We start from the raw sequence: 115,490 nt of genomic DNA, 5'->3' as shown, positions 1-115,490 counted from the left end.
CTTGCTTATGCTGAGGTGAGGGACAATAGCCACAGTGCAGTGCAAAGGCCCTGCCTGGCAAAGGCTCTGGGCTGTCCTCCCCAGCAGAGCCAACCCCAGAGCAGAGCAGGGCCCAGCCACATTGTGCTCCATGCACTGGCCTCCTCTCCAGGTGCCCCGGGCATGGAGCTGACAGCATTGGGTTTGTCCCTGCTGAGGCATCTCCTAGACTTGAGCATGGTCCTGCACACCTGGAGTTAAGGCCTCCCTGGGAAGCACCTGCTGGGTGAGGATGGGCAGGGTGGACAGCAGAGTGCCCGCCTCACCTAAGGGTCCCAGCTGTGTCACAGGATCTGTGCAAGGTGACAGTGGCAGGTGATGCTCCAAGGCTGGGCATGGGCAGAGCCTTGCAGGGCCCCTGCCAGGAGACAGCATGTGGCTGAGGACACTCCCAGAGGGACTCAACCTGTCACTCAGAGAGCACAGCCATAACCTGGTGCTGTGGGCACTGCTGGCACTGCACAGAGGAGCCTCTACTGCTGTCTGAACATGCCCTGATGTCTCTGTGGGAGCTCTGCCATCCCTCCCTGGGCAGGATTCTTTGCATCCTGGCACCGTACAATAACATATGCCCAGGGGCCCCATGATATGTGGTACTAATACCACTGGGATTGTGCTGGGAACAGCTCTGGGGCTCCCGTCCTGCACCAACTCTTTGGTCCCTGTCCCTCAGTCCCTCCCAATGCCCACCAGCACCGTGAACTGCCCCAGGCCACAATTTCTCCCCTCTGCCACTCTGAGGTGCTGAGTACTGCCCAGGGCTGCAAGGGAGGAACAAGAGGAACAGGCTGCTCCCAGGGCAGAACCTGCAGAGGATGCAGGTGCCAATGGGACCTCTTGTTTTGCAAGGTTCACACGCCATGGTTCTCCAACCCTAAACCCTAGAGCACTGGGATGCTCCTTCTCCAACCCCTGGCAAGTGTTTAATCATTCCCACATGGAGCCCTGCCAGCACCACTGCCGCCTCCTGACCCACGCTTTGATACCTTGGAGCTCTTCCCATTTTGTAGAGGCGGGAGAGCAGGCAGGCAGTGGGGGACGTCACCCCTCTGCAGGGCAGGGTACGACAGCGATGAGTGGCAGGAAAGACTCTGTCACCATCACCTGGGTTATGCTCTTGGCTCCCTGCACCCGCTGCTGCAGCCCTGGCAGCTGAGCCGGGATGCCTGCGGGTGCAAGCCAGGCGCCTTGCAGAGCTGGGAGCGCAGGGCTGCGGTGACTCAGAGCACGCCCAAAGCCGGCAGAGCCGGGCAGACCTGCTCTGCACCCCCGGGGCGTGGGTGCAGCCCCTGGGGCTGAGCAGGCTCCGCTTCCCCTGGCCAGGCAACAGGCACTCTCTGGGGAGGGCTGAGAGCAGCCTGGATAGTGCCGGCCCCAGACCTACTGCCAGAAAGTGCTGGAGCAGCTCCTGGCTCCAAAATCACCCACCCCGTCACCAACAGCTTGTGGAATGCTGTGGGGCTCTACTCCCACCCTGTGATGCAGTGCCAGCACAGGCTGGCAGCAAGGGTGCCCGATGCTGCAAAGATGCCATGCACACAGAGCCGAGAAGTAGCCATGAGCAGCTTCCAGTGGCTGCTTGTGCCCCGCCATGGCGAGGGGCCCAGGCACAAGATTCCCCCTGCGCAGGGACCGTCACCGAGTGCCAGGCTGCTCCCGGCACAGCCGTGCTCAGAGGCTGCCCATCCCCTGCCGCCCCCCCGGGGCTGTGGCACCAGGTTTGCCTGCACCGTGCCAGGACGCAGGAGATTCTGCACTCCTTTCCCCGCTGCACACATCCTGGCTTCAACCAGGTGTCTGGGAAGAGGGAGGGGGACAAGGAATGGGACTTGTACCTCACCTGGTGGTGTCCCTGCCGTGGTCCACAGCCCGTTCCTGCGCGCTGGCGCGTGCGGTGTCAACTTGGCACGCTCGCGCTCACCCGTTTACTCTGCTGTGCACGGCCCTGACGTTCAAGTCTGGGCTGGACCGGCGGGAAGGCCCGCCTGGGCTCGCCCAGCTCTCAGCTGCAGGATGCTGGGGAGGAGGGATCAGCTGGACAGAGACGTCTCCTGTGGCCCCTTGAGGGCAAGGGTCTGCACCCCAGGGGCAGGAGCTGTGTGCCAACACTGCAGGTTGGGCATGGCTCACTCCTCCCTGCATCTTGCCAGAGTTTGTCCCACATGCTGTGGTTTCAGCCAGGTGCTGGGGATTCTTGGTCTGCTGAGCATCCCCTCGTGCTGCTGCTGCAAAGAGGATCGAGGAGAGCCCCAGGACAGTGATGAAGTCAGCACAGACATCCAGCCCATGCACCAGCCCTGAAGGTGCCTGTGAGTTGTGATTGCCAAAGGTTTTTCTGCCTGGAGCCCCATCAGACCAGGCACCATCCCACAGTGAAGGCATCCTGACCCCTCAGTCCCTCATCAGGGGAGATGGGGAGGAGCTGGTGCATTGGCTCAGCATTCCAAGGGCTTGTCCAGAATGGCATTTATCCTCACCCTGATGAACGGGGGGCAGCTGGTCCCTGGGGACAAGGAGAAGGGTCTTCCCAGGGGATTTGGAGCAGAGCTGGGAGCAGGTCCCAAGGCACTCCTACTCCCATCTTGGTGGATGCAGTGGGAGGAGGTGCAATAGCTATGGCACTGAGTGTAAGGACTCCTGTCTCCTCCAGTCCCAGCTGTGGGCAAGGTCCGCACCTCACAGGTCCCATCTCCTTGGTGGAGGCTGGCAGGATGAGCCCAGCTTAGCCTCTCATGGGAGCAGTGGGTTCCTGCACGCTGTGCAGTCCATGGTGGAGGAGTTCTGCAGCCAACCCTTGCCAGTGCCACAAAGGAGGGTCACACATTTCAGCTGCCACTCAAGGTATTCAGCCTTTCCCCAAAGGGCACTCATCCCCACCTCGGCTGGGCTAAGCTTTCTGCAGACAGGGAGAGGGACAGCAACTGGAAGCCCTGGATGCTGCTGCCACACTCCACAGTGATGTCAAAACCCAGCCTCCAAATTTGGAAAGCAGTTCAGTTTCCAAATATCACCATGCGCTGAAAATCCCAAGTCAAAACGAAACCAGCCCCGGCCTCTAGTTCAAAGTTTCCTGTATAAAAACAAACCTGCAGACAGCTGCATTTGCACACAAAAGGTTTTGTTTTCAGGAGGAAGGTTTCTTTTTCAGAGGAGTAAACACAAAGCCTGCCCATCTTTCATGTCACAGGGTAGGAAGGAGATCTGCCTAGCAGCACAGACCACAGGCAGGGCATTGTCCCCTCTTAGTGCCCAGCTGCTGTTCCTCTCCCATGTACCCTGGTCTGTGCCAGCACCAACACCCACGCCCCCACCACCACCACCACCACCACCGTATCCAGTGGCAAGCATGGGACTGAGGCTTTTTACACCCGTTCCTGTAGCTGTGACACTTTTGAGTGTCCCAGGGCATGGGGACAGGCCTTTGCACTGCAGCAGTCCTGGGAAGCTTCGGCATGGCACCCAGCGGTGCTCCTGTCCTCGCAGTGTGGCCGCAGCCTTGGCAGTGCCTGCTTGTGCAGCTCCTCAGCTTCTCCCTGGCATTTCCTGCATCTCCTGAAGCCAAACACAACACGAGTCCATCTTGAAGACTGTCAGCAGTGCCTGCTGCTTTCTGCATCCAGCCCCCAGCACAAGCAGCTTGCCTTCTTCACAGTAGGAGCTGGGGGACCCCTTCTGGGTTCTTCTCCCCCAGCCCAGCTGCAGGGAGCCCCAGGACCACCCTCCTGAGGCTGGCACAGCCTGGCTGCTCCCCAGGGTGCTGCTGTGGGCAGCCACACATCCCAGCAGTAGCTGCTGCTTGGGACACATCTTGGCCACAGGCACGGCTCCCACAGCCATTGATTGCCAAAGGCTCTGCTGGCTCAAGCTCAGTCTCGCCTGGAGGCTGCTGCAGTTCTAGAGCAAGGGTGAGGCGGCCACAGAGGGATGCAGGATCAGCACCCTCCACTGCTGCCTGCTGACAATTTTGTCTGCCTTTTCAGCACAACCGCTGCTGCTTTGACTATGGTCAGTGGGACCATTCACTAGGTCCTCCAGAGGGACACAGAGCTCAGCCTTGTCTCTCCAGGAGTCCCCAACAAAGTGTCCATTGAATTGGACATCCTGATTTGAGGGTCTGAGGACATGGAGCATCTGTAAGGCTTGGAGACCTGCCAAGATGCCAAACTTGGAGTGCTGGTCCCTACCCAAAGCACTGGCAGAAGCTATTTTCACATCTGGGCTAGAACACACCTGCCTTGCCTCAGTTTACCACCAGGAAGCAGAGATGCTCTGCTGCTGGAGGGGAGGGCGAGCAGACTGGTAACGGTGATGCATCAAGCTTTTCTGAGCCTCCTCATCCCCTCCCGGGCTTTCATTAGCAGCGTGTTTGGCAGCTGGGCTGCAAAGGCACGCTGTCCTGCATCACTGCTGTCCTGCATCACTCGCGGGTGGTGGCTGGGTTGGGTTGGGCTGGGCTCGCTGCAGGGCCGAGAGAAACAGCCCTAAGGCTCAGAGTGATCAGCCGAGCTGCCGTTCAGCTTGAGCCACTTGGCTGGGAGAGCCTAAAACAACAAACATCGCAGAATAAGGGAACGTTTCACTGCTTCTTCTGGTTGAGTGGTTTCCTGTTTTCCAAGGAGCTCTTCCAGCACCTCTGGGGCAGAGGACTTGCCTGCACAGAGCCTGGTCCCAGAGCAGACCCCTGGCTGGGAGGCAAGTTCTTCTGCTTGACATCTGGCAGAGGAAGAGGTTGCAAAAGATCGGCTGCGACCTTTGCCAGAGACCTGCAGCAGCAGTGCTGGAGGTTAGGGTTTCTCCTTATTTTTTTCGTTCTCTCAGGGAATTTTGTCCCATCTGTTGCCTAAGAGATGATAACAACTGGTACTTAAGAGACAAAAGAAGTGGCCAAGGTGGGAGAAAGGGTGCAGCTGGCTACTCTCTGCAGGGTGAGGGTTTCTATTGGGAAGGACAGAGATACCCCAAAATTTTGGCTGGGGGGCGAGGGGCTGGGCTCAGCCCCTTGCCCTCTCTCTCACTCTCAGATCCGAGGGGAACGGTTGAGTTGCTGCCACTGCAGGGACAATTCACAGAGTCAAGCCTTGTACTGCTTTGTCAGGAAAATCCACAAACGCCAGAGGTTTATGTCCATAAAGGTGACAGAGGAGTCCTGTAACTTTACCGGAATAAAGGGAGACAGTCCACCAAGGCACACACCCGCGGGCTTTTCTGTCCCGAAGTTCTGGAGGGCACAGCCTCGTTTTATCGCAAACTCCCGGCCCCAGGTTGCCTGTTCCTTTGCCCATTGGCTGAGGTGCTAGGAAGGTACAGCCCTCCTGAACCACCTACCACATGTTGAACCTACTATTTTACCCCCGAAGTTCAAAAGTTCAGACTTGTGCAGACACTTGTCTGTTCCAGGAGCCAAGCTGTCTGGGCTCTGCAACAAACCTGCTGCCCAAAGTTAGTAGAGACATGAAGACCCTTCAAAGACGTTAACACCCATACCTTCAGCCACCAAACTGTTTGTAAAGACATTAGCTTTCCTCGCAGCTTCTTCCTTACTGTGGGTGAGCCTTTGTGTGTTGAACTGGGACCTTTTTAACACCCGACTTCACTGGAAAAGGGCCCTCACCATCTACTGGTGTGCCTCAGGGGAAAAACCCAGGACCGGACCCACTCCCGGAGGGTGGCTCTCCCAGCTGCCGCTGCCCTTGCTGTTTTCTGCCCTTGCTCTGGGTTTTTTCACTACACTTTAACCCAGCAGCCCCTGCCTGCTGGGACACCCCACAGCTCTGCTACGGCTCTGAGTTTCTGCTATATTGTGTTCGCCACCCCGGGTGTGCCCACCTCTGCTCCGAGGCTCCTGCCAGAGCCTGCTCGCCATCCCGAGGGCACCGGGCCCTGCCCCGTGGCTCTGTTTGTGAGGAAATCCCTTCTCCATCTCCCCCGCCATCCCGAGGGGCACCGGGCCCTGCCCCGTGGCTCTGTTTGTGAGGAAATCCCTTCTCCATCTCCCCCGCCATCCCGAGGGCACCGGGCCCTGCCCCACGGCTCTGTTTGTGAGGAAATCCCTTCTCCATCTCCCCCGCCATCCCGAGGGCACCGGGCCCTGCCCCGTGGCTCTGTTTGTGAGGAAATCCCTTCTCCATCTCCCCCGCCATCCCGAGGGCACCGGGCCCTACCCCGTGGCTCTGTTTGTGAGGAAATCCCTTCTCCATCTCCCCCGCCATCCCGAGGGGCACCGGGCCCTGCCCCGTGGCTCTGTTTGTGAGGAAATCCCTTCTCCATCTCCCCTGCCATCCCGAGGGGCACCGGGCCCTGCCCCGTGGCTCTGTTTGTGAGGAAATCCCTTCTCCATCTCCCCCGCCATCCCGAGGGGCACCGGGCCCTGCCCCGTGGCTCTGTTTGTGAGGAAATCCCTTCTCCATCTCCCCCGCCCGCCGTCGCCGCCTGAGGGAGGCGCGGCCGCGCTCGCGGCACAGCGCCCCCTGCAGGCGCGGGGGAATCATCGCACCCACCCCGCCCGGCCGGGAGCCAGCAGCGCCCCTGGCGGCCGTGCCTGGAACTGCAGTGGAGGGGAAAGGGCCTGAGCCGGGAATGGGGATGGGAATGGAAATGAAATGGAAATGGAAATGGAAATGGAAATGGAAATGGAAATGGAAATGGAAATGGAAATGGAAATGGGATTAGGATTGGGAATGGGAATGGGAATGGGATTGAGAATGGAAATGGAAATGGAAATGGAAATGGAAATGGGAATGGTAATGGGAATGGGAATGGGAATGGGATTGGGATTAGGAATGGGACTGGGAATGGGAATGGGACTGGGAATGGAAATGGGAATGGGAATGGGAATGGGAATGGGACAGGGAATGGGACAGCAACTGTGGGATTGGGACTGGGACTGTGGTTCTGGGTCTGTGGTTCTGGGTCAGTGGGTCTGTGCTTCTGGGAGTGGGACTGTGGTTGTGGGTCATTGGGGCTGTGGTTCTGTTTGTTGCTGCTGCCAGTGTGATTGTTTGTTTGCCTTTTTTTATACACACCAATAAAGAATTGTTATTCCTTTTCCCATATCTTTGCCTGAAAGCCCTGTAATTTCAATGTTATCATAATTCAGACGGAATGAGGCCATATTGTCCATTCCTGCCTTCCCTGGCAGACACCTGTACTTCAGACCAAGACAAGGACACAGCTCTATTCCTTCCCCTCTGGGCCAAGAGTATCCGTGGATGTGTGGTTGCACCCAGGCCAAGGACATTGCTTGGGTACACAGCCTGGCTGGTGATTCTTAGAGAGATTCCCATGGCCTGGAAATTTTGGGCATGGCCAGCAGCCCCTCAGCCCAGGCAGTGCCATTCCTGGGCTCAGCGTGATACGTGGAAAGATTCTAAAACTTAAAGACAAAGTGAGTTATAAATTAAGTATGTATTTTTGGCTGGGCACATGTGGGATACTTCTATAAAGACATGCATATCTACTTGTTCTTAGCATTCTTTTTTATCCTCTAAAATGTTACATATACATTAGGTTCTGCAATACATCAATGAATATTCATTTCCTGGCTTTCCATTGTCCCGCTTCATATGTTAATTATCTTATCGGTTCCTTGGGCCTGTGTACTTGTCTCTGGTGGTCCTTGGGGGTCGCAGGGCGATGAAGTAAGTAGTCTTCATCAAAATTGACTTTCTCACCTTGTCTTCTTGCACATGCGTACTGATCCTTTGGTCACAGTCCAAAACATGAGATTGGTTTGATCTGAGGTTGGTTTGAGATGGGTGCTCAGAGGAGCCTTGTTATCTTGGTAGCTTTGTGACTTTGTGCTGTTTTGATGAACATCATCCTTCCCTTATCACACATCCCTGCATTCTTTCATGTTGCTCTCACACGTATACCGTCTCTCATGTATACCCTGTCTTCCCTTTCCAAGCAGTTAGCACAGCAAAATGCAGCAAATATTAAACAGTGTTTCATCTAAATATCTATTTCTAATCAACACCCCTGTAATTCCTAGCCCCATGTCTCAAGCGCACTCCGGCTGGTGCTGTGGGGAGCAGGAACAGCTCAGTGCTGCAGAGACAAGGGCAGGGCCCCTGGGGCACATCCCTGTTGTCTCCATCTCCCCACTCCTGCTCCAGCCAGCCCGGGCCGTGCACCCCGCCTGGTGCTGAGCAGAGTCCTGTGCAGTTTCAGTGTTGTTCCAGTCTGAAGGCCATCCCTGCTCCCCCTGAGCCTGTCTGCAGGGTGCACACAGGTAAGGTCACCCTGCCTAGTGGTGCCAGACTCGTGATGCTCGTAACACACGACAGACTTCTGTTGTTCATCAGCTAAACAGCCTGGTTTATTGGTCAGGGCTGGTTTTTATTGGTAATTCAAAGTTCCCGTCTCTGAACAGCCATTGGTCTAACCTCCACACCTCCCACACTCTGAACCATTCAAATGCTTGTATTTTAGGAGAGTCGTTATTGGTTGAAACCTCTGTCAGTCAGCCCAGAGGCTGGTTTCTGGAACTAGGCTGGGTTTCTTATTTATAACAGGATTAATGTTGAGTAGGAATCAGCTTGTACTGCAACAGGTGCCCACCCAGCCCCTGCCACCCCTCCTCTGCTCCAGCCTGGAGCCCTCTGCCCAGCTCTCCTGCTTCTTCCCTGCCTGTCACTGAATCTCCCCTCTGCCCTGAGAGTACCAGGGCTGCTGGAACCATCCCAGCAGGTCTCCACACAGATATTTTCTCCATTGACAAGCACACCTTTCCCCTCCTTTACTGCACATTATTAAAAGGGGCCATGGCAGAGTGTGCACTGTGTCAGCCCCTGGGGCCTGGCAGATCCCTGGGGAAGAGCCGCAGAGAGGGTGCTGGCATACGGGGGGGTTTCACTGCTTGAATATATCCTGGCTCCTCGTGAGAGATAGGATCCATCTGAACCTCCTCAGGTTCCTGTCCTGGATGCTTACATGCTCAGTCATCCCTGATCATGACAAAAACATGAAGCAGCCCCTTGCAGGGATGGAGCAAGAGGCAGACACAGTCCTGTCAGAGCCCCAGAGCCAGGCAGGGTACAGCCCCCCACACATCTCCTGCCCAGGATCCTGCTGCATCAGAGCTCTGTGGGGTCTCCAGCTGGACTCCAGCTCCCCAAAGCTGAGCGACCTCAAAGCTCACTCAGGTGTCCCCTGTTAAAAAGGGACCACATTCCCGGTACTAAAAGTGATTTCAGTATTTATTATAATAAAAGAAAGGCCTAAAGCAAGGGGGCTCATCCGGGCTGAGCAGGAGTGTTCCCCTCGAGGATGCTGCGGTGCCGGCAATGGTTCTGCTGAGCAGCGATGTCCCCGACATTCCAGGGGGAGCAGCACGGGTTCAGTGGGTCAGATGCTCCTTTTTATCCTGTTTTGTGTCCCTTTGGATTGGTTTCTGTTTGGATCCTTCATTTGCATGAGGGTTTAAGGTGCTCGATTGGCCCATTGCAGTTCTGTCCAGGCTGGCTCGTTTGGCTTTACTTCGGTGTATTATGGTATGTAGAGAACCGTAATTCTGACAACTGCCCTTTGAACCCCTTTTACCCAAACCAAGCTAACAGTTCGTGCTCGACAATTATCAGCTGTTTTACAGCCGTGTCTAACCTATTTGTAACATTCCCCCAGTGCTTCTGGGGACAGGCTCAGGAGGCACACAGGAGAGGAGCAGGCAGAGCTGTCCAAGGGGCTGTGACAGGAGCTGGAGATGGCCCTGGCAAGTGCAGTGCCCAAGTGGGATGTGATCTGCCACAGTGCCATGATGCCAAGCTGGCAGGGGTGGCATGGCAGGGCAGGGGTGGCCTGCCCCAGCTGAGAGCAGAGCTGGCTGCCTTTGCCCCCTTCTCTGCAGCCCTGTGAGCGCTCAGCTGCTGCTTCTCCATCTCTGCCCCACTCGCCAGCAGCACAGACCTCTGCTGCCCTGTCCTGCTATCACACACCTGGGCCCCAGCACCAAGGTAGTCTCAGCATACAGAGGAACCCACTCTGCCCCAAAATGCCCCTCAAAAGCCAGAGGTGAGGGGTAGAAGGACGGTGAATCAGCAGCTGCAGCACTGCACCGTGACCGCCCACCAGACACCACATGTGTTCTGCTGCTGACCCCTGGGGCTGGGAGGCCCAGTGCTTTGCTCAGGGTCACCACAAACACCACCCTGGTGCCAGCCCTGACCCCGTGCCCCGCTGGCAGGAGCAGGGCAGGCTGCTCAGCAGCCCTGAGGGTGGTACAGCTCCTGTCTGGCAGGGGACAGCTCTCATGGGCAAGAAGCCAAACACTTCTGCTGCATCTGGGGCCTTGGTGACACCAGTTGCTGCCTGCATTTCTCCTCTAGTGCTGAAAGCTCCATGGCTCCATCCTTGGACTTGCTGCAGGAAAGGTGTTCTCAGCCCCAGAGCAGCGAGGGACCCCTCTCAGTCCCAACAGCAGAAAAAAAGAAACTAAAAAGCTCACAGTTTCTTTGCTTTTCCTCCAGATCTGGGACATCTGTGGCTCCAAGCACCATGGTTCCCCACTGTGAGCAGACAGGAATATTTCTGATGTCTGGAACTGGGACAAAGCAGACCCCATGTGCTGCAAGCTCCTGTGGTTCACACCTACGGCCACAAGACCAAGAGGATTCGGAGGAATCACAGGAGGAGCATGCATGGCCCAACATGGCAGCTTCCTGAATTTCTGAGGCCAGAAAGCACAATCCAGAGCAGCTTTCAAAAGCAGACAGGCCCGGATTCTGTTGTGGCCAGGAGCTAGAGGAGCAGCATTGGGCAGATCCATCCTCTCTGCATTGCTGCCCTCTGGCTGCCTCTGCCGAGGCACGGCCAGTCTCCTCCAGCTGCAGAGATGGGACTTGCCATGGCTGTCGGGGGCTCTGCCTCTTGCCATGCAAGAATCATCACACAGTTGTTCACGTTGGAAAAGCCTCCTAAGACCACCAAGTGCAACCACTGCCCCAGCACTGCCCTGTCACCACTAGGCCATGTCCCCAAGTGCCATGTGAGAAACGACTGCTCACTTTTTGAAATTTCTGAAGGTTTATTAAGCTTTAACAAAAAAATATGACAACACACTAAATAAGGAAAAATTACAGCACTGGGAGACCCCGTGACTACCAGCCACGTGCTCATCTTCAAAATGGATTTATCTCCAGCCCCTCCTAGAGTCCTGTCAGTGACTCCTTCCCTGCTGCCCAGGGGTGCAGATCACTTTCTTACACCTCGGCTGGAGCTCAGGTGCTGCCATAGCACCGAGCCAACCCTCCCAAATGCCCCGAGTACCGAGGCCATCCCATGATAACAACGAGGGGAGGATACATCACAGTAACAGAACTCTGCATGTACAAAACTTCCCTTAACACACACACAATGTTCACCCCTCGTTGTGAGAGCCAAGCATCTCCTTCCTCATCTCTATCAGCCACATTTACCTGCCTTTGTCTCCACCCTGGGCACCCTGTGCCAGTGTGTGATCACCCTTTCAGTGAAGATATTTTCCCTAAAATATAAGCTGCTGGCACATCGTCCGTGGCCCTTTGGCCCCAGGCAGCTGCATCCCAGACCCATCCTGTGCTGGGCAGGACACAGGCAGCATCATGTGCAGTCTGTCTTCAGCAGGGTTAAGAGTCTTAACCCCCGAGCAGTGATTCACTTGTTATTGTTGTTGTTAGTAATGAAGGGATGGGATTCCTTTTGGGTTAAGAATGAATTTTTGTTTAGATAAATATTAGTCTCAGATGTTGGGGATTTTAAAGGAGTAAGTATTTGGTTATAGTTTAAAGTAGTCACAAGTTTCTTTGTTATAAGGTAATATAGAACTTTCTAAACTAATAGATAGTTGCTACACGGTTTATTTTGTTTTTTTTTTTTTTAACTTATCACTTTTATTTACCTTTACTGTATTGTGGATATTTTTATTTAATGCGCTTCTAACTCACATATACACATATGCTTTTATTATAACTTTTAATAAACTTTTAAAAGTTTATTAACTTTTAAGTTTAACTTTTTAACTTACAAGTTTAACTTTTAACTTATAACATATCAACTCCTTCAGTATCTGTAGAAGTTTCTGTTTTTCCAACTCCCACAACTTGCCACCGGCTGGACTCACCACACCCATTTCTGCAGCGGACACTGGCTGAGTGTGGGCTGTTTTTAACCACCTTTCTAGCTGTTAGCAAACGCTAGAAGAGGATCTGTGCCTGTTGTGTCTTAAATGCTTTTTGCTAGGGTCAGGATTAAATGTGTGAGATGATATTTTTTATTGACACTCAGATGTTCATTAGTTCTCATCTATGTCACAGTCTCACAAACCCTGAGTTCTACAGCACTTAACAAACTAAAAAATGGAGCCCTGTCTCTCTCTCTACAAGGCCTTTTAAGGATAAACTGTCCAATTAAGAAATGACACCTAAATTATTTCTATTTTAATAATAACTAACTAATAACTAATAACTAATTACTAGTAATTGATAATTTATTAACAATTAATTACTAATAAGTAGTTTACTAATAACTACCTGTGGCCTGCAATGTGGACTTTTTTATCTAATTACACAATACTACTTAAACTTGCGAAGAAGAAGGACCAGCCTCTGCCTTAAAATCTCCATCTTGCTTTGTATATATTGCTAAATTATATATTCTAAAACCTTAAACTCTAAGTTTTCCACCCTGTGATATTACATACTTCTAATCAAACTCCACACCCACAATCCCAGCTCTGTCATTCCATTTTGGAAGCTTCTCCACGGCCTCAGGTCAATGCAGTGCTCTCTTGGGGGTCAGTGCCTGCCAGCACAGAAAGTCTCAAATTCTCAGCAGCCAGGTTCCAGCATGTGCCTTCATCACAAACACTCCCTGGTGACCCGGAGCAGCCCAGCCTGGGGGAGGGCAGCGCTGTTCCCCGTGCCCGCGGCTGCGTGGGCGCAGCTTCTCGTGCGGCAGAAACGGGAGTGACGGCTCTCAAACCGCTTCCTTTCTTGCTGGGGCTCTGTCTCCTGCCCCTCCTGCCTGGCTTGTTTCCTGTTACTGATAATGGCACTGCTGAGAGGTCACCAGGCTCGGTGTCCCCCCGAGGGGCAGCCCAGGGGCTGGGGCAGCAGGGCAAGCCCAGCAGGGTGCCCAGGTCCTGCTGCTGCAGCGTGCCAAGGCACCCAGGATAGGGATAACATGATGAGTCTTGAGGATTTTCAGGTCTTTTTGTGCCCTTTTCACTGAGACCTGCTTTGCCCTGTGTGCTGGGAGGACAGAGAGGAGCTGAGGGGTGTTCTGTTCCTGGGAGCCTCATTTTTGGAGGCAGTTCTGTGTCCTGGAGCCTCCTGAGGGGATGTGTGTGTGCCTCCTGGCCAGCCCACAGGTGTCCAAGCAAGGCTGCTCCCCAAGGGAAACTGAAGCACACAGCATTTTCCTGACTGCATTTCTAAAAGCACAGCTCTCTTGGAGGCATCCAGGAAAGCACAGGACAAGCCCAGGTGACACATGGATGAGACAGGTGCTGCCACAGGTGCTGGGGCTGTGTCCCCACCAGTCTGTCCTGGTAACCAAGTCATTCTGTGGCCCTTGGTGGCCCTCTGTGGCTTCTCCACTGGCATTTGTTCGCTAGAGTGTCAAAGTCTCAGCACCTTGGAGGACTGGTTCCATGTGTTGGCTTAGATCCCCTTTACCCTCACCCCCTGGGGACATGATTTAGTGGTGAACATGGCACTGGTCAGTTAATGGTTGGACTTAATGATCTTAGAGGGATTTTTCAACCTTAATGTTTGTGTCATTTCCTGATTCTCTACACCTGGCTTAGGAACAGTCCTCCACTGTAAAATGATCAGGGGGAGCTTCTTCCCGCATGAGGAGAGGAACAAACCAAGCAGATATAAAGCACTTCCACTCTGGAGATCACCTTGCCCAGGGGAGCTGTTCCTGTGCCAAAGCACCTTCTTTAGTCCACAGCAGCACCAGCTCTGCATGACTGTTAGCCCAGCCCAGTGGTGCTGGTGCAGCCCAGCTCTGCTTTTCTGTTGGCAAATTTGGAGGAAAGCTCAGCTTGTTTGCAGGAGATAGGGGAGAGTGTCTAATTCCAGAAACAAAACATGGTTCTACTCAGCAGTCATAGAACCATAGAATATGCTGAGTTGGAAGGAATCCATCAGGGTTACCAAGTCCAACCCCTGGCCCTGCACAGATACCCCAACAATCCCACCCTGTGCCTGAGAGCTTTGTCCAAACGCTCCTGGAGCTCAGACAGGCTTGGAGCTGTGACCACTTCCCAGGGGAGCCCGCTCCAGTGCTCAACCACTCTTTGGGTGAAAAACTTTTCCCTTTAATCATTTAAACCTCTTGTGACACAGATCCAGCTGTTTCCTCTGATCCTGTAACTGTTCACAGAGAGCAGAGACTGGAGCTGCCCCTCGTGAGGATGTTGAAGAGCTCAGCGAGGTCTCCCCTCAGTCTCCTCTAGGCTGAACAAACCGAGTGATTCAAAGAAAACAATCCAGAGTTAAGCAAAATCCAGGTCCTAAACTCTTCTTCTGGTTCTCCTTGAGGAGAGGGCAGAAGCGCAGGGGCTGGCAGCGTCAGCGGCAATGCCTTGGCAAAACGAACCAGCAATTGCTTAATTGCTCCCAGCTCCAGCCAGGCAGCAGCAGGAGCAAACTCTGCACAGACCGGCACCGACCACCGGGGAAAGGTCACACATCCGCCGCCTCCGACTCGCCGGGATCAGCTCCATCGCGGGGGATGCCCCAGGGTCCGGGCTCGCAGGCAGCGCTGCGCTGAGCTCGGAGCTCCCGCAGCCCTGCCCGGAGGATGCTCCTGCCGGGGCTGTCCTTGGGAACGCGCTCCCGTGGAGGACGCTGGAACAGCGAGACGCTGCTCTCCGGAGAAGCCATCTGCGGGGCTGCTCCCCGCGGCTGCCGGCCGCTGCCTGGCCCCAGGCCGGGGGGCGGCTGACGCGGGCCCAGGCGAGGTGCCGAAGGCTCGCTGCCCCACGGCCGGCTCTGCGGGATGCTCGGCACGGCTGCACCGCCCTGCTGTGCCCTGCCGGCAGCCCATCGGGCAGCTTGCAGAGCGTCTGCTCAGTCCCCAGGCAGCTGCTTCACCTTCAAGCCTGCGAGCGACGCTCAGGCAGCGGAGGAGATGAGCTAATTCCAGCAGCCTGCAGGACATCCTGACTGCCAGCCGTGTCAACGGAAGCAGAGCCATCCCTTCCTGAGTGCCGGACCCAGAGGTGACGGGGCTGGTGGGACAAAGCCGTGGCAGTGAAAGTGTTGGGCAGTGTCTGTGCTCTGGGTGCCAGCTCAGTGCCTGCCCAGGCTGAGGTGACTTTGGGGCTGCAGTGCTGTGTGGAGAGGGTGAGGAGAGGTGCTGGGGCGTGGATCAGGGCAGGGAGGCTGGCTGAGGGAGCCCATGCTCAGGAGGCTGCGGGGCAGAAATGGGCATAAGGATTTGCTGGTCACTAGTGGGAAAACAGGTCCCAGTCTGGAGCTGGAAGGTGCTCTTTGCACAAAGGAAACTAGTTATGAAATCATGACCAGAGGTGCAAGATGACCCCATGGAAGTGGAGCTTTAAAACACAAGTGAACAAACAGCAAGTACCAGTCAGGGATAAATCCAGATCTTCCTTTCCAGAGCACCAACTCCATAGGGACTCCATATCTTGCTGAAAGTAAAGCCACACCTATAAGGACTCTTGAAGACCTCTCTCTAGTCCTTACATCCCAGCAGAAAATCCTAATGCACACATGTTCACAGACAGAGGATGCAGGGGATCCCATGTCTGGCACATCCCTGGTTGGGCCAGGGTGAATGGCTGGTGTGGTAACAGCTGGAACACTCTTCCCTTTTCCCTCCATGTGCATCCCTCCATCACCAGCTCTCCCAGCACCACTCTGGGCATCACCATCATCCCTGACACCCCACTGCCACCAAGGTCAGAGCAGAAAGGAATGCTGTGGGACAAGGGATGTTCCTGTTCTGGGACCTCACCAGTCCTTCCCCACCTGGGGAGGGAGGCAAGAAGGTGAGGGGCACAACAGTGACCTGCCTTTTGGAAGGAGCCATTTCCTTCCTCCCATCCCCTCCTGGTTTTGTCCCTGGAGACTGTCAAGTTCCTCTTTGTTCACACCAGATTGCAGTGGCTGTTCTGGTGTCCTGGTCCTGTCGTAACAGCAAATTGACCCTGGGTTGGGATCTGCCCCCAGCCTGGACACCATCTCCCCTCAAAGCCAGGTGTGCCCTGGCCCCAGCAGTCCCTGCTTGTAGGATGCAGCAGCTCTGCTCCCCAGGCCAGGCTGATGCAGCTGCTGCAGAGCTGGGGATGTGACATGGGACAAGCAGGGCTGCACACGAAAGGCACCGTCCTGGCCAGAGCACCTCCCAGCTCTCTGCTCCCCACTGCACCCCTCTGTGAGCCCAGCCAGGCTCCCTCAGGAGGAGCCAGCTGGCAGCATCGTGTTCCAAACAGGGGCTCAGAGGTGGCCAGAAGTGATGTGCCCAAAGGTGCATTCGAGGGGAGGGAGGGCATGGCTGGCCTTCCCTGCTCGAGGTCTCTGCCCACCAGCACGGATGGGCAGCGATGAGTGACCAGGGACATCTGCAGGTGTGGTTGTGCACCCGCCCTGTGCCCAGCGGGCAGGAGGGGCAGGGCCCAGTCCCAGGAGGGCAGCAGACGAAGGTGGGTGTAACAAGGTACAGGGGACAGCTTGCTGCCCAGGTGGCACTGAGAACTGAAAAATGTCCTGGGGCAAGCAGTGTGTTCTGACTCCCTCTGCTCCTGGTCTCGCTCACATCCAGTCTCTCTCTACCAGTTCATGCCTCATTTCCCACTAGCACCTTCATTTTCGTACTGTGGGTCTCCACAGGTCTGTGTCCCCTCCATGCTCTCCCTTCAAATGCACCTCCTCAGCATGCTGGTGCTTTCGCAGAGGGGAGGAAGAGCAGCCATGCTGGCAGGTGGGAGCACGCTGGGCTCCACTTGTGCACCACTTGTGCACCTTCAGAGGTGTGTAAGGGTCAGGACATCTCAGCAGTGCAAACTTCTCTGCTCCTAGGAGCCTGGGCCATGGCACGTCCCCACACAGCATCCCTACTGCGTTCCTCCTATCCTGGGTGAGCGGCCATGGCCAAGACAGTCCCTTCAGTCTCCATCAAAGTTTTCTGCATAAGGAGCAGCCCAAGGGGCCAGGTGTAGTTCCAGAGGCTACATCCTGGGTGTCCTGCTTAGCTGCAGCCAGCACAGGCAGGTGTGTGACTGGCAGAGCCAAGCCAGCAGCACGGGGAGCTCTGTGAGCAGCCAAGGGAAGGTGCTGCAAGGCTTTCCTGAGAACATCCCTGAGCATGAGGACCTTGGTGTTGTGATGTTTCAGAGGCAGAGGACGCACTGCATCCCAGCATCTCAGCTTCCTCTTTTTACCCTGAGCGGGGTCCTTTGTCATGGCCAAATTCGAGTGGAACCAAATAAGCCATTTTGCAAAGGAAGTGCATCAGCATCTTCCCTGCAGCATCCAGGGGCATTTCATGACCAAGGCAGAGCCTGGCAGGAGGAATGTCTTGGTTTCAAAAGCCAGGTGTCTGCTAAGGAAGGCAGGAGCTTCCCTTGAAATTGAAAATGTCCCTCCATACAAGTTATTATAATTTTGAAATTAAGGGGCTCTCAGCAAAGATATGAGAATAGGAATAACAGTTCTTTACTAGGAAAATTAAAAATACAAATGCAATAGTACAAAAAAAGTCACTGCCAGAGTCAGAGCAGGCCCTGGCAGCCTGTGGGTCAGGGAGGTGGCAGCAGTCCCATCCCATGGTGGCTCAGCCCTCCTGCAGTGCCAGCTGTGGCTCTGCTGGAGCAGGATCCTGGACAAGGGTGGAGTTTTCCTCTGAAGCTCCAGGGCTGCTGGAGATGGGCCTGGGCTTCCTCTGGGAATGCAGTGGGGAAGAAAGCTGCTCCTCTGGGAATGCAGTGGGGAAGAAAGCTGCTCCTCTGGGAATGCAGTGGGGAAGAAAGCTGCTCCTCTGGGAATGCAGTGGGGAAGAAAGCTGCTCCTCTGGGAATGTAGTGGGCAAAGGCTGCTGTGGTGTTCCAAGGTCAGATTGTATCCAGGTAGGAATGCTTGGCTCCTCCCCTGGGCAGAGCCTCTCCCCATGGGATGATGGAATTTTCTCAGCCATGCATGGACACTCACTGGCCATGACCAGCAGAGATCTCCTGGAGGGAGGATTGGCTGTGGGAGAGATAAAGAAAAGTCCCAATGAACAGCAGAGAACTGCCCCAGCTCTGACAGAGGGGGATAGAATGCAGACCCCCATTTCCAACCTAAGACACTCTCCTCAGGAATTCCTTAAGCTCCAAGACACCCAGATGGGACAGGTGCCCTCCACACTGAGAGCACAGACACAGTCCCAGCCTCAGGAAGTGCCTGCATGTCTGACAGCCTGTTACTCCAGCAAGAACCTGGTTTGTTTACCCTGGATCCTTCTGGAAGTTTCTGTAGACCTTGTTAAGTCCCGCAGTGCTGGTCATCCCAGGAATTGCTGAGCTCTGGCAGGGACAGGGGGAATGAAGGGCAGTGTGTGGTGGGGCTGCCTCCAGGCCTTACAGATGTGTTCTTTCATCCCACACAGGGCACAGAGCAATTCCTCAGTCTATCCTCCGGCCACTGTAGGATCTACAGGTAAGACACAGGTGCGGGTGGCCCTTTCTCCAGGATAAGGCTGTTCTGCTGCTGGCCAAGCCCAGCACTTTGCTCTGGAGCTTGGGCCCTCGGATGTCCTAGCCCTCGGGTGGCACTGGGTGGCACTGGCAGGGTCTGGCAGCGCTGCCCAGGAAAGCTGTTGTTCTGGCACACCTGCAAACACACAGGTATGCACAGACACACAGCTCTCCGGCGAGGTGACAGCGCAGTCACCTCAGTGAGCTGGGCTGGGGTGGCTCTGCCAGAGCAGCCCTCGGAGTAGACATGGGAAAGGTGTTTGGGGTCTGTGGGGTTGTTGGGGTGCAGCGGGAGCTGCTGCAGTGCAGCGGGTGGGGGCTGAGGAGGAAGGAAGTGTGCAAAGCCCGGGCACGAGCAAACAGGAAGAGCAGTGGGGATGTGTCAGGGAGGATGTGCAGTGCCCCAAGGGCAGACCTGACCTACCTGAGCCAGGCCCCAGCGACCTGCATCCCCAAATACAGCCCTGCCCTTCCCCGCTGGGGAGGGGGAGCCCACCTGTCCTACCCTGAGGTACCCAGGGGTGCTCGTGGGTGCAGAGGGGTGTCCCCACGTGGGCAGGGGTTGGGGGATGGCGGGGTGGCACAGGGAACACACGGGCAGGCAATGAGGGTGGGAGGCACTGCGAGCCCTGGCGCATTCCAGGGGGATGGGGAACAGCCAGGGCACAGCCTGGGCACGAGGACAGCAGGCATGGGAGGATTCATCCTGGCTTCCTGTGGGGCCAGTGGGGTGTGGTGCCCCCAGAGCAGCCCCACTGCACCAGGCCAAGCAACCTGCCCCATGCCTCCTGCCAGTGGCCCCATGGCTGCCTCTCGCCCATCCCTCCGTGCCCCATGGGTGGCACCAGTGCGGGCCATGGCGTGTCACAGAGGCCATCGAGCACACCCCAGCAGCCCCATCGGAGCTGCTTGTGGAGACACCCCGGGGTTCTGGGGAGGCCAGGCCGTGCCCGCAGGCGGGCTGGCCGGTGGGGAGCGGGGCTGGGCGTGCAGGCAGAGCCGAGCTGCAGAGATGTGGCCGGTATGTGTGTGGGCGGCAGCCGGGGTGGGGGAGAAGGAGGGAGAGGAAGCAGCAGAGGCAGCAGCTCCTTTGATAAGCAGCTTCCTGAACACTTTCAAACCGTGGTGTCAGGCCAACGTGCGCGGTGCCCGCGGGCCCGTGCCGGAACCGACGAGCCCTCGCCACAGGGCAGCAGGTAGGCAGCCCCCAAGCCAGCCACGCTGGACAGGAGAGCCCCCGGGCAGCGCCCGTGCCAGGGGCGGTGGGCACGTGCGTGTGGATGGCAGCGCCAGGCAGGCTGGGATGCTGGGCAGGCCATGGGAGCGCTCTCCCTGCGGGGGCTGGCAGCTGAGGCACTTCCCTGGGCATCTCCCAGGTGTTTCCTGGCCAGACTGGGATGGGCGCCTGGGATGTCTCTGGTCAGCAGCTGCTCTTGTCCTGCCTGGACTGAGAACACCCTGCATGGGGCATGGGGATGGTGTGAGTGGCAGTGGTGGCATTGCCGCTCCCAGAAATGCCACTGGGCACTGCCCAGGGAATCCTGGGGAGCAGCTCCTGCCCTGGCTGTGTTCCCAACTGCCATGTGGACACCAGCTCTCCACAAGAGCTCCCTGAGCAGATGGGCTGCCTGGGATCCCACTCTTTGCCCATCAAGAACTCCGACTCTGCATCATTGCCTGTCTCTGTGGGTCTGTCTCCTCTTCATGGAGGAAGCAGGGGATGAGAAGGAGGCTCAGGATCCCAAGGTGCTGCCTGCACTATGAGGAGCTGTGCCCAGAGGTGAGTCAGCATCACCCGCATCTCCCCAGGCCTGCCAGGGGCTGACCCGTGGCTGGTGATGGAGGATGTCTGGCACCTTCCCCAGCTGGGCTGCCCCATGGCCTTTTGCTCAACCACCCAGATAAAGCAGTTTCCTCTTGACACTTGCTGTGACTTGCAGGATGGAGGAGGCTGTCTCAGGGCCATGAGGCTGTTGAGGGTGCCCAGTCTGTGTGTCCTGCAGCAGGAGATGGCCAGACTCCTTGCAGTGGCTACAGCCACCTCGTGACACCTGCTGAGCACCACTGTGCTCAGACATTCCAGCTCTCACTGTTCCCCACCATGTCCCCAGGACGAAGCAGGGGGACATGATGGGCAAGGGCTGGGAACACAGACCATGAACTTCCATGGAGGTGGAGAGCATCTGGGGCTCCCCAAAACCAGACCGTGCCCTGCCACCACAGGGTGGGTGTCCTCCCCTCAGGGGAAGCAGGTGGCCCTTGGTGCCATGCCGGGGTCACCAGGGTGGGCTGCAGTGCTGCAGGCATCCCCGAGGGTGACTGTGCTGGGAGCTCTTCAGGATATCTGTCTGGATACAGGGGCTGGGGCTCCTGCTTCCAGGACAACTGAGCACTTAAAATCCATCCCTTGCTTGCAGACCATCTGTGGGGGCTCCATCCAGCCTTGTGGTATCTCTCAGATCTGACTTATCTTTTCCAGCTGCTTCTCCTCTGATGGCTCCATGATCTCCCAGGACCTGAGAGCCCCCCGTGTGGCCCTGCTGTGCTTCAGGACGAGGGCTCTGTGGTTGCTGCAGCATGGTCCAAGCCTGCTTGGTGTGCTCCAGAGTTCATAGTGGCAGCCTGGCAGCCCAGGCTGCTGCAGCGGACATGGACAAGCAGGACAAGCCCAGTCCCTCTGCCAAGAAGCACGTGCGACTCCAGGAGAGGTGAGTGTGCCTCGGGGTGCCCACGGCACTGCTCGTCCCCAGGGCTCCCCTGACATTCCTTCCTGCCAGCCCTCTGCCTGCCAGCATGTGCAGGTGCCAGGCTGAGTGTGGAGACAGCCCTGGCCCCCACCCAGCCCAGGATAGATCCCGACACCTTCAGTCCTTCAGGGGCTTGCCAGCAGAAAGGCAAAATGTTCAGCTAGTTCCTTGTTCCTCCCCATCTGCTGGGGTCTCCAGTGTGGGGGGGTTTTACCTGGTGATGCTGTGGGGTGGGCTGTCCTTCTGTCCCAGGGTGGCAATAGGTCAGCCAGGGACCCCTGTGCCTTGCAGGAGGGGCTCCAATGTGTCACTCGTGCTGGATATGAGCTCTCTAGGGAATGTGGAGCCCATCCAGCCTGTCTGCACGCCACGGGACATCACACTGAAGTTTCTGAGGACGTCCAGCCACGTGCTGAGGAAACAGGAGCTCCAGCAGCACGCCCAGAGCCTGGCACAGCTCCAGGAGGAGTTTTCGGTGCGATGATGACGATTTTCCTCACAGGAGGGGTGGCAGGGGCTGGCAGTGGTGGGACTGACAGGGGTGAACATCGGGCTCTGAGCCCAGCTGTGCCCCACAGCGCCAGTGGGAGGGCAGGTGGTGTGGGCAAACAGAGGGGAGGGGTGCCCACGTCCCACCTGCTCCTTGGTGCACACGTGTCCTGTTGGGGTCCCTGGAAAACCCTGTCCTGCCCTCCCATGCCATGCTCTTCTCCCAGCACTGCCTCTCTGGAAGGAGTCCCACCACAAGTGGAGTAAAGACAGGACCCATCCCAGGAGCTGGCAGCTCTGGTGATGCCCCTGTGTCAGCACTGCCCTGCTGGGCAGCCGGGTCTGCCACCACCAGGGGACACAAGTGGCAGCAACAGGCTTTTCCTCATGGCTGTTTTCTCCCCCTGCAGAAAATCCCACCCAACTTTGTGAGTCCGGAGGAGCTGGAAATCCCTGGACGTGCTTTCAAGGACAGATACAAAACCATTCTCCCCAGTACGTGCCACTGCGTCCCTTTGCCTCCCCTTTGCCTGTGTTTGCCTGTGGGTGAGGGATGTCTCAGAGCAGCCCTGGCACTGGGCTGGGCACCCCTGGGTGCTGTTGCTGCTCCTTCTGCCCGTGCTGCAGGAGCTAGGTGCCGTGTTCCAGGGGTGTACACGGTGCTGGGGGGTACATGGGGAGTTCTCCCTGGCTGTCCTACCCAGGTGTGCAGCACTCGTGGGGCCTTCCATGTCCCAAGGACATGGTCCTAAGAGTGTAAAGGCTGAGGGTGTTCTGGAGGGACTCAGCTGGGCTCTAGTCAGGTTCTGTGGGATGTCCTGGGGGATCACTGCAGGTGAGTTACCCCACCTGCTCACTATGGCACCTGCAGGTTTGGGCTGTGCCCTGCCAGGGGAGTGAGGCTGAAGTGGGACAAGAACAGGCCTGAGGGAGGGTGCAGACAGCTCTGGGCATGGCACGGAGCAGGAAGACTCAGCCTCCAGCCCCTGAGGTCGAGGCAGGGAGGATGGGCAGGATCAGTCCCTTGGGTAAGACCTGTGACATCTTTCAGATCCTGAGAGCCGGGTCTGCCTCAGGAGGGCTGGCAGCCAGGAGGAAGACAGCTACATAAATGCCAACTACATCACAGTGAGTGTCCCCCCAGGGCCTGCAGCCCAGGGCTCACAGGGCATCAGGCTGCAGGTGCCACACCGGGTCACACATGCTGGGGCACCCTCACCTGCTCTCCTGTGGCTGCCCTGGGGCTGCTGACTTAACTTGCCACCCCTGTTGGAGCTGGAGGGATGTGGTTCCATCTGCACAGGGCAGATTCCCTGTTCCCGTGGTGGGAGAGTCTCACGAGGGCGCTGCTCTCAGCTCCTGGGCACATGGAGCACCCCAAAAGGCTCCCTTGCAGTGGCTTCTCCATCTCCTCCTCACACACTGGCCCATTGTCTGGCAAAGCCATGGGAGGCAAGCGGTGTCAGCAGGTTATGGCAGCTCAGAGATCCTCAAACCTCACACATCCTGGGATTTCCTCTCTGCTCAGGGAGCTTGCTGCAATTTCCCAGGAAGGGAGCTAATGAAGATGGGGTGTGGCTTGTTTTTTGGCATGTGGTGGGGTTCTTTCCAGAGACTGAGAAATCCCCAGACCCTAGGGTGTTACTTAGACAACTTAGTTTTGGGTCCATCCCTGTGCAAACCCTTCCAGGCTGCAGCCTCTGCCAGAATGGGATCCCGTGTGAGCCAGGTGCCAGCTTTGCCCGGCGGGCAGGCTTCTTGCTGAGCAACTGATCTCACTGCAGCACCCTGCCCTTGGTGCTGCCCAGGGCCGTGGCGGCTGTGAGTGCCTGGCAGTGAGGGAAAGCAGCACTTGGAAAAGCAGCCCACAGAAAGTGCTGTCTGGGGTGACAGACAAACCCCTGGGAGGTGGAGCTGGAGGGCACTCAGGAGCATTTCTTTTCTGATGGTGCTTGTGGCTCTGATCCACAGCAGCAGCCAGCACCCAGCAGGGAGGGTCAGAGCTCCTTTGAGACAGGAGCACTATGCCCAGAGCTGCTGGGAGCTCCAGGGGCAGTTGGATCACGGGCAGCAGAGTGTAGGTACTCACCCCTGGTTGGGGTGAGCTGGAAAGGTGGAGGTCATCTGGCTAATTCCCTTCTCACCACCGCCCTCCCAGGGAGGCCAGTTGTAGGAATGTTGTTGTGTTGTCGGGCCTCACCCCTGGTTGGGGTGACCCTGAAAGGTGGAAAAGTCTCTCCTCCAACCCGTGTCTCCAAAGAAAGGCTCAGTAGTCTTCAGTGGTCCAGTCTCAAGGTAGTTTATTGTGTGTTATCTAAAAGATTTCTCCCTGAGCTGCTGCGGTCCGTTCAGCAGTCAGGCAAAGGCACACTCCAATGCCCAGGGGGCTGGTGCCCTCTTTTATATCACACATTACGTGTTAAATGTTTATGGTTTTACCCATTGCCCATCACCTGTATTGAACAGTGACTTTCTACTCTAAACCAATCTGTGAGTGCCAACATCACCAAGAACATGGAGGTTAGGAAGGAGAAGGAAAGAGGACAGGGCACACCCAAGTCCCTGCATCTTAGAACTTCTGACCCCCATGTACAAAACTCAGACCCCTCTGTACAAGGCCTAAAACCCCTCTGTACCGCACTCAAAAACTCTTCCTCTCACTTTGTGACTACTTCTGCTATAATATCTAAACTTTTGTGATTTCTTGTTCTTCCTGCAAAGTTGGTAAATTGTTCCATGGATCAGGTTCAAAGCCACAGGGGTCTGCGGCTGCATTCCAGGGTCTCAGATGCTTCTGACCTGGGCCCGGAGCATCCAAGAGTGTCCAAGGGACATTCTGGGTTCCGACAGCAGAGGAGCTGTGTCTTCCTGAGGCAGCCTGGCAGCTGCACATCAGGTGACACTGGCACTCTGTCCCTATGCCCCGGGGTGTGGGACACCCGGGGATGCTGGGTTTTTCTTTACAAGGTCTTTTAAGGCTAAACTATTTAATTAAGAAATGACACCTAAATTTTTTTCACTTTTAACTTAATAACTCAAATAATTACTCAAAGTCTGCAATGCAGGCTTTTTTGTCTAATTACAAAACACTACTAAAACTTATGAAGAAGAAGGTGAAGAAGAAGGACTAGTAACAGCTTTAAAATTTCTATTTTAGTTCTATATATATTATTGTATTCTAAAACTCTAAACTCTAAGTTTTCTACTCAGTGACATTATACACTTCTAACTAAACTACACACTCATCATCCTAGTGCTATCAATCAATTTTGGAAGCCCTCTCTATCAGCCCCAGGTCAATCACAGTGTTCCCCTGGAGGTCAGAGTCTGTCAGCACAGAAAGCTTAAACCTCTCAGCATCCAGAACTCCAACATCCCCCCCTCTTTTTGCATCCCCTCTGTCTCACCTGACTGCTGGCAATGCACAAGCACTGCCTGTCCCCGTGGCACACACGCCTGCACACAGGTGTGCACACTGAGGCGTGTACGCCTCTTCAAAGGTGTAGCGGTGCAGGAATTTGTGGGCACACCAGAAAACTGGCAACCCAGCCTGCCTGGGCATGCCTGGGAGGCACAGGAATTTGGGAGGGCTCTGCGGGTGTTCGATCACATCAGCCCCACCTGGGATTGATGCTCTTCCTGCTGACGGTGCTCCATGAAATGTTTTTGAGCATGGCTGTGGGGGGAGGGTGGAAGTCCCAGGGATGACACCCCCAGGTCTCCTGAATGGAAAATCACATTTCCTAGGAAAAATAAATCATTTCAAGGCATGAAAATAGGGCCCTGCCAAATTTTCCTGAAAACATTCCTGTCTCTTAGCCAGGCCAGTGCAACTTCTTGTGAGACCAAACCATTAACAGACTGCTGGGAAGGCCTGGATTTTCTATACCTTTGGCAATTTTATACCAGGAGAAGTGTCTGGAGACAGAGGATGCCTGGAGCTTGCTTGTCCTGGATTCCTGCTTGTCCTTGTGGAAATGCCCACAGTGAGGAGTGCAGCTCCTTGTGTGAGCTTTGCCTCACCAAGCATCCATCACACTGGCTATTGTCACACTGATAGTGCACTTGGGTGTGCAAGGCCAGCTGCATGGACTTGCTCCTGGATGATGGGATGGGATGGGGAGCTGGTGGCTCCTCAGCAGATCTATAGAAGCATTTTAAGGACAGGTTTAGTAGGAAACAGCATGTGTGGCTCAGCCTCTAAACCGTGGAGGAGAAAAGCGTGGCAGGGGCTGGAGTGAGCTGGGGACAGCCCCCAGTGGCCTCAGGGTGGCCCGGTCCCCTGACGGGCGTGTGCTCGGCAGGGCTACGCGGGGCGGCCCCGGGAGTACATCGCCACGCAGGGACCCATGCTGAACACCGTGACCGACTTCTGGCAGATGGTGTGGCAGGAGGAGGCTCCTCTCATCGTCATGATCACCGAGCTCCAGGAGCGCAAGGAGGTACCACCGAGCCTGCCCAGGCCCAGGGGCACGGAGCAGTGGGGTGCTGCTCACAGTGGAGGGTTGTGTGAGGCCACATGTGGGGCTGTGCACCCACTTATTGTGCTTTCGTCTCAGAGGGTCCCTGATGAATCACAAGTGGAGGAGGAGATCCCCAGGGCTGCAGCCTTGGCCCTGTCTGGCAATATTCCTCCTCACATGGCTGTGTGCTCTGGGCACGCTTTACCAGCTGGATAATGGGATAAAGGGTTTAGGGCAACCCCCAGGGATGGGGCAGAAGCAGTGGGCAGCAGTGCCCCTCTGCCCCCCCAGAGCTCTCCCCTAGGCTGAGAGCTCTCAGCCAGGGGATCCAGCCCAGGGGAGAGCTCCGGGGAGCCAGAGGGTCACTGCTGCCCATTGCTTCATCTTCTGGGATGGGAGCCAACAGCACCTGCCTGAGGGAATTGAGAACTGGAAACTCTTTCCTGGCTATGTCCTTGCTCCCTTCTCTCCCAGCTGACAGCCTCCCTGTGCTCTGGGTCCTGCTGCATCTGGAAGCTTCCTGGGCTGAGCAGGGATATGCACCCCTGGGGTGCAGGGCAGGGCCCGGGAGAGGGTGCAGGGCAGCAGGTGCAGGGGTAGGGATCTATCCCTTCTTTGCTTTCCCTCTGTATCACTCTGCATCCACCTTCCCCACTCCCCTACCACCCCCAAGGTGCTGCCTCCTCCCAAGAGCACTGACTCAAGCACAGTTCAAACATCCAGTGGGTGCCTTGAGCATCTCCACAGCCACAAACCTGCCTTGTTCTCCAGAAATGTGTCCACTACTGGCCCGAGAAGGAAGGCACCTATGGCCCCTTCACCATCCACATGCAGGGGGTGAGCGAGTCTGTGGAGTATGTGGTGCGGGACCTCTCCGTCCAGGTGGGTCTGAGCCTCATCCTGGGGTCACAGGGGGAGCACGCTGGGGCCCTGTGGTAAGCACAGGGCCCAGCAGTGCCCCTGACACCCCTGGGATCTCTAGTGAGATGGCAATGCTCCGTGACAGGAAAGAGGAGGGTTCATGATTCTCAGGAGGTCCCTGCCAGAGGAGGGGTGTGCAGAGCCTGGAGAGGCTGGGAGGGAGCAGGAGCTAGCCCTGGGGTACAGCTGGGCAGAGCAGCACCAGCCCAGTGTCTTTGCACTGTATCGTTGGGCTCTGCCCCATGGGCTCTCTGTGTCACCCTGGGCTGACACCAGCCTAAGGGATCTGGCTTGCTTTGCCTGGACTCTGGTGGCAGCATTGGAACACTCTGCATCTGTTCTCATCCTCTGGGATGGGACACATCCATTGTCTCTGGCCCAGGGGTCTCTCCCTCATGTCTGGCAGAGGTTCAAAGAGGGATTCAGGAGGAGAGTGGCTGAGATGGGTACAGGCTGCTTGACCTCTGCTTGAGCTGAACTCCCCATTTCATTTGGCCCGTGCCCTCACATCCCCATTTCTCTTTGTTCTGTGCTGGAAAAGCTTGGGAAGGAAAGCCGCAAGGTCAAACACATCCTCTTCCCTTCCTGGCCGGACCAGCAGACACCCGAGTCAGCCAAGCCCCTGCTGCGCCTGGTGTCCAAGGTGGAGGAGGCTCTGCAGGCTGCAGCCAGCCCAGGGCCCATCGTGGTGCACTGCAGGTAAGAGCTTGCACCTTACCTGAGCCCTGTCTGTGCTTCTCCTGGGGGTCAATCCCACGTGAGTCCCCATGCACAGGTCCCACAGTGGTGCAGGAATGCACAGCCACCCTCCAGCAGAGTTGCCAATCAGCAGCTCCTGTCCTGGCAGCAGGATGGTGGCATTAGAGTGGCATATCCTGCACTGGGGTCCAGCAGGGAGGGAGCAGGAGGGGTCTGCATTTGGGACCCAGCCCCAGCCCCACCGGACACCTACAGCTCCAGCTCTGGAAGATCTGCTTGGGTAGGGAGATGGAAGCAGGTGACCCCGTGGTTGGTCCCTTTGAACCTGACCCATTCTGTAATTCTGTGATTCCTGCTCCCTGTGCCACCAAGCACAGCCTGTGGCTTGGATGTGGAGCCTTGTTTCAGGACAGCCCTCCTGCAGGAGGTGGCCTCTGCCTATTCTCTCCTTGCTGAGTGAATTTGGGGACAGTGGAGCAGAGCACTCAGTTGTCCCTAGGGAATGTGCAGCATGCACTGCTGCAGGCTGAGTGCAAAGCTGGTGCTGGGGTCAGAGCCCAGCTGGGAGGGGAGGGGGCTGCAGAGTCCCCTGCACTGCACAAGGATGGGCACAGACTGGTTTTGTGCTTCCAGAGCAGCCTCAGCCGGGCTGTGCCACATGGCAAGAACTCCTTGCCGTGGCAGAGTGACCCGAGCCCACGGCTTTGTTGCCTGGCTCAGAACCTTGATCTGGCAGCTGGGGTCAGGACCCCAGCATCCCTCTAGGAAGAAATCACAGCAAACCAGTCAGGAGTGCACCCAGCTCAGCAATGCAAGTGCAAGCAGTGGGTGCTGTGGGTGCTCACACAGCTGTGTCTGCCCTGCAGCGCGGGCATTGGCCGCACCGGCTGCTTCATTGCCACCAGGATCGGGTGCCAGCAGCTGCAGGACAAGGGGGAGGTGGATATCCTGGGAATCGTGTGCCATCTGCGCATAGACAGGTGGGTACACAGAGCAGGTGGCTCCTTGGAGGGTCCTGCAGGGTGCCAAGCCTGAGAGCAGGACATGGGGATGGGCATGGGGACTATTTCTGATGGAAACCAGAAGGGTGGCTGGGGGATGTAGGTGTGTGGATAGCAAACAATTCCCAGTGCCAGGCTGGTTCTGCAGTCAGAGTTGTTGTAGCTCTGACATGAGGGAGAGGAGAGGGGCTGTGAACCTGGCAGCCATCTGCTTCTCCCTTCCAGGTCAGCCACTAAATCCAGAAACACTCCACCTGGCCACTTTTCAAGAAGTACAGGTGAAAATTAGCACTAAATCAGCTGCTAATCTAATTTTGAACAGCCTAGCAATGCTTCTGAACCCCTCTCTTCTTTGGGCTGCTCTGGTGACTGTTTCAGAGGCATCTTGACATGGCTGGTGAAGTGGGAATGTTTGTGCCCTGGGAGCAGAGAGCTGGGAGCAGGGTTCTGTGTTTGGTGAAGTGTCAGTGGGCCCTGCCTTTCCCTTGCAGAGGTGGGATGATCCAGACGAGCGAGCAGTACCAGTTCCTCCATCACACGCTAGCTCTCTACGCTTCCCAGCTGCCAGAAGAGGCAGGCCGCTAGTGCAGGGCTCCCACCGGGCTTGTGGCTCCCTGCTCTGACCTCTCCTGCACCAGCCTCGGGGACACCTTCACCAAAACCTCTCCTGATGCTGCCAGGCCACAAAGCAGCAGCGTGAACATCCCTCGGGATGAGGACAGCTGAGCCAACCCACGGTGACTGTGGCCTTGGACCCTGGGGATGAGCAAGGTGAGGTGGTGCACTGGGTGCTCGAGGTGGCCACTGCTGCTGGCTCCAGGCAGATTTCACCCATAGAAAGCAGCTTTGGCTTTTGAGAGGTGCAAGATCCTGAACCAGAAGAGCAAGCTGTGCAGAGGAACTGCAGCTGGCAGATGCTGGGAGCATGGTTTCCCTTTCAGCTGCAGACAAATGTCCACCCTGTTAGACACAGCGCTGGTGGAACTACCCTGAAATAAAGAGTCTCTGTCCTGGCTGTGCATCCTTTGTGGGCAGGGCTGGGCTTGCTCCAAACATGCACCACTAAACTCTTCTTGCTAAAGACACACCTTGATGGCTTCGTGCACGGTGGGCTAACAGCGTTCCACAGCTTGCTTTCCTCTCCACCTTCAGCCAACACCTTCTCAACAGCCTTAAAGAAGAATCATAGAATTATTAAGGTTGCAAAAGACCTCCAAGATCATCGAGTCCAACCTCTGATCAGACCCCACTGTGCCCACTAAACTGCATCATGAATTGCCATATATATTTGTTTTTGAACACCTCCAGGGATGGCGAGTGTACCACCTCCCTGGGCAGCCTGTGCCAGTGCCTGGACCACCCTCTCAGGGAAGAAATTTTCCCCAGTATCCAACCCAGACCTCCCCTCTCTCAAGCAGGGGAGATTCCCAAGTGCAGTTTGCAAGTGATGTGTTCCCAATTGCCTTTTGTTACATGAGGGTGGGGATTTTGAATTCTTGGAGGTTTTTTTCTGAAATCAGAACAAAATGATATTTGGGTTTTATTAGGTTGTCTTTTTAACTGATAAATCCAGGGGGGAAAAATAGAAGTTAGAAAAACATTTTGTTGTAAAGCATGGAGATGGAAATACTTTGTGAAGGATTTTGAAGTACTATGAAGGTATTCAAAGCTGCCCTTGCCAATGGGCATTGGACACCCACTTGGGCAGTGAGGGCTGGGAAGGAGATGGGATCTGCCCAGTCTGTGCCTGCCCATGTCCTAGGTCCTAACGTGACCCAGTGTGAGATCCAGGGAAAAAAGGCTCAATCTTCCTGCTGAATGAGTGTGAGCTTGCCTGGGCTCCCTGAGCTTCCCCAGCTCAGGGCTGTGCGCATGACCTACCCCTTCACCACTCCATGGGTCCCCAAAATGCAGCTGAATTGCTGCTCAATGGTCTTCTCTGTCCACATCCCTCCCTTGGCACCAGGAACAAATCTGCTTCCTGGCCCAGCAGCAGGAAAAGGAGCAGATCTCAAGTAACATCCTTTCACCTGCTGCATTTCCATCATCCTGACAGAGAAATCCCCCTGCTCCTAGTGCCAGGTCAGCCCTTCCTCATGCCCCAGCCTGCCCAGCTGGGTGCTTTGGGGGAGAGTTGTGTTCTTTGTGGGACATCACACCTGTGTGATGCTTGGGTACTTGGAGAGGCTGTGGAGCTTCTGCAAGCTCCCTGCAGGTCAGTGCATGGCTCGGGATTTTGTCTTTTCGGGTAATTTGGTGTAACACTGTTGCCTTTAATGGTGTCTCTGAGACACCCACAGAGGTTTGAGTTGTGAGACAGGCTTTATTCAGCATCCCCTTCCTCAAATCTTTCCTCACCCACTGCCATCAGGCAGGAGAAGTTGAAGACTTGCAAACTGCACCTGGACAGTTTTCCTGCACTCCCTGGACAGCATGACACACACCATTTTCCTCATGCTTTCAGTCTGCTGTCCAGAGGAGAGCTCTTAGGGCAGGCTCAGGCCAAGGGCTGCACGAGGGTCTCCCAAAGCATGCAGAAGCAGCACCAGGATCACAGCTGGGCCAGGCGTGTTGTCACCTCCTCCCAGATTCCCCATCAGGTGCTGGGAGTTTTTCCAGCTCAGCTGTCTGATGCAGATTATGATCAGTTAAGCAGGTTTCCTGCCTTTTGATCTCAGTTTCTACCAGCTCCATCTGTTCCACGCTCACCTGGCCCCTGTGGGGGTTCTCTCCATCCTCTGTGCACTGACCCCCTGAGCAGTGCTGGGGGCTGTGCTGAGCCATGGCCTGTGTTATTGCCAAGCCCTTGCTGGGCTCAGCCCACGGCAGGGGTGCAGCAGGGTTTGTGCAGGCACACAGTTTGTGGTAGTTGGGATGGGGCTGTGGCCCAGCCTCATCCCAAGGGGTCCAGCTGTGAGAGGCAGGTGAGCAGCACTGACAGCAATGAGCCATGGAGTGCCCAGGTGTGCTGAGCAATCGCACAGGGAACAGAGGGCACACAGGTGCAATGCATGAACCATGAGGGTATAAAAGGCTGGGCTAAAGAACAAGAAGGGCTGATGCTTGAAGCCTTCTGAAGTGGTGTGGTGTTACTCTGTATGGGTTGGAGCCTTCTGATGTTGTACGGTGCCACTCTGTGTATTGTGGCTGTCCCAAGTGTGACATGTGCTGTGACAGGTTTGATCTGCTCTGGCTGTGTCCTGAGAAACTGTCTCACCCAGTCTATAAAGAGCACAGGGTGCTAGCAGAGGAATCTCTCCAAAATCTCGTGCTTCCCCATGCCCTGGGCTAGCATTAAGCCCCTGAGCTTGGGTCAGCACAGCCAAGATTGCTGCTGTTCCTCACTCCCCCACTGAAACCCCAGGCATGGTCCTAGCTGTCCTTATCCTTCCCATGGTGTTCCTGTGTTCCACAGGAGGTACAGCCCAAGCAGGTGGAGCTGGGGGCCCTGAGCTGCAGCATCCTGAGAACCACATCCTCAGGAGACCAGCTCCTGCCCAGGGCTCAGGAAAAGTCCTTCCTCCACAAAATCATAAAGCAGTTTGGGTTGCAAGGCCATCTATTCCCAACCCCTTCCACTATCCCAGGTTGTTCCAAGTCCAACCTGGTCCTGGGCACTTGCAGGCATGGGGCAGCCACAGCTTCTGTGGGCAGCCTGTGCCAGGGCCTCACCACCCTTTTGTGAAACATTTCTTTCTTACCTCTAAGAAAATATATTAGGTACAAAGTTAGGAGATCCTGTCCTATCCACATGACTGTAATTTTGGCCTGGGCTTTTCCAGGCTGGTAGTCCATTCCTGCCCCTTGCAACAACTCACTGGGATGGGAGGAACAAAACATGGTGGCCACGTGGCACACATCACTGTTGTGGCACACAGCAGCTTTGGTGGTGGCAAGTAGACCCAGAATGCTCCAAATTCACTTGCAGCTGGTGGAAAGCTTCATTGCCGTCAAGCACAGCACTGCTTCAGCAGGTCCTTGGAAAGGCAGAGCATGTGCCAAAATCCAGCATTCTGAATCATTAGTAATAGCTTTGCTCTCAGGTGAGTGATGGTAACCACAGGCTTCAACAGCACGTGTGGACTCCAAGTCATCAGCGACCAAGCCATCACCTGGAAAGGAGACATTTCAGGGCATGCTTTGACATTTCCAGGCAGCACTGGGGTCCCAGGGTCTCAAGAAGGTCCCATGGGAGCACCTGCAGCAGGTGGGACCCCACAGAGGATGAGCCCCACAGCAGCACCCACCCAGAGCCAGAGGGAGGGTTGACTTGGGGGCTGGGAGCACCAGGAACACTGAGGGACATGGCAGTGACAGCTCTTTGTGCTGGTCCTTGGTAAGCCAGGGTTAAACTCAGCCAGGGGAGCACGAGGAAAAGCCTCCCCTTACCCACATGGGCTGGCACAGCCCCGACCTCTGTTTCCTTATGGATTTTGGTTGAGCAACCACATAAAAGCCTCCTGGGAATGTCAGACATGCTCTGGAGAGGTCTGGGTGGTCTCAGGTCTGGAGAGGCCCTGGGGTGGTGCCAGCTCTTGCACAGGACTCTGCCCAGTCGCCAACTCTTGGCATGGACACCATGGGGTGACACCATGGGGGACAGTGCTGCAAGGGTGCAGCCACAGGGACCAGATGTGCTGTGTGCACCCCTGCATGTGCCACCGGATCCTCTGCAGGGAGTAGAGCTTGGGACCCTGGTTCAAACCAGTGGGAAACAGCCAAATGTCCCCAAACCTGTCAGGGCTGACTCCCCTTGATGGGAATAAGGGAAATAGAGTGGGTGGAGTGGGGATAGTGCATGAAAATGATCTTTTTTGCTCATTTGTTCATGTCTCTCCCGGTGTGGGGATGGTCAACAACTGACCTGTGGTCCCTGCTGTGAGGGGTGAGTTTGGTTCGAGCACTGGATGGGCAGTGTCTGTGGCAGACTGCAGGAACATCTCTAACAGCTTCAGTGCTACAGGAATGCTGGGGGGAAGCTCCAAACTGGTGTAGGGACATTTTTTGGGCTGGAATGTTCATTAAAAATCTGGTTTCCCCCTGTATTTGTGGGGCCCCACCTCAAATGCTGGGTAGAGTTTTGGGCCCCTCATGAAAAGAAAGACACCTCAAGTGCTGGAGCATGTCCAGAGAAGGGAATGCAGCTGGGGAAGGGTCTGGAGCACCAGGAGAAGCTGAGAAGGGGGCTCAGCCTGGAGAACAGGAGGCTCAGGGGGGACCTTCTGGGTCTGCACAACTCCTTACAGGAGGGGACAGCCTGGGGGTGGGTCAGGCTCTGCTCCCAGGGAACAGGGACAGGAGGAGAGGGAATGGCTTCAAGTTGCACTGGGGGCAGTTTAGATTGGATATTAGGAAAGATTTCTTCACTAAAAGGGTGGCCAGGCCCTGGCACAGGCTGCCCAGGGCAGTGGTGGAGTCACCATCCTGCAGGATGGTGACTTGGGACATGGTTCAGTGGTGACCATGGCAGTGCTGGGATAATGGTTGGACTCGGTGATATTAGAGGTCTTTTCCCATCTGAACAATCCTCTGATTCAATGAAAAAAAAAAAAAAAAAAAAGATCTTCAAGCAGAAATTACATGCAAGATTTGCGGGATGATCAATTTTTCACTGGTATGAGGAGTTCTGAAGGGGTGATTACAGAAAACAATGACATTTCTGCTTCCTCAGGCCTCCCTTTGGGAGCACAGGGATCCTGAGCAGGCTGCAGCAGCTTGGAAAGCAAAATGCTTTCTGTCTCCAAAAATAAAGTCAGCTTCCCCGTGACTTATAGCACATGAGGGAAACTTCCCCGCCATTAATTGTCAGGGGCTGTGAGGTGAGTGGAACCCCAACCCAGTTTCCCTGTTTCCTGTGCACACCCATTTGTCTCAGGCAGTGGATTCGGCACTTTGTCTCTCACGAGAGCACCAGCAACCTCTACACGTGGGCTCTCCCCAGCAACTGCTGCAATAAAGGGCCTGCTGTGAGAGAACTGCAAACAGCCTGCTGTGTTAGTCCTTGCTTTAGGCCTGGCTCAAATCCCCAGGGCTGCAATGAGCCCTGTTGGTGTGGCACAGCCCCTGGCCTGTGCGCTCAGCACGGCGTGGGGGAGCACAGCAGAGCCAGCACACAGCTGGGGACAGCTCTGCACCCAGCAGCCCAGCAGAGCTGAGCAGGGCCAAAGCAAGAGGGTTTTGAGGCTGCAGGGCCCAACCTGATGGCTGGAGGCGGCTGTGGCAGCAGGCTGGGTAGAGCTCTCACAGGAACATCCTTCGAGGGAGCTGTGCCTTTGCCTTGTGTCTCGTTCTCCGGGTGGGAATTGTCAGCTCCTGTGGCATTGCTCAGGGTTCCTGGCACCCCCTACCCTCCAGTGCCACCCTGGCTGCTGGCCCCCAACCCTCCTGCACAGCCCTGCACACCCCACACCCCGCACTGATCCCACCCTGCACCCTCAAGTACCCCAGGACCTCTGCAACCCCTGCACCCTGCATCTCCCCCCCCAGCACTGCCCACACTGCCTGCAGCCCTCAAACACCTGCACCCCCAGCACCCTCAGCATCCCTGCAGCCTGCACCTGAACCATCCCTGCACCTGAACCATCCCTGCACCCCCTGCAGCCTGCACCTGAACCATCCCTGCACCCCTGCAGGCTGCACCTGAACCATCCCTGCACCCCTGCAGCCTGCACCTGAACCATCCCTGCACCCCCTGCAGCCTGCACCTGAACCATCCCTGCACCTGAACCATCCCTGCACCTGAACCATCCCTGCACCCCCTTCAGCCTGCACCTGAACCATCCCTGCACCTGAACCATCTCTGCACCCCCTGCAGCCTGCACCTGAACCATCCCTGCACCCCTGCAGCCTGCACCTGAACCATCCCTGCACCCCCTGCAGCCTGCACCTGAACCATCCCTGCACCCCTGCAGCCTGCACCTGAACCATCCCTGCACCCCCTTCAGCCTGCACCTGAACCATCCCTGCACCTGAACCATCCCTGCACCTGAACCATCCCTGCACCCCCTTCAGCCTGCACCTGAACCATCCCTGCACCTGAACCATCCCTGCACTTGAACCATCCCTGCACCCCTGCAGCCCGCACCTGAACCATCCCTGCACCCCTGCAGCCCGCACCTGAACCATCCCTGCACCCCTGCAGCCTGCACCTGAACCATCACATCGACATCACCTGGGGAAACTGAGGCCTGAGGCCAAGCACCAGCTCAAAGCACAGCCTCCAAAGCCACCAAAACAGTGACTGGCCCTGCACTGAAGGAAACAGCAGGTGGATGAGGTCCTCTCTGTGCCCATGGAGCTCCCATCGCAGCAGGGTGCACCTCCCTCAGGGCTGGACCTCCAGGTCCCCCCCTCACCCACCGGTGTTCCCAAGCCTCAGGAGCCAGGGTCCCTGCTGGGGCCTCGCCACCCCTGGTGTCACCTTGCCACACCCTCCTTTGGATGCACCTGCCATCAGCCCTGGGCAAGGGGCACCCATGGCCAGGGGCAGCTCCTGCCTTGGCTGCTGGCCAGGTGGCTGTACCTAGGGCAGGTGACACCAGGGGGACAGGTGACACCAGGGGGACAGTGGAATGGGCTACAGGAGGGCAGAGGAGCAGCCCCACGGGCTGGCTCAGTCCTGCCGTGTGTGCCAGGGGTCCCAGTGGCACTCCCAGGTGTGTGGGGGGCTGGGGTGCAGGGGGGCTGGTACAGGTGCAGGATTGGGGTGTGCCCCGTGGCACGGCTGGAGGGGCTGGTGCCAGCTGTGGCAGGGCACTGCCAGGGCTGCAGGGAATGCACCTGCCGGTGCTGGGTGCAGGTGACCAGCACGGCGGGCGCAGGGGTGATGGAGGTGGGGGTGCTGGGTGCAGGTGACCAGGACGGCGGGGACAGGGGTGATGGAGGTGGGGGTGCTGGGTGCAGGTGACCAGGACGGCGGGGACAGGGGTGATGGAGGTGGGGGTGCTGGGTGCAGGTGACCAGCACGGGGGGCACAGGGGTGATGGAGGTGGGGGTGCTGGGTGCAGGTGACCAGGACGGCGGGGACAGGGGTGATGGAGGTGGGGGTGCTGGGTGCAGGTGACCAGGACGGCGGGGACAGGGGTGATGGAGGTGGGGGTGCTGGGTGCAGGTGACCAGCACGGGGGGCACAGGGGTGATGGAGGTGGGGGTGCTGGGTGCAGGTGACCAGGACGGCGGGGACAGGGGTGATGGAGGTGGGGGTGCTGGGTGCAGGTGACCAGCACGGGGGGCACAGGGGTGATGGAGGTGGGGGTGCTGGGTGCAGGTGACCAGCACGGGGGGCACAGGGGTGATGGAGGTGGGGGTGCTGGGTGCAGGTGACCAGCACGGGGGGCACAGGGGTGATGGAGGTGGGGGTGCTGGGTGCAGGTGACCAGCACGGCGGGCACAGGGGTGATGGAGGTGGGGGTGCTGGGTGCAGGTGACCAGCACGGGGGGCACAGGGGTGATGGAGGTGGGGGTGCTGGGTGCAGGTGACCAGCACGGGGGGCACAGGGGTGATGGAGGTGGGGGTGCTGGGTGCAGGTGACCAGCACGGGGGGCACAGGGGTGATGGAGGTGGGGGTGCTGGGTGCAGGTGACCGGCACGGGGGGCACAGGGGTGATGGAGGTGGGGGTGCTGGGTGCAGGTGACCGGCACGGCGGGCACAGGGGTGATGGAGGTGGGGGTGCTGGGTGCAGGTGACCAGCACGGGGGGCACAGGGGTGATGGAGGTGGGGGTGCTGGGTGCAGGTGACCAGCACGGGGGGCACAGGGGTGATGGAGGTGGGGGTGCTGGGTGCAGGTGACCAGCACGGGGGGCACAGGGATGATGGAGGTGGGGGTGCTGGGTGCAGGTGACCAGCACGGCGGGCACAGGGGTGATGGAGGTGGGGGTGCTGGGTGCAGGTGACCAGCACGGGGGGCGCAGGGGTGATGGAGGTGGGGGTGCTGGGTGCAGGTGACCAGCACGGCGGGCGCAGGGGTGATGGAGGTGGGGGTGCTGGGTGCAGGTGACCAGCACGGGGGGCACAGGGGTGATGGAGGTGGGGGTGCTGGGTGCAGCAGGCACCAGGTGAAGAGGTGCTGGCAGCACAGGAGTGCGGGCTGGGGGGATATTGGGGGTGCTGGGGGCACGGGGGGAAGGCTGCAGGGGAATTGGGGTACAGGAGTGTCGGGGTGCAGGGGTGGGGTCGGCGGGAGGTGCAGGGCTGTGGGGTGCGGCGGTACGAGGGTGCATCCCCCCTCCCTCAGGCCGTACTGCGATCTGAGGAGCCCTGGGTTACCGAGGCTCGGGGATGCCGGCAGTGACCAGGGCAGGGCTATGGGATATTCCGGGCTGTCCGGTCTGTCCGGGCTGTCCGGGCTGTCCCGGGGAGCCGGCCGTGCGGAGCGCGGTGCAGCGGCTCCTCCGGGCCGGCAGGGGGCGCGGCAGCGGGGCGGGGGAGGCGGCGCGCGGGCCCCACCCGGTGCGGCAGCAGGGCCCGCGGCGCGCGGACAATACCGGCGGCGGCTCGGCCTCCATCGGCTCCGCTCGGCCTCCATCGGCTCCGCCCGGCCCCGATCGGCTCCGCTCGGCCCTGCCCGGCTCCACCCCGACTGGCCCCGCCCCGACTCGGCCTCGCTCGGCTCCACTCGGCCTCGCTCGGCCCTGCCCTGCCCGGCCCGGCCGCGCTCGGCTCGGCTCGGCTCGGCCCCGCTCGGCCCGGCCCGGCCCGGCTCCGCTCGGCTCAACTCGGCCCCGCACAGCGCGGCCCGGCCCGGCCGGCACCATGCTGGCGCTCTTCAACAAGCTGCTGGACTGGTTCCGGGCGCTGTTCTGGAAGGAGGAGATGGAGCTGACCCTGGTGGGGCTGCAGTACTCGGGCAAGACCACCTTCGTCAACGTTATCGCGGTGAGCCCGGGGACGCCCCGCATCGCCCCATCCCCCAGGGGTCACGTGCCCACCCAGGGCTTCACCCTTGGACCCCCCATTGCATCCCCATTGTGCCCTCATTGCATTCCCATTGCATCCCAATTGTACCCCCATTGCATCCCCATTGTATCCCCACTGCATCCCCATTGCATCCTGTTGCACCCCATTGCATCCCCATTGCACCCCCACTGCATCCCCACTGCATCCCACTGTACCCCCATTGCATCCCCATTGCATGTCCCCATTGCACCCCTGGGTATTTCTCAGAACGTCTCCGCCCTATCTCACCCCAGCCTGAAAATACCTTTGGGGAGGGGGTGCGGGGTTCAGCAGTGGGGTGCAGTGTGGGATGCGGGATGCAGTGTGGGGTGCAGGGTGGGGTGCAGGGTGCAGCAGTGGGATGCAGTGTGGGGTACAGTGTGGGATGCAGGGTGCAGCAGTGGGGTGCAGGGTGCAGCAGTGGGGTGCAGTGTGGGACGCGGGATGCAGCAGTGGGGTACAGTGTGGGGTGTGTGGTGCAGGCCCGGGGCGGCCCAGGCAAACCGCAGCGTTTGCTCCCCGCATCCCCGGAGCCGAGGGGGTGCTCGGGGCCGCAGCCGGAGCAGGCCCTGGGGCAGGCTCGGCTCGGCCCTGCGCTCTGGGCCGGAGCCCCGGCCGTGCTCCGCGGTCAGCGGGCGGTGCCGGTGCCCTGGCCGGGCCGTGCCGCCCGGGGCACTGCGGGAGCTCCGCTCTCGGCCGGTAGCAGCGGGCGCTTTGTCATCGTCCGTGGCGCCTCGTGACGACCCTGCCGGGCTCGGTGCCACCGGGGCTCCTTGCCTGGGGGCCGGTGTGGAGGTGTTTGCCCGGCGGCCTTCCTCGGGAAGCCTCCGCCAGCAGCAGCGTGCTGTGGGTGCCGGCGGCTCCTGCAGTAGCCCGGCGGAGCAGGGCAGCGCCGCCCGCCTCGGGCCCTCCAAGCCCGGCCTCTCCCCGGCTGCGCTGCCTCCTCCGGCTCCCTGCATCCAGCAGTACATCAGGAGCTGCGTGTCCTGGATCCCGAAGCCCAGGGCGTGGCTTCACCCGTGGGGATGCTCGGCAGTCTCCCCTCTGGCTTTTCGGGTTGATCTCGCCCTCTCAACAGTGATGGTGCGAGGCGGGAGGATCCTGAAGGGGTGGGTTTGGGCTGTTGTCCCCCGAGGGTTTCATGGAGGGAGGTGGATGCAGATCCACCCTGGTTCTCCCCCTGCCCCCCGGTTGCTCGGAAGTCCGTGCCTGCCATGGCTCCAAAGCAGAGCGAGTTGTTGGTGCTTGCTCAGGGTGCTGGAAGCTGCTGGTCTGTCAGAGGGGATTTTCAGCTCTTATGGAGGCTCAGTTGCACTGCTCTTTGGGAGGTGCTGAGGGATGAAAATGTCCTTCCTGAAGTGTCTAGGGGCAGAGAGAGGACACCCCAAAATGCTTTTCATCCTGGAGACGATGGCACTCCTGCTCTCAAGCTGTTTTGCTGGAAGTCACTTCTCAGTGCTCCAATCTCCTGCTGGTTCCCCCCATAAACCAACACCAGCGTCTGGGGACAGGGAGCATTTTGGTTCTGGGGCAGTGACCCTGAGCACCAATCCTATTTTGGGGGGACCTCTCCCTTTCATTTGCTTGTTTAATAGTCAATTTTTGCAATCCCATGCCAGGGTGGGATGTGCTGGTGCCACGTGTGAGCTGCTCCTGCTCTTGATCTGCTGGGTGCTGCTGCCTGTTAACAGCACCCAGGCTACCTTAAAAATGGCAAAGAAATTTAATGTTGGTTTTATTCACCCACTTAAGCTGTGAAGGGTGATGGAGCTTTATCCGAGACCTGCTGCACTGTTCTGCCTGCGTAGGGCTGGAAACCCCAAGGGTTGGTGTTCCTCAGTTCCCTGTTCCCCACATGCCTCCTCCTCTCCCAGCCACATCTGGGGCAGACAGGGCTCAGTGTGAGCTTTGTGGGATTTACTTCTGTGAGTAAATACTTTGTACCTGGCACTTCAACCGTGGGTAGGACCCCACTGGCAAGACCCATGCATTGGGACTCTCTCTGCTTTGCCAGGATTGCTGGTGTAGGGGAGAGGGACTTTAAGGAATTACAGCACCTCTTGAGGTGGCTGAAGTTGGCACCATGGTCTGCTGGTCTGTCAGGTCTGTTGTGGGGTGTTTGAGACCCTCACACAGCAGTCAGGCTCAGGGTGCTGAGTTTGGCCTCTCAGGTTATTTGGAAAGTTCAAGTTTGTGGCAGATGCAGACAAAAAGGGGCACCAACTTTTGAGAAGACATCCTGGAAAGAAGGACTTGTTGGGCACAGTGAAAGGGAAGCATGGCACAGGAAATGCCAACTCAACAGGAACTGCCTGAGAAGGTCTGGAGGCGCCTGGCTTTAGGGTGTTGCAATGGGGTTGTTGGAAGGGGAAATAGCTGTGATTTGGACTTTGTGGGGGGATAAAACCTGAACTGAAGAAGTATGGGATTTAGGTGTTGGAGAGATGTTGCAAGAAGCTTTTCTGGGACCGGAGCTGCTCTGGGGGGTTGGAACTGTCCTTTTCTTGCAGGATTTGTAGCTGCACCTGACTGAAAAGTGGACTCTGGTTCCCTGGAAGGTGGGTGGCTCCCTCCAGCAGCCAGGCTGTGCTTGTGCCAGGCAAAGACTTTGCAGAAGGCAGCTATGATCAGGGTGACTCCTCCTGGGTCACCTGCCTGGGGTGGGAACTTTGATTTTCCAGGACTTATTCTTTCTTTTCCTAGCTGTTGATAGCTGAGGCCTGAAGTCTTTCCTGCAAGGAGAAGTGAAAACTGTAGATACACCTGGTCTTGATTTAACCTGAAGCTAGCGGGCTTTTAGCTGCCTTTTCTCCAGTCTGGTGGTGCCATGGATGACTCAAGGGTGTTGAGAGCTCCTCAGCGGGTGCTGGGGCCCAAAACCTGTCAGTGCAGGCCATGGTTAGAACAAGAGAGCACAGCTGCTTTTTAACATCACATGCACTCTACCTGTGCTAGAGTCTTCCAAGAGAGTGAAGGCACAAATGCCAGGGTGTTGGACATGTGGTGGGGGCTCTGGAGCACCATCCTGTGCTCCAGCCCTGCCTGGAAAGTGATTCAGACCAGTGCTGCAAGAGAAAACATGGAGCTCCTGGAGCGAGTTCAGTGGAGGCTGTGAAGATGCTGACAGGACTGGAGCATCTCTCTTGTGAGGACAGGCTGAGGGAGCTGAGGCTGTTGAGCCAAACAGACAAAAAGAGGTGGCTGAGCGGGGCCCTCATCAGTGTCTGTCAGTGTCTGCTAGGAGGGGTCAGAGGATGCACCAGGCTCTGCTCCCTGGGGCCCAGCAATGGAACAAGAGGAATGGGCAGGAGCTGATGCTCAGGAAGTTCCTCCTGGACATGAGCAAGAACTTCTTTCTGTGCAGTGACTGTGCACTGAACAGGCTGCCCAGAGAGGGTGTGGAGTCCCCCTCCCTGGAGACATTCCAGAGCTGTCTGGGAATAATGCCGTGCCACGTGCTCTGGGGTGATCCTGGTTGAGCAGGGAGGTTGGATCAGGTGACCCACTGTGGTCCTTCCAACCTGACCCATCCTGGGAAGCCACATCAGCCTGGTGTTTGGCACCAGGTAGGATGGTGGATGGTGGGGCAGGTAGCCAGCTCTCCAGCAGCACTGCCAGGGGAGGCATGGCCTGGGAGTGGCTCAGAGGACTGCAGAGCTCAGCACCTGCTCCCACCCCTCCTCAGGGAGACACTGACCCCTTGGCCAGCCAGCTGACCATCTGGGCAGGACGTGCCCTGGATGAGCCTGGGAGGGAACGTGCAGCTCCAGGTGTGCAAGGTCCCCAGGGTTTGCTGGGGAGGTAGAGCAGAGAGATGCTGATGAAGCAGCCGGGAGATGTTGTTCTGATGCATTTGTGCCGGTCTGTCTTGACACCCACCTCTCCCAGGAACTCTGGGTGTGCCCCCTGAGCGGGGTCTGGCAGGGCCAGCATGGGTGGGAGGTGGCCATGGGTTCTCATGCTGCCTCATGGTCATTCTGCCTCCACATGCAGCACCTGGGCCCTCCACAGGTGTGTCTTTGCACCTTAGCTTCATAATTTAACATCATGTTTTCTGGGGGAGGAGGCGGTTTCTCCATATTCCTGGAAGAGGAGGAGAATCTGGCTGAGGCATGGTCATGCTGCTGGAAGCTCTTTCAACATGAGCCAAGAAAAATGGACAGTGTAGCTTTCCTGAGATAGGATCCCAGAGTGATTTGGGTTTGAAGGGACCTTTAAAGATCACCTTGTCCAACACCCTTACCATTGGCAGGCACATACAGGCACCTTCCACTAGCCTGGTTTGCTCCAAGCCCCATCCAGCCTTACCTTGAACATTCCCAGGGATGGGGCAGCCACAGCTTCTCTGGGTAACCTGTGCCAGAGCCTCACCTCTCACACCATAAAACATTTCTTTTTTATATATTTTATGTGTAAGTTTCCCTCCATGTTGGAGCTTGGACAGGGTTTGGCAGGGACTCAAGTGCCAAATGGCAGGAGATGCCTGCAGGAGTGCCAGGCTGGGCAGTTTGGGGGATTGTCCAGGCAGTGGTGGGAGACACCCAAGCCGAGGTGCTTTGGGCTCCTGCCTGTCCCACAGAGGGCCATACTCTGGTGCAGACACAACTGCAGAGACCCAGGGCTGGGCTTCCAGCACTGCCATCTCTGCTTTCTGGGGAGCAGGGCTGCAGAACAGCCAGCAGTGATGTATCTAGAGCAGGTCACATCAGTTCAGTGTCATCCTGTGCTGGGACAGGGTGACAGCCACCTGGCTGCAGTGAGGAGGAAGGCTTGGCCACCTTAGCCCTGCATGCTGCTCACCAGAGCAGGGGCGGGGTGAGGTGGCTTCTCTGCATGTGCCAGCGAGCCAAGGTCCCAGCCCTGTCTGAGCCAGGGCTGACGGCTGAAGTGGCAGGTGATGTGGTGCCCATGTGCATGTGTCAGGATGGGGCTCAGCATGAGCTGGGGGCACCGCTTGCCCTGGCAAAAGCTGATTTCTGGCTACCTCTCCCAGTGACCCAGCTGGAAAGGGCTGGGGCTGGGCACCAAGGCAGAGTGGTTTGGGCAGAGCAGTGGGTGACCCTGGCAAAACCAGCAATAAACTGGAGTATGTAAAGGCCTGATCTGCCATTTGTGGCCACAAAATCCATCTTGCCTGCAAGACTTTTTGTGCTTCCTGATGGAATTGGGTTGGACTCAATGATCTCGAAGGTCTCTTCCAACCTAGTCATTCTGTGAATTCTGTTCTTAAGCAATTGGTGTGGCTTGGCATCATCTTCAGGGTGAGCATGGATGCTATGTCCGTAACATAACCAAAATATGGGGAAGAGTGTGTCCAGTGAAGCTTTTGCTTGTCTCCATCTGGGTGCTCACTGCTTTCCTGGCAATGGAGCTGTGCATGGCTGGACCCTGCAGGGAGTTGAAAATACGTTGAAGGCACCAGTGTCAGGGGTAGCTGGAGAGGGAAGAGAAAACTCTGTGTTTCCACCACTGAGAGTTGCTTTCAGAGAACAGCTGATGCAGGATGAGCTGATGGAGGAGGAGCACGTGCAAGATGCTTCTGTGGGTGCTGGGACAGCAGGGAGCACATGTGAGCCATCCTGGAGCTCAGTGCCTTGCATTCCCCACTCAGCCTCTTTTGGACAGCTCAAGTAGTTTTGTTTTGGCCCCTTGGCCGTGGACAGCCTGGAGGCAGGTGCTGCAGTGGGAGAGGGGTTTGGGACAGAGAGCAAGGCTGTGGTCACTCACACAGACAGGCTCTGCCCCACCTGTGGAGGAAGGAAGAGGTGACTCCTGGCTCCTGCAGATCACCCCTTCCTGGAAGAAGCTTCTATCACATGGGAACCTTATCTTTTGCACAGCCAGTAGATTCCATGATGTGGTCTGGGATCCCTGAGGGAAGTGCCTGCAGCTTCCAAGAGCTCTTCAGCAATTGCTCTCCGTGCCCACTGATCAAAGCCTGAGAATTCCTTCGGTTCATAAAATTCAGTTGTGTGTTGAACCTCAGTCCACAGGAGATGTCCCCTGTGGATCCCTGCCTGCTTCCCCTCCTCTCCCCATGCCCTTCCTCACAGTGTTTTCTGGGTGCAGCGTGGCCTGAACCCCCCTTGGCTGCTGGCTTTTGCTGCTGAATGCAAAAGGGATGTGAAAAAGGGAAGCAGGGTGTATTGCAGAGCCTTTGGAAGAGGTCAGGAAAACCCTGGGGACTTGCTGATGTGGTGCATCTGGAGGAGCCACAGGCTAAACCAGGCACAAAAATCTGCTTATGACAAAATAGCAAAAATGACTTCCTGTTTTGAGGTTTGTGTTAACTAACAGAAAAGCCCTCAAGAATCTGAGGATTTTAAGGTAGCAAAGACCTGCTAGGATGAGTTCTGCCATGGTTGGTGGTTGCTGCCCTGCAGCCTTGGGATTTGGGCAGCACACTGGAACGTGGGGTGGGCATTGCCAGACTGTTAGAGATGAGCAAGGAGATGCTTGGCTCTCACAACGAGGGGTGAACATTGTGTGTGTGTTAAGGGAAGTTTTGTACATGCAGAGTTGTGTTACTGTAATGTATCCTCCCCTCCTTGTTATCATGGGATGGCCTCGGTACTCGGGGGGTTTGGGAGGGTTGGCTCGGTGCTATGGCAGCACCTGAGCTCCAGCCGAGGTGTAAGAAAGTGATCTGCACCCCTGGGCAGCAGGGAAGGAGTCACTGACAGGACTCTAGGAGGGGCTGGAGATAAATCCATTTTGAAGATGAGCACGTGGCTGGTAGTCACAGGGTCTCCCAGTGCTGTAATTTTTCCTTATTCAGTCCTTTTGTTGTATTTTTGTTAAGGTTTAATAAACCTTTAACATTTTAAAAGTGAGGGTCGTTTCTCACAAGACCCCTTGGTGTGGTGCTGGGCTCCTGGGCTCATGAGCCAGCAGCAACAGGGGGATTGCTCCTGCTGACTGCTCCAACAAGCCTGACCCGTTCCACAGCAGGGCTGGGCTGCTGCAGCCCCACAGGGATCTCGTGCATCTGATGCATAAACTCAACAGACATTGGAGCTGCACTGGGAGCAGCTCTGGGGGCAGGAGGGGCGCCCTTTGTGATCCCCAAGTCACCCAGCACAGGCAGGATGCAGAACTGGGGTACCAGTGCAGACAGCTCTCTCTTGAAAGCAGAAGTCAGTCTGGTTTCAGCTGGGCCATAAATGGTCCAAAGTCTGAAACATGCTGGTGCCCCCAAAACTTGCAGCTAGAAGAGAGCTGGAGCAGGAGGTGGCTCCCTGGGTGGGGAGCCCAGCCTGGAACCTCGGGGGTCCTTCCAGGGCTGCCTCATCCGAGGTCACTGCAGAGGAGCAAGGCCTCAGCCTCCTCCCACAAAGAGCTTGAGAGAGCTGGGATGGGCAAGCCCCCAGCCCACTGGGACAACAGTGAGTCCAGGGCTGAGGGTGGCAGCTCGCTGCAGGGTTGGGGACTGCACTGGGACACCCAGGGCACCTGTGCCCATTGCAGCAGCCAGTGTCATGGTTTAGGAATGGCATTCCCCAGTTTGGTACTCCCACTGGTGTTAGGTGTTGGCTGCCTCTGCTTCCCCTTCCCCCTCCAACTGGAAGCACAAAAGGCAAAGATGATGGGTTGAGATAAGAACAATTTACTAGAAACAGCAACGAGATAAGACAGTAAGCAACACTACTAATAACAAAAGTGTACAAAGAGAGGGTGATTTACATGCAAAATGCTCACCAAGCCTGGCACAATGACACAATGGCTTCCCTCTGCCCACCAGGCTTTCTCCCAGCAGCTGGAAAAGAGCAGCATTCCCTAGTCCTGGTGGCACCGTGTCTCCTGGGCTCTGTGCTCCTGGCGTGGACCTGCAGGAGGGTTGCACCGTGCCCAGGGCAGGGCTGGCAGAGCCTTTGGGGTTATCCCAGGCTGTCAGCCTTGCTGCCCTGCCAGGGCAGGCTGGCCCCATTCCTCTACCTCCTAACGCTGTCTCACCTTGTTCCCTGCAGTCAGGACAGTTCAATGAAGACATGATCCCGACAGTGGGTTTCAACATGAGGAAGATCACCAAAGGGAATGTTACCATAAAGGTAAGATGCCGTTGTTACTTGGGATGAAAGGTGAAGGTGAGGGAGATTGGTATCTCTTCTGCTGGAGGTGGAAGAATTCCAGGGATCCCAGCTGCAGCTCATAGAATAGAAGCATAGCAGCATTAAGGGTGGAAAGTCACTTTAAGATCGAGTCTAACCAGGGGTGCCACGTTCACCACTAAACTGTGTCTCCAAGTGCCACATCCAGGTGTTTTGTTAACATTTCCAGGGATTGTGATTCCACCACCTGGAAGTGAAAGACTTGCCCTGTTAGGATCCTGCAGGTACCCACCAGAGGAGGTGGAGGGCAGGGCTGGAGGAGATCCAGACTTGTGCAATGAGAGTCAGTCTGGGCTGCAAAGCTGGAGGTTTCCTTGTATCTCTGGCTTGCTGGTAGGAACTTATGGATGTGGTCACCTTGCTGAGGGTGGTAGTGCTGGGAAAAACAGGTCATGGCTTGCAGTGGTGGTCTCTGCCTTGGGAGCAAAGGAAGAGGAGGGTTCTACCTGTTCTGGATTTTTCAAGGGCCTGGGGTTATACTGGGAAATAGCTATTGGACAGGCTTGAAAAGCTGGCTGGGGGATCTCTGGCTGCTGCAGGAACACTTGAGAGTGTGCAGAATGTTCTTAAATGGAATATGCCTCAGGGAAATGGCAGGAGGTGTGATGGGCACGGGGAGGAGCATCCAGCTTGGGCCAGGGGTTTCTCCATGCCAGCAGAGGCACACCACGGGGGGATTCAGCATCCTCCACTCCCCTTCCTGAGGTTTCTCCCTTTTTTATCAAGTCAGGAGCCTCTTCCTGAGGTTTGAGCTGAAGAGGAGAGGATGCCCCAGGTGGCCATGTGGAGGGGGAAGAGTGTTGGGCAGGAGTGTGGGGTGCTGGGCACGGTGCCAGGGTAACTCTGCCATCTCCCTGTCACAGCTCTGGGACATCGGGGGGCAGCCACGGTTCCGCAGCATGTGGGAGCGATACTGCCGTGGAGTGAGTGCCATCGTGTGAGTATCCCAGAGCCCTGCTGTCACCCCCTGCTGCTGCTGAGTCCTGCCAGGGGCTGGGGGCATCACCCCACCCTGGAATGCTGGGGTGCCTTTGCTGCCTGAGCTGGACACCCGTGTCAGGAGTTGGAATCACTGAATCAGCATGGAGTCATGAAGGTTGGAAAAGGCCTCTAAGATCATTGAGTCCAACCATTAACCCAACACCACCATATTCACCACTAGAATATGTTCCCAGATGGTTTTTGAATACCTCCAGGGATGGTGACTCTACCACTGCCCTGAGCAGCCTGTGCCAGGGCCTGGCCACCCTTTTAGGGAAGACATTTTCCCTAATATCCAACCTAAACGTCTCCTGATCCAACTTGAGGCCATTGCTTCTGGTCCTGTTGCTTGTTTCCTGGGAGGAGAGCCCAACCCCCACCTAGCTCCACCCTCCTGTCGAGGAATTGAAGAGACTGAGAAGGTCCCCCTGAGCCTCCTTATTTCCAGATACTTCCCATGGGGACTGATGTCTACATGGGCTTTGAGCAAAGGACAGCCAGGTCCCTCCAGCTGTGCCAGACCCTTCTCTTCCCTTCCAGCATCCCTCAGTCCAGCTCTGTTGCTCAGATCTCACCCTTCCAGGCTCCCATGCATCCTCTGTGCTGGCTGCTCACCACAGGGGCTGAGCAAACCGGGTCGTGGGGCTCAGCCCTTTCCAGAGGAGAGGCTGGTTTCCAGGTCAGGATGTTTATGTGCTGCCAGATAAATCTTGTGCTGAGAGCAGGAGTCTCACCCACTACTGAGTCAGCAAATCTCAGTGTCCCTGGGTGTCCCCTGCTTGCAAACAGTGCAGGAAAAGCAATCCCAGGGAGTCCAGGCTTGGGGTAAGCATGGCAAGGCACTCATGGGAAGCAGCTTGCCTGTTCCAAAGGACGAATACTGATCTTGGGACACCATACTGGGATTACTTAAATCCAGTCAGAAAATGAGATTTATGGGCTCTTTCCCAAGTGACCATACCCTGAGATTTGGAGGGCTGCTTTCTGTGCTGCCCTTCTCAGCTCTAAGCCTTGGCAGATGAGGAGGAGTGTGGTACTGCTTGTTCTGCATGTTGGGACAGTGGAATCTGCTCCTACCCTTGCATACTGTCACCATGGTGGGACATGGCCTTGGACCTGCAGGAGTGTTTTTGTTACACTTTTTATTACAGTGAGCTTTGCTGGAATGATAAAATCTCAGTCTTTTCACTCCTTTTGCTGCCTCCTTCCATAATGTTGTAATTTTGGCCCATGTGGTTGTCAGGAAGCAGAAGGACCTGTGAGCATGCAGGTCACACTCCAGCCTGCCCTCGTCACATTGAGCTCTGTCAGGTCCCTTTCCCTTTGCTCTCAGCTCCCCCCTCATGCCCAACATGCCAAGGGCTGGGGCAGTCCCTGGGGGTGTTTTTCCCTCTCGGCACAGCGTTCCCATTTTCCTGTGTTAAGCACTTTAGTAGTTAGTAGCACTTTTCCTGTTTTTAAGTAACTCCCCAAAGCCTGATGAGCTGGTGTTTCTCACTCCTTCTCTCCCAGCTTCTTGATCTTTGAAAAGAAGGCTGCTTTGATCAGTTCCTCGCCCAAGTTTTGGCTTCACTGACATCATTTGCAGGATAAAAGTTGGCCTTTATGAACAAAATCCTTTCCCAAATCTCCCCTTCTGCTCAGAGAAGCATTGGTGGCCACCGGCTTCACATCCACGTGCTCCATGGCCCCTCCCAAAGTTACCCCATTGATGGGATGAGGAGGTCCTTCCCCTTCTTGGGTCATTGTCACCTCTGCATCCTCATCTTCTGCCTTCTCTGCTTGTCCTGAGTGTTTATAAGGGAGCTGCCATGTGCATGTGTTGTTATCCTGCCTGGCCTTCCCTCGCCCAGCCTGTGGCTGCTGTCAGCAGGGTGACAGCTGCAGAGACAAGGATGAGGTGCTCCCCCACTCCCCTGGGAGACATGAGGGGCTCAGCTCCACAGCCATCCTTGGGAAGAGGCATCCTGGTGGAAGGATCCTGTTATCAACCACCTCCACGTGCTGGCCCAGTTTCCAGTGGGGGCAGTGAGCTGCTGTGGGAGGAGGTTTGGGGGTGGCACAGACCTCAGCACAGCATGAGGCCGTGGAGACCTGGGCACCTGTGCTCAGGGTTGTCCCTTCCCTTGCAGGTACATGGTGGATGCTGCTGACCAGGAGAAGATAGAGGCCTCTAAGAATGAACTGCACAACCTGCTTGACAAGCCACAGCTCCAGGGCATCCCGGTGAGCTGGTGCCTCAGTCGTGGTCCCCAGGGTGGGCACTGCCAGGGCTTGCAGAGCAGATTCAAGGAGGAGCTCCCCTTCCTTGCAGGCATCACTTCCCTGCTGCACTCCTGATGGAGCCAGCTGGGACAATGACCCTTCCTAGGTCAGAACTGGGCCAAGCAACACAGAGGGACCTTTGGGGCAGAGAGCACAGATCAGGTCCCCTGGGTGAAATCTGTCCTCTCGCATGGATTTGCACCTGATCTGTGGTGTGACAGGAAGGTGCTGTCTGCTGTGAGAGGAGCTGCTGGGCTGTGACATGTGCAGGAGGTGGGACATGTCACAGGTATGCTGTTCCTGTCAGGTGGGCTGTGCACCAGCCATCCCAAATCAGCATCCTTTGAAAGGAGCTAACTGAAGATCTTGCCATGGATCCCAAATGTCCACTGCCAGCTAAATTAAGCTCCTGACATACCAGGCTGCAGTTGCAGGCCTATGGAGGCTCTCTTCTGAGAACAAGCCTCTCATTGGGACTGGGGTGGGGAGATGCTCATCGTGTGCTGCTGCAGAGCCCGGCCCATGCAGGCAGCCACAGCGTTGGCAGCACTGTCAGATGACAGTCACATGGCTGCTCCGGAGGGACAAACCAGTCCTGCTGGGAGAGACCAGTGATGGCACAAACAGCTGATCCTGGTTTGGGCTGCCTGCCTGCAGAGTGTGCTCTGCCCAGCATCTAGAGCTTGCTCCTGCTGGATAAAGTCAGTGTTAGCCATTTCATTTGACTTTTTGCCCAGAGACAGTGAGAGGCTCCTGGGAGAATGTCCTGGGTGGCACAGCAGATGCTGGTGCCCTTCAGAGGGGACATGCTGTGGGGCCATCTCCACACTGGGAGCAGGGAGTGTACAGGAGATGCTGTGTACAGCTAATTAAGGCAGTTAATTGAAGTGCTCTGCCTCCTGAATGCTGCTGAAGGGGGTTTCTCTGTCTGGGACATCCTAGCGGAGTAGCCAGGGCGGTCTGGTGTCACAAGCAGGCTCTGCTGAGTAGCAGAAGCAGGTTCCTGCCTGGTCTGGTGGCCGGGCGCTTCAGGTGTCCCCTGTCCTGCCCTGCAGGTCCTCGTCCTGGGGAACAAGCGGGACCTGCCCGGTGCCTTGGATGAGAAGGAGCTCATCGAGAAGATGTAAGTGGGCCAGTGCTCCCCTGGGCACAGGGGGTGTAACACAGTGTGACCACAGAGGGTGTGACACAGTGTGCCCCGTGGGGCACAGGGGGTGTGACACAGTGTGACCCCTGGGGCACAGGGGGTGTGACACAGTGTGACCCCTGGGGCACAGGGGGTGTGACACAGTGTGACCACAGGGGGTGTGACACAGTGTGCCCCGTGGGGCACAGGGGGTGTGACACAGTGTGCCCCGTGGGGCACAGGGGGTGTGACACAGTGTGATCCACGGGCACAGGGGGTGTGATCCCTGGGGCACAGGGGGTGTGACCCCCAGGCACAGGGGGTGTGACACAGTGTGACCCCTGGGGACAGGGGGTGTAACACAGTGTGACCACAGGGGGTGTGACACAGTGTGCCCCGTGGGGCACAGGGGGTGTGACACAGTGTGACCCCTGGGCACAGGGGGTGTGACCCCTGGGGCACAGGGGGTGTGATACAGTGTGACCCCCGGGCACAGGGGGTGTGATACAGTGTGACCCCTGGGCACAGGGGGTGTGATCCCTGGGGCACAGGGGGTGTGACACAGTGTGACCCCTGGGGCACAGGGGGTGTGACACAGTGTGACCCCTGGGGACAGGGGCTGTGACCCCTGGGGACAGGGGGTGTGACACAGTGTGACCCCTGGGGCACAGGGTGTGTGACACAGTGTGACCACAGGGGGTTTGACACAGTGTGCCCCGTGGGGCACAGGGGGTGTGACACAGTGTGACCACAGGGGGTGTGACACAGTGTGCCCCGTGGGGCACAGGGGGTGTGACACAGTGTGACCACAGGGGGTGTGACACAGTGTGCCCCGTGGGGCACAGGGGGTGTGACACAGTGTGACCTTCAGGCACAGGGGGTGTGACACAGTGTGACCCGTCCCTGTTCTGCTGTGTCCCCACCAGCATGATCGCCTGTCTGGGGTGGCACTGTGGGCCTGGGTGGGCTGGCAGAGTCGTGTGGCTGAGGATGTCCAAGGTGACACCTTGTGGAGACACAGAGGAGCTGGAACCACCAGTGCCAGGGCTGGGTCCCACGTGCCACATGGTGGCGTGGGGGCCGGCACAGCGTGGCACTGGCTGCTGGAGCTGGTCTCTCCCAGATACCCCACTGGGCAGTGGGACTGGGCTCCTCCACAGGGGGGATCTGGGATGCTGCACTGACTCACAGCATTTCCTCCCTTCAGCCACCTCTCAGAGCACCTCTGGACCGTGGGCACCTGTGCAGCTCCCATGCTGCCCGCCATGTGCTGCTCCCAAAACCTCCCTGCCTCATCTGCCTGCAGGGCTGGGGGAACCTATGGAATTTGGTGGCCAGGGTCTCCATGGGATCGGGTCCCTCCTGCCCTGTCACATAGCCCCCAGCCCAGACCACCCTGCCCCTCAGGCATGGAGCCATGGTACCCTCGCCTGACCCACACACAGCTCCTGGAGAGCCTGGGGAGCTGCTGCCCCTCCATTGTGCCCTGTCTCAGAGACAGAGTCCAAAGAGACCCTTCAGGGGCTGCCCAGGGGTGTCTCCCATGGCCACCCCACACAGCTCAGAGTCTGCAGCCAGCATTTGCTCCCTCCCCACAGGAACCTCTCTGCCATCCAGGACCGAGAGATCTGTTGCTATTCCATCTCCTGCAAAGAAAAGGACAACATTGGTGAGTGCTGTGGGCTGGGGTCACGGGGGGCGTGGGGGGCAGCCTGTGCCCATGCGTTTGCCCGGGTACAGGGGGAGGTGACAGCCAGAGACAGAGGCTCTAAGTGTCCCCTTGCCTCTGCAGACATCACCCTACAGTGGCTTATCCAGCACTCGAAGTCCAGGCGAAGCTGAGGTCCCGCGGGCCTGGCTCGGATTGGGAAGATGCCATTGTCCAAGCCCACGCCCCTCTCTCCTGCTCTGTCCCTCCAGCTCTCTCTCTAGATGGGTATTTTTAGGGGACCCCAGACTCTGCTGACATTGGGGCAGAGTCCTTGTTTTTATTGTAAAGAAGATGTCCGACTGCCCTCCTCTCCCCCTTTCCTCTCCTCCCCCTCTCTTCCTCCATTTTGGCACTGTTCTGTTGTTGTCTGTGTATACAGTATATATATATGTATATATATTTTAATTTTTTAATTTAAGGGATAGTGCTGTTATTAAATTGGGCCCTGTGAGCAGTAGGAAAGCTGAGGCTCCCCGAGGCCAGCCAAGGGTCAGCACTGGGAGGAGGAGGAGGGTGGTAGCAGAAGGCAGCCCTTGGGGATGGGGCTGTGCCAGCTGCAGGCAGGTCCCCTGGGGCTCCCTTTTCCCTTCTCTGGGTGTCCTGCTCTTGCCTCTAGGCAGAGACCACCCTGGGGGTATTGGGGGTGCCCACCTTGCCCTGCCTGCCTCAGGCTTGGGGGGGGGGGCGTGTCAATGCCACCTGCAGGCTCCTCACCCCGCCGGGGGACAGGGATTAGCCACAAGCCACTGCCATCAGCCTCCCCCTACTGCCTCCACTTCCCTAACCCTTCTCTGGGGTCCAGGGCCACTTGTCCCCCTGCCCCATGTGTCCCCTGCTCTTGTGCCTGGGCCAAATCCTGCTCACTGCCCAGCCTGGCTGCTTGGGGGATGACCTGGGGCACTGGTGCCAGTGCTGGGGGCCCAGCAATGCCAGCAGCCCCTGGGGGAGCTGGGGGCTGGCACCTGCCTCCCACCTGTCCCGGGGCTGCCTCAGCCCCATGAAACCTCTCAGGACAGCTGTGCTGGCTCCCCACGTGCCAAGTGGCACCGCCTGTGCCCAGCTGGGGCTGCTGGCTCTGCCCTGGCCAGGGACATCCCTTGGGATTCCAGAGAGGGAGGGACACATGGAGGCACCTGGAGACATGCTCAGAACATCTGTGCACCCTCAGTGCTGCTGACCAGAGCCATGGGTTGTGCTCTGTGCCTGCTCCCCATGTCCTGCTCCCCATGCTTGCACCACATTCCTACTCCCCGGGCTCTGCTCCCTGTGCCTGCTCCCCATGCCACCCCTGCTCTGCTGCCCTGGCTGGGAGGCATGGGAGCTGTGGGGCAGGGGGCAGCAGGGCCTGTGGGGACAATGGTCAGGTCTGTGTGTGCACAGAGGGGGGACTGTGGAAGTCCTGTGGGGTGACAAAGGCTGTGGCTGTCTGTGCCATGTCTGTGCCATGGGCTGGAGCTCTGAGGTGCAGCCTGGGGCCTGGCCAGGTTGTTTGGGGCCACTTTGGGGGGACTGGGCTGGCACTGGAGGGTGGGTGTGCAGGGGAGGCAGCTGCCGGTCCCAGCACAGGGCTGGGGCACAGGGTGGAGGTGGCCGGGGGTGCTGCAGGGCCCCTCTCAGCCTCTTCCCCCTCAGCTCCAGGGCATCAGGCCAGGAATTTACCTTCTGTTCTTGTTTTTGCAGAATTGCACAAAGAGAGGTTTCTTTTTGTTGTTTTTTTTTTTTTTTTTAATTTAACGACTTGTAAAGTGTTGTCTCCCCCCCGCCCCCCCCCCCCTTTTTTTTTTGTAAGAGATATTTTGACTCAGATTTGACCTCTGTTGGGAAATGATTCTTGTAACTGTACAATTTTTTTGCCTCCTAATAATAAATTAACAATTTTGCGTTGCGGGTGTGGTTGCTGTCATGTCACTTCCTCGCCATCTCTGCCACCCATCCTTGGGGGCCCTGCCTGGGAGGGAGGTCCCTATCCCCTGGGCACCTGTGTGGCCATGCTCACCCAAGAGGTGCTGGAGGCACCTCTGATGCTTTCAGATGCCTTGTTTCCTTGGCCTGGGTGACAGGACCAGCTGGGACACTCCATCCATGGCTATCATTGCTGCTGGACCTTCCTCTGCCCCTGCTGTGTCTCAGAACTGCTGCAGAGTCCTGCTGGGTTTGGGGGGCCTGCAGTGCTTCTGCCCCCTCTCCCTGCTCCCTCCTGGGCGCTGTGCCCACTGCTGCAGGGCTCCTGTGTCCTTTGGGGGTGGCCTTCCCCGTGTCCCTGGGAGCTGGTGGCCATTGCTGCCGGGGTCCCTCCGTGCCATGTCCCCGGGGGCGGCCCCTGCCCTGCGCTTGTCAGCTGCCCAGGCAGCAGCGTGGGAGCAGGCCCGGGCTCAGCCCAGCCCGTGGGGTGCTGCCACCGGCCATGGTGACAGTGCTGCCTGCACCCCCTGCCCCTCCCCACGCCTGCAGCCCCGCGGGGCCGCAGCACAAGCCTGGCTTTGTTCGCCCTTGGCCCAGGCTCAGGACGGAGCGATGTGGACCAGGCACATGAGAGATGCCCTCCCCCACCACCCCACAGCCACCAAAGCCCCCCAGGCACACCCCGCTCACCCCCGGGCACACGGGACTGAAGGTATGGCCTGGGCTCTGAGCCCCTCTGCATCCCTGTGCCGAGACGAGACCCCTCTTCTCTCAAACTGTGGGGCCCAGCATGGGCTTGGTGGGAGGAGGATGAAAGGAAAAACCCAGTTTTGTGCTCTCGAAAGAAAACTGGGGCTTTTGTTTCCCTGGAAACGGCTCTGCGAAAGCGAAGCGCGCGTGAAGCCCGGTGGGTGTTGCGCACAAAGCCCGCAGTGAGCCCCTCGCTTTCAGTGCCCCTGGCAACCGTCTCCCTCGCCCCGGCACTTCGGGGCTGGGGCGGCTGCCAGCACTCGGGACAAGGAGCTCTAACAGCTCCGGTGGATGGGCTGCCGTGGCCAGGCTGCCCTCGGGCAGATCCGTCCTGCCTGCTCCTTGACCCCCCTGCTCCCTGACCCTCCCTGCCCTGCCGGGGCCATGTGGGCTTCGAAACCCTGATGCCCTGAAGCCGTTCTCCTGGGACAGTTCTGTCCCCGCAGTGGGTGCGTGGATGAGGGCCAGGAGCCCTGTGGGGCAGTTTGGGGGCAGTGCTCTTGTCCCAAAAGGGGTGCTGGGGGTGGTGGTCCCACATCTTCCCGCAGCACTGCACAGCAGCAGGGTGCAGCAGCAGCACCTTGGTTGTGCACAGTGCACATGGGCAGCCAGCAGGCTGGGGGCTACCTCAGCTCTGTGCTAGGCTGGCTGGACTTTACTGAGTCCAGTTCAAGTTCCACAAGTCACCCCCAACGCAACACTTCAGAGGGCACCCTCTCCCAGGCACCGCTCAGCATCACCCCAGAGGGAGGGAGCAAAGGGGCTGGGGGCCTTTCTCCATCTCCCCTGGCTGCTGCCCGCTCTGGCACAGCTACTTCCCTGCCCTCCTGCCCCCCAGCTGCTCATGCCCACCCCAGAGCCCCCCAGATTTAGGGAAGAGCCATTCCAAGGGGCTCCCAGGGCTCAGCCCAGCAGTGCCAGCGGCTGCAAGCACGGTGTGCTCTAGGTTACTGGTTTATTGAGCTCATACAGGGCACGGCTTGAAACCGTGGGATACGGCCAGTTGGAGCTTTTCCTCTTGTGGAGGGGCTGGCAGGAGGGGAGGGGACGGGAAGAGGGCAGTTTGTGTTTGCTGTGTCCTCTGTGAGCCATCATGGTCAGCCTCTGTAGTTTCAGGTAAGACCTTTCCGGCACAACGCCATCTCCAGAGCAGCAGCCCCAGGGAGCCCGGCTGGGCAGCCGGGACAGGAGGGTGCCGCTGTCCTCGCTGACCTTTGGGCAGAGGCAAGAGGGTCACCAGTGTAGCCATGGGGACTGGCATTTCAAGGCCCACCTGCCCAATGCTGGGTTTGAAGCCCACGGCGCAGCCCCCTGAGCTGTCTCTTTCTGCTTGTTCCACGTCCAGACACGAGTACTAATGGCAGAACAACGTTTGGTCTTGGGAGGAGGTGGTGAAATGATCGCTACGGCTCCCCAGTGGCACTTAGCATGGGGTGCCAAGGGCCAGGAGGGGTGGGGGAGTCTCCCGGGGCTTGTCGAAGAAGATGGAGGAGGACATCTCGGTTTTGAGCTTGCTGTCGGCGCTGCTCTCGCTGGAAGTGGTGTCGGGGCCGCAGCCCTCGCAGCAGCAGCAGCAGCAGTCCATGAAGGCCTGGCCCAGGGGACGACAGAGGCACAAGAGCAGCACGGGTGTCACCGAGCACTTAAAGAACAGGAAGAACTGGTTGATGAGGTTGAGCAGATCCAAGGTCTGCTTAGACATGTCGGGGGACATGTAGGCCACCACGATGTTGCAGACGTTCTCGGGGGTGGTGCAGAGCCCGTAGATGGCGGTCAGCGCGATGATGGTGCAGTTGAGGTGACCCTCGCTCTGGCCGTGCTTGGCGCCCCGGCACTCGCTCTTCTTGTCGGTGCCGCGGATGCGCCGCGTCACCAGCTGGCAGCTGACGGTGAACAGCACGGGCAGGCAGAAGTAGCAGCCGAAGTACCACCACATGCGGGCGTTCTGGTAGGTGAGCACCAGGGAGTAGATGGACTCGGGCAGGTTGGACGAGGGCTTCATGGTGCAGTACTCGGTCACCACGCCGGACACGGGCGACGTGTCCCGCGCCAGCTGCCAGAGCAGGATCTCGGGCACCGACAGCGTCATGGAGCCCACCCAGATGACGGCCAGCTTGGCAATGATGGACTGGCACTGCTCGATGGGCCGGGTGCTGGCCTGGGGGCTGGTGGCTGCGTGGAACCTGTCGATGCCCAGGGCACAGAGGCTGAAGGTGGTGACTCCCAGTGACGATACCTGGTGAGGGAGGAGGCAGAACAGGTGGGCCCTGCTGCAGGGACATCACAGGGGGCTTGGCTCTACCAGGCTTGTGGCAAACCCCACCCCTCCTCCAAAGGCTGTAGGGAGGTCACAGCCTGTGGCTGCATCCCAGGGTTTAGAGTCACTTTTCTGTGACTCCTGAAAGGACAAAAATGCCCCCTGACCCTCTAGTCCCTGCTCAGCTCCCTTTTCTGCAGAAGGGAGAAGTTTAGCTGGATGTCTGTCTGTCCATCCATCCAGCCAAGGTGGGAACAGAAGGATTGTCCTTCAAGCTCTTCTTCTATTCTGGGTGGCTCTTGTAGAGGAGAAGCAGGGACCACTACACACACCAGCACCTTCCCAGGGTTCCCAAGGCCTGCCTGGACAGGCCAAGTGAGTTGAAGGCGCTCTTGTCCCAAATCGGCTTGGGGCAATTTCCGCTGCATTGAGAATAGCAAGAAAAACATCCCTTTTGCCAAAGGAGGAGGCCAAGGGAGGGAGAGGATTCGCTGTGGCTCTGGGAGGGCTGGCCAGGACCGACCAGCATTCCCAGTCCTAGCCCCAAAGCTGGGAGCCAAGTCCCACAGCCCTTGGCCAAGATGATGGCAGAGTCACATGCTGGTGTCCCAGTGCTGTGGCCATTCCTGGCCTCACGAAGCCATCAAACATCAAACCTTGTGCTGAAAGACCTTCCCAGCACTCAGGAAACCTCCCAGGGCTCCACGTGGTGCGTGAGGAACAGCCTGGAACACTGCCCCCCCAACCCCCCAGCCTTTTCCTTGGCCCTGGGCTGGTCACTGCAGCAGCTGATGGCCAGAGTGATGCCAGCACTCAGCAGCATCTCCCCAGACACAGAACCAGGACACCAGCCCAGCACCAGCATCCTGCACCCAGCACCACCTCCCAGCATGTCCCAGCTCTGCCCAAAGCCCAGAGCCAGCCTGGGCACCCAGCAGCCTGCTCTGCCCCACAGCCAGCACCCAGCACACTGCACCTGTTCCCTGGCTGGCACCTGCAGCCCTTGGTGCTGCTGTGCTGCTGCCTACTTCCCCCACACCCTTCCAAGGGCTCTTCCATCTCTCCTGGTGCCTTTGGTCCAGTGCCCTGGCAGGGATGGCACCGGTGGCATCAGCCAGTGCAGCACATCCCTGCACACGGCCTGTCCCCAGGAGCCCCGGTAGCCAGCTTTGCTCCCAAAGCCTGGCTCTGTGCCAGAGCACGGAGGATACATCTGCTTCCCACAGCGTCCCTCCAGTGGCCTGAGCCACAGCCCCGCCAGACACGAGCCCCTGGCCTCCAGAGAGGTTCCCCTCTCACAGCTGACTCTTTGCTGGGGATTTGGTTCTGGCCTGGCTGTGGCTCCCACCCGGGTTCCCAGCAGCTGGGTCCCAGCTGAAGCCCTGGAGCCCCTTTCTGCCCATGCTTTGGGGGGCAGGAGGGCAGTGCAGGGCTGGTGCTGGGGGGCAGAGCAGGACCCCCCACACCAGGACCGTGCTTCCCGGCCTGTGACACATTCATCCTTCTGCAGCACCAGCATCCCACCATTCCTGTCCCTGACTCCTCTGGGACCAAGCTGTCCCAGGGCACCCCAGTGCTGCTGAATCCCTGAACATGGTGGTGCCACCCCCAGGGTTCTCTCTGCCCATGAGCAGCAGGTATCCCTCAGATCCTCCTCGAGACAACATCTGTTTTGGGAACATCACCCTTCCCTGGGACACTGAGCCAGCTTGGGCAAATTCCTGCCCCTCTCTGAGTCCACCCAGATGCAGTGTTGGAAGCCTGAGGTGGAGTACAGGGATGAGGCAAACACTCCAGTTAGTGAGAGGATGGGGTGGGACACCTCTGGAAAGGAGCAATGGCTGCTGGGCAGGGGCACAGGGGAGCAGGGGGGCTGCAGGGCTCCCCCAGCAAACAGCCCATCCCCGTGCTGGGCTGTGCTGTGCAGGTTTGGGGCTGTGCTCCATGGGACACCCTGGTCCCTCACCCTGCACCCAGAGGACCCAGGGGCATTGCTGGAGCTTGTAGGGCTGTGCCCAGCCAGGGACCCTTGCACAAGTGCAGACCCTGGGGCACGGACAGGTGACTGCCACAGGTGACTGCCACAGGTGACTGCCACAGGTGACTGTTCTGGGGCCAGCAGGGCACGGAGCAGCCAGGAACACCTGGAGCACTGGGGTGGATGCTCAGTGGGAGGGGCAGGTCGTGAACCCTAGCTGGTCTGACCAAGCCTGAGAGGTTCTTCAGTGATCTGACACTGTCTCTGAGCTCTTCCAGGTGGCTGTACCCTTGGATAAACGGGGCATTGACAACAGAGAATGAGCAGGCTTGATCTGTCTGTCCCACCAGGGCACAGAGGGGCACAGCTGGACCCCAAGGTCCCCTCGAGGATGGGAGATGAGCACATGGAGGGTTGGTTTCCAGCACAGGAGCAGCATCAGCCCAGATCCTGCCCTCTGGGGCAATTCTGCTCATTCTGCCATCCCCTGTCACCACAGTCCCTCTGGCCTTCTCAGTGGGTGCCTGGCTCTCCCTGAGTGGCCAACATGTCACACCTGAGGTCTGAGGACAAACACAGATCTCAGCCTTCCAGACTTGATTCCTGGGCTGTCCCATTCCAGTGCTGACCAGCACTGTCCACCTGAAGCTCCCTGCCCCTGGACCCCCTTCCAGTGCTGACCAGCACTGTCCACCTGCAGCCCCCTGCCCCTGGACCCCCTTCCAGTGCTGACCAGCACTGTCCACCTGCAGCCCCCTGCCCCTGGACCATCCTCAGCAGCCCACAGTGGCCACTTTCTGGGCCAGCACACTGCAGGGCTGAGCCCCCAGGCTTTGGGGTGGGACAGGAACAGACAAATAGAGGGACCCCGCTGACAGAAGTCCCTGTGCTGGCTGGATGAGGGTCTAATGGGCTCTTCCCAGCCCTGGCAGCATGGGTGCTGGCTGCAGAGCCTGAGGAATGCCTGGGACAGAGGGAAGGTCACTATGGGGATTGTCCCTCGACTCCTTGCCGTGCCCCACTGGGGGTCTCTGGCACACAGTCCTTGTGCCAGGCCACCAGCACCACGGACTGCCCCGGAGCAAGAGGGCAGAGAGGAGCTGGGTCCTGGATCCCTGCGGGGCCCGTGCAGCCCCTTACCTCCATGAAGGGCACAATGCGACAGGACACGTCCCCCAGCAGCCTCTTCTTGGTGATCTCGTTGAAGATGACCACAGGCAGGCAGAAGAAGAGGATGAGGAAATCCCAGAAAGCCAGGCTGGCCAGGATGGAGTTCCAGGCACTCTTCATGTAGTAGTTGTGCCACACGATGCACATCACGGAGAGGTTCCCGATGATGCCCACGGTGAAGACGATGAGGGACAGGAACATCACGGCGTAGGCGCTGTAGGAGCTCTCTGTCACTGGGTACAGGGGGTTGTGGATCTGCAGCCGCTTGTCGGACACGGTGGTGAGGTTGGCTCGGGGCTCTGCCCTGTCCCGCTCCGTGGGGACCCCCGGCTGCTGTTCCGAGGGGTCGGTGCTGGATGGCAGCAGGGCCCTGGTGGGGTGCAGGCTGGCAGAGCTCAGGGGCCGCGGGAACTCCACCCGCACCCCCGGCACGTACTGCTGCACCGACTTGGAGTCCTCCTCCGCGCCCCGGCGCAGCCTCTCCCTCCCCGCGGGCACCTGGGGGCTGCCCGCAGCCGGGTCGTGCCGAGTCCTGCCCGTGCCAGCGCTGCCCCGCGTCCCCGGGGCCAGCAGCAGCAGCAGCAGCAGCAGCAGCAGCAGCGGCAGCGGCGGCGGTGGCGATGGCATCGTGCCCCGCGGCGGTCCCGCACGCTCCGGGGCGGCTGTCGGAGCGGCGCAGCCCCCGCGGCTCCGGGCACGGCCGCTCGCTCCGGCTCCGGCCGCGCCTCTGGGCGCCAGGGCAGCGCTGGGCAGGATAAAAGCGGCGGCGGGAGGGGAGCCGAGCCCTCTGCTGGTCACCCACCGCCCGGAAGATGGGACAGCGGCCAGACTGGGCAGGCCCATAGCCCCCAACACCCCTAGCGTTTACCTCAACGTCCCCAAAACATCCTCAAACGTCTCCCCGGCATCCCCACTAATACCCCAGTTTCCCCAAACATTCCCCAATATTCCCCCAGCATCCCCAAGCATTCCCAAAAAATTCTCCAATGTCCCCAAACATCCCTTCAGCAACCCCCCTAGAATAACCCATCCTGGAATACCAGAATCCCCCAGCACCCCGAGCTTCCCTCAGCATCCCAAATGTCCCCCAGGATTCTCCAATACTCCACAACAGCCACAAGCATCACCCAAGATCCCCTGAAAACAAGCCAGGGGAGGGGTGCCCACAGCCTGGCACAGGCCCTGGCCTGCCAAGCTCAGGTTTTCCCATGGCAGATATTCCACTCTCTCCCTGGAGCAGGGGACACTCAGGAGGCCTGAGGGCCAGCACTGGGCCACCTGTGGCAGGTCTGGCACTGGGCATGGTGTGGCACATGCCCAGCACACTCAGACTGGCTTCAGGACAACCTGAAATGGCCAAACAAACTCCTGGGGATGGGGGCTAACAGGGCTGCCCTGGGCAGGAGGAAGGACTGGTGACTCCAGGAGATGCTTCTTCAAAAATGTGTGTGTCATGCAGGCAGCCTGTGGGGGTGGATGTCTGCCAGGCTTGGAGCTGCAGGACTGTGTCCCTGTCCTGCCCATGGCAGTGGCAAGAGCCAGGACACCTCAACCCTGGCAGCCAGCAAACCCCAACTTCTCCCTTCCTGGGACCCCCCTGCTGTCAGAACCCTGGTTAGTGACAATTTCAGACTTTCTGTGCTGGCAGGCACTGACCCCCAAGAGAGCACTGCATTGACCTGAGGCCATGGAGAAGGCTTCCAAAATGGAATGACAAAACTGGAATTGTGGGTGTGGAGTTTGAATAGAAGTATGTAACATCACAGGGTGGAAAACTTAGAGTTTAAGGCTTTAGAATATAGTAAAATATATAAAGCAAGATTGAGGTTTTAGGGTGGTGTCTGGTCCTTCTTCTTCACCTTCTTCCCCATGGGTTTGGGTGGTTTTGTGTAATTGGATAAAAAAGTCCACATTGCAGGGCACCAGTGGTTGGTTATTGGGTTAAAAGTAAAAATAATTTAGGTGTCATTTCTTAGTTGGACAGTTTATCCTTAAGAGGTCTTGTACAGAGAGAGATGGGGCTCCATTTTTAGTTTGTTGGAGTGAAGTGCTGTAGGACTCAGGGTTTGTGAGGCTGTGACAGAGATGAGAACTGATAAACATCTGAGTGCCAACAAGAAACACCATCTCACACATTTAATCCTGACCTTGACAAGAAGAAGATAAAATCTCAACCCCTTTGCCACGTCTGTCCAGCACTGCCCACCCCTGCTTGAGCCAGAAGGGACGAGGGGCTGGCATCCCTGAGCACGGGGGGACGCGAGCTCCTGCCGTGTCCCTGGGAGCTGGGACAGACAATGGCACCAAAGGCAGAGCAAGGAATGAGCCCTGGGACCCAGAGGTGCTCCCTGAGGGGAGTGTGTGCCCCAGACGGGCAGGACAGCGCTGACAGGGGCTCCAGGGGGAACATAGGGTGCTGCTGGATAAGCTGTCCACCTTTTAATGATAAACTGTCCAATTAAGAAATGACACCTAAATTATTTTTATTTTAATCCAATAACCGACCATCTGTGCCCGCAATGCGGACTTTTGTATCCAATTACAAAATACCTGTGGGTTGTGGTGGGATGTGGGACATTGCTGACAGGGGTTTTGGTGGTGGGATGGCCCCTTGCTCTACTCAAAGTCACATTGTGCTCAGCTGGCACTCGGTGCTGGGCCAGCACAGCTGGGCTGACACAAACTCTGGGGTTGGAGGGGGCAGAAGGAGTGAGTGCTCCCAAATCAGTGAAGCACAAGCTCCTCATCACTCCTGCACTGGAGCTGTTCCTCAGGGCGTGTGACAGCAAGGGTCAGCCAGGGCCACAGGGCCTGGCTGGGCTCAGCTGTGCCTGAGGTCTCTCTGAGACACAGTAAAGTACAAGTGTAACTGGCTGTAAGTGTAATGCGAAATCAGAAGAATGAATATGGATGAACCTATTGTGAAATTCTATGAATATGTAAATTAGCTAGAGTAATAAAAAAGGATCAGGAGTTTTCAGGGAGCACGCGCCCATTGAAGGGAAGCCCTGGCGTGGGCCCAGCACTGTAAATACATACCAAATCTTACAAATCTATCGGAATTGTAAGGTTTTTGATTTATCACCGCAATTCATCTCCTTTCTCACAATGCCTCAGGCTTTTGATTTTCTATTTTTCAGGTTCTGTGCTGCTTTAGTGTGTGGGTCTGGGCTTCACATTAGGGGATGCTGAGCTCTCTTCAGAGAGCAGGGAGACAAAACAATTCCTTCTCTAGCTGGGGATCAAGGACAAATGATCCAGATCTCAGCCCAAGAGCCCAAACAACGTGGGCTGGAGAGAGAAAAACAATCAGGATGGGACTGCGTGGGCTAAAGCTGGAATTGGACAATGAACTCCAATGTGCAGATGGAGCAGAACGGATCAAAGTGAGAACCCGCGTGACCAGTTGTGCATTTTGTGACCATTTTGGTTCATCTTGGGTGTAGCCCTGGCTGGGCACTCGTGCTGCCCAAGGTGGATCCATGGAGGCCTCCTAATAAATCCCTGCTTTATTCTTTAGCTCTGTCCAGCCTCGGCTCTAGGTCAGCCTTCACACGGCATCACTCACACTGCTTCTGCAGCCACGTGCTGCTCTCTGACTCTCAACAATGCGAGTTTAGAGCACTATTTGGAAATTTTCATGAGAAAAGGAGGATTTTTGGCTCCTGCTGGGTTCTACAGGAGCAGACTGGCAATGCCTGAGGTCTGGCCTGAGTGAGGGAGGCACTGCAGCCTCGGAGGGATCACTGGCCTGATGCTGGAAGAGCCTGGGTGCAACAGGGGAAGAACAGCTCAGCCTGAGCTCCCTGACAGCCCAAGGACCTCCCAGGACTGCTGTGTGCTTCAGGTGCTCTGGCTGCAAGGACTCCAGGAAATCTGTGAAAGTCCACGTGACAACCTCAGGGCTCATGACTGCTCTGCCCTTGGTCCACTACTCTAAACCTGGAATGAGCCCAGTATCTTCACTAGTGCAGAAAAAATGCCCAAAAACCTGGACTGTATCCAGTTTGAACGGGGCACAGCGCTGTGCCCGGGTGTGGGGGTGCCAGCAGAGTCAGGGCGTGGGCAGCTCGGCCAACCCAGCACAAAGTGGGTTAACTGAAGGAAAAAGAACTTGAACTTGCTGCTCAGCAAAGCCCCAGTGCTGGCCCCACTCCCTCTGCAAAGCTCAGGCAGGAGAGATGGGGGCATCAGTGCCCACATCAGGCTCGGGGAGTGACGGCACTGCACCTTGGCGAGGCTTGGGCAGAACCCACGCTGTGCCAGGGGCCACGATGGGCAACGTGGCAGCCACCAACTCCCCCTGAACACCCTCCAACATTGCCCAGCTTCCCCCCAAAATCTCCAGCAATATCCTAACATGCCCCAGCATCCCACAGCAGCCTCCAGAACCCTTCCAACATGCCCCAGATTGCTGAGCAAGGGATGAGCAGAGGCCAGGCAAGGCTTGGGGCAGGCGAGGAGCAGGCTGAGGACTTCCCTCCCTCAGTGCCCACATCAGCTCGGAGGAGGGAGCCCTTGGAGCGCAGCTCCTGGCAGGTGCTGGCAGCCAGGTGCTCTGTAAGGAGCTGCAGCTATTTTTAGTTTCATTCCTGATGTTGCACAAGGGCCAGGCGTTGTCACGGAGCTGCCTGGAGACAACAGGAGAGGTCACTGGGGCAAGGTGACACTTCAGTGGCACAGGAGTGACCTCGGGCTGGCTCTGTAACCCACGGAATCACTGTCCAAGCTGCCTCTTTGAGACTCCCCTCTTCCTTCTCTCCCTCTCTCCAGAAGCTCGCAGCCAGTGAGGGTCCCTGGCTGTCACCAGACTGGGCCCAGACAGCAGCCTTGGATGCTGCTTGGGAATGGCACATTTATCCTCTCCAGCCTGAATTCACACGGGGGTGACACTGCTCCCTGGGAGATCAGTGTGTGTTTTGCAGATGTCTCCTGGGAGGTGCCTCACCACAGTCCAAATACTCCACTGTGACCCAGGAGAGTTTTTTTCCTACATCCCCCCTTCCAGATATTTCATTCAGCCCTCTGTGTTTTGGACAAGTGTGTATAAAAATCATACACTACCGACATCCCACCACGCTGTGGCACACAGGGACACCCCCAGCAGCACATTCCAAACACTCTGATAGAAGAGGGACACGGGTCCTGCACTGCACCACACCAACAAACTGCTCCATTCTGAGGCTCTTCAAAGCTGTTCCTCTGGGACAGGAGAGCTCTGCTGTAGCCAAGGGCAGGTGTAAAACCCCCAGGGAATCTGTTTCACCCCATGCCTCCATGTCCATGTTCCCCCACGGCTCCCCAGGTGCTGGGGGTGGTGGAACAGGGACACAGTCTGATCCCACGGGTGGGGAGAATAATGAGGGTACAGCACCAAAATACCAGGGTGAGTGGGTGGGCACAGCTGGGTCCCCCAGCTCTGTGATGAGTTTCTCAGAGTCCCTCTGAGTGGGAATGGGCAGGGGATGGGCAGTGGATGGGCAGTGGATGGACAGAGGATGGACAGGGGATGGGCAGTGGATGGACAGGGGATGGGCAGGGGATGGGCAGTGGATGGACAGGGGATGGGCAGGGGATGGACAGGGGATGGGCAGGGGATGGGCAGTGGATGGACAGAGGATGGGCAGGGGATGGACAGGGGATGGGCAGTGGATGGGCAGTGGATGGACAGGGGATGGGCAGTGGATGGGCAGGGGATGGGCAGGGGATGGGCAGGGGATGGACAGGGGATGGGCAGTGGATGGGCAGTGGATGGACAGGGGATGGGCAGGGGATGGACAGGGGATGGGCAGTGGATGGGCAGGGGATGGACAGGGGATGGGCAGTGGGGATGGACAGGGGATGGGCAGGGGATGGACAGGGGATGGGCAGTGGATGGGCAGTGGATGGGCAGTGGATGGACAGGGGATGGGCAGGGGATGGACAGGGGATGGGCAGTGGATGGACAGGGGATGGGCAGTGGATGGGCAGGGGAAGGGCAGTGGATGGGCAGTGGATGGGCAGTGGGGATGGGCAGGGGATGGACAGGGGATGGGCAGTGGATGGACAGGGGATGGGCAGTGGATGGGCAGGGGAAGGGCAGTGGATGGGCAGTGGGGATGGGCAGGGGATGGGCAGGGGATGGACAGTGGGGATGGGCAGGGGATGGGCAGTGGGGATGGGCAGGGGATGGGCAGGGTATGGGTTCCCTGAGGTCAGATGGGGCTGCCTGTGTGCAGGATGAGGAGCATCTTTGCCAGGAGGTGACTTTGCCGGTGATGCTGAGCTGCTTGCCTTAGGCTGGGAGGGCAGCACCCTGTCACCCTGTCCCTGAGGCTCTTGTCTGTCACCTCAGGCTCCTCTTCACGTGGCCATCATGTCGCAGAGCATCCTCACACCGAGCTCTGGGGATGCCAGAGCTGCCCAGCCCCTCTGCCCTTGGCAGTGAGAGCAGACCCAGCAAGGCTCAGCTCTCCCAGGGCCCTGCAGGGCTCAGACTCTCACCCCTGCTCTGTCAATGAAAACATGTTTTTTTCTTAACTCAGAATCCATGTCAGAACCCCATGAGGCTCCAGCTGGCCTTCTGGGGAGCTCTGGTGAGCTGCCAGGGCTGCCCCGAGCTCTCTGTGACAGCATACAACAGCAGCAGAGCTGTCCTGGTGGCCTTGCAGAGGTGGCAGAGGGGACACTGCCCTAGACCCCCCCGGCTCCTGCCTGAGCCGCTCATCCCCTGGCACCTCTCGTGCCGGAGAGAGTCAGGGCACGTGAGGCACAAATACCCCGTGGGAGGAGGAAAACGCTCCCTTTTGTTTCCACCAAACAGTCGGGCTGCGGGAGCCGGGCAATAACCGGGCTGGTACACGCCTGTTTGCCCAGGAACGGAGGGAGAGGGCAGGGAGGGGACACAGTAAACACAGACGGCGGGTGCAGCTAAGCCAGGGCTCAGGCTGCTGCTGGAGGGCTGCGGGCACCACTGAGGGTCCCTCAGGGACGACACCCCCCGCGATTTGCTGGCAGTTGTCCTTCCTAGAGAGGACTCTGAGGCCAGCCCAATGTCTGTGCCAGCGCGGCACAAAGCTGAGCCTGCCCCACCCGCACTGGGGGCTCCCACCAGTGTCCCCGTGGCACTGATCCCACACCCTGCCAGGCTCCTGGAATGGGAGAGGGAACTCGGGGGCTTCCTGCAGAGGCAAGGAGGGAGTCAGAGGAACTCATCCCCTGCTCCCTGCCGTGGGGGGTGGTGTGCCATGGACGCTGGGGCTTTGGGGAGTGAAGCACCCTCAGTGGTTGCCCTGCACACCACGGTGCCAGCCAGGAGCCAGGACAGGCTCTGGACCTGCAGCTTCTCCTCCCCTGCTCCCTGGAGATGGTGCAAAGCTGCTCCTGTCTGAGCATGGCACACTGCACTGGGCTCAGTGCTGGAGTGAGCTCGCAGCCTCCAGGGCCTCTGTGGGACCCCAGCCCTGCTCCATGAGTGGGTGTCCCAGGAGTCACTGGAGTAAAGCACGGCAGGAACACTCAAACCCATTTTACAGCAGTAAAACCCAAATGACAGTGGGATTTCCCTTGGGCCACAGCAGGAGGTGAGTTCCCGGGGCTGCTGGCAGGGAACAGCCCAGGGACAGCCTGGCGCTCCTGGGTGGGTGCCACGGGTGTGCAGGGAAGTGTCCTCAGCCCTGTGAGCAGGGGCTGCGCTGCTGTCTGCATGGGGCACTCACGCTGTTTTCCCAGAGGAACTGAGAACCCACAGCACGGTCAGCTTAGGGCAGAGGCACTGTTTGCACGTGGAATTGGACAAGCAATGCTCTGCAAGCAGCAGGAGGCTGTCGGGAGAGGCCGTGAGCTCTCCCCTTTGGGGGACCCCCCTCGGTGGTTTTCCTTTAAATTCCCTGTAAATGTCAGGGAGAAGTCACAAATGTAAAAATGTGACTTGGAGCAAAAACACTCCTATAAGTGTAGAAAATAAACCATTCTCAGGCCCACTACCTTTCTTTTGGGATGAGTGTTTGGATTCTCCATTTGTGTCAATTCAGTCCCTCTGTCTCTAGCAAGAAATCCTTCATTTTTCCCTGCTGTGGGTAACCCTCCTGTTCCCTTGCTGCTGTGTCCCCCACTCTGGCCATCACCCGCTGTGCCCAGGGGCTCCAGAGCTGTGTGGAGCTTAGGTTTGGGTGACAGCTTGGGTTTGGGGGTGCTGCAGCAGCTCCCTGAAGCCACCCTGGTGAAGGTGATGTGCTCGTTCCCCGTTTCTAGCACCACTCTCAGGGTGCCTCAGCGCCCCTGGCCGCTCTCAGTGAACCCCAGCACCTCCTGCAGCCATGGGGGTCCAGCCCTTCTGGCCACAGGGCACACTGAGGCTCCAGAGAAACACGGGGGGGCTCTGGGGGCAGAGTCTGTGCTGGGGCTGCCGTTCAGCCGGTGTGGTCAGGGGGCCCTGTGGCTGCAGCCCCTGCACCGGCGCTGGGGAAGCACCTCTGGAAAGCAACCTGCTCACAGAGCCATGGAGCGCCGGGCATGGCACAGCCCTGCTGCCCAGCCACGCTCTGCCCCGGCTCTTCCAGGGCTCTGGGCAAAAGTCAAGGTGGCTCGTGCTTCCCAGGAACTCTGCCGTTTGGGAATTCTGCCGTTTCTGCTTCCCAGGAACTCTGCCGTTTGGGAATTCTGTCGTTTGTGCTTTCCAGGAACTCTGCCATTTGGGAATTCTGCCGTTTCTGCTTCCCAGGAACTCTGCCGTTTGGGAATTCTGCCGTTTGGGAAGTCTGTCGTTTGTGCTTCCCAGGAACTCTGTCATTTGGGAATTCTGCCATTTGGGAATTCTGTCATTTGTGCTTCCCAGGAACTCTGCCGTTTGGGAATTCTGCCGTTTGGGAATTCTGCCGTTTGTGCTTCCCAGGAACTCTGCCGTTTGGGAATTCTGCCATTTGGGAATTCTGTCATTTCTGCTTCCCAGGAACTCTGCCGTTTGGGAATTCTGCCGTTTGGGAATTCTGTCATTTCTGCTTCCCAGGAACTCTGCCGTTTGGGAATTCTGCCGCTTGGGAATTCTGTCCTTTGTGCTTCCCAGGAATTCTGCCGCTTGGGAATTCTGTTGTTTGTGCTTCCCAGGAACTCTGCCGTTTGGGAATTCTGTCGTTTGGGAATTCTGTCATTTGTGCTTCCCAGGAACTCTGCCGTTTGGGAATTCCGTCGTTTGGGAATTCTGTCGTTTGTGCTTCCCAGGAACTCTGCCGTTTGGGAATTCTGTCGTTTGTGCTTCCCAGAATCTCTGCCACTTGGGAACTCTGCCGTTTGGGAATTCTGTCCTTTGTGCTTCCCAGGAACTCTGCTATTTGGGAATTCTGCCATTTGTGAATTCTGTCGTTTGGGAATACTGCCATTTGTGCTTCCCAGGAACTCTGCTGTTTAGAAATTCTGTCATTTGTGCTTCCCAGGAACTCTGCCGTTTGGGAATTCTGTCGTTTGTGCTTCCTCGGAACGCTGCGAGGGGCAGGTGGCGCAGGGCAGTCCGTGCTTTGGCTGCTCCTCAGGGCAAGGGACATCCCGGAGGCAGCGGGGCCACAGGGCTGGCACCGGGGACACCAGTGTCACACCTCGGGAGGGAGCCCAGCACCCAGCCAGGTGGGCCGGGAGCTCTGGGAGGGGCTGAGGTGCGTCCAGGGGCTCTGTGAGCACCTGCAGCCCTGCCTGCAGTGGCTGCCAGCTCCTCGGGTGGTGACCTCAGGTGTCCCAGCTGCAGGGGTTCTATCCAGAGACTTCCAACACACACTCTTCGTCTCCTGAGTGGCCTCTTCTGGTTGTCCCACTTCTATCCCTCCAACAGACAGTTCACCCTCTCCATCCTGACCAGATCCTGCCCATCCTGCACCCACGGGCAGCACCTGACACAGGGCCCTGCTGTGGTGCACTGAGTGACCCCAGAAATGTCTGTGCATCATCTGCCACCCACACAGCCTGTGCCACAGCTCAGCCCTTCCTGTGGGGCCGGGGCAGCACCAGGGGCTGCTACAGGGTGGGCAGGGGAGACTGGGGGCACTGGCCCCCACTGATGCCCAGAGGAGGCTGGGGGCCCTCCCTGCCCTCCCTGGGGAGATCTGGGGTTTTGAGCTGGCAGTGCCAGGGTGTGGGGGCAGAAGACAGTCCCCTGGCTGCCCCAGCTCCGGGGGAAGCAGGGCACCACAGTGACATTTGTCAGCTGCCCTGGGCTCCCAGCATGGCTGGGACAAAGGTCACCGTGCAGAAATTTCGGCTGCTTGCTGGTGGAAAATTCCCTGCTTTGCACACATGTAAATGAGGGCTGGGGAGCTGTGCCCATGCCCCTGCCACTGCAGTGCCTTCCCCGAGCCCCAGCCAGGCTGGGGGTTTCCATTCTGCCCCCACTAAGGTCACCATCACATATATTGGCCCCCCCAAAAGCTGTCCTTGCCCCGGAGATGTCCTGGCACAGGGCATGGCTGTGACCTGGGCTGGGCTGTGCCTGTGCCCTGCCATACAGACCCCCGCTCCACTGGGCCCTTGCCCTGGGGCCAGAGAAGCCTTGCTGAAGCCACATCCAGTCAGGGCCATACCAAGGCCCCAGGAGTGTCCCATGGAGCAGGTCACATCCCCATTGCTGTGCACGAGTGGGGAGAAAGGCTGTGCCAGGCTCCTTGGAAGCAGGAGGCCATAGGAGGCATCTGTCCATGCTCTGCCGTGTCAGTTTGGTACCTGTGCCCGCTGCAGGGCACTGCAGTGCTGGCACTGCACTGATGCTGCAGGGTTGGGGGGGCAGAGGCCCCTGAGGTCCCAAAGCTGCTCTGAGGATATGCAGGCTCAGGGAAGGGCACAGGACAGGAAGGGAATATCCTAAGCCTTTACTAAAAAGCCCTGTTTCCCAGGATACTGCCTGGGATGCTTGAAGGATGATGCAGGAAGCGAAAAACTCCCTGCTAAGCTTTTTACCTTGCAGACTCTCTGCACCACTGACAGCCACGAGGACGTGTCCACGGGGGGGCAAGATGTGCTCCACCAGTGTCAGAGCTGCTGTACCCCAACACCTGCAGTATGGCCAGCCACAAGCACAGAGGTACAAGTGGGATTCCTGAGGCTGTCAGCACCGTCCATCCGAGGCTCCAAGCCCTGCCGCCTGCAGGACAGAGCTGTCAGCTATGGCTGTGGCAGCAGAAGAGCCAGAGGGAGAGGATGGAGAAATCCCCAGGCCACCTGAGCAATTTTCCCCTCTCTGCAGTAACTCAGTCCCAGGCAGTGAATTGCCCAGCACTGACTCTGACCCGCAGAGGCCTGCAGCTCCTCAGTGCCACAGTGAGGCAGGGGCCAGCAGCTTGCAAGGTATTGTCCCCTAGGTTCAGGTCACAGGCTCCAGCTTAGAGCCAAAGCCAGTGGCCCTGAGTCACCAGGTGACGACACCCTGCTGGAATGTCTCAGGTGTGGCAGCACCAGGGGTGATGTGAGGCAATGCAGCAGCAATTGCACCTCGGTGCTGATAGCACTCGTGACTGCAGGTGGGGGAGGTCTCCCTGCTATTCACAGCTTTGGGCAGTTGCTGAGGAGCTGGTGAGACAGATCACTCAGCTGGCAGACGTCCAATGTCTGCCAGGATTTGGGCTCTTCTTCCCTGGGAGAAGCTATTGAGCTCCAAGGAAGGCTCCTCACCCCTCTGTCCCTGTCCCTGACAGCAGAGCCATGGGCACAGTCTGCTGCCTACACATCCTGCCCATCACACTGGGACCTTTCCTGCCCACTCCTCTGAGCCAGATGCACCAGCTGGGGACAGAGCCAACCCCAGGCACCACATCCTCTTCTGTGATAGGACCTGAAGGGATGGCATGAAGCTGGGCCAGGGGAAGGTCAGGCTGCAGATCAGGGAAAGGTTCTTCCCCCAGAGAGTGGTCGAGCACTGCCCGGGCTCCCCAGGGAACGGGCACGGCCCCGAAGCTGCCAGAGCTCCAGGAGCTCTGTGATAAAGTTCTGGAATGGCTGCCCGGGGAGTGGTGGAGTCACCATCCCTGGGTGTGTTTAACAAAGCCTGGATGTGAGTTTAGGTGAGCTGTTGGGGCTGGGCTGGACTCGATGATCTTCAAGGTCTTTTCCAGCCTGGTCATTCTGTGAATTCTGTGAATTCTGTGAGTGTTTGGACATTGCTCTCAGGGATGCCCAGGTGGGATTGTTGGGGTGTCTGTGCAGGGCCAGGAGTTGGAGTCCATGATCCTTGTAGGTCCCTTCCAGCACAGGAGATTCCATGATTCTCTGGTTCTGTAACGGTCCAGGGCTGGCTGCAAACCCAGCACACTCCTGGGGACGATTTGTGTTTGGGGCAGATGGTCCCTTGGTTCTACCAGGCTGTCTGAAGTCCTAATGGTGGCCATGCAGGTGACCATGTCCTGCCCAGCCTGGCAGGTCTCTCTCTCCTGTCTGGGACACTCAGAATACTGAAACATTTCTCTGCTCTCCCTGTACAGGAGCAGTCCTGGGGCTGCCAGCAGGGAGCAAGGTCAGAGGAAACAGCAGGAGAGTAGGATCCAAGTGGTGATACTCCATGAACATCACGTGACAAAGCTCTGCAGGATTTCCTGCACCTCAGGACCTGACATCCCTCTGTCTGTGTGCTGGGTGAGCCACAAAGAAGGGACAGGAGAGCGGAGGGCCAGTGCTGAGCAGAGCCAGTGGGGCACAGCCAGGCTGCTCCTGCCTTGCGTGCCTGTGCTCTGGCCACAAAATGGAACATCTGGGCCATCTCCCCCCTCCCAGTGTGCAGCAGGCTGGCAGATAAGATACCACGGGCAGGTGCTTCAGTGAGTGCCGTGTCAGGCTCCAGGACCAGGGGAAGGACGGGCTGCCAGGCAGGTGGCAATGCTGCCAGGCGGTGCAAGGACGCTGCTGCCAGCCCAGAGTGCCAGCCCGCTCCTGCAGCATGAGGTGATGCCAGCAGATACCCATGTCTTCCTCCTTTCCCAACACTCTGACAGATAGCAGTCAGAAAAGACACCCACAATGAAAATGAACAGCTGAAAAGCAGTAGCTCTGCCTGAGTCCTGCGGAAGGTGAAGAGAACAGTGTTTGGAGGGGAAAGATCCTGCAATAATAATTGCTGATGCATCCAAAACTTTCCCCAAAACTGTTTTGTCGCTGCCAGTTGAGAGAACCCCATGCAGAGGAGACTTGACGTGGCAGCCCTGTCCTGTGTCTCAGCCTGAAGGCCCAGCCATGCCCCTTGTGCAAACACCTCAGGGTGGGGGCGGCCCTGAGGATGACAGAGACCAGAAGAAGTGTGAGAGACTGAGTCAGTTCCACTTAAAATAGAAATCCCCTGACATCAAGGTCTGGCTCTGAGTTTTGGTGCATGCTTGGAAGGAAGTTGTTGCTCCTCCTGCACTTCTGCTCTGTTCTTCACCAGCCTAATTTGATCGGTGTCATGGCCCCAGTAAGGAGGTCACCAGTTCACTGGGGACAATACCTGCTTTTAGGTAGAATTTCAGACACAAACAGTCCCTGGAACTTGGGGAAAGGTCTGCAATTTCTGCTGTCCAGCATGGCCTTTAGCCTAGATTGTCTTTCTCATCCCATCTCATCTCCTGTGCCACTGGCAGAGACACCTCGGGTCCCTCACCCATGTTCAGCCTGGGGACCCATCTTCAGGCATCTCCTCCTCTGAGCTTTGTTGAAATGGAACAATTTGCTGAAATGACTTTTCTCTTTTCCTATCACTATTTGCTCACTTTTCTTCTTGTCCAGTATTTGCAGATGCTGAAGTTTTCTAACCTCAGCCTGGAAGATGGAAGGACCCTTCTGGTCTTTTCGCACTCAGTGATGGAGGAGTGACAAGGAGCATTAACTGCTGGGTGCCAGTCACTCAGCATTCCTGTGGTTTCCTTGGAGACTGCTTTGGAGGGGTGCTGAGCCTGGGATAGCCTGACAAAATCGTGCTGATGGGTCACTGCAGAGGTCTCCTCTCACAGGAGCAAGGAGCCCTGCAAAATCCATCTACTGTAGCTCCAGGTCTTCCATGATGGTACCCAAACTCCTCCCTCCCCCTTTCCCTGATTCCAAACACCTTTGTGACCTTGACTGACCAAGTTCTGCCAACCTGCTGTGCCAGGAGGAGGGGCTGAGCCCTCCCGTGTGGCTGGGCAGGCATGGGCGGTATCTGCAAACCCTGAGTCAGGCTGCAGGAATGCAGTCAGGATGGGGTGGCAGGGAAGGACAACGAAAGGACAACAACATGACCCACGATGCAGGGGATCTCCCAGTCTGTGGGTGATGTCTTTCCCTGCAGGTGACATGGCCACAAGCCCTCATGGCCACACCTGCACCTTGCTGTGAGCCCCACCTCTGCTGGGGTAGTGGTGTCCCCTGAACAGCCCCTTTCCTGGGCAGCCTTAGTGCCCTGCACTGGGGTGACACCACAGGGATCTTCTCCTGGGTGAAGCCTGTCCAGCCATGTGTGGGAACATAAAAAAACCCTTGGAAACCTCCAGACTTCGCCCTGGAAAGATCTACCATAGAGCTTTCCCCACCAAGGCTGAAAGAGAAGACTTCCCCCATGGTGCTCTGCAGCACTATTGCCAATCTACATTGGATTGCTTCCCCCATTGGCCAGCTGACTCTGCCCACCCCAAATGTTCATCCCTCATCCCCCCTGCAGGTTGCTGCCCTTTGCCCTGCCCCTGTGCCCTCAGGTCATTGGCCACTGACCCCACACTTGCCTGTGCACAGCACAGGGTCGTGTCTTTGTCCCTGATCCCTTTGGCGTGGTGGATGCAATAAACCTTTGCTGGAATACATCATACAAAGACCCTTCCTGTCTTTCCTCTGCTGAGCTATCTGTGGGGTGTGTGTGTGTGTATGGACTTGAAATGGCTGTTCTTGTGGCCTTACTCCGAGTGCCTTCTGAAGGAGACGCTTCAAAGAAGGTTGCAGCATTTCTACCACCCTGCCACACAGCCACAGCCATGGATATGCAGGTTTCAGCAGGGCCAGGGTGATCACCAGCACAGATCCTCTCTCAAGCATTATTCTCCTCCAGCAGTGTTGGTGTCACACTAAGTAGAGCCCTCCCCAGCTCTGGGGAACAGAAGCTGCCTGCCAGAGGGGAACCACGGCACAGAACGATGGTTCTGGCAGCCTTCAGGAGATCCCTCTCCATGGACCTCCATGGACTGGGCAGGTTTGAGGAGGGCACAGCACCAACCATCACTCTCTGCACAGCACCCCCAGCTCACAGCTGCTCTGGCAGCTCTTTAGGATTTCACAGGGGCTCTGCCTTGTGGAATCCAACCTTGCTGTCCAAGAATGTGTTCCCAGCAGCTGCTGGAAGCAGCACTGCCAGCCTGGCCAGCACATCAGCAACTCCTCAGCCCACAGACAACTGCACTGGGCAGAGGGATTGCAGGTCCAGGAACAGTCCCAGCCAAGGCACAGGTGTGTGGCAGAGGCTGAATGCACACAGATATCCTGGCACCTTAGCCCCCCAAAACTGGGCTGTGGTCAGGAAATCCTTCCAAGGCTGTACCAATGGGGTGCATGCTGGGGATTGTGCTTCCTTTGGGTCAGGCACATTATATGGTGTAAATTCTTTGGAGAAGAGGATTTTTATTAAAATAAACTGCCTAATGTTGGAACCCTGGTTACTGAGAGTTTTGGGCTTTCAGTGCTGACAGGCACTGACCCCCAGGAGAGCACTGCATTGACCTGAGGCTGTGGAGAAACTTCCAAAATGGAATGACAAAACTGGAATTGTGGGTGTGGAGTTTGAATAGAAGTGTGTAATATTATAAGGTGGAAAATTTTAAGGTTGTAAAATATAGTAAAATATTTAAAGCAAAATGGAGGTTTTAGGGTGGTGTCTGGTCCTTCTTCTTCACCCTCTCCATGGGTTTGGGTGGTTTTGTGTAATTGGATAAAAAAGTCCACATTGCAGGGCATCAGTGGTTGGTTATTGGGTTAAAAGTAAAAATAATTGAGGTGTCATTTCTTAATTAGACAGTTTATCCTTAAGAGGTCTTGTACAGAGAGAGATGGGGCTCCATTTTTAGTTTTTAGAGTGAAGTGCTGTAGGACTCACGGCTTGTAAGACTGTTATATAGATAAGAAATAACAAACATCTGAGTCTGAACGTGAAATACTGTCTCGAGCGCTTTCAATCCCGACCCTGACCCAGGCAGAAAAGAAGTGAAGAACCAGCATTAGCCTCGGTCACACCCACTGTGCACCTCCCAGTGTCACTCACCCTCACACTCACCTGCACGGGGACTGACCAGGTGCAGCACTGGGATGAGGATGGTGGTAGCTGGGTCCTTTCTGTGGCTCATGGGTTCCTCTTTACTGGTACAGCACACGGTGCCAACAGCTCTTTTTACACCCTCTAGGGACTGCCCATTGTCACGAGTGTCTGATCCAGCTCCCAGGCTGGATTATTGCCTCTGCCTGAGTTTCCTTGCTGCGGTGCCTTGACAGGTGCTATCATGGTGTCAGGGGAGGAGGATGATGTGAGGGACATGTTTGTATCCTGTGGTCATCCTCCCACTGTCAAAGCACAGCTCTCCTGCTGGTGTTACCAACACCCCAGCCCAAATCAAAGTCCAGCCATCTGGGCTGATGCAAACAACAGATTGCTCAGCATCTTCCTGGTCTTGACTGTGCCCTGTGCAAGCCTCATAATTTTCATAATTTTTCTCATAATTTTCCTCTTTAGATTTCCTTCTGGTACTTCCAAACCCAGCCAGTCACACAGACACTTCCTTCTTGACACATGCTAACTTGACTTTACCTGCAGGACACCAAACCTAGGCCAAAATGTTCTTCTGATGACCACAAAGATCTCTAGGACAGGAAAACCAGCAGCAGAAAACCAGCAGCAATAGTTATGTGCAAAAAGAGGGACACGATGAAAATTAAGAAACTAAAAAAAAAGAAGGAAATTAAGAAATTAAAATTAGCAACCAGAAGAGTTCCTGAGCTGGAAGCAGCTTTTGAGTGCACTGCAGAGGACACCCCAACAACCCACCCTGTCCCTGAGTGTTGTACAAATCCTCCTGGAGCTCTGGCAGCCTTGGGGCTGTGACCTGAGGAGCCTGTTCAGTGCCCAGCACCCTCAGGGGGACGAACCTTTCCTGATATCCAGCCTGACCTTCCCCTGGCCCAGCTCCAGCTGTTCCCTCGGGTCCTGTCTCTGTCACAGAGAGCAGAGATCAGAGCTGTCCCTCATGAGGAGCTGCAGCCCCCAGTGGGGTCTGACCTCAGGGTGAACAGAACAAGTGCCCTCAGCCCCTCCAGACCTTCCACCATCCTCACAGGCCTCCTTTGGCTATTCTCTAGCAGCTTTATCTCTTGCCTTTGTAACGTGCTGGATGTTGTGTAAATATGTCCCTGGAGGCAGAAAGCGAACGTGTGTGCCTGTTCACAGAGGCTGTAGCAGAGTTACAGCAAACGTCTGTGGAAAGCGAGCGTGGGAGCTGGCTGGAAGTAAAGTGATATCTTTGAACAAGCCATAACCGTGTCCAAACACCAAGGAGGGGAAACCTGGGCAAGTGAAATGTGAAACCATGGTCAGGCAAGCCAACTTTTTTTTTTTTTTTTTTTTTTTTTGAGGAACAACTTGCTAAAGGCATAACAACTAACGTCCAAGTGTTTTTGTGAGTAGACAAAAGGTGGTTGAAGAGGTTGAAGTCCACAAACAACGGAGTACAACAGGATCACTCATGAAAATGAGCTGTAAGGAGAAGTGAGGTGAATCCTCGCACTGCTGTCCCTGCTGAGGCACTCAGGGGCTTCCCAGACTGTGCTCTTTCTGCACAGTGAAGACGTTCGAGGAGGTCCCTCATATGAGGATGCCAGGAGAGGAACATTTCAGAACACATTTGTTTACATGAATGGAGAGGAAAATGTCAGGATCTTCACGTGGAGAAATGTCTTCACTTCAGGTTTGGGAGCTCACAGGTGGGCTGCTGCCTAGCAGGGGATCCATGCCATGTGGCCTGGCAGTGAGCTGTGCTTAAGTGTCACAGTGATTTTGGCAGTGAAGCGCTCCCCAAAGACTGAGGTCACCAGCTGGGTGTCTGGGGAATCCTCTCTGGAGCTGGTGCTGCTGGTGGCATTAAAAGCCCCAGAAGAAGTCCTTGGGGTGCCACAGGATCAGCAGTGAGGTTGGTGCCCCAGACAGAACTCCCCAGGAGCCCCTGTGTGTGTGATGGAGCACGGAAGGACTGCTCTGGTGGCACCAAGGGAGATTCAGGCACAAGGGGGACAGAACACGAGTGGTGCCTCACACCCATCTCCCCTGACGCCCGGTGCCTCTGCCTGCCCAGGTGCCAGCTCCAGGACCTGCTGCACGGCTGGAGTCTGTTATGAATGAGGTCCCTAAATGTCTAAGTTAATAAATCACAAAATCAGAATTCAGCAGCAATTTTAATTGAATACAATCAAACGTAATCTAGCAGATACAAAAGGAAATTTGGCAGTGGTTCGGATAAAGCATAAGCAAAACCAATTGATCGGGGTACAGGGAGGGTTTTCTCACCCAGCCTCACGGACAAAAGGAGCCAAACACAACTTCTGTACTGTGTGCCAATACATACTCATCAGTAGTTCCCATAAATCTCCTCCTATTTTCGATTCTTGAAATCTACGTCACTATCCTCCACAGCACACGCTCCACTTGTTGCTAAGGGGTCTTTTTTCTTTTTGGGGGGTCTTTTCAGAGGAAGGCTTCTCCTCATCCTCACTGTCCTTTGAACAACCCCGCAGGCTGCACATGCACCCCAAGCCTTGTGTTATAGAAGCCAGCATTATATTCCAAAAATAAGCCTTACTATTCCATAGATGCCTGGAATCATCCCAGTTTTGTCCATTTCAAGGCTGATTCTTTAATTATCCCGAGGCCTATTCCGTTTTGGGATTTTACTTATCTCAAACTACATCCTGTACCCTATTCTCCCATGAACATCTGAGAACACCTGTTTCGTGACACTAACTACATATCCTTTACCTCTATTACTTTTTAACAAATCTTTTCTAAAATATCGATATGGTTACAATTGTTAGCACGAATCATATTCATTTATCACAGAGTCCCTCCCTTCCACTATTCTAAGGAACCCCAGGTACTGTTCAAAGCTCTCAGACTGCAGGCAGGAATCATTTCCCACCTGTAATGTTTTGTTTTCTCAGGCTCTGGGGCTTGTTCCGAGACCACAGACTGGAGCAAGAACGACTGGGAACTGACACTTAAAAGCTGGCCCAGGCCCTTGCTGGCCACCGGTGGCCATTGGCAGCCAACAACGATCACGGGAAGGCGGCAGGGGAGGCTCTGCCTCCTGAAGGTGCGATGTGAACCGGGGCCGGGCTCCGGCAGAGCGTGCACGGCTGGGACGGGCCGAGGGAAGGCTCTGCCCCACAGGAGCCCCCGCAGGAAACAGGACAGGGGCTGGGGCTGGGAGTGGGACAGGGGCAAGGACTGGGACAGGGACAGGGGCTGGGACAGGGACAGGGAGAGGGGCTGGGACAGGGAGAGGGGCTGGGACAGGGAGAGGGGCTGGGACTGGAGCTGGGACAGGGACAGGGACTGGGGCAGGGGCAAGGACTGGGACAGGGAGAGGGGCTGGGACAGGGACAGGGGCAGGAACAGGGACAGGGGCAGGGGCAGGGGCAGGGGCAGGGGCTGGGGCAAGGACTGGGACAGGGAGAGGGGCAGGGACAGGGGCTGGGACTGGGACAGGGACAGGGGCAAGGACAGGGAGAGGGGCTGGGACAGGGACTGGGACTGGGGCTGGGGCAAGGACTGGATCTGGGGCTGGGGCAGTACAGGGGATGGGGCAGGAACAGGGGCTGGGACAGGGACAGGGGCAAGGACTGGGACAGGGAGAGGGGCTGGGACAGGGAGAGGGGCTGGGGCAAGGGCAAGGATTGGGACAGGGGCAAGGATTAGGACAGGGACAAGGACTGGGACAGGGGCAAGGACTGAGACAGGGAGAGGGGCTGGGGCAGGGACAGGGGCTGGAACTGGAGCTGGGACAGGGACAGGGAGAGGAGAAGAGGCAGGGATAGGGAGAGGGACTGGGGCAGGGGCAGGGAGAGGGGCAGGGAGAGGGGCTGGGACTAGAGCTGGGACAGGGGCAGGGACTGGGACAAGGACTGGGATAAGGACGGGTTGGGACAGGGGCTGGGACTGGAGCTGGGACTGGGGCAGGGGCAGGGACTGGGACAAGGACTGGGACAAGGACGGGTTGGGACAGGGGATGGGGCTGGGACAGGGGCAGGGGCCGCCCTCCACCCTCACACCCCCGAGCGCCAGGGGCAGTCCCAGCCGCCATTGCGGCGCCCAGCGACGAACCAATGAGCCTCCAGCACCGAGCCACGCAGCCAATCAGCGCCAGGCACCCACCAATTAACCCTCAGGACAGGCCCGGTAGCCAATCAGAAGCCTCGTGTCGCTGCCCCACCTGCGGGAGTGGTAGCTGTTCTGATTGGCCGTGTGAGCCACCCTGGTCAGCGCTGCAGCCAATCAGGAGCGGCGGCGCCGCGGGGTTACTCGGGGTCAGGATTTCCCGCGCAGCACCGGCCATGACGTCACCCGAGCTGCGGCCGAGGGGCCGCACCTGGGCACAGCTGGGCACAGCTGGGTACACCTGGGTACAGCTGGGCACAGCTGGGTACAGCTGGGTACATCTGGGTACAGCTGGGCACAGCTGGGCACAGCTGGGTACATCTGGATACACCTGGGCACAGCTGGGCACAGTTGGGCACAGCTGGGTACATCTGGGTACACCTGGGCACAGCTGGGCACAGCTGGGTACAGCTGGGTACATCTGGGTACACCTGGGCACAGCTGGGCACAGCTGGGTACACCTGGGACACACCTGGGCACAGCTGGGTACATCTGGGTACACCTGGGCACAGCTGGGTACATCTGGATACACCTGGGCACAGCTGGGTACACCTGGGTACACCTGGGCACAGCTGGGCACAGCTGGGTACACCTGGGTACACCTGGGGGAGACCTGGGCACTCCTGGGTACAGCTGGGCACACCTGGGTACACCTGGGTACACCTGGGGGAGACCTGGGTACAGCTGGGCACAGCTGGGCACAGCTGGGCAGAGCTGGGTACACCTGGGTACACCTGGGTACACCTGGGTACATCTGGGTACACCTGGGCGCAGCTGGGCACAGCTGGGTACAGCTGGGCACAGCTGGGCACAGCTGGGGCACAGCTGGGTATACCTGGGTACATCTGGGTACACCTGGGTACATCTGGGCACAGCTGGATACACCTGGGTACACCTGGGGCACAGCTGGGTACATCTGGGCACACCTGGGGGAGACCTGGGGCAGACCTGGGCACAGCTGGGTACACCTGGGCACACTTGGGGGCACCTGGGCACTCCTGGGTACAGCTGGGCACACCTGGGTACACCTGGGTACACCTGGGGGAGACCTGGGCACAGCTGGGTACACCTGGGTACACCTGGGTACACCTGGGGGAGACCTGGGCACTCCTGGGTACAGCTGGGCACACCTGGGTACACCTGGGGGAGACCTGGGCACTCCTGGGTACACCTGGGGCACACCTGGGTACACCTGGGGCACACCCGGGTACACCTGGGTACACCTGGGGCACACTTGGGGCAGACCTGGGCACACCTGGGCACAGCTGGATACAGCTGGGCAGAGCTGGGCACAGCTGGATACATCTGGGCAGAGCTGGGCACAGCTGGGTACACCTGGGCACACTTGGGGCAGACCGGGGTACACCTGGGGCAGACCTGGGCACACTTGGGGCAGACCTGGGCAGACCTGGGGCAAACCTGGGTACACCTGGGCACCCCTGGGCACGCCTGGGGCAGACCTGGGGCAGACCTGGGTACACCCGGGGCAGACCTGGGGCACACCTGGGGCACACTCAAGGCACACCTGGGCACACCTGGGGCACACTCGGGGCACTACTGAGGCAGACCTGGGGCACACTCAGGGCACACCTGGAGCACACTCGAGGCACACTTGGGGCACACTCAGGGCACACCTGAGGCAGACCTGGGGCACACTCAGGGCACAGCTGGAGCACACTTGAGGCACACCTGGGGCACACTCCAGGCACACCTGGGACCTGCAGGGGCCGGGCGGCTCCTCCCCAGCCCCAAGCGGCTCTGGGCACTCTGTGGCCCTGGCCACGGCGGGCAGGGGCACACCTGCCCAGAGGCTGAGGCTGGAGGAGCCTCTGGAGATCGCCCAGCCCAGCGGCGCCGCTCAGGGCAGGCTCAGCCGGAGCAGGCTGCCCAGCACCATGCCTGGACTCCATGGCTCTGGATAGCCACGGCACTGGATAGCCACAGCATTGGATAGCCATGGCACTGGATAGCCACGGCACTGGATAGCCACAGCACTGGATAGCCACGGCTCTGGATAGCCACAGCATTGGATAGCCACAGGATTGGATAGCCACGGCACTGGATAGCCACGGCACTGGATAGCCCCAGCACTGGATAGCCCCAGCACTGGATAGCCCCAGCATTGGATAGCCACAGCATTGGATAGCCACGGCATTGGATAGCCACGGCACTGGATAGCCACGGCACTGGATAGCCACAGCATTGGATAGCCACAGCATTGGATAGCCACGGCACTGGATAGCCACGGCACTGGATAGCCACAGGATTGGATAGCCCTGGCACTGCACAGCCCCGGCACTGCACAGCTCCAGACTGCACAGCTCCAGACTGCACAGCTCCAGGACTGCACAGCCCTGGCACTGCACAGCCCTGGCACTGCACAGCCCCAGCTCTGCACAGCCCTGGCACTGCACATCCTCGGCACTGCGCAGCTCCAGCACTGCACAGCCCCAGCACTGCGCAGCCCCGGCACTGCACAGCCCCAGCTCTGCACAGCCCTGGCACTGCACAGCCCCAGCACTGCGCAGCCCCAGACTGCACAGCCTGGGCACTGCACAGCCCCAGCACTGCACAGCCCCGGCACTGCACAGCTCCAGACTGCACAGCCATGGCACTCCCTGTTCCTGCCCCCCTGCCAAGGGGAGAGGCTGCAGGCTGCAGTCACATGAGGAGCTGTCACTTTGTCCCTGATTTACTGCACGGGTGGCTCCTGAGTGTGCTGTGCTGCACTTTCCCCACCTCCCTGGATACCCTCTGAACCCGGGAATGGGGACAGCAGCCTGATATCTGCCAGGCACTGCTGCAGCCTGGGAGCTGCAGGTCAGCCCCAGAGAGGAAGGGGCTGGGCTGAACACACATTTGGGGACCCACTGGAGAATGAGCTGAGGCAAAACGTGCCATGCCCATGAGTGCACGTGGCCTGCAGGCAGATATTCCTGGCATGGGGTGGGTGAAGACATTTCTATTTCATGTGTGGGCCCTGCCCTCTCTGATGTTCCTGCGGTGGAGCTGGGGCAGGAAAGCAGTCAGGGTGAATGCTGGGGCACTGTCAGGGTGGAGCAAGTGCCTGGCAGGAGCCTGGAGGGCAGCGAGGATGGCTGAGCCCTCCCCAGGCAGCCAGAGAGCTGCCACGCCAGGCCTTGGCACTGCACAGCTGCCTCTCACCATCCCTCCCCCCAGAGGGCTAGCTCAGCTGCCCACCTTGACCCAGCCACAGCTCCTGCCAGGCTGGGGACACCAGTTTGTGCCTGCGGTGCCAGCTCCTGCCAGCCTGAACCTTGATCAGTAACCAGGCAGTAAATATCCCAGGGACAATGCAATGACACAGGCTCCTTCTCAGCCGTTGGCACCGGGAGCTGCCGTGAATCATGCCATGGAAACGGGCCAGCAAAGAGGCCAGCAGGAGACCAGCCCACACGTGGTTTTCTCTAGAGGGCCCAGCCTTGCCCAGAGCCAAAGTAGGTTAACTGGGAACAGTGTTTTGAGGTTAACTGCTGCACGCAGGTCATGCTCGGCATGACGAAGGGTCCGGGCTGGCCAGGTGCCAGCAGGATGCAGTGAGTGTGGCAGCGAGCAGCATGGGCCTGCTGGAAGCACCTGAGTTCTCCACTGAAGGCGCCAGGGCCTCTTGTCTGGGGTCTTTGTGTGCCAGGTGCTCCTGCCCATGGCACAGCAGTTGTTTCCAGTTGCAGCAGGAGCACTGATGCCCGTCGTGGTGAGTGTCCATCCCTGGCAGTGCTGTGACAGCAAAGCCAAGTTATCCTAGAGCAGAAAGCAGGGAGATGGGCCTGACACCCTCCTTCCCAGCCCCTGTGGAAGGAAATGATGGTGTTTCTGCTTCTGACCAGCATTTCCCATCTCAAGCTCCACAAGAAGCTGAATTGAAATAAAACACTTTTTGCATCTGTTGCCCTTGACTTTCCTCTAGGGAAAGTTTCTCAAAACAGCATGTTTAGCTCTGAAACTATCCATATAAAGGGACTTTCCCCTGACTCTGTCCTGCCCACACAGGACACGTATCCTGGCAGCTGGCAGAAGGTGGCCAGGTGGCTGGGATGGCAGTCAGCACAGTGTGAGGAATGCAGGGGAATTTCTGTCCCTCTCCCTGGGCTGACATCATGCAGATATAACTGCTGCTACGTGCCACCACCTTCCCATGGTTTGGGACTGTGTTTTGGTGCACCCGGCAGTTTTTGGTTGCCCCGGGAGAACACTCCACGACCTCAGTTTTGGTTACTGCTGTCTCCTGGGCAGGGGCAGCATGCCAGCAGCAGTGCTGGAGCAAAGCGCTGGCCAGAGGCTCCCTGCCCAGCTCCCCACCATGAACCAGCCAGACTGGGGTGGGAACAGGTCACTCCCCAGCTGTGCTGAGCCTGGCGAGCAGGTTCTGGGCTGAGGAGGATGGGCTGCGTGTCCTGGAAGGCAGCAGCCACCCAGGTGCTGGTAAACACATTGCGAAAGGCTGGGCTGAGCCTCACACCCTCACATCACCGCTGAGTCATCCCGCGCTCCGGGCTGCTCCTCTTGCCACCATCCCTCTCCTCTCCTCTCCTCTCCTCTCCTCTCCTCTCCTCTCCTCTCCTCTCCTCTCCTCTCCTCTCCTCTCCTCTCCTCTCCTCTCCTCTCCTCTCCTCTCCTCTCCTCTCCTCTCCTCTCCTCTCCTCTCCTCTCCTGCCTGAAAGTCGGAGTAAGTCACAATTTCTGCCTGCTTCAGTTTCCCCATCCGTGGCAGAAGGGTTCCCAGGTAGGAGGCAGCTGACTCAGTTTACCAGCGAGAGATCAGACCCATCCTCCACAGGGCCGAGCACGCCAGGCTCTACCCCCGTGTGGGGAGGGCAGCATGACCAGCATCCCTCAGCTTCCCTAGAGGAGTCTTGGAGCCGGGGGCAATTTCTGCACCCTGCAAAGGTTTGGCAGTGCCCCCCTTCCAAGTTCCATCAGCACGTGCAACCAGTGCCAGCCACTGCTGCTGGCACAGTGCAAATGCAGCTTGGAAAAAAAAAATGCAGGCACTCTGCTTGTGTGGAGAATTTGACTCTGCCTCTCTGAGCCAGCAGGAGCCTTCTCCCCGGCATCCTTTAGCACTGGGCCCAGTCAGGACTGGTGCTGGGAGACTCTCAAGGTGTTCTCTACACCTTGCAGGACCTCTGAGAAGAGCCAGCTGTGCCAAGGTTCCATGAGGGAGGACTTCAGCTCCTTCCCACTTGTTTTGAAATAATGGAGTTCCCTGGCATGGAAAAAAGTGCCATGACAGGCACCTGGTGCAGGGTGACACAAGACCCTGTGGCACAGGGCACTGGGCTGGGACTTCCCAAAACTCCCACCTGGGCTGCTCCAGGAGCCCAGCTGTGGCTCTGCTCTCAGCACCCATGGGCAAAGGGAGCAGCACAGGCTGGGGGGTCTGGACTGGCCTGCACTGGGCTGGTGGCTGCAGAGCCTGTGCTGTGGCTCAGCCCTGCCAAGGGCCATCAGCCCAGTGCTGATGCCCTTGCCAGCTTCATGGGGAAGGCGTGAACAACCCTCTAAGGTAGTGTTGGGTCTCGGCTCCTGGCTCACCCCGGCACCTGGCAGGGCCAGGGCGACTTGTGCCATGTTAGGGGAGCAGGCTGGTGTGAGCCCCTGGCTCGTTCCCATGTGCCTGGAGCTGGTCCAGGCCCAGCTTGGAGAGGTGGAGGGGGTGGGCAGGCTCAGCTCAGCTCCTGGGGCTGCCAAGCATTTCTGTCTCAGGCAGGTGAACCTCACAGTGACGTGTTCTTCTGCTTTACTGGTTTGCATGCCATGGGGATCTCCCCATCCTTTGGCTCTGCACATGCTGCTGTGTATCACCCTGGGCACGTCCACCCACTGCTTCCTCCAGCCCGGGGCTGCCCTGTGGCTGTGAGCAGCCTTGTTGAGCATGAGCCATACTGCCTAGGACTGAACCCAGTGCCCATCACCTTGGAAACCTGCTCCAGACTGGCTGCTGGTGCTAGAAGATGCCCTGGAGCAGGCTTCTTTCCTTAGCCACAAGATCTAAATCTGGTCTCATCACCAAGCTGGGGTTTCCCTAAACTCCTTTCACTCCAGAGCTGGCAATACTGGAAGAGCTGTAACACCTGAGGAGATGGAAATATGCTATATGTGCCAGACCTGTCTGCTCCAGGTGCTCTGAGCTCCTTGCCAGGCTTTCCCTGCTCACCTCCATGCCATGTCCCCAGCATCCAGCACTGTAGCAGAGCTCTGTCACTCAGATCTACATCCCCAGCTCAGGTTAATTCAGCTCGCCCTCAGGGACCTGGGTGCTTGCCACAAGGCACCTGCAAAATACCCACCAGAGCATGCTGGTGGTGAGAGCTGTGCTCAGGCTGGCACAGCCTGGACCAGCCACCACCTGGCAGAGCCTCTTGGACTACGGGGCCAGTGGGCAGAACTCACAGCCAAGGAGAGTCTGGGCTAGCAGTCCCAGTCTGGGCTAGCAGTCCCAGTCTGGGCTAGCAGTCCCACCAGTCTCCTGGGATCCACCTCTCCACAAACAAACAAAAATCTCCTGGCACCCTGGGCAGCTCAGCCTCCATCCTGCCCTTCTAGCTAGCAAAGGACCAGGAGCACGGTGCGTGCTGGGTGCTGCCTGTGTGTAGCTCACCTGTAGCGTCCTCCAGAGGCACCTGCATGATCTCATGTGATGCTTCATGGCTGGCCTGCCCCTTTCCTTCCTTATGCCACTTGCAAGGGCTTCAAAATAACGCTGCTTGTGCTGTAGGTGTGACCCAGCACTCCTGAGAGCCAGGCTTGTTCTGGTGTGCTAGTTCTTGGCTTCTTTTCTGCCTCTGTCAGGTCGGGATTGGTGCTTGAGATGATATTTCATGTTCAGACTCAGATGTTTATTTTTTTCTTATCTATGTTACAGTGAGTTCTGCAGTATTTCACTAACAAGCTACAAAAATGGGCCCATATCTAACCCTACAAGGTCTTTAAAACTATCCAGTTAAGAAATGACACCTAAATTATTTTCACTTTCAACCCAGTAACTAATCCCTCATGTCCACAATGCAGACTTTTCTGTCCAATTACACAAAACCACCCAAACCCATGGAGAAGAAGGTGAAGAAGGACCAGCCTCTGCCCTAAAACCTCCATCTTAGCCCCATGTGTATTACTATACTCCAAAACCTCAAACTCCAAGCTCTCCACCATTTTATATTACACACCTCTATTCAAACTCCACCCCCACAATCCCAGTTCTACCATTCCATTTTGGAAGCTTCTCCACGGCCTCAGGTCAATGCAGTGCTCTCTTGGGGGTCAGTGCGTGCCAGCACAGAAAGCCCAAAGCTCTCAGTTCCAGCCCTGACACAACACTGGTGCTCAGGCTCTCTCATCCAAACACAAGCTTTTCTGTTCTCAGGCTCAGAACATCCCTCTGTGGTTTTGTCCCATCCTGCAGACACCTCCTGCTCCACTGCAGGCTGTGCAGGTTTGTGAGGAGCTGCAGCTGCAGCACAGAGACTGAGGGTGTCCAGACCACCCCCCCAGCCCTGGGATGGTAGGGCTTTGGCTACAAGGCTCTTGGGAGCCTGCACAGCATGAGTATCTGGGTGCTGGCAGGGTAGGCAGGCTGGCTCAGGGGGAAGAATCACTTCAGGCAGTCCCAGGCTGTCAGACTCTGCAGCAAGAGCTGCTCGAAGCCAGGCAGACAGCAGGCTGGAGGATGCAGGAGAAGCTTGTAGTGTGGGTGTCTCAGTTTGGAGACAAATTTAAGAGGAGACACTCTGCAATGAGTAGTCTCCTCTAAAAAAATGAATGCTAATAGAGGAAAGTGAAAAAAAAAAACCAACAGTTTATTAACAGTGCCCACAAGGCAAGGAAGAAAAGGAAACAACTGCTAAACACTGAACTATCAGAACTCACACCCTCCTCCCCCTCACCCCCCAACAGGAACAAAGACCCCAAAATGCCTGGAGAATGGGGCAAACATTGAAGAAATAAACACCCCTTCCCAACATGTGGTATGAGATGGTGCTGGCTCTCACCCCGAGGGAAGTGGAGCTTCCACAGAGGAGTTCCAGCAGGAGGCAAACCCCTGGTGGCTCTCTGGTGTCAGCCTCCTGTCCAGGGCAGACGAAGAGCTGGGCTGGATTCTCTGGTGTGCTTTCTCTGCCCAGCTGAGCTCCCTGAGGCTTGGGGCTGGAACAGGGTGGTGCACTTCCACCAGTCCCACTTCTCCAGCCCCCAACCAGCAGCTGTTCACTTCACCTCAAGGCAGATGAAAGATTGCTGCTGCAGCTTCTCCAAGACAGACAAGGGAAAAGCTTTTTGCCTGGGCCAAAAACACGCAAGCAAGTCAAGCAAAACCAAACCACACAGCACCATGGAACACCTGGGGAGTGAGGCTTTGAAAATGCCACCAAAAAACCCAAAGCTCCCCCCCTTCCCCAGCCCTGCACACATCCAGTCCTGAGCCTGAAAGATAGAGCAACGGTTTTCGGGCATAAAGCAGAGGATCAGGGAATAATAGACTAGCATCATAAATCACTCCAAGACAGTGGGTTAAGCAGAGAGATGGGTGGGGTGATCTTATGGAGTTCTTGCAATGAGAACTGATGGTGTAAGAGTAGGACTTGCAGCCCCTGGACAGGCATAATGTGATTCTCTTCTGCATGCACCCACCCTGCAGAGAGCACGCAGAAGCAGAACACACAAACACCTGAAAGCAGCCTGGGAACCCAGCTATATGCAGACTGTCACCTGCTGAGGCTTCTACAACAAAGGCACACACATCCACATGCATGCCAAAATGGAAACACAGCACTTGCATCTCCAGACATGCATGAAGAGCTTCCTGACATGGGCCCTGACATGGGCTCAGCTGCATCTCAGCTTCCAGCAGAAAAGACACCTTCCTCCTCCAAGGATCTGAAATGTGGCCTGGGAGGTTTGCAATGAACCAGAAGAGCCACACAGTTGGGGCTCAGGTTGATTTTTGCCCCGGCTCCCTTCCTGCATGTTCCAGGTTTGGGTGCAGGATGTGTCATGGCCTGAGCATGGGGTGAGTGCTTGCTGGGAGCAGCCAGTGGATATAGCTGGGCTGCATCCGGGAGTGGGAGATGCTGCAGGGAACGTGGTGGACCTTTCAGCATCCTGGAGATAAGCAGGGATCCAGTCTGATCCTGCTGAACATTGTTTATGGCAGACAAAGAGCTTCTGGGAAGCCTCCACCTGCAGTGGACTCTGTACATCACGACTTGCATTGTGACTTAGGACACAGGAGAAGGAGGAATGGTTCAAACCCTGAGGGCAGGGTTACATTAGAGATTAGGAAGAAATTCTTCCCTGTGAGGGTGCTGAGGGCCTGGCACAGGGTGCCCAGAGGAGCTGTGGCTGCCCCATCCCTGGGAGTGTCCAAGGCCAGGCTGGACAGGGCTTGGAGCAGCCTGGGACAGTGGAAGGTGTCTGTAGCAATGTATCTGAACAACTTAGACTGCAGGGTGCACCAGCCATTTCACTTGTAACTGCTCTTATCAGAATTTTCTCAGGGCCCTCTAGAATTCATCAAAGTTACTAAGAATTAAACTGTACTAAAATAAGAAAGAAGAAGCTAAGAAACTAAATTCCAAAACCACGAGAAAGAAAGAACAGAGAACTGTGAGCCACCTAGACTGTAACCCATCACATATTCTGAGAAGTGCATGCAAAATGCATAGACAAACAAAAGCACCAATAAAAATGTGTGATCAGCGTGTAGAGTAGAGTTACAATGTCTAAATAAGTGCATAATGTAAACAATAAACAGCTTCTGCTTAATCATAGCTGTCCAGGAATCCTGAATTTCCCGCAGGTGTCCCTGCCCTTGGCAGGAGCGGTGGAATGAGATGATTTGTAAGGTCCCTTCCAACCCAAACCATTCTATGACTTCTGTGTCTCTAAGGCAGCTGGGAGCCTCCCTGTCTGAGAAGATGATGGAGGGAGGTGCAGTCCCCGTTCCAGAGGGGTGGTAGCAGAACACAGGTGCCAGGGTTCAAGGAGGGTGAGCTGCACTGGGTTTGCTCATGGCTGGAAGGACACATGCAGAGGCAGCAATGCCAGCTTTTGGCACCATGGAGGTTCTTGGCTCCTTGCCTAGGTGGGTGCCAGCACTGCCTACACCATGCTGGTTGCTCAGGGTACTGGAACTGGGTCTGGAGGCCAGTGGCACCCTTGGGAGACCAGCACTCAGCTGGCATTGCTGCCTGGAGAATAGGAAAGGGTTAGCAATCCTGGTGCCTGGTGATGCCTGCATCCAGCTATGTGAGGTATGTGTGGCACCAGCACACCTCGGCAGGGGAGAGACTCCCCTTGCCCTGGCTGGGCTGCCTGGAGACAGCCCTGCTCCAGCATGGTGGGGAGAGGCAGCAGGATGAGGGGTCTGTGCCCCACGTCCCACACCCCACTGACAGAGAGCTGCTGCCTCCAGCTCTGGTCCCTGGGGAATTGAGCTGTCTGAAAAGCACTCCCCACTCCATTGGCCCTGCACAGCCAGGATTTGCCTTGCAAAACCAGGAGGTGACATGCAGAGAGGGCAGCAAGCACACAGAGAAGCTGCACACTGCTGGCTGTGTTCCTGTCATCCATGAATGGATCAGACAGGCTGTTGCTATCACCCCCACAGATCTCCACACCAGCTGCTGCCCAGGATCTGTGCTCTGGCTTCAGAGCCCATCCCGTGGTGCCCACCAAGCCTCCATGGGTACAGGAGAGGGCTGGGCTGGGTTCTGGCACTGGAGCCAGTTGCTGTGGGAACATGGAAGACAGTGGCTGACACTGCTGGCCTCCACACAGGCAGCTCATTCCACTCCTCAGGCTGGGAACAGCCTGCTCCAACAGGCGCAGGGGAGGAAATCATCCCCCAGGCACAGCCCGAGGGGTCAGACTGGATCCAGCGGGTGTCCCTAGTGCATGTTCCCTGTGGGGACACCCTGTTCACCAGGACCAGGCCTTGGAGCTTATCCAGGCAAAGTTTTACCTTGTACCCCAGCAAAAGCTGCCCAAGCCGAGGGAACTGGCAGGACCGGTCCCCACCCTGCAGCTGCTGCTTAACAATGTGTGGTTCTGACAAAGGAAAAGCAAAGCACAGCCTCTGGCAGCCCCAGCCAAGCTGGAGCAGGATTCCCAGGGAGCCTGGGAGGAGAGGAGAGGAGAGGAGAGAGGAGAGAGGAGAGAGAGGAGAGAGGAGAGAGAGGAGAGAGGAGAGAGGAGAGAGGAGAGAGGAGAGAGGAGAGAGGAGAGAGGAGAGAGGAGAGAGGAGAGAGGAGAGAGGAGAGAGGAGAGAGGAGAGGAGAGGAGAGGAGAGGAGAGGAGAGGAGAGGAGAGGAGAGGAGAGGAGAGGAGAGGAGAGGAGAGGAGAGGAGAGGAGAGGAGAGGAGAGGAGAGGAGAGGAGAGGAGAGGAGAGGAAGAAGTCACTGCAGATGCCCAGGCTGAGAAAAGGCCCAGGCAGACCATATCAGCCAGGAAAATGCTGGGTTTTATCAGATGCTGCTTTTTCAGTCCAGACAAAATCCCAAAGTGGGACAAGGGGGTGTTGAGGGGCTTCTCCAAGTGCTTCTCTGTCCTTGCCTTGTCCCCAAGTGACCTGACCAGCCTCCAGGCTCTGCAGCATGGCTCCCCCAGCAAAGTCCACGTTGCCCTGAGAAATGCAGGCTTAGGGCTTGCTGCTGCTGCTGCTGGCCACCAGCACAGCACAGGGGCTGAGCCTGGGGCACTGAGGACACCCAGGACAGTGCCTGGGTTCGTGCTGTTTTGGGGGCTGTGGCAGGACCCCTCCAAACTGCACAGAGTGGAGGTGCCCAACCTGCAGTGCCCTGGCTCGGGGACCTCCTGAGGAGCCCTGGCATTTCCTGCTCCCTGTCCTGAGGTGTTGGGTCCTCTGCACTGGGAGGCACAGCAATTCCCCCATGTGCAAATTCCCTGTGTGACCCAGCCCAGAGGCTGGATTTTGGGCTTGCCACTGGGGCTGGGGATGTGCAGGGCTTTTCCCCAGGGGAGCAGGAAGGTTTTGGGTACATCCTGGGGAGTAAAGGCCCTCTCACAGGGCTGTGCATTGGGTAAATTGAACCTCCTGGCACTAAGAGCCCCCCGTTTTCCATTGGTAATGAGGATGAAGACCTGGGTGGGCTTTCCTGCTGCTGTCCCTCACCCACACAGAGAAGGAGTTGAGGCTGACAGGGCTTGTGCAGCAGCACATGCTCCTGCACACCAGCTCATTCCACACAGGGATAGTCCAGCACACAGGGCAGCATAAAGACTGCATTGTTCCCAGATGGAAATGATCATCCTGGTGACCTGGAAATACAGAGAAGCTCTGTCAGCAAAGCTATAGGGTTTCACAAGCTGAGATCAAAGGGCCCTCTGGGTCAGACTCTGCAGGCTCTCACAGACACCTGTAATAAAGACACGTCCTTCTAATTATTCTCATTTTGCCTGCCAGAGTCACCAGGGCCGTGGGGCTCGTCCCTCACTCATGAAGCAGCAGGGGGGACAGGGATGTGGCAAGAACAAAGGATACTTGTGTGGGGATGGGTGGGTGCAAGGAGCTTTGGCAGAGCAGCATTTGCTCCCCTCTGCCTGCTGTGAGCCCCAGCCATGCCTCTTGCCCTTCCCCACCTCGCACCACCCTTGCTGGGCTGTTCCCAGCACATCCCAGAGGTGTCCCCTGTCCCTCTGCACAGCTGGGCACACAGGAGGCAGCCAGCCCCGCACTGGAGCAGTGCCACTGGGCACCTGACCTCTCCCAGCACCACCTGGCACCACCAGCACTGCCCACTGGGAACCTGCTCCACACCCTCTGCCAGACCCTGGAATCTCTCCCACAGCAGCTCTGCAGAGTGCTTTCCCCAGCCTCTTATCTCCTGGACTTCAGACCCCACCGTGGGACAGATAATGTATCTGCAGCCACACCTCAAGCACACAACGATCAGGCTGTGAACGCTGGATTTCTCCCTCTGCTTTCAGTTGCCAGAGGTGGTCCTGGAAGTGCCAGGGCATGTTTTTGTGCCCCCCTGGCCACATCCCTTTGGCCCAGGTCAGGGTGCCTCCTGGCACAGCAGGGACACTCTGGCCCCTCTGCTCTACGGGTGGCGTAGATGTGGGGAGGTGAGAAGTTCTTCACCTTTTCAGAGGTGTAGAAATAGTTCCCAAAGTGCAGGGACAGACACCCTCCTGTGCAGGCCTAGCAGAGAGCAAAGCCCGCTGAGGCACATGTGGGATGAGCGGGCTCTGCTCTCAGCAGGTCGAGCTCAGCAGGTGTTAGGAGGAAAACTAGGACTGTCCCTGACCTCAGGTGTCACAGGAGAAAATTAGCACAGCTCGCCAGCAAATGGCTGTGCTAATTAGAGGAGGAGGAGGTGACATATTGTTCAGAGTCTCCTGCGGCCAAGGGTCAGCCAGGTCCTGGCCTGGCATGGGGACAGCTCTGGCCATGGGCTGCAGGGCTCCCAAGGAGCCAGATGTGCAAGGTGCCACCATGCCTCTTTTTGGGTCAGATGGGCCCCTTGACTGCCCCAGGTGCTGCTGGTTTGAGCTTGGCTTGTCCTTCCCCAGCAGCGCTGGAAAGATGCTTCACCTCCTCCTCTCCCTCCCCTCCACTGGGGCAGTGGAGAGTGGAGGGGGATGGGGCTCAGAGGTGACAGCAGCAGGGGACATGCCTGGGGCTTAGAGAGGAGGGACAGGCACTGTGTCTGGGGTGGGGGACACTGCTGATGGTGCCCAGGGTCACCGACCAGTCCAGGATCTGCTTCTCAGGATGGTAAATTTAGTGTAATGGCATTAACCACCCTCCTGCTGGGCACTGTCTCTGTGTCCCCAGGAACCACCAAGCTCTCTGTCCTGGAGAGTTTGGTCCACCTGGTTCACGTGGCACAGTTAAATCTGCACACTGTGAAAGCAGTCTGGGGGGACAGGGGGACACTGCTGGGGCTGTGGCAGCCAGAGGATGTCCCACACCACTGAGAGGGGTGAGGGGCTGCTGGGGCCCTGGGGTGTCATTGGCTTTGGCTGTGCCCTGGAGACCCCCAGGCAGCACTCACCCTGCCCGGTGGCTGCAGGACTGGGACAGCCTCTGTTTGCCCTCGTTTCTGCTCCAGCCGTGTTTGCCTTCACACGGTACCCAGTGCTGAGCAAACAGCACATGGGGACAGCCAGCAGCTGCCAGGGAGGGACAGCCCTGGCTGTGTCCCCAGGCCTGCCTCCCCCTGCTCCCCCCGCAGCAGGCTTTGCAATAAAAACGCAGATCCAGTTTGAGCTGGGAGGCTGCAGGGTGGGGGATACTGGCAAGCCACCACTGCCAGAGCAGAAGGGTTGTTGCTGGCTGCAGGAGGGATTCAGCAGCTTGCTTTCAGGGGTGAACAGGCTGCATTATCCGGCAGATATCCCCACATGATGGCTGTGGGAATGACACTTCTACATGGGGAAGGCAGCTTTCCCTGACTGGGTGGGTACTGGGAGCAAGGGTGTACCTGGGTCTGAACAAGTCCAGCCATGACACCTGAACCTGCACCCTCTATGCCTTCATTATCCCATGGTCTCAGCCATGGCAGGGCACTGAACTCTGCTTTTTGCTCTTAGGGTTTGTTATCTCATGCTTGGTGGCTGCAGACTCATGGCTGTCCACAGCTAATGAGTGGGGAGAGCTCAAGCACCCCAGGGACTTGTCAGGCTTTTCCCAGGCAAGTGGCCACTGGGAAACTGCACTGATCAATCAGATGGGCTGGTTTGAACTGATTTCTACTTGTTCAGAAGGAGAACACTGAGACATCCACAGCCCAGTCTGCTGACAGAGCAGCACCTCTCCAGACTCAGTCTGCGATGAATTCAAAGCAGGTAAATTATGCACTGGTTGGTGCAGGTGTCCTTTTTCAGCAGAAGTGGAACAGTTGATGTGCTCATTTCTGTCCCTTCTGAGCTCTGAAGCCAAACTGGAAGAAAGCCCATGCTATACAAGCAAAAGAACAAACAACCCAGCTCTGTGCTTGGAGAGTGGCCCACAGTGTTATGTGGGCTCACCAGCTCCATGTGGGACAAGTCTCAATTGACTGAGTTTGTTACAAGCACTGTCCAGGTGTCCTGTGTGGTCATTGCCCTCCTGTGGCCATCCCCAGGCCAGCCAAGTCCAGCTGTGTGTGTGGAGAAGGCTGGAGATGGTCCAGGCTGCTCTGGCCACCCCATCAGGAGCATCAGTTGTGCTCAGAGAAGCAGCTGCAATAGGTCAAGGTGCTCCTACATCTCCACTCACCCCCCAGACTTACCGGACCTCATCCTAAAGCTGTGCTGGCCATCAGCTTCTCCTGGTGATGAGCTTAAATCCCACTGCTCCCACTGAATCTGCCCCAGGCTCGCTTAGACACGAGGGCCATGATGGTCTGCCCTTGGGAGACCACCAGGCAAGCTGCAGCAGGACTGATGGCCATGACCCACGCGCTCACACCATCACTGTTGGTCATCATCCCACAGGCCACCAAAGACTGCAGAGTTGGGTGTCCCCAGAAGCACACATTCCCCTCTGCAGGTCCCTAGCACTGAAGAATGAGCACATGCTGCTGGAACACCTCAGGTTTCCTGAGGTCCTGACCCAGAAGCACCATTCCTCCTGGAGGGAGTCATCCCTGTGGCTGTGATCACCACAGGGCCAAGTGGATGAGACTCCAGCAGGAGTCTGAAGGATCTGATGATGCTCCGTGATGGAGGAGAGGCAGGACCACTGTACCATCTCCACTGATAGGGAAGAAGATGCCCAGGTGTGCCGGTTATAGGGTGGCCAAGGTGGCACTGTGGTTAGTGAGATAACACTGATGGATGATAAACATGAACATTTCAGCAGCTTCCCTCCACAGCCCAAGGCTACAGAGTTCCCTCCAGAACACCTACCAGCTCCTCACCTGGCCTGCCCCCCAAAACGCACAGCCACTCCTCTCTGCAGGCAAGCGAGCTGCACCTTGGGAGGGGGTTTGGCCAGCTGAGCTCACGCCATGGAGAACTCTGCTGCTGCCAGGCTGTGGGAGTGAAGCAGCCGAGACCTGCAGTTTGGGTAGACACGAAGCTCCTCTGCCCACAGGACAGCCCAAAATTGATCAAGACCATTCCTTTTCCTAACTGCAACCTCACTAAATTTGGGCCCTGATCTTCCCTGCCCACTGCCCCCCGTGCCAGGAGCAGAGGGATCTGGGGGACACGCCATCAGGTGTCACGTCAGCCAGTCTGCAGCAGCCTGGAGGCATCTTCCCTGTGGTTGTGAGCCAAAGGCAGGGAGGAGCTGCCTGCTGTGGGTGCAGCACTCCATGTGCTGGTCCAGGTGTGGGATGAGCTTGTGTCAGGGCTGGAGCAGATCCAGACAAGCCCTGAAGGGCTGGATGTGGTGTTTGCCCCGCATCCTAGCCACAGGACAGTGCTGGAAGGATCCTGGAGAAGGCCTTTTGCTGTCCTTACCTTCTTGCCTCAGTGTCCCCTTTCCCAGGAAGCCTGCAGCAGGGCTGGGGTGGGCTCTGCACGGGTGCCTGGGTGCTCTGGGCCTTTCCCACCCTGCAGGACACATGCCCAGCTCTGGGTGCCTGGGCTTGCCCGGTGGGGAGGCACCACTGCCTGCACCCCCAGGTGCCATGTTTTCCTTTCAAACAAGCCGTAGGCATTCACCTCCATAAATAAATAGAAATCAGTCCCAGGAGCAGGGCACGACAAAGAGGGCACTGTTTGCAGCCTGCAGCGCTGCCAGGGCTGGCTCGGCTCAGCAGCCCTTCTGCAGAGTCAGGGCACCGAGAGCATGGGGGAGGCACGGCCCGGCCTGGGCACGGCCTGGGCACGGCCCGGCGGCTCTGGGGGTGCTGAGGTGGGGCAGCTCCTGCTCTCTGGGGAGGTGGGGAATTTCCACGGCGGCTGAGCCCAGCCCAGCCCTCAGAAAATCCAGTGGCACGGGGAGGGAGCCGCGGTGCCAGCCCAAGGTCAGCGGTGCCCACAGCAAGGTGGGGCAGGGGACAGCCTCCAGACCCCATGGCGTGTGGGGCAGCACCACAGAGTGCCTCTGGGGCTGTGAGACCCATGTGGGCTGCCCTGAGCAAAGTTCAGAGAGTCCTGCAGCCCTTCAGTGGCACAGGGAGCCGTGGTGCCAGCCCAAGGTCAGCGGTGCCCACAGCAGGGTGGGGCTGGGGACAGCCTCCAGACCCCATGGCGTGTGGGGCAGCACCAGGCAATGCCTCTGGGGCATGAACTGCCCTGGTACCAGGCAAACAGCAGCAAAGTTCAGAGAGTCCTGCAGCCCTTCCATGGCACAGGGAGCTGTGGTGCCAGCCCAAGGTCGGGCAGCGGGTCAGCGGTGCCCACAGCAAAGCGTGGGGCTGGGGAAAGCCTCCAGACCCCATGGCGTGTGGGGCAGCACCACAGAGTGCCTCTGGGGCTGTGAGACCCATGTGGGCTGCCCTGAGCAATGTTCAGAGAGTCCTGCAGCCCTTCAGTGGCACAGGGAGACGCGGTGCCAGCCCAAGGTCAGCGATGCCCACAGCAAGGTGGGGCAGGGAACAGCCTCCAGACCCCATGGCGTGTGGGGCAGCACCAGGCGATGCCTCTGGGGATGTGGGGCCCACGTAGGCTGCCCTGAGCAAAGTTCGGAGGGTCCTGCAGCCCTTCAGTGGCACAGGAAGCCGTGGTGCCAGCCCAAGGTCAGCGATGCCCACAGCAGGGTGGGGCTGGGGACAGCCTCCAGACCCCATGGCGTGTGGGGCAGCACCACAGAGTGCCTCTGGGGCTGTGAGACCCATGTGGGCTGCCCTGAGCAAAGTTCAGAGAGTCCTGCAGCCCTTCAGTGGCACAGGGAGCCGTGGTGCCAGCCCAAGGTCAGCGGTGCCCACAGCAGGGTGGGGCTGGGGACAGCCTCCAGACCCCATGGCGTGTGGGGCAGCACCAGGCGATGCCTCTGGGGCATGAACTGCCCTGGTACCAGGCAAACAGCAGCAAAGTTCAGAGAGTCCTGCAGCCCTTCCATGGCACAGGGAGCTGTGGTGCCAGCCCAAGGTCGGGCAGCGGGTCAGCGGTGCCCACAGCAAGGTGGGGCAGGGAACAGCCTCCAGACCCCATGGCGTGTGGGGCAGCACCACAGAGTGCCTCGGGGGCTGTGAGACCCATGTGGGCTCCCCTGAGCAAAGTTCAGAGAGTCCTGCAGCCCTTCAGTGTCACAGGGAGCCGCGGTGCCAGCCCAAAGTCAGCGATGCCCAGAGCAAGGTGGGGCAGGGAACAGCCTCCAGACCCCATGGCGTGTGGGGCAGCACCAAGCGATGCCTCTGGGGATGTGGGGCCCACGTAGGCTGCCCTGAGCAAAGTTCAGAGAGTCCTGCAGCCCTTCAGTGGCACAGGGAGACGCGGTGCCAGCCCAAGGTCAGCGATGCCCAGAGCAAGGTGGGGCAGGGAACAGCCTCCAGACCCCATGGCGTGTGGGGCAGCACCAGGCGATGCCTCTGGGGCATGAACTGCCCTGGTACCAGGCAAACAGCAGCAAAGTTCGGAGGGTCCTGCAGCCCTTCCATGGCACAGGGAGCCGCGGTGCCAGCCCAAGGTCGGTCAGCGGGTCAGCGATGCCCACAGCAAGGTGGGGCAGGGAACAGCCTCCAGACCCCATGGCGTGTGGGGCAGCACCAGGCAATGCCTCTGGGGCTGCGGGGCCCATGTGGGCTCCCTGGTACCAGGCAGACAGGAGCAAAGTTAAGAGTGGGAAAAATGATGTTTCTTTTCCTGGTAAAATTTAAGAAGTTTAATAAAAAGACAGTAGGAGGCAGAAATAAAGCAAAGGGTTAAAAATGGCTGGTGCTTGGCATTTAGCTAAGAGTACGCTGTTATTTTTGGAGATACTATTTAAATACTTTTTCTATTACATTAGCTTGTTGCATATTCATAGACTTTATGCATATTTATATTTTTTGATAAACTAGTTTCCATATTCTAGTACCTATTTTGTATGGTTTTTCTTTGGGTCTATTTTTTTAGAGTATATGTGGGTTTTGGCTGTGGTTTTGGTTTGTTTTCTTTATCACTTCTAGTTTGGGCTTTGGTTTATACTTTCTTCAGATGGTAGATGCAGATAGTTGGTAAATCAATAGTAGGGTCTTTATTACATGTTCACTGGATGTTTTTTCGACTAAATAGTTCACTTATAACTTTATTAGCAGCTACTACTATGTCTACGTTTTTGTTAATTTAGTAGAATTAATTTTTTTTGGTTAAATTTAGTATAATTTGTTATTTAGTAGAAATAAAAGCAAAGTTATTTTAACATTATACATATAGTATTTATTTTAATATTTGCAAAAAGCCAACAATATAATATGTATTTATAACAAGAGGGTTCTAGAGCCCTTCCCCTCCCTGACAGCTCTTCCTTTCTCCAGGAAATGGGGGCAAGGCGCTGCCTTCATCCCAGTGGATATCTCCGCCAGTGCTGCATTAAAAGGAGTAAGAGCTCTGCCACACTTGCTGAGGCCCTGATCTGCTGTCCGGGGCGTGCACAGCTTTGTGTCAGAGGGCAGCTGTGAGAGCAGGCTGGGGGAAAGGAGGGCTTTCAAAATGGGCCTTACCTTGGGGTCTCCACTGGCACTTTCAGCCTTGTGCTTTATTTCTGTGGGCAACAGGTTTGAAGGCAAATTAGTTTCAGGAGCAGCACATGTGTGAAAAGAGACAGAGCTCCCCAGAGTCTGCAGCCCCACAGGGTTCCACCCCTGGGTCACAGAGCTACCCCTGCACCCTAAATCTGCACCCTAAATCTCATCTGCAGCTGAGAGAACCAGCCGAGGTGCTGGAGAAGCAGAGCTGTGTCAAGGCTTCCACATCCCTCTTCTGGGAAGCCACAGTTCTGGCTGATGAGGTGTCCTTGGGTCTCCCTGGGCTGTGCCCTGGTGCCCCTGGCTGCAGGGATGGGATGGAAGGTGGAATAGCAGACAGTGGGATCCCTACCCACCGTGGGACTGTGGGGAGAGCAGGGAGGGCAGGGGCAGGAGCACCAGAACATCCAGGCCTGGATTTGGCCACTGCACCAAGGAACAAGTAAATGGTGTTGGAGTCACCATGGCTAAGCTGAACTAAAAGCCTGGCCACCCTCAGCAGCCCGGGGAGACCCAGCAGGATTGCAAGATCCCCAGCTACCCTGGAGATCTGGATGGGTGCCAGGAAGCTCCCTGGCTTCCCACATCTCCACCGGGAGTCCAGCCAGCTGGTCACGAACCCCAGATCCCTGTGCCCAGTGCTGGGGGACGTGCACAGGAATGCAGCTCCAGCTGTTACAGACCCACCAGGCACTTGGCCGGGGGAGCCCTCAGTCCCTCATCTTGGTTGTGATGAGCTGGTGCCGTGCTTTATTTGTCCCAGGGCACAGAGTTTCCCTGCGTCCTTCCGTCCACTCCTGCCGTGTGCCCCGCTGCGTGTCGGCTCTCCGGGGGTGACCCAGGGGAGGAGGCACGGTTCAGCATGGGTGCTGGCACTACCTACACTTGCCCTTTCTGTTGCTCATGACCCCAGGAGTGTTTGCAAAATGACTGTCAGGGTGGTGCCACACCCCGTCTGACATGGCATTCACGGAGCTCCATGCGTGGGGGCCCTGCCCACACGTACACACCTCCCACAACGCAAACACCACCCGCTTACACCACTCCAGGGGGCCTGCAAGGGGGTCCCTACACCCACCAGGTCACAGAGGGACCCAGGGACCCCTCTGGCACTGGGTGCACCAGGCATCGTGCAGCTCAGCCGTGCCTGGCCATGCCCCAGGTTTGCAGGTCTCCCAAACCCTCTCTCCTTTGCACTGCTGGCGTGCCCCCTGCACTGGCCTGGTGCTTGTGTGGGGTCATCCCTCCTCAGGGCATCCTTCTGCCTCCATCCAGGGCATGGACCCTCAGCTCTGCTCTTCCCTCCATCCCCAGATCCTGGGGTGTGGGTGCAGCCCAGCCCGATGGCCTCCAAAAGCCATCAGGAGTGGGGGACAGCTCTTCTGGCCACGCACAAAGGTCACAGAAAGAGAAGTGACTGTACAACAGTGCCTCTTGTCATACTTCAACATGAAAAGAGAAAATTTCCAACCATCGTCAGGGCAGGGAGGGGCTACAACCATTTCCCAGGTCAGTGTCAGTGTCAGGAACAAGGACCAGATGCACTGTTGGGACAATGCTTGACCTGTCCACAAGAAGGGGGACTCTAGTCGTCCCCCAGCCCTTGGGGGCAGAGTCCCTGCTGGCTCTTGCCCTGGGCTAGGAGTGGAGCCCCACCAGTCCCTTGCTGGTGTCCAGCTGTGTGCTGGTGACAGGGATGGCTCTGGGACAGCATGGGCTGGGCAGGTTTGGGAGCATCCTCACCTCTCACGGTGCTTTCCCGGCCCCTCCTCTGTTCTCTGGAGACCTTGGCAGCAGCCAAATCTTTATACAGACCACATGTGGCACCAAGTTTCCAGCCCTGAGCTCTCCAAGACAACCATCTGTGTCAGCAGCCATGACCCCCTCCAAGACCCCAACCTTCAGCCCAAGGGGCAGAGCAGGGAGGGACATGGATGGGGGAAGGATGGGGCAAGGATGGTGAGTGTGTGTGTGTGCAGGGTTGGGATGTGCGTGAGAAGAGGCTCTGCATGTGTGTGGGTGTGGGGGAAGAGGGCACAGCACTACAGCCCCCCAAAAGGCATGGGGGATGAGCACATGGGGCCCAGGGGCTCTGGCTGTGGCATCTGCCAGCAGGAAAAGCAGTGGTTGGAGCAGAAGAGAAGGAACAGTATTCTGTGAAGCATCACCAGGCCTCCATGGTGCCCTGCGGGCCCAGTGCCCTGGGATGGCAGAGCAGAAGGGCTGCTTTGCCCGCTCCCTGTGCCTTGCAGGGTCGTGGCCTCTCCAAAAGGAGTTTGTTTGGTGGACAGGTGGCAAAGAAGAGCCTGGAGGAGGGCAGGAGGGTGCTCCAGGGCTGTGGAATTGCTCTAGTCTATCTGGGCACACCGAAGCTGCTGGTTCTCAGGCTGGGAATGTGACAGTGGGGGGGGGGGGGGGACACAGTGACTATTGAGGAGCCCCAGGCATGGAAGGAGGCTGTCATGCTGCAAAACCCATCACAGGGGCAGTCTGTTGATCCCATGCAGGTCAGGTCCCTGACCTGACCCAAATATGACCTCTCCTGCTCCCAGCCCACCTGTTCCGGCTTTGATGATAATTATGCCCTGCAGACTGTTCAGTCTCTGTGCCACACCTTGTAGGCGGGGGCAAAGTCTGCTGCTCCTCCATTCGTGCCCTGTGGCTGTACGGCGGTACCTGGCGCTGGCTCCCTCCGGAGCCCCCCTTTCCTGGAGCTCCTCTGGAAAGGGGAGGGGGCTGCACCCTGCCTGCCGGCTCAGCCCTCCTACCCCAACCCCTGCCCTCACCTGCTCGTGCCCTGCGCCCTGCAGACCTTGAATAACCTGTTCCCCCTCCTCCTCTTGCCTCATGACAAAGCACCTGGCATGCCGTGCGGAGGTAACCACAGCGGAATGAGCTCATCGCCACCCCGGGGGCAGTGTGGGACAGCCACAGGGTCATCGCAGCTGCAGCCGATGGCCCTTTCGCCATGCAGCTTTCCCTGTGGCACACCCCATGTTATGTGCCTGTTTCCTCAGGATAAATGGGATTTGCTCACTCTTTGGGGAACCAAGAGGGGGAACCAAGCTAAAGACTGCTGTAGGCTCTGCCCTGAGATTCCCAACCTGCTATTGTGGACCCAAGAGGAAGAATTGGTCTCCCCAGAGCCCTGTGCACCAGGAGTTCTGCACAGTGCCAAGTCACCCCTTGCTGTGCTGCACCCTCAGCCCTCCTCACCTCCCTCAGCTGGCAGAAGTTTGCTTTGAACCCTGGCCAGCGTCTCTGCCTCATGGAGACCTGATTGCTGCTTTCATCCCAGTGAGCTCCATCACCCCATCCCTGTGTTCTGGATCCCATGGACCCAGGGATGCTCGGTGGCTTTTGCCTGGACAAACTGAGCTAGATGCCAGTCAGTTGGGCTGGTGTGTATGGCCTACCGTGGTTGGCTTGCCAGGGCCCACCTACCTGTGCATCTGGGCAGCTGCATGGCACTGTCACCCCTGCCTGGAGGAGAGAGGCACAGCCCCAGACCTCAGCCTGGTTTGTGAGGGGGCTGAGATGTCTGCAGAGCCTTTGCAAGACCTCAAGCTGTTTGGCTTGTTTGGAAGTGGCTGGGCAAGATGCTGCTGGTTGTCACTCAGGGCTGGAGTGGCCCAGCCAGATCCAGGAGGGTGTTTGTGACCTCAGTTAATGCTGAGCTGCTGGGAATGCTGGAGGTCTCTGACCCCAGGTGAGCTTGTCCCTGCAGCTCTGAGGCATCAGTCTGTGGGGACTGAAACTAGGGAAATATGCAGTGTGGGGTCACACAGCCCTTGGGCACTGCCCAGCTGTGCCCCAAACAGGCCAACACAGCCCCTGCTGGGGACACACTTGGGAGGATGGGTGCCAGAGCAGGCAGGGTGCTGGCCAGCAGGTACAAGCCTGTCTTCACCATCTTCTGATAAAATGACAGGGATGGGCAAGAGTCCCCCCATATTCGGCTTGCACCTTCACCAGGCAAGGCTGGGGGTCAGCTCCTGACACCTGGGGGTTCTGCTGCCACAAAACAGGGAGCACTTACCCTATATCATCAGGTGCCCTTCCCTGTTGCCTCCAGCTGGGCTGGATCAGGGCATGACACACCACCGTGGTTCCTTGGTCCCATCAGCACCCCTCAGGGATTTCTGCCCATCCCAAAGCCCTTCTCCATCCAGGGAGCTGCGAGCAAAGAGACAGGCTGGGGTGTGTATGGCTGGCTGAGGGCAAGGGGACACCTGGGCATCTTCTGAGGGTGATGGAGGTGGGACATGTGTGTGGCTTGGGCCACCACCATGGTGGGTGCAGCCTGCCTGAGGGAGTGTGTATGGCCGTGGGTGAGGAGTTGTGTGGGGCCTCGTGTGAGGAACCCTGTGTGTGACTGCTGACACCCTGAGCATTGCAGTGTGCTCCTGTGTGTGTGTCTGTGTGCACACCTGCAGCTCATGCTCTGCTGTACCTGCAGCGCACAGCGTGCGTGTGTGTGGCTGGCTGCAAGCCTCACGTTCTGCCTGCATCAGCTGTGCCTCTGTGTTTGGCAGTGTCTGCAGTGCCACACACTCTGCATGTGCCCATAACTGTGTCTGCAGGGTCTGACCCCCCGGGACTGCCCGGCTGTGTGCTGCAGCTCCGTGTGTGTGTGTAACAGCACATGGTGCAGGATCACAGAGCCACACAGGCACACAAGTGTGGGAAGGTCTGGGTTGGAAGGTGCCCTGAGGGTCATCTTGTTCCAGCCCTCTGTCATGGGCAGGGACACCTTCCACTAGACCAGGTTGCTTCAAACCCCATCCAGCCTCAACTTGGATGCTTCCAAGGATGGCACTGCCACAGCTTCTCTGGGCACCCTATGCCAGGGCCTCCCCACCCTCACTGGGAAGAATTTCTTCCTGATATCTAATCTAAGTCTCTCATTTTTCAGTTTAAAACTCTTCCCCCTTGTCCTGTCACTATCTTCCTGTGGAAAAATTGCCCACCCTCTTTTTTATAAGCCTCTTTGAGGCACTGGAAGGGGCTCTAAGGTCTCCCTGGCTTTCTCTTTTCCAGTATGAACAACCTCAACTCCCTCTCTCAGGATATCCTCACCCAGCAGGGAGGGATAAAACCTCCTGGTTTCCCTCTGTGGTGGGGCAGAGCTGTCCCTGCATGGTGGCACTGGAGCTGGGGGCACCACTCCTCCTGCAGCAGGTGATTCCTGGCTGGACCCAGCAGGCTGGGACAGGCAGTGGGTGCCAGGCACTGCCCCCACCCTTGCTCTACCTGTCAGACAGGTGGAGCTGGCCACCTGCCACCGCCTGCCACCGTCACTTCTGGGAAGGGAGGATGCGGGAGGGATGGGTCTGCACAAAGGCTGAGGACCTGCCCACGGGTAAAGTGACCCTTGGGACCTGCTGCCTGCGATGGCTTGGGAAGGGCTCCGGGTACCAGAGGCCCTAGGAAGCCTCAGGGCTTCCCTGCAGGTGCCCAGGGAGAGGGGACAGACAATCAACTCCTCCATGTACCTGTCTCCTCTCCTACTGTTCCAAGAACCCTCGAGGCACATGCCAGAGCACCCTCCCTCTGAGTCCTGTTGTTGGAGAAGGGTTTCCTGCACATGGATTCCACCAGCCTGTTGGGGTGGAGGAGGTGAAGGGCTTCTTCTCCGGTAAACCCCCAGGGACTCAGTGTCCATCTGCCCCTCTGGATCCTACACGGAACACCCTGGCTACTGCCAGAAGCAGACCTGGGGCCAGACACTTTCTGTGCATCCTGTTGGACCTGCTGCCTGCTCTGGCCTCGCTCCTGACAAGGCCAGCACCTCAGATGCCACCAGCTGGAACCCAGTGTCAGACAGAGCCAGGTCTTGCTGCGCTCAGCTGGGTACACTGGGAAGGTACAAGGAAGGAAACTGGGACAGGCACGTCCACACTTGGGAGCCTGTGCAGACTTCCCATGGCACAAGCCACACTGTGCCCACTGTGTCAGAAAGAGCCAAGGCTCTCATCCTCCTGGTGCTGGAACAGTGAAGATCCCATGGGGAAAACACAGCTCTCATCCCTCAGGACCTGGCCCCAAACTCCCTGGTTTTTGCACCACCACTGTGGCCCAGGCTTCTTCTCAGTTCACCCTGCTGTGCCCCCCCAGACATGCCTTATGTAATGGCACTGGTGTTTGTGGCTCCCACAGAGAGTGCTCTGAAACTCGGCTCCTTTTAGAAAGGCCTGGAGCGATGAGATCTTGTCAGACCCACCCTTTGCCCGAGAGCAGGCTCAGGCCTGGACTTGCTTACCTGCAGTCCTGAAGGCAAAGGCTGGAGCAGCGCCAGCTCTCCAGGGAGCCTGAGGATCACACAGGAGCTGCCACCTGGCAGCCACACAATGGCAGCCCCTCGGCCCCCTGGATGTGCCCCAGCTGGGGCTGGCATCCACGGCCTGGCCACGGTGGGCACGGTCACTTTGCCCTGGGGTGGTTTAGCAGCAGAGGCCCCACCAGCCAGGAGATGAGGTCCCTGGTTAAGGGAAGCCCAGGCAGGGGGATCTGCCCCCAGCCAGCTCCATGTGAAGTGATATCTTCCAGGGTTTTGTGTTGGGATGACCAGGACTAGATCCTCATTCTTCACCTCCCTGGCTCAGGCTGTCCTTCAGAGGTGGAGGGGCTCTGACAGCTCAGCCCCAAGCACACCTTTGCCCTGGGGCTCTGGCAGAAAGCAGGGCTGACGCAAGAGACACGCAAACCTGCAAACCTGCCTTGTGCTCAGCGGGTGTGCCCGCAGCTCTCAGGGCACCGCCAGCCCTGTCCTGCCCGACGGTCACACTGGGCAGATGGAAACCTCTGCTGTTTGTGGACGGTGGCAGGAAAGGCTAAGGGAATATGGAATTGTTCAGCCTGGAGAAGACAAGGCTCCAGGGCGACCTTAGAGCCCCTTCCAGTGCCTAAAGGGGATCCAGGAGAGCTAGAGAGGGATTTTGGACAAGGGCCTGAAGTGCCAGCACAAGGGGGAATGGCTTCCCAGTGCCGAGGGCAGGGATAGATGGGATATTGGGAAGAAATTCTTGGCTGTGAGGGTGGTGAGGCCCTGGCACAGGGTGCCCAGGGCAGCTGTGGCTGCCCCATCCCTGGAAATGTTCAGTGCTAGGTTGGATGGATCTTTGAGAAACCTGGGATAGTGAAAGGTGTCCCTACCCCTGGCAGGGGGTGGAACAAGGTGGTCTCTAAGGTCCCTTCCAACCCAACGGTTCTGTGATTCAGGGGCAGGCAGGCAGGAAAATACAGCAACCACCCAAGCACAACACAGTGCATGGCACAGCAGGCTGGCTGTTTAGTTGTACCTGTCTCCTGTCTCCACTCACTAACCCTTGGAATCCTGCCAGGAATCCACATAGGAGGGCTGTGATGCTCCTGCCCAGGGCCATGGTGGTGCTGGCCTCCCTGGCCTGCCACAGGGTGACACACTGGCTGTGTGGCTGTTCCCATTTCCTCCCTGCATGCCCTTGTAACATCTCTGTCCATTGACAGCCTTCATGACATACCCAGTGCTGCAGGTCAGGAAGCCCCAGAAGCCTTTGTGGAGCACCAGAGAGAGACATTTCCCTTTCCATTCAGGCTCAGTGGACACAATGGGGGGTTCAGCAAGGGGTTCCCCATGTCTTCATTAGGCATCATTGCAATGCAGCAGGATGGTAGCTCCTATATTCCAGTTCTCACCTCTCCTTGCATCTCCTCTCAGGCATTTCAGACACCACTGCTCCTCATCTTCCTTCTCCACCATGGCATTCTGCTCTCCTTCCTCTCCGACTGCATCGGATACTGCAGCAGGGGAAGGTGTGCAGCTGGGACAGCCCCTCACACACCTGGAGCAGGGCAGGTGAGGCCAGCGGCAGGGCCCTGGCCACACTGGCTTTCAACATTCTGGCTTTTGAAGAGTAACTCTTGCTACTTAGTGCCTTGCTGAACTGGGATCAGAATGTACCCAAAATGGCTCGGTGAGCTCAAACACCTTAATTTACTATGTGTATTCTCAGTGAAAACTCACAGATGAGCACGTGGCCACGACTGGGTGGGAAGGTGAGCAGCAAGTGGATCACAGGGCTCCCAGTGACCTCACTGTGGAATGAATCTGCACAGAAGATACCAGCTGGGAGCTGCAGCCTGTGAGTTCACCCAGCTCTGTCCCCTATCACACAGCCACAGCATCTGCAGCTGCCCCTATCCCCAGATGCCCATCTCATCACCAAGCCCCAGGCTCCTGTCCCAAGCCTCTCCAGAGCACAGGGCTTTGAGGACCACATGCCATGATGGCCTGGCAAAGGGCTTCTGGGCTTGTTTGCATGTGGCCTGCTCGGGAGGAAGCAGAGAGAAGAGCTAGTGGTGCCTGATTGCCTGTGGGAAGCTAGAGCTCTCAGGAGGCATTGGTCAGTTGGAGTGAAATGTCTGTGAGATGGAAGCAGACCTTGACAGTCTCTTTGGCATCTGCCAGCCCACCAGGGATGCCACGAGCTCAGCTCGGCCCTTCAGTTGGTGCTTTCCCATTCCTGGAGTCCCCAGCTCGTGCTCTCTGCCCAGCGACTCCATTTCAGGCTGGTGGTGTGCCAGGCTCCATATCATGTTTGGTGGATAACAAAGGGCCGGGCTGGCCAGGAAACAAGAATGCAATGAACATTTCTTTTGATTCCACAATGAAACACTGCAATTCTTGGTGGCAATGAGGGAGGGAGGGGAATGGAGGAAGCTGGGAGACATCCACCCAAGAAGGGTGCCAGAAACCAAGGGCTGAACATGTATCCCAACCTGGGCAGTCTGAGATCTGGTATTTTTTGTAGGAGGGGAAGCATCTGAGCAGGAACAGGAGCTGGGAGGATGCAGAGATGCAGCTTTGTCAAACTTGTGTGAGAATAAATCTTTGGGCTGGAATCAGGTCATGCAATCAGAGTCCTACAATGGTTTGTGTTGGAAAGGATCTTAAAGATCATCTCGTTCCACCCCCTGCCATGGCCAGGGACAACTTCCACCAGCCCAGGTTGCTCCAAGCCTCATCCAAGCTGGCCTTGGGCACTTCCAGGGATGGGGCAGCCACAACATTTTTGGGCAAACTGTTCATGAAGTCTGTCCCTGAGGAGTAGAGACCAGCCACCGTGGTCAGCAGGAGACGGAGTGCAAGCAGAGCTCTGGTCCCAGAGAAGCATCAAGAGCAGCATGGAGCCATGAGGCTGCGACAGTCCCTCCCCATGGGTGACAGGGCAGCTTCTGCTTTACTCTCAGGCTGCAGGGAAAATGCCTGGTGCTGAATCACCGAGTGGCAAACCAGGAGCCAACCATTTGGGAGCTTGGCCCCTCCAGTCCCATCCTGCATGAACAAGCAAAGGATGTCCTGGTACAGCCCCTGGGAGCTCTGGCTGGAAGCAAGGGGTGGGTGGGATGCACAGGTTGAAGTGCTGAGCACAGGGAGAGGGGAAGATGGGCATGAACAGACAGAGGCATGTGGGTGTCCCAGGCTGGTACCCTGCTTCCCCAGGGTGGTACCCTCGTGCTCTGGGGGTGCTCCCGATGTCACTGGCTCCCTGCTGCCTCTGGTTCCAGGCAACTGCACCAGCTTCCCCATTCCTCTAGTGGGAACAGCCATTCTTTTGCTAAACAATCAAACAGCCCAGGGTTGCCAGACGAGCTCCTGTCAGCAGGCAGCTGCCCTGGCCAAGTAGGCACCCCTGGCAGCTGCTGCTGGAAGTATCAAAGAAACCGTCAGGCAGGGGGAGGGTGTTCTGGGAGCCCAGGTAACTGCTACTGCCCGGGGAGCAGGGATGCAGCTCAGGGGGCCTGCCCAGCCCTGACAGCAGGCTGGGTTGGAGCCTGCCACAGCAGCACACTGCTGCAGCCCCTGGCAGCACTGTCCTGCCAGCTCCTGTGTGATGTGGGTCCCTTGGGCAGCAGCTCTGCTCTCCACATCTGGTCTGAGCAGCAGCCCTCCCCTCTGCAGGTCCACTCTCAGAAGTGCAGGTATGTAACAGCCCCATCCCTCACAGCATGGCCCCCCAAACATTCACCTTCCTGCCCCCAGCACAGCCCCTAACACTCCATCCACGAGACCCCTCAGCAGTGGTTCCGCCTGCTCCACACCCTTTTCTCCCATGCTGTGCACCAACTCCTCTCCACGGTCCCCAAAGTGTGCATGGTGCCCATAGTGGCTTCGCTGCTCTGCCATCCCTGAGTGTGGAAACCCAGGGCACTGGGAATATTTCTCTGTCTGGGGTGTCCTGACCCCCAGGGGAGCACTGAGTTTGACCCTCATTCAAGGAGAAAACTTCCAAAGCCTCGAGGTAAACTAGAAACCACAAAAGTGTGAATTAGATTGTAGAGATTGTAGAGAGTGGTGTAGTATGTCACATGGGTGAGAAATTTAGGTTTTAGGATTTTTAGAATGTTATAGATGGGTTCAAGATGGAGGATATGGGGTGTTGTCTTAAGTTCCTTTCTTCTTTCTTCTTCCTCTTTCTTCTTGGGTTTAGGTGCTATCTTGTAATTGGGTAGAAAAATCTGCATTGCGGGTCTTTAGGGCTCAGTTATTGGGTTAGAAAGGAAAATAATTTAGGTGTCACTTCTTAATTGGATAGCTTAGTTTTTTATTTGACTTAAAAGGCCTTGTCACAAGAGATTGTTAGCCATTTTTGTGCTGCTTTTCCTGCACGCAGAGTCTGATGCAGACAGTGTGCTGAAGTTTTGATTAGAAAACAATAAACAGAAGCTGAAGACTGAAAAAGTCCAATGTGTGTCTCATTCCTGACAGAGAACTGCTCCAGAAGGGTCTCCCCTGCCAGGGGAGCCCCCAGGGAGCTGCCCAACTTAGGACCTGCAGACTCACAGCTGAGCTCTGCCCTCGGCTGCAAAGGCAGAAGGGTAAGGAAGGAAGGGTGAAAGCCAGCAGGGACTGCAGGGAGCTTGAAGGGAACCAGAAAGATGGTCCGTGCCTCCCACCAGCTGTCCCCATCCCCACTGCATTCCCATCTACTTTGATCTGCTCAAGGATGGCCACAGTCTGGCTTGGCTGGAAAATCAGGTTGTGCTCAGGGGCAGTTCATGGTCTGGCATGTGGGATATTGGACACCTTCTTGCTGGTGGAGGTGGACCAGCACCCAATTTCTTCTCTGCTCCCACTCAGCACATTTCAGCCACAGCAACCTGCTTTTCGCCACAGCTCCTAGGGAAGCAGTGGCCAGGGCAAGCTGTTCTCTTCCCTATCTGGGACCAGGGCTGATCAATGGCCCCTGAGTCCCTTTGGGAAGTCTTGAGGAAGACAAAACACACTGTAATGCTGAGACTTGATGGGTGCCCGAGATATTTCCATGAGAACTGTGTGCCTGTTCAACTTGGGACCACCTGATGGGAAAAGTCTTCCAAAAGACCCCAGGGTAAAAGTGTTAGGGGAGGCTGTCTTGGATGAAAATCCTCTTTTTCTTCAGTTCTTGTCATGGCTTGCCACAGCCATAAAATCCAGGCACCTCCAAAGATAATAAAACAAACAAATCATCTGTTTTTCCTGCCTCCTGCTGGGAGGCTCTGCTAGGGTGGCTCAGTATGGGCTTGGAGGTTGCTGTAGGGGTTACCCCAAGTGTGTGCTGGTTGTGCACTTATGTTGATATACGTGTGTGCATTTCTCTAGCCTTGCCCTCTCTCCAGTCCTGGCTCTTCATCCAACTGCCCTTCACAGATTTCATGAGAGGCTGCAGGATCTGGTCCCCGCATCTGTGCCCACACACCCCTGCCTCCTCCTCCTCCTCCTCCTCCTCTCTCACAAGGTACCCACACAGCTGGGGGACCTCAAGGGACAAGGGGGAGTGGCTCCACACTGACAGAGGGTAGGGTTAGATTATATTTTAGGAGGGCATTCTCCCCTGTGAGGGAGGTGAGGATCTGGCACAGGTTACCCAGAGCAGCTGTGGCTGCCCCATCCCTGGTAGTGCCTAAGGCCAGGCTGGATGGGGCTTGGAGCAACCTGGGGCAGTGGAAGGTGTCCCTGGCCATGGCAGAGGGAATGGACCATGGTGATCTGTAAATTCCCTTCCAAACCATTTTCTGACTTTATGATCCACAGACTCTCCCTCTGCCCCACGCTCCTGCCTGGTGTGCCACCCACTCAGCAGTGGGGTGGCAGCGATGGGCACTGGGGACACTGCGGGCACAGAGGCGAGGCAGACAGGTTCCCTGCTGCTGTTGGAGCTGGTTAAACATTGTCCCAGGCCAGTTAGGTAACACAAACTGCAGCGGGAAAGAAATGAAACTGCTTGAGCAAACAAGGCGCACTTGGCAGGGCACCAGGCTGCGTGACAAAGTGCTCCCCTCTCACTGCCAACCTGCTGGGGTTATCTATTTACGGAGAACAAACACCTCGCCCACAACCCCCAAACTTGAGGGACAGCAGCCAGGAGCACAGCCAGCTCCTGTGAGACCCAGCCTGGGGTTGGGCTTGCTCCACTCCCCGTGCGTGTGTCTGCTCACAAACACGCTGATGGCCAGCGGGCACTGGCCGGGTCCCCTCCCATGTGTGCCACTGGCCCTGCTGCCACCCCTCTAGCCTGCTCTCTGTAGGAGCTCCAGGAGGTCAGGGATGGGCCTGGAGCACCCTCCACTCACTGAAGCCAGCAGACACCAGCCAGGAGAACCTGTTCCCTGGGGAGGGTTATGCAAGGAACCTGACGGAGGTCTGGCTACAGCCCAGACCATGGCCTGGCTCCAGGTTCACACCCAGGGACTGGGACCTCCTCTTGCACCACAGGGCAGCCCTGATCTCCTCATCCCAGCGTGTATCTGGGAGCAAGACAACTTCAGCCCAGCATACTGGAAGGCAAGGAAAAGAGGTTTTCCCCATGAGACCAGGCATGCCAGGTGGACCAGCAGGGCAACTCCATATGTAAACAGCAGTCGAACCCACAAAAAAGAAAACGGGTCTGGCCCATGGGCACCTTCTGCCTCTGCAAAGCAGGTGGGTCATGCCCTTGATGTTGCTGCAGCATCTCTAGGAGGATGCTCAAGCCACCAACCTCACACTCAAGCTGAGGCCAGGCAGACTAGGAGCAATTTCAGCTGCTTCAGCCAGCACAGCTCAGGGGGACAGCCCAGGTGGTCTGTTGGAGACCTTGCTTTGGAGGGCTTACTGCTCTCCTCTGCAATGTGCCCCACTCCTGCGAGGGCTGGATGGGGGATGTTGATCAGCACCATGTCTCTGGCAGTAATGAAGGGCAGTAGGGGAATGTGGGCAGGTAGGACAGGGAGAATGGTTTTAAATTAATATATGAGAGATTAAAATAGATATTAGGAAAAAAGTCTCTATGGGTGTGGTAAGATCCTGGCACAGGTGGCCCAGAGAAGCTGTGGCTGCCCCATCCCTGGCAGTGTTCAAGGCCAGGCTGGATGGGGCTTGCAGCAACCTGGGCTAGTGGAAAGTGTCCCTGCTCATGGCAGGGGTGTGGAATGAGATGAGCTTTATGTCCCCTACGAACCCAAGCTGTTCTAGGATTCTATGATTCTATGATAATGGCTGGATCCCCCTGCCAAAAATGCATCTCAGGCTTTGCAAATCACCTTTACTGTCTAGGCAGCAAAACCTCCCCTCACCCTCCTGCTGGTGCTCTGGCTGCTTTCCTTAGTCCCTCCAGGCAGTGGCTGAAACCATTCAGAAGGATGTGGCATCCCAGACCTTGTCCAGCTCCAAGCTCAGAGGACAGATCCCAGGGCTTTTCTCTTTGGGGGTGAGCAGGAACTGAGCAGTGCCCTGTGTGCCCCATTCAGCAGGTCCTGGGCACCAGCAGAAGGTCAGGGTGGCACCGAGATCCTCTGTGAAATGCACTGTGTGCCAGCCAGGAGCCACTGCTGCTGGCCACGTCCATGGTAGAAACATACCAGAGTCTGCTTGGCCTCCAGCACCCTGAACTCCTTCTTGCCAGCCCCAGACAGATCCTGTGGGTTGGAGACATCCTCTCAGCACCCCTGAGACAACCTCACAGCTGGGCTGGATGGGGAGGCAAGATGGCATTGGGCAAGAAGGGGAACATGATGTGTTTGGGCTGCTCACACTGCCAGGTCACTGCAGTCCCCCCTCCTGAGATGTGGTCCTTGTGCCACACAGGTCCTGGAAGAGGCCAGAAAACAGCCAGGATCGGAGATGAGCAAGCATTAATCATCCTGTAGTGCCTGTGCTGCTCCTTGGTATCCCTCCGTGTCTCCCTGGCCAGGGAGAGGCTAAAGGTCCTCCCACAGGCTGTGACTGGATATTAATGTGGAGGGTGTTGGAGATACCCCTCCCCAGATCAGCCAGGACTTTGCTTCCCCTCAGCCTGCAGCTGGTGAGCTCCAGCTTGGAGCCAG

General features: G+C 57.5%; 3 protein-coding genes across 6 annotated transcripts; 2 read left to right on the top strand and 1 right to left on the bottom strand.

The window, feature by feature from the left end:
* Positions 1 to 15,103: 15,103 nt before the first annotated feature.
* On the top strand, positions 15,104 to 30,857 carry PTPN7 (protein tyrosine phosphatase non-receptor type 7). Of its 4 annotated transcripts, none has more exons than XM_068173085.1 (10): positions 15,104 to 15,244; positions 21,201 to 21,429; positions 21,760 to 21,943; positions 22,368 to 22,452; positions 23,009 to 23,085; positions 26,262 to 26,399; positions 27,192 to 27,302; positions 27,883 to 28,040; positions 28,907 to 29,020; positions 29,533 to 30,857. In XM_068173085.1, the coding sequence occupies exons 2-10, from the start codon at positions 21,299 to 21,301 to the stop codon at positions 29,624 to 29,626; spliced, it is 1,092 nt and encodes a 363-aa protein (XP_068029186.1). In that variant the 5' UTR covers positions 15,104 to 15,244; positions 21,201 to 21,298; the 3' UTR covers positions 29,627 to 30,857. The 4 variants fall into 4 exon arrangements, with proteins under 4 accessions (XP_068029186.1, XP_068029187.1, XP_068029185.1 ...); XM_068173086.1 differs by lacking the exon at positions 15,104 to 15,244 and adding an exon at positions 18,663 to 18,683; XM_068173084.1 differs by lacking the exon at positions 15,104 to 15,244 and adding an exon at positions 19,088 to 19,232.
* Positions 30,858 to 38,559: 7,702 nt separating this feature from the next.
* Positions 38,560 to 55,053, top strand: ARL8A (ADP ribosylation factor like GTPase 8A). Its single transcript, XM_068173590.1, has 7 exons — positions 38,560 to 38,917; positions 46,945 to 47,025; positions 47,949 to 48,022; positions 50,199 to 50,292; positions 51,387 to 51,454; positions 53,056 to 53,126; positions 53,250 to 55,053. The coding sequence occupies exons 1-7, from the start codon at positions 38,795 to 38,797 to the stop codon at positions 53,297 to 53,299; spliced, it is 561 nt and encodes a 186-aa protein (XP_068029691.1). The 5' UTR covers positions 38,560 to 38,794; the 3' UTR covers positions 53,300 to 55,053.
* Positions 55,054 to 56,761: 1,708 nt separating this feature from the next.
* On the bottom strand, positions 56,762 to 61,862 carry GPR37L1 (G protein-coupled receptor 37 like 1). The gene is made up of 2 exons (XM_068173039.1): positions 61,196 to 61,862; positions 56,762 to 58,056 (listed from the first exon to the last, which is right to left on the bottom strand). The coding sequence occupies exons 1-2, from the start codon at positions 61,850 to 61,852 to the stop codon at positions 57,244 to 57,246; spliced, it is 1,470 nt and encodes a 489-aa protein (XP_068029140.1). The 5' UTR covers positions 61,853 to 61,862; the 3' UTR covers positions 56,762 to 57,243.
* Between the last annotated feature and the right edge of the window lie 53,628 nt (positions 61,863 to 115,490).

The sequence above is a fragment of the Anomalospiza imberbis genome, chromosome 26 (assembly GCF_031753505.1).
Source record: "Anomalospiza imberbis isolate Cuckoo-Finch-1a 21T00152 chromosome 26, ASM3175350v1, whole genome shotgun sequence".
In the NCBI taxonomy this organism is placed as follows: domain Eukaryota; kingdom Metazoa; phylum Chordata; class Aves; order Passeriformes; family Viduidae; genus Anomalospiza; species Anomalospiza imberbis.
This window is presented reverse-complemented; position numbering and strand designations above follow the sequence as displayed.

Excerpts from the sequence above, each read along its gene's own strand:
- PTPN7 (XM_068173085.1), top strand. The coding sequence starts at position 21,299 with ATGGTCCAAGCCTGCTTGGTGTGCTCCAGAGTTCATAGTGGCAGCCTG. Across the intron at positions 26,400-27,191 it reads AGCTCCAGGAGCGCAAGGAG|AAATGTGTCCACTACTGGCC; the intron begins GTACCACCGAGC and ends CTTGTTCTCCAG. Across the intron at positions 29,021-29,532 it reads TGCCATCTGCGCATAGACAG|AGGTGGGATGATCCAGACGA; the intron begins GTGGGTACACAG and ends TTTCCCTTGCAG.
- ARL8A (XM_068173590.1), top strand. The coding sequence starts at position 38,795 with ATGCTGGCGCTCTTCAACAAGCTGCTGGACTGGTTCCGGGCGCTGTTC. Across the intron at positions 50,293-51,386 it reads CACAGCTCCAGGGCATCCCG|GTCCTCGTCCTGGGGAACAA; the intron begins GTGAGCTGGTGC and ends CCTGCCCTGCAG. Across the intron at positions 53,127-53,249 it reads CAAAGAAAAGGACAACATTG|ACATCACCCTACAGTGGCTT; the intron begins GTGAGTGCTGTG and ends TTGCCTCTGCAG.
- GPR37L1 (XM_068173039.1), bottom strand. The coding sequence starts at position 61,852 with ATGCCATCGCCACCGCCGCCGCTGCCGCTGCTGCTGCTGCTGCTGCTG. Across the intron at positions 58,057-61,195 it reads GCATTGTGCCCTTCATGGAG|GTATCGTCACTGGGAGTCAC; the intron begins GTAAGGGGCTGC and ends CTCCCTCACCAG.